Source organism: Taudactylus pleione, unplaced genomic scaffold (genome assembly GCF_031769625.1).
Source record: "Taudactylus pleione unplaced genomic scaffold, aTauple2 ptg000194l, whole genome shotgun sequence".
NCBI lineage: Eukaryota > Metazoa > Chordata > Amphibia > Anura > Myobatrachidae > Taudactylus > Taudactylus pleione.
The window spans coordinates 1,076,788-1,220,966 of NW_028284596.1; the positions used below are offsets into that span (position 1 = coordinate 1,076,788).

Consider the following 144,179-nt stretch of genomic DNA (forward strand, 5'->3'; position numbering starts at 1 on the left):
CACAGGCTATACGAGCGTGCTTTGTGATGGCCGCGATGGTCGAGACCATCGCGACCATCGAATTTGCGAGCCGGAGCCTGCGGTTGAGGTTTTCAACCGCAAGCTCCGGAGTGATTTTGGCTCTATCAGAGCCAAAATCACTCCCACTGACATCACTAGTGATGTCAGTGGGCCGGCTTCTGACGGGAGGCGTTCCCGTGGGAACGCCCCCGTCAGGGAGGCACGCCCCCGGCACGCCCACCAAAGGGGGCGTGCTGTCAATCAACATTGACAGCACGCCCCCTTTGATCGGACACAACGAGCGAAGGACTTTCCTTCGCTCGTCGTGTCTGGCGCATGCGCACGACGGAGCTCCCTCCGTCGTGCGCATGCTCAGTGCATAACATCGACCCACTTGCGAGCGGACAGCCGCTCGCGAGTGGGTCTGAATCAGGCCCATAGATCCTTTTGTCGCCTGCATTATAGATCTATCACTAACGTATACACATCTTTCTCTTAGCATTTTATTTTCCCTCAGATCACCGTAATTATCAACTTTTACAGTATGTTTGGATCATCTGCATCTGGCTCCTGTGTAGATGAATACGTGTATTTTATTCGCTTATAACACGCGTTTCGGTACTGTGACTGCACAGCAAATAAACCTATTGTCTTTTGGCATATTTGTTTCTCATAAACGTATCATTTCAATCTTTTCCAGGATTAATATTATCAGGCATGCGCCATTTAAACGTAAAAGGGATAAATAAAATAAAGTAAAAAATCCACGCATGCGCAGAACAGGTCACCAAGGTCACCGAAGAGCAGTTATAAACATCGCTGCCGCCATTGTGATTTTCGGATTGATCCTTTCGATGCACCATGCCTCCAGGACCGGTTTTGGACATGGACATAACTTTTTCTGGACGTCACCATTAGCGGCTCCTCGGTCATCAGAATGAACTGTACACTTACACCAGGGTCAGAGCTGACGCAGGCCAGCCCCTTCAGGAGGCTGTATTTGAGACTTTTCTGCGGCTTTTCTTTTCTGCTGGTCTTCACTTCAAACTACACGGCCAGAAAGCGGCCTTACTTTGCTGTTTTTGCCAGTGCACACACACTGCGGTCTCATTTACGCCCACTTCCTGCGAATCCATCCCTATTCCAGCCCTGGTCCGCAAGCAGCCTCAAGTCACGTTTGAGACCAGAAAAAAAACTCGTATTGCAAAAAGCCGCACATGCGATAAAATCGCAACGTGAAACCGAAAAAAAACCCCTCAAACTGCATTCGGATTTAATATAAATATCTAGAAATATAAGGTCCAGTGTTTGTGCCAATCTGAGTGTGGTGATAGATAGATAGATAGATAGATAGATAGATAGATAGATAGATAGATAGATATGAGATATACAGATAGATAGATATGAGAGATATATAGATAGATATGAGATAGATAGATAGATCGATCGATATGAGGTAGGTAGATAGATATGAGATAGATAAATATTAGATAAATAGATAGATAGATATTAGATAAATAGATATGACATATTAGATAGATAGATAGATAGATATGAGATAGATATGAGGTAGATAGATATGAGATAGATATTAGATAAAGATATGACATATGAGATAGATAGATAGATAGATATGAGATAGAGAGATAGATAGATAGATAGATAGATAGATATGAGAGATAGATAGGTATGAGATATATATAGATAGATATGAGATAGATAGATATTAGATAAATAGATGGATATTAGATAAATAGATATGACATATTAGATAGATAGATATGAGATAGATAGATAGATAGATAGATATGAGATAAATAGATAGATAGATAGATAGATAGATAGATAGATAATGAGATATATAGAGAGATAGATATGAGATAGATAGATATGAGATATATAGATAGATATTAGATAGATAGATAGATAGATAGATATGAGATAGATAGATAGATAGATATTAGATAAAGATATGACATATATGAGATAGATAGATAGATAGATAGATATGACATATGAGATAGATAGATAGAGAGATAGATAGATATGAGATAGATAGATAGATAGATAGATAGATATGAGATATATAGAGAGATAGATAGATATGAGATAGATAGATATGTGATAGATAGATATGAGATATATAGATAGATATTAGATAGATAGATAGATAGATAGATAGATAGATAAGAGAAAGATAGATATATATGAGATAGATAGATAGATATGAGGTAGATAGATAGGAGATAGATATTAGATAAAGATATGACATATATGAGATAGATAGATAGATAGATAGATATGACATATGAGATAGAAAGATAGATAGATGAGATATATAGAGAGATAGATATGAGATAGATAGATATGAGGTATATAGATAGATATTAGATAGATATTAGATAGATAGATAGATAGATAGATAGCTATGAGAAAGATAGATAGATAGATAGATAGATATGAGATAGATATTAGATAAAGATATGACATATGAGATAGATAGATAGATAGATAGATAGATAGATAGATAGATAGATAGATAGATAGATAGATATGAGATAGATGATAGATAGATAGATAGATATATAGATAGATAGATAGATAGATAGATAGATAGATATGATATATACATAGATAGATATGAGATAGATAGATATGAGATAAATAGATATGACATATTAGATAGATATGAGATAGATAGATATGACATATGAGATAGATAGATAGATAGATAGATATGAGATAGATAGATAGATAGATATGACATATGAGATAGATAGATAGATAGATAGATAGATAGATAGATAGATATGAGGTAGATAGATAGGAGATAGATATTAGATAAAGATATGACATATATGAGATAGAAAGATAGATAGATATGAGATATATAGAGAGATAGATATGAGATAGATAGATATGAGGTATATAGATAGATATTAGATAGATATTAGATAGATAGATAGATAGATAGATAGATAGATAGATAGATAGCTATGAGAAAGATAGATAGATAGATAGATATGAGATAGATATTAGATAAAGATATGACATATGAGATAGATAGATAGATAGATAGATAGATAGATAGATATGAGATAGATGATAGATAGATAGATAGATAGATAGATATGATATATACATAGATAGAGAGATATAGATAGATATGAGATAGTTAGATATTAGATAAATAGATATGACATATTAGATAGATATGAGATAGATAGATAGATATGACATATGAGATAGATAGATAGATAGATAGATAGATAGATAGATAGATAGATATGAGATAGATAGATAGATAGATAGATAGATAGATAGATAGATAGATAGATAGATAGACACACATACACATCCTCTCTCACATTATAAAGCGTAGCGTTCATAATAATATAAGATGCTACTGTACTGTACACGCCATATACCTGTAATACATTCCTGATTATGCCACAGGTGCACAACACTACAGAATGATCTGAATTCAGGCACTAGTGTCCCATGGGGACTCCTTTCCTGATTAAACAGAGTGACTCACTACTACACGTTTTCTGGGACGTTTAGTTCCACAACTGTTACAGGCTACGTAACCCTGTTAATGTTTCTGGAGTAAGTAATGTCTGAGGCACCAATCAGCTGTCAGTCCTGCCACTCCCTGGCTAATACAGTCAGTAATGCCATATGGTGCTGTGTGCGATGCAGCCGCTAGAGAGCAGCAGAGAGCTGGAGGGAACCTCGCCTGTTGCTACAATGTATCTGCTCTATTCAAACAAGTGCCCGCATAATTACCTATGCGTAGGAGGCCCCGCCCTGCTGCTGAATAGGCAGATGAGGCTGGGAAGTGACTCTGCGCCGGGATCTCCGCGCTCCTCACTCCTGTCTATGGCTGCGCGCCGGGTAACAGCCGCTGAGCTGCGGGGCCAGTGCTCCGCGGGCGCCTGCTGGCTCCTCCGCGGGAATAAGGTCTATGACGTCTCCGGTTTCGTCAAGCTGCACCCGGGTGGGGAGAGGCTGCTGCTGGACCGCGCTGGCACAGAAATCCAGGGTGACTTGGACGGACCGCCGCACCGGCACTCGGACAATGCGCTCCGCTGGCTGGAACAGTATTATGTGGGCGAGCTGGAGCCGGAGGAGCAGGGAGAAGCGGAGCAACAGGTGAGAGGGGCCCCAAGGATTAACCTGGAGGGGGTGCACCCAGCATGCATGGACAGGTGTACTGATAATGTGCTGCACATATAGAGAGAAGGTGCCTGTAATACACCTGGTGCAGGTAGGGTGCCGGGCATAGTACTGTGCTGTACCGTGTACTTCAGCAGGTAGGGTGATGGGCATAGTACTGTACTATAACTTGTACATCAGCAGGTGCAGGTAGGGTGCTGGGCATAGTACTGTACTATAACTTGTACATCACCAGGTGCAGGTAGGGTGCCAGGCATAGTACTGTACTATACCTTGTACATCAGCAGGTGCAGGTAGGGTGCTGGGCATAGCACTGTACTATAACTTGTACATCAGCAGGTGCAGGTAGGGTGCCGGGCATAGTACTGTACTATAACTTGTACATCAGCAGGTGCAGGTAGGGTGCCAGGCATAGCACTGTACTATAACTTGTACATCAGCAGGTGCAGGTAGGGTGCTGGGCATAGTACTGTACTATAACTTGTACATCAGCAGGTGCAGGTAGGGTGCCGGGCACAGCACTGTACTATAACTTGTACATCAGCAGGTGCAGGTAGGGTGCTGGGCATAGTACTGTACTATAACTTGTACATCACCAGGTGCAGGTAGGGTGCTGGGCATAGTACTGTACTATAACTTGTACATCAGCAGGTGCAGGTAGGGTGCCAGGCACAGCACTCTACTATAACTTGTATATCAGCAGGTGCAGGTAGGGTGCCAGGCATAGCACTGTACTATAACTTGTACATCAGCAGGTGCAGGTAGGGTGCTGGGCATAGTACTGTACTATAACTTGTACATCAGCAGGTGCAGGTAGGGTGCCAGGCACAGCACTCTACTATAACTTGTATATCAGCAGGTGCACGTAGGGTGCCAGGCATAGCACTGTACTATAACTTGTACATCAGCAGGTGCAGGTAGGGTGCCAGGCATAGTACTGTACTATAACTTGTACATCAGCAGGTGCACGTAGGGTGCCAGGCATAGCACTGTACTATAACTTGTATATCACCAGGTGCAGGTAGGGTGCCAGGCATAGCACTGTACTATAACGTGTACATCAGCAGGTGCACGTAGGGTGCCAGGCATAGCACTGTACTATAACTTGTATATCACCAGGTGCAGGTAGGGTGCCAGGCATAGCACTGTACTATAACGTGTACATCAGCAGGTGCAGGTAGGGTGCCGGGCATAGCACTGTACTATAACTTGTATATCACCAGGTGCAGGTAGGGTGCCAGGCACAGCACTGTACTATAACTTGTACATCAGCAGGTGCACGTAGGGTGCCAGGCATAGCACTGTACTATAACTTGTATATCACCAGGTGCAGGTAGGGTGCCAGGCATAGCACTGTACTATAACGTGTACATCAGCAGGTGCAGGTAGGGTGCCGGGCATAGCACTGTACTATAACTTGTATATCACCAGGTGCAGGTAGGGTGCCAGGCATAGCACTGTACTATAACGTGTACATCAGCAGGTGCAGGTAGGGTGCCGGGCATAGCACTGTACTATAACTTGTATATCACCAGGTGCAGGTAGGGTGCTGGGCATAGCACTGTACTATAACTTGTATATCAGCAGGTGCAGGTAGGGTGCCGGGCACAGTACTGTACTATAACTTGTACATCAGCAGGTGCAGGTAGGGTGCCAGGCATAGCACTGTACTATAACTTGTATATCAGCAGGTGCAGGTAGGGTGCCAGGCATAGCACTGTACTATAACTTGTATATCAGCAGGTGCAGGTAGGGTGCCGGGCACAGTACTGTACTATAACTTGTACATCAGCAGGTGCAGGTAGGGTGCCAGGCATAGCACTGTACTATAACTTGTATATCAGCAGGTGCAGGTAGGGTGCCAGGCATAGCACTGTACTATAACTTGTATATCAGCAGGTGCAGGTAGGGTGCCTGGCACAGTACTGTACTATAACTTGTATAGCAGCAGGTGCAGGAAGGGTGCCTGGCATAGTACTATACTGTACCGTGTACTTCAGCAGGTAGGATGCCAGGCGTAATACTGTACTATAACTCGTACATCAGCAGGTGCACGTAGTGTGCCTGGCATAGTACTATACTCTACCGTGTACTTCAGCAAGTAGGGTGCCAGGCGTAATACTGTACTATAACTCGTACAAGAGCAGGTGCATGTAGGGTGCCGGGCACAGTACTGTACTATAACTTGTACATCAGCAGATGCAGGTAGGGTGCGGGGCATAGTACTGTACTATAACTTGTATAGCAGCAGGTGCAGGAAGGGTGCCTGGCATAGTACTATACTGTACCGTGTACTTCAGCAGGTAGGATGCCGGGCATAGTACTGTACTATACCTTGTACATCAGCAGGTGCACGTAGGGTGCCTGGCATAGTACTATACTCTACCGTGTACTTCAGCAAGTAGGGTGCCAGGCGTAGTACTGTACTATAACTCGTACAAGAGCAGGTGCATGTAGGGTGCCGGGCACAGTACTGTACTATAACTTGTACATCAGCAGGTGCAGGTAGGGTGCCTGGCATAGCACTGTACTATAACTTGTATAGCAGCAGGTGCAGGAAGGGTGCCTGGCATAGTACTATACTGTACCGTGTACTTCAGCAGGTAGGATGCCGGGCATAGTACTGTACTATACCTTGTACATCAGCAGGTGCACGTAGGGTGCCTGGCATAGTACTATACTCTACCGTGTACTTCAGCAAGTAGGGTGCCAGGCGTAGTACTGTACTATAACTCGTACAAGAGCAGGTGCATGTAGGGTGCCGGGCACAGTACTGTACTATAACTTGTACATCAGCAGGTGCAGGTAGGGTGCCTGGCATAGCACTGTACTATAACTTGTACATCAGCAGGTGCAGGTAGGGTGCCTGGCATAGTACTGTACTATAACTTGTACATCAGCAGGTAGGGTGCCTGGCATAGCACTGTACTATAACTTTTACATCAGCAGGTGCAGGTAGGGTGCCGGGCACAGCACTCTACTATAACTTTTACATCAGCAGGTAGGGTGCCAGGCATAGCACTGTACTATAACTTGTATATCAGCAGGTGCAGGTAGGGTGCCAGGCATAGCACTGTACTATAACTTGTACATCAGCAGGTGCAGGTAGGGTGCCAGGCATAGTACTGTACTATAACTTGTACATCAGCAGGTGCAGGTAGGGTGCCGGGCATAGCACTGTACTATAACTTGTACATCAGCAGGTGCAGGTAGGGTGCCAGGCATAGTACTGTACTATAACTTGTACATCAGCAGGTGCAGGTAGGGCGTCTGGCCCAGTACTGTACTGTAATGTGTACATCAGCAGGTGCAGGTAGCGTGTCGGGCACGGTACTGTATTTTAATGTGTACATGTGCAGGTAGGGTGCCGGGCACAGTAATGTACTATAACTTTTACATCAGCAGGTAGGGTGCCGGGCATAGCACTGTACTATAACTTGTACATCAGCAGGTGCAGGTAGGGTGCCAGGCATAGTACTGTATTATAATTACTTGTACATCAGCAGGTACAGCCAGGTAGTGAGCCAGACATAGTACTGCACTATAACGTGTACATCAGCAGGTGCAGGTAGCGTGTCGGGCACGGTACTGTATTTTAATGTGTACATGTGCAGGTAGGGTGCCGGGCACAGTAATGTACTATAACTTTTACATCAGCAGGTAGGGTGCCGGGCATAGCACTGTACTATAACTTGTACATCAGCAGGTGCAGGTAGGGTGCCAGGCATAGTACTGTACTATAACTTGTACATCAGCAGGTGCAGGTAGGGTGCCAGGCATAGCACTGTACTATAACTTGTATATCAGCAGGTGCAGGTAGGGTGCCAGGCATAGCACTGTACTATAACTTGTATATCACCAGGTGCAGGTAGGGTGCTGGGCATAGCACTGTACTATAACTTGTATATCACCAGGTGCAGGTAGGGTGCCAGGCATAGCACTGTACTATAACTTGTATATCACCAGGTGCAGGTAGGGTGCCAGGCATAGTACTATACTGTACCGTGTACTTCAGCAGGTAGGATGCCAGGCGTAATACTGTACTATAACTTGTACATCAGCAGGTGCATGTAGGGTGCCGGGCACAGTACTGTAGTATAACTTGTACATCAGCAGGTGCATGTAGGGTGCCGGGCACAGTACTGTAGTATAACTTGTATATCACCAGGTGCAGGTAGGGTGCCAGGCATAGTACTGTACTATAACTTGTACATCAGCAGGTGCAGGTAGGGTGCTGGGCATAGTACTGTACTATAACTTGTATATCAGCAGGTGCAGGTAGGGTGCCGGGCACAGTACTGTACTATAACTTGTACATCAGCAGGTGCAGGTAGGGTGCCAGGCATAGTACTGTACTATAACTTGTACATCAGCAGGTGCAGGTAGGGTGCCAGGCATAGTACTGTACTATAACTTGTACATCAGCAGGTGCAGGTAGGGTGCCGGGCACAGTACTGTACTATAACTTGTACATCAGCAGGTGCAGGTAGGGTGCCAGGCATAGCACTGTACTATAACTTGTATATCAGCAGGTGCAGGTAGGGTGCCAGGCATAGCACTGTGCTATAACTTGTACATCAGCAGATGCAGGAAGGGTGCCTGGCATAGTACTATACTGTACCGTGTACTTCAGCAGGTAGGATGCCGGGCATAGTACTGTACTATACCTTGTACATCAGCAGGTGCACGTAGGGTGCCTGGCATAGTACTATACTCTACCGTGTACTTCAGCAAGTAGGGTGCCAGGCGTAGTACTGTACTATAACTCGTACAAGAGCAGGTGCATGTAGGGTGCCGGGCACAGTACTGTACTATAACTTGTACATCAGCAGGTGCAGGTAGGGTGCCAGGCATAGTACTGTATTATAATTACTTGTACATCAGCAGGTACAGCCAGGTAGTGAGCCAGACATAGTACTATACTGTACCATGTACTTCAGCAGGTAGGATGCCAGGCGTAATACTGTACTATAACTCGTACATCAGCAGGTGCACGTAGGGTGCCTGGCATAGTACTATACTCTACCGTGTACTTCAGCAAGTAGGGTGCCAGGCGTAATACTGTACTATAACTCGTACAAGAGCAGGTGCATGTAGGGTGCCGGGCACAGTACTGTACTATAACTTGTACATCAGCAGGTGCAGGTAGGGTGCCAGGCATAGCACTGTACTATAACTTGTACATCAGCAGGTGCAGGTAGGGTGCCAGGCATAGTACTGTACTATAACTTGTACATCAGCAGGTGCAGGTAGGGTGCTGGGCATAGTACTGTACTATAACTTGTACATCAGCAGGTGCAGGTAGGATGCCGGGCATAGTACTGTACTATACCTTGTACATCAGCAGGTGCACGTAGGGTGCCTGGCATAGTACTATACTCTACCGTGTACTTCAGCAAGTAGGGTGCCAGGCGTAGTACTGTACTATAACTCGTACAAGAGCAGGTGCATGTAGGGTGCCGGGCACAGTACTGTACTATAACTTGTACATCAGCAGGTGCAGGTAGGGTGCCTGGCATAGCACTGTACTATAACTTGTACATCAGCAGGTAGGGTGCCAGGCATAGCACTGTACTATAACTTGTACATCAGCAGGTGCAGGTAGGGTGCTGGGCATAGCACTGTACTATAACTTTTACATCAGCAGGTGCAGGTAGGGTGCCGGGCACAGCACTCTACTATAACTTTTACATCAGCAGGTGCAGGTAGGGTGCCAGGCATAGCACTGTACTATAACTTGTATATCAGCAGGTGCAGGTAGGGTGCCGGGCACAGTAATGTACTATAACTTTTACATCAGCAGGTAGGGTGCCGGGCATAGCACTGTACTATAACTTGTACATCAGCAGGTGCAGGTAGGGTGCCAGGCATAGAACTGTACTATAACTTGTACATCAGCAGGTGCAGGTAGGGTGCCAGGCATAGTACTGTATTATAATTACTTGTACATCAGCAGGTACAGCCAGGTAGTGAGCCAGACATAGTACTGCACTATAACGTGTACATCAGAAGGTGCAGGTAGGGCGTCTGGCCCAGTACTGTACTGTAATGTGTACATCAGCAGGTGCAGGTAGCGTGTCGGGCACGGTACTGTATTTTAATGTGTACATGTGCAGGTGGGGTGCCGGGCATGGTAGTGTACTATAATGTGTACATCTGCTGGTAGCGTGGTGGGCACAGTACTGTACAGTAATGTGTACATCAGCAGGTGCAGGTAGGATGCCGGGCACTGTACTGTAATGTGTACATCAGCAGGTGCAGGTAAGGTGAGTACCAAGCAGGGCATAGGGAAAGTGAAGGTGATCACCAGGTAGGGCATAGGGAAAGCGTAGGTGAGCCGCAGTTGTTGATATTGGTCTTCACTGCATAATAGGTGTGGCTCTTAGTAGAAAAGTGACTGCAATGTGTTATAGGGCATGAGCAAAGCAGAGTCAGAGGTCATTGACAAATTGAACAAACAGTATGACAGAGCTGAGGAGTGTTGTAACTGATTGGTTCAAGGAGAGCACTAGGGATGAACAGGATGAGAGTGATGGGTACAAGGAGAGCACTAGGGATGAGGAGGATGAGAGTGATGGGTACAAGGAGAGCACTAGGGATGAACAGGATGAGAGTGTTGGGTACAAGGAGAGCACTAGGGATGAGGAGGATGAGAGTAATGGTACAAGGAGAGCATTAGGAATGAGGAGGATGAGAGTGATGGGTATAAGGAGAGCATTAGGAATGATGAGGTTGGGAGTGATTGGTAGAAGGAGAGCATTAGGAATTATGAGGATGAGAGTGACGGTACAAGGAGAGCACTAGGGATGAGGAGGATGAGAGTGATGGTACAAGGAGAGCACTAGGAATGAGGAGGATGAGAGTGATGGTACAAGGAGAGCATTAGGAATGAGGAGGATGAGAGTGATGGCACAAGGAGAGCACGCCACGGGCCAGATGTACTAAACTCTGGAAAGTGATAAAATGGAGAGTGATAAGCTACCAAACAATCAGCTCCCAACTGTCATTTTTCAAACACAGCCTGTAACATGACAGTTAGGAGTTGAGTGGCTGCTAGTTTATCACTCTCCACTTTATCACATTTCAGAGCTTAGTACATCTCCCCCTATTAATGTGGGGAGTGAGAGTGATCGGGACAAGGAAAGCACTAGGGATGAGGAGGTTGGGAGTGATGGTACAAGGAGAGCATTAGGAATGAGGAAGATGAGAGTGATGGGTACAAGGAGATCACTAGGAATGATGAGCTTGAAAGTGATTGGTAGAAGGAGAGCATTAGGAATGAGGAGTATGAGAGTGATGGGAACAAGTAGAGCACTAGGAATGATGAGGTTGGGAGTGATTGGTAGAAGGTGAGCACTTGGAATGAGGAGTATGAGAGTGATGGGTACAAGGAGAGCACTGGGAATGAGGAGGATGAGAGTGATGGGTACAAGGAGAGCACTAGGAATGATGAGGTTGGGAGTGATTGGTAGAAGGAGAGCATTAGGAATTATGAGGATGAGAGTGACGGTACAAGGAGAGCACTAGGGATGAGGAGGATGAGAGTGATGGTACAAGGAGAGCACTAGGAATGAGGAGGATGAGAGTGATGGCACAAGGAGAGCACGCCACGGGCCAGATGTACTAAGCTCTGGAAAGTGATAAAATGGAGAGTGATAAGCTACCAAACAATCAGCTCTCAACTGTCATTTTTCAAACACAGCCTGTAACATGACAGTTAGGAGTTGAGTGGCTGCTAGTTTATCACTCTCCACTTTATCACATTTCAGAGCTTAGTACATCTCCCCCTATTAATGTGGGGAGTGAGAGTGATCGGGACAAGGAAAGCACTAGGAATGATGAGCTTGAAAGTGATTGGTAGAAGGAGAGCATTAGGAATGAGGAGTATGAGAGTGATGGGAACAAGTAGAGCACTAGGAATGATGAGGTTGGGAGTGATTGGTAGAAGGTGAGCACTTGGAATGAGGAGTATGAGAGTGATGGGTACAAGGAGAGCACTGGGAATGAGGAGGATGAGAGTGATGGGTACAAGGAGAGCACTAGGAATGATGAGGTTGGGAGTGATTGGTAGAAGGAGAGCATTAGGAATTATGAGGATGAGAGTGACGGTACAAGGAGAGCACTAGGGATGAGGAGGATGAGAGTGATGGTACAAGGAGAGCACTAGGAATGAGGAGGATGAGAGTGATGGCACAAGGAGAGCACGCCACGGGCCAGATGTACTAAGCTCTGGAAAGTGATAAAATGGAGAGTGATAAGCTACCAAACAATCAGCTCTCAACTGTCATTTTTCAAACACAGCCTGTAACATGACAGTTAGGAGTTGAGTGGCTGCTAGTTTATCACTCTCCACTTTATCACATTTCAGAGATTAGTACATCTCCCCCTATTAATGTGGGGAGTGAGAGTGATCGGGACAAGGAAAGCACTAGGGATGAGGAGGTTGGGAGTGATGGTACAAGGAGAGCATTAGGAATGAGGAAGATGAGAGTGATGGGTACAAGGAGATCACTAGGAATGATGAGCTTGAAAGTGATTGGTAGAAGGAGAGCATTAGGAATGAGGAGGATGAGAGTGATGGGTACAAGGAGAGCACTAGGAAATATGAGGTTGGGAGTGATAGGTAGAAGGTGAGCACTTGGAATGAGGAGTATGAGAGTGATGGGTACAAGGAGAGCACTGGGAATGATGAGGATGAGAGTGATTGGGTATAAGGAGAGCACTAGGAATGAGAAGGATGAGAGTGATGGGTACAACGAGATCACTAAGAAAGAGGAAAATGAGGGCCTCATTCAGAGGCGGTCGGAGGATGCAAGCGGTCGCTCAGAAACTGGGCGGCCACTTGCATCCTGACCGCCCGCCTCTGTTGTGGTCGTTAGGCTGTGGGTTAACGCCCACAGCTCTAACGACCGCTCCGGTGATGGTCGCGATGGTCATCGACCCGGTCCGAGCGCATCGGCGCTAACGATTGGGTCTGAATGACCCCCCGAGTGTGATGGGTCCAATGAGAGCACTAGGAAAGAGGAGGGTGGGGGTGATGGGTACAAAGAGAGCACAAGGAATGAGGAGAGTGGGATTGATGAGTACAAGAAAAGCACTAGGAATGAGGAGGGTGGGATTGATGGGTGCAAGGAGAGCACTAGGAATGAAGAGGATGGGTACAAGAAGAGCACTAGGAATGAGGAGGGTGGGATTGATTGGTGCAAGGAGAGCACTAGGGATGAAGAGGATGGGTACAAGAAGAGCACTAGGAATGAGGAGGATGAGAGTGATGGTACAAGTAGAGCACTAAGAATGAGGAGGATGAGAGTGATGGTACAAGTAGAGCACTAAGAATGAGGAGGATGAGCGTGATAAGTAGAAGATGAGCACTAGGAATGAGGAGGATGAGAGTGATGGGTACAAGGAGAGCACTAGGAATGAGGATGGGAGTGATGGGTACAAAGAGCACTTGGAATGAGACACTAGGACTGAGGCGGATGGTAGTGATTGGTTTAAGGTAGAGCACTAGGAATGAGGAGGATGAGAATGATGGGTACAAGGAGAGCACTAGGAATGAGGAGGATGGGAGTGATTGGTACAAGGAGAGCACTGGGAATGAGGAGGATGGGAGTGACTGGTACAAGGAAAGCACTGGGAATGAGGAGGATTGGAGTGATTAGTACTAGGAGAGCACTGGGAATGAGGGGGATGGGAGTGATTGGTAGAAGGAGAGTACTGGCAGTGGAGAGGATAGGAGTGATTGATGTAAGGAGAGTACTGGCAGTGGAGAGAGGATGGGAGTGATTGATGGAAGGAGAACACGGGCAGTGGAGAGGATGGAAGTGATTGGTACAAGGAGAGCACTAGGAATGAGATGGATGGAAGTGATTGGTACAAGGAGAACACTAGGAATGAGGAGGGGGGGTGGGAGTGATTGGTACAAGAAGAGCACTAGCAATGAGGAGTGTGGGAGTGATGGGCACAAGGAATGAAGAGGATGGGAACAATTGGTACAAGGAGAGCACTAGGAACGAGGAGGGTGGGATTGATGGTTACAAGGAGAGCACTAGGAATGAGGAGAATGGGAGTGATTGGTACAAGGAGAGCACTGGGAATGAGGAGAGTGGGAGTGAATGGTAGAAGGAGAGCACTGGGGATGAGGAGGATAGGAGTGATTGGTACAAAGAGAGCACTGGGAATGAGGAGGATGGGAGTGAATGGTACAAGGAGAGCACTAGGAATGAGGAGGATGAGAGTGATGGGTACAAGGAGAGCACTAGGAATGAGGAGGATGGGAGTGATTGGTACAAGGAGAGCACGGAATGAAGAGGATGGGAGTGATTGGTACAAGTAGAGCAGTAGGAATGAGGAGGATGGGAGTGATTGGTACAAGGAGAGCACTGGGAATGAGGAGGATGGGAGTGACTAGTACAAGGAAAGCACTGGGAATGAGGAGTTTGGGAGTTACTGGTACAAGGAAAGCACTGGGAATGAGGAGGATGGGAGTGATTGGTACTAGGAGAGCACTGGGAATGAGGAGGATTGGAGTGATTGGTACTAGGAGAGCACTGGGAATGAGGGGGATGGTAGTCATTGGTAGAAGGAGAGTACTGGCAGTGGAGAGGATGGGAGTGATTGGCACAAGGAGAGCACGGGCAGTGGAGAGGATGGGAGTGATTGGCACAAGGAGAGCACTGGCAGTGGAGAGGATCACAGTGAGAATAAGAGGGGTGAGATCAGGTAGGTGGTACTGACACAGATGAGAGCTGATTGTGAATCCGGAGCCTGACAGGTGCAGTCCAAACTCATCGAGCTCTGAGGCTCAGTATGATGATTCTGCAAGGAAACCTACGGTATGTCGATCTGAGAGTTCTGGATAATAGCAAATAAAACCTTAAATCTCTGATAACATGTATATGAGCCTTGGCCATCGCTCCCGATTTATCCAGGACAATATTGGGTTTTACATCAGAATGTTTACTTTTCTGCAATTCAGGCTTCAGGTTTGTGCGGATTAATACGTATGGCTGTGTTACTGCATGTGACACAGGGAAGGATTGTCACATGGTGTCAGTTATAGACTGAAAAACCTTTGTGTCAGTTGGTGACATCTTCTTATCTGGAAGTACTGTTAGTGAATTGCACGTTCAGGGTTATCACATGAACTAACAGTGGAATAGGTTTTAGTATGACAGATATCACATGAACTAACAGTGGAATGGGTTTTAGTATGACAGATATCACATGAACTAACAGTGGAATAGGTTTTAGTATGACAGATATCACATGAACTAACAGCGGAATAGGTTTAATATGACAGATATCACATGAACTAACAGTGGAATAGGTTTTAGTATGACAGATATCACATGAACTAACAGTGGAATGGGTTTTAGTATGACAGATATCACATGAACTAACAGTGGAATAGGTTTTAGTATGACAGATATCACATGAACTAACAGCGAAATAGGTTTAATATGACAGATATCACATGAACTAACAGTGGAATAGGTTTTAATATGACAGATATCACATGAGCTAACAGTGGAATAGGTTTTAATATGACAGATATCACATGAGCTAACAGTGGAATAGGTTTTAATATGACAGATATCACATGAGCTAACAGTGGAATAGGTTTTAATATGACAGATATCACATGAACTAACAGCGGAATAGGTTTAATATGACAGATCACATGAACTAACAGCGGAATAGGTTTAATATGACAGATATCACATGAACTAACAGCGGAATAGGTTTAATATGACAGATATCACATGAACTAACAGTGGAATAGGTTTTAGTATGACAGATATCACATGAAATAACAGCGGAATAGATTTAATATGACAGATATCACATGAACTAACAGTGGAATAGGTTTTAATATGACAGATATCACATGAGCTAACAGTGGAATAGGTTTTAATATGACAGATATCACATGAGCTAACAGTGGAATAGGTTTTAATATGACAGATATCACATGAGCTAACAGTGGAATAGGTTTTAATATGACAGATATCACATGAACTAACAGCGGAATAGGTTTAATATGACAGATCACATGAACTAACAGCGGAATAGGTTTAATATGACAGATATCACATGAACTAACAGCGGAATAGGTTTAATATAACAGATATCACATGAACTAACAGTGGAATAGGTTTTAGTATGACAGATATCACATGAAATAACAGCGGAATAGGTTTAATATGACAGATATCACATGAACTAACAGTGGAATAGGTTTTAATATGACAGATATCACATGAGCTAACAGTGGAATAGGTTTTAATATGACAGATAACACATGAGCTAACAGTGGAATAGGTTTTAATATGACAGATATCACATGAGCTAACAGTGGAATAGGTTTTAATATGACAGATATCACATGAACTAACAGCGGAATAGGTTTAATATGACAGATCACATGAACTAACAGCGGAATAGGTTTAATATGACAGATCACATGAACTAACAGCGGAATAGGTTTAATATGACAGATCACATGAACTAACAGCGGAATAGGTTTAATATGACAGATATCACATGAACTAACAGCGGAATAGGTTTAATATGTCAGATCACATGAACTAACAGTGGAATAGGTATTAATACGATAGATATCACATGAACTAACAGCAGAGTTTGTTGTAGTATGACAGGTATCACATAAACTAACAACAGGGTTTGTTATACACTATGTAGACTAATGGGGCCTATCCACTAGGCTACCTGAAAGACTGAAAGACTAGCGTTCAGACCTTCAGGTCGCCGAGGTGAGGTGCCCGCACTGAACGGCGTTCACTGAACGTCATTCAGTGCTGGAGCCCGACCTCCTATCCCTGAACATGTCGAGCCTGACGATCGTCGTAAGGTTGACGGGCATGTTCAGTAGATAGTCGGGGTCGGCAAGGACCCAGCATGCACACGCATCGCTGACAGCTATCCTTTACCCGACTTTGTGAACAATGCTACCAAAACCTCCTGGTTTTTAGATCGGATCGTGCAAAAAGTTGTGTAATGGATAGACCCCTTAAAGTGATTGGACACTGACAGCAAATAGATCAGCGAGATGTTATTGGCGTCAGTACTGTGTAGGTCACCACGTGCAGTGATTACTGCTGACGCCCTTCTCGCCAAACTGTCCACAAGTCCCTGGACAGCAGCAGGCGCTGTGTTCTGACATTATTCTGCCTTATGTACAGTGACCAACTGTGACACTGAAGAAGGTCTAGTCGGCCTAGAACGCAAGCGTCGCTGCAATTCATCCCAGAGGTTCTCAATGGGGTAAAGATCTGGACTCTGAGCTGACCAATCCATCCCGGTCACCGGATTATCTGTATACCAGTCCAGCGTCGCCCTGGAAACATGACAGGTGGCATTGTCACCCTGATAAAAACATTTATTGTTTCCGTAGAACTGCGAGTGCATGGGCCTCCCTACCAAGTGCATGGGCCTCCCTACCAAATGTCCAATCACTTTTGTCTAAATAGTGTAGTACGACAGATCTCACATGAACTGGAATTTGCCATAGTATGACAGATATTACATAAACTAACAGTGGAGTTTGTTATAGTATGACAGATGTAACTTTTTTTTAACGTACGTATCACAATGATTCTCCTTGTCCTTATTTTGAGGTGTGTTTCAGGCCCATTACCGTCTGGTGTAGTGTTTACTTGAAAAAACGCATTTGGAAAGTACATGTGTATACTACATATTTGTACATGTGTCTGATATGCCGTTTATATGCGTTTGGCGCGGTTACATGTGTCTGCAACGTTTTTCTTAGAACGCAAGCGGTGGAGAGTTTTACGTGTGTAAAGTAAATGTATGAATCCCATTGAAATGTACGGAAAAACGACTGTTTTATAAGTAAATAGCATGTTCATTTCGAAGGGTTTAAACATTTAGCGCGCAACACCATTGAATTGAATGGGCCATTGAAGAAGTGGCTAAAAAAAGCAAAAAAGGTGATTCAACTGCTATTGGGCATTTGCATTACACAGCGACTGAATCGGAGTCAGACGCAGCGGCGTCTTTAGTGTCTTTAAATGCTGACTTTGACGCATGTGCAGATGTAGAACATGGACCATTAGCATGAACATTGGCATAGCGCCCGACCCAGACTCATGCCCACAATGTCCTGCACATTGGAGCAGGGAGCATTAAAAGAAGAAAAAAAGTGTCGCGACGCAACCGAAAGCAGGTGTAATAATGCATGGAAATGGGAACGGGTACATCGGATGGGTTTTATGTTACATGTGGTGGCATGCTTTGATTTTGTGCCAAGCGCAAGGTTTATCACCAGTGGGTGCATGGCTCTGATCATGTGCGATCGGGCAGCAGCGTAATATTCTGCGGTATTCGGTCATTAGATCTACATTGTCTAGATCAGGGGTCTTCAACCTTGGCCCTCCAGCTGCTGTGGAACTACACATCCCAGCATGCACTGCCATAGTTTTAGCATGCTGTTATATCAAAAAGGTGGCAGTGCATGCTGGGATGTGTAGTTCCACAGCAGCTGGAGGGCCAAGGTTGAAGACCCCTGATCTAGATAGACAATATTTGGGCAGAAAATGAAAGATAGACAGGCAATAGGTCAACAGGGACTGAAGGTCGACAGGGTCTGAAGGTCGACACACTAATGCTGGCCATACACGGGACGATTGATCACACGATTTGGGCAGTTTTTACAGGTTGGACAGACCAATCTTATGAAAATATGTATATTCTCCCTGTGCTTGCATGGGTTTCCTCCGGGTACTCCGGTTTCCTCCCACACTCCAAAAATATACTGGTAGGTTAATTGGCTCCTAACACAAAGTAGCCCTAGTGTGTATGTGTGTGCGCATGTGATAGGGAATATAGATTGTAAGCTCCACTGGGGCAGGGACTGATGTGAATGGACAAATATTCTCTGTAAAGCGCTGCAGAATATGTGTGCGCTATATAAATAACTGGTAATAAATAATAAATAAAATAGTTGTATTTTGAGTCTTCTGCGACCCTGATGCGCGTCCCCGCCGACGTTTAGTTGGATCGCAGATCAGATGGTTTTGCAGAGAGACCTCAACCTATCGTGTATGATTTGCAGTCTCATGTGAAGTCTTATGTGAAGTCTTATGTGAAGTCTTATGTGAAGTTGTTGCATTTTCAAAACAAATCGTCCGGGATCTTAAGGGAATAATTTCAAGGGAAATCGTACAACTCATCTTACCAACTTTTGAATCTCACCGTGTATGGCCACCATTAAGGTTGACTAGTAACACGGTCGACAGGTATTGAAAGTCGACATGGTAATTAGGTCGACACATATGGTTGACACATTTTTTTTTTTTTTTGTTAGGATTAGAGCTAGGCACTTACCCCCGACAGTTAGGGTTAGGCACTTACCCCGACGGTTAGGGGTTAGGGTTTAGAGTTAGGTCTAAAACCCCCCCCCCAAAAAAAATGTGTCGACCATTTGCATGTCGACCATATGAGTGTTGACCTAATCACCATGTCGACTTTCAGGACCTGTCGATCTTGTTACTAGTCGACCTTTAGTGTGTCGACCTTCAGTCCCTGTCAACCTATTGCCTGTCTATCTTCCATTGTCTACCCAAACATTGTCTATCTAGACAATGTAGACCTAATGATCCACCCCCCCGCCATGTTTCACATGCCAGAGCTTGACAGCATCGCAGCCTCCATAAAAACCTACGGGGGATGCGGCTTCTGTCGGAAATGGAGGGGCCGCGGCCGATATGGCGATATCTTCTGCCGTCCCTCCTTCATACCTTTGGGGTATCCTTAATATTTGCGGGTACTCTGCAAATATTATTTGATAAATAGGTCCCTAAATCTGCTAGATATAGGTTACTAGCGAAGTACATTTGTCAGGGACTCCTGGTGGTAAAATAGTCCCTCAAACAAGTTTAAGGGAATAAAAGCCAACTTGATATCTGCTATGTACTGTGGTATGAAAACATGGATGACCAGGACATTTATAGAGTACCCAATGGCCCTTAATGAATGTTGTGCTATTATTATCGCAAAAAATTGTATAGCAAAACCTAATGGATAAACATTTTAAATAAAGTAATGATGAATACAAGCTGAGCCAGGGTTTGCAAAACTGATTCATAGGTATAACATGGACCTAATGCTGGGTACACACGTAAAGATTTTCTGTCCAACCATCCAACTAGTTGATTGGTTGGAATGAAAATCTGGTAACGTATGGGAGTAACTGATGATCAGCAAATTGCTCCTAAATGCCAGAAAACAGACGAAAATAGTCGGTCAGACAAGTTTGTTAAATGTTTGATCTAAACTATTTGTTCAAATAACAGTTTTTGTCCATTTTCCGGCGTTTGGGAGCAAATTGCTGACCATCAGTTACTCCCATACGTTACCAGATTTTCATTCCAACCAATCAACTAGTTGGATGGTTGGACAGAAATCTTTACGTGTGTACCTTACAAATCAACAGGATAACAATAACACCTCAAATCCTGCCCAGTCCTGCATTGGTTATAGGGAGATCTCTGTAGTGGATTAATGGACATAGGACCTCATTCAGAGGCACTTGCAAAAACCGAGCGCTCGCTCTGAATCAGAGCGGACGCTATTTTTTAACCCGGCCTCCTGGCCGCTCGTTAAGCTGTGGGTGACCACCCACAGCTTTTGTGAGCGTCCAGGTGATGGTTGCGATTATCGCGACCATCGGGCTTGTGACGAGACCCTTGTGGTAGAGTCTCGTCTGCCGCAAGCCCCAGTGAGCTTCCTGCTCTAATAGAGCCGGAAGCTCACTACTGACATCACGAGTGATGTCAGTAGGGCCGCCCACAAATGGCAGGGGTTCCTTCAGGAACGCCTCCATTTGTCCAGCCACCCTCCCTCCCCGCCTACAAAACGGGGCGAGCTGTCGATCAACATCGACAGCCGCCCCGTTTGTAACAAGTACCGGAGTGAGTGAATTTCTCACTCGCTACGGGGTTTGCACACGCACGAGGTGCGTGCACAGCGCCCCACCATCGACCCGATTGCGAGCACATATCGCTTGCGAGTGGGTCTGAATGAGGTCCATAGGCCCTGTATCAGACCCGCTCACGTCCACTGGCTGCTCGTTGGGTTTGTAGGCGTTTTCTATTTTATTTTTAATTTTTTCTCCAGCCGCTCGCAAAGCTGGGAGACCACCCACAGCTTGTGCGAGTGGCCAGGAGACCATCGCGATAATCACGACCATCAGCCTTGCGGCGAGACACTACGATTGGGTCTAGGCTGCCGCAAGGCTGAGTGGACTTCCTGCTCTAATAGAGCAGGAAGTCCACTACTGACATCACTAGTGATGTCAGTTAGACCTCCCAACAAACGCCAGGCGTTCCTATGGGAACGCCTGCAATTGTCCAGCCACCCCCCCTACCCGCCCACAAAGCAGGGCGAGCTGTCACTCACCATCGACATCCGCCCCGTCTTGTTGCGAGCCCCGTAGCGACTGAACTTCAGTCGCTCAGCCGGACGCGGCGCATGCACAGTCCAGAAACATCGGGCCGCTTGCGAGCGCACAACGCTTTGAGCGGCTCTGAATCCGGGCCTTAGTATGGATAAGACAGGTCTTAGGAAAACCCAGGTAGGGACGACACAATAATATTATAGTAGGATGTTTAATTGTAAATCGCTAGTAGTCTGTTATAATTGGTCACATTTAGTTATAACTAATACCCCTTTTATTACAAAGTCCGGGGTCTGACCCGGGATTTAGAACACGCTTCCAACCCGGGACAGAGCCCTTTTACACCACGGCGCCACACCGGAGCCGTGGCACCACTCGGCTCTTCCGGCGCAGGTACGCAGCGCTTCTTCCCCTCCCCTCTTACTTCACTCCGCAGTGGCCAGAGGCAGGGAGGGCGGCTGAAGTGTGCTGCTCCGTGCTGATGTCATCTCCAAGCGCCACTGAAGCCGGCCAAACAGACGGCACGCGGCACGATCGGGGTCGTCGTGACCCAGATGGCAGCGTTTCCAATGCAGGGTGACATGGGAACGACCCGTGGTCAACAATGCACACTACCCGAGTTGGATCCCGGGGATCCATTTACGCCGACAAAAATTTTCAGGTCGGTGTAAAAGTGGTGTTAGTTGCAACAATGTTGCAGGACTTACAGTGTATAAAGTCACTTGTTATAACGTTGTGTTGTTACTGACTGTATTTGCTTCTTACATCCCTGTGGGTTGATGGAATCACTGAATAAAGGAATGTTTAACATAGAGACCTAGAGAAATTGGTACATCCAGCTCAGCTGCCCCCTGGCAGGATCCGTCTCGTCTCTTAATGTGATAAACATACTGCTGTGTTCTTCTTAGGTTTCACAGTATGTTACTAGAACCAGTAAGAACTTACAGAGCTCATGCCATAGCGAGAATGGAATGCAGTGGGCATCCCGACGGTCTAAATCCCGGCAAGGGTCTAATGATAGGCGTCGAAATCCCGTTTTACCTACGCCGGGAGCCCGGTGCCCGGCATCCCGATCGAAGGGGAGCCGGCCGCGGACAACCGCGGGAGGGGGGACTCGATTAGGTTAGGGGCTCCCAGGGCGGACAGGGTTAGGTAGCCCCCCGGGAGGGTTAGGCTAGGGGAAGGGGCGGTTAGGGTTAGGCACCCCTGGGAGGGAGGTTAGGGTTAGGCACCCCCCCCCCCGGGAGACTAAGGTTTAGGCAGCGGGGAAGGGGTGTTAGGCTTAGGCACTTAGAGGGGGGTTAGGGTTAGGCACTTGGTGGGGAGGTTAGGTTTAGGCACCCTCCTGGGAGACTTAGGTTTAGGCAGCGGGGAAGGGGGGGGGTTAGGTTTAGGGACTTAGAGGGGGGTTAGGGTTAGGCACTTGGGGGGGTTAGGGTTAGGCACTTGGGGAGAGGTTAGGATTAGGCACCCCTAAGGGAAGTTAGTTTGTACTCACCTTAGCGGCTGTCGGGATCTTCACCTTTGCCGGGCTTTCGCTGTCGGGATTTGAACCATGCGGCCGGCAGTAAATCATACCGATCCCGCGAGAACATCCTATCGCTCTTGTCAGGTTACTTGTGAAGCACCAAGCTTTCCTAGCAGAGAAAGTAACAGTTCCTCTCCATAAAATGTGCTTCATATGTTGGGAAAGGTAATGGAACGGCACCATGAAAGCTTCCACCCTGACGGTTGTTTTACACAGGTGCTAAAGGCTCCGCATTAGTATTAAATGTCTGTCTGGCTGATTTGCTAGTGCAGGGGTAGGCAGGGTGTGGCACTCCTGCGGCTGTGGAACTACCGGTCCCAGCATGGCCTGCCGCAGATTTAGCATGCCTTAACTGCAAAACTGTTACAGAGCACGCTGGGATATGTAGTTCCACAGCAGCTGGAAGTGCCACGCGGTGCTTCCCAGTATATTAGAAGCAGCTGGTGGAGACCGCAGACAAAACCAACATTCTTTTGGCTGCAGTGAAAAGGTTGTACCTCGAATAGGCACTTATTTATTAACAGGTTATTCATGTAGCGCACGCATATTCCACGGTGCTATACAGAGAATGCTTATTCCTTCTTACAGGCTATGGGGGAAATGTATCAAATTTTGGAGAGAGAAAGCAGAGAAGTTGCCCATACCAGCCAATCAGCTTCTGTCATTTTACAGGCTGTGCTAGATAAATGAGTGGTAGAAGCTGATTGGTTGCTAGTAACTTCTCTACTTTATCTCTCTCCAAGATTTGATACATCGTCTCCTGTGTTCCCTACATGTATTGTCAGAACCCCGAAAACTTACTAGTATGTATTTGGATTGTCAGTGGAATTAATATAGTAACATAATAACCCATAGGACACATTGTTGCAGGTTGACTCCATCAACTTCCTATTTGTTCTACATAGACTTAAATATAGAAAGCTCCTAATATATTCTTGTTTTATAATTTTAGGATAATCCGATTGTATTCAGGCTGTTTGGGGCACATTATATGGGTGAATTTTAGCCTCAGCCCTCAACTAGCAGATCCTGTATTGCTCCAATTCACCATCTATTACATGATCCATTACAACACAATAAATGTGTATATCATTTATTATTCAGGGTAAAGGTCACACCTATATCAACCATAAATAAAGGGATTTTGATCAGAGACCAAGTGAGACTCACCTGATTTATTTTATATTCACTTTTGTCTATGCCGTTACACTTTGTATGTATAATTCTGATGAATTCATATTTTTGTTTATTTTGCTGTATGTTAATTACCTAATTAAAGTTCCAGCAATATTTGTATTCATTTCCATAACACAAGAACAATTCTCCCAAACTGTATTGGTAGGAAGGTGGCTGTAAGCGTGCATTATAGAAGGTGGCTGTAAGCATACAGTAAGGGAGGTGGCTGTAAGCATGCAGTATAGAAGGTGGCTGTAAGCTTACAGTAAGGGAGGTGGCTGTAAGCGTGCAGTATAGAAGGTGGCTGTAAGCATACAGTAAGGGAGGTGGCTGTAAGCGTGCAGTATAGAAGGTGGCTGTAAGCATACAGTAAGGAAGGTGGCTGTTGTAAGCATGCAGTATAGAAGGTGGCTGTAAGCATACAGTAAGGGAGATGGCTATAAGCGTGCAGTATAGAAGGTGGCTGTAAGCATACAGTATGGAGGTGGCTGTAAGCATGCAGTAAGGGAGGTGGTTGTAAGCATGCAGTAAGGAAGGTGGCTGTAAGCATGCAGTATGGAGGTGGCTGTAAGCATGCAGTAAGGAAGGTGGCTGTTGTAAGCGTGCAGTATGGAGGGTGGATGTAAGCATACAGTAAGGGAGGTGGCTGTAAGCGTGCAGTATGGAGGGTGGATGTAAGCATACAGTAAGGGAGGTGGATGTAAGCATACAGTAAAGGAGGTGGCTTTAAACGTGCAGTATGGAGGGTGGATGTAAGCATACAGTAAGGGAGGTGGCTGTAAGCGTGCAGTATGGAGAGTGGATGTAAGCATGCAGTATAGAAGGTGGCTGTAAGCGTGCACTATGGAGGGTGGATGTAAGCATACAGTAAGGAAGGTGGCTGTAAGCGTGCAGTATGGAGAGTGGATGTAAGCATGCAGTATAGAAGGTGGCTGTAAGCGTGCAGTATGGAGGGTGGATGTAAGCATGCAGTATAGAAGGTGGCTGTAAGCGTGCAGTATGGAGGGTGGATGTAAGCATGCAGTATCTAGGGTGGGTGTAAGCGTGCAGTATGGAGGGTGGATGTAAGCATGCAGTAAGGAAGGTGGCTGTTGTAAGCGTGCAGTATAGAGGGTGGATGTAAGCATACAGTAAGGAAGGTGGCTGTAAGCGTGCAGTATGGAGAGTGGATGTAAGCATGCAGTATAGAAGGTGGCTGTAAGCGTGCAGTATGGAGGGTGGATGTAAGCATGCAGTATAGAAGGTGGCTGTAAGCGTGCAGTATGGAGGGTGGATGTAAGCATGCAGTATCTAGGGTGGGTGTAAGCATGCAGTATGGAGGGTGGATGTAAACATGCAGTAAGGAAGGTGGCTGTTGTAAGCGTGCAGTATAGAGGGTGGATGTAAGCATACAGTAAGGGAGGTGGCTGTAAGCGTGCAGTATGGAGGGTGGATGTAAGCATACAGTAAGGGAGGTGGCTGTAAGCGTGCAGTATGGAGGGTGGATGTAAACATACAGTAAGTAAGGTGGGTGTAAGCGCGCATTAAGGAATGTGGCTGTAAGCATGCAGTATGGAAGCAGGCTCTAAGCGTTCAGTATGGAGAGTGAATGTAAGCATGCAGTAAGGGAGGTGGCTGTAAGCGTACAGTATGGAGAGTGAATGTAAGCATGCAGTAAGGGAGGTGGCTGTAAGCGTGCAGTATGGAGGGTGGATGTAAGCATACAGTAAGGGAGGTGGCTGTAAGCGTGCAGTATGGTGGGTGGATGTAAGCATACAGTAAGGGAGGTGGCTGTAAGCGTGCAGTATGGAGGGTGGATGTAAGCATGCAGTATGGAGGTGGCTGTAAGCATGCAGTAAGGGAGGTGGCTGTAAGCATGCAGTATGGATGGTGGATGTAAGCATACAGTAAGGGAGGTGGCTGTAAGCATGCAGTATGGATGGTGGATGTAAGCATACAGTAAGGGAGGTGGCTGTAAGCGTGCAGTATGGTGGGTGGATGTAAGCATACAGTAAGGGAGGTGGCTGTAAGCATGCAGTATGGATGGTGGATGTAAGCATACAGTAAGGGAGGTGGCTGTAAGCGTGCAGTATGGAGGGTGGATGTAAGCATACAGTAAGGGAGGTGGCTGTAAGCGTGCAGTATGGAGGGTGGATGTAAGCATGCAGTATGGAGGTGGCTGTAAGCATGCAGTAAGGGAGGTGGCTGTAAGCATGCAGTATGGATGGTGGATGTAAGCATACAGTAAGGGACGTGGCTGTAAGCGTGCAGTATGGAGGGTGGATGTAAGCATACAGTAAGGGAGGTGGCTGTAAGCGTGCAGTATGGTGGGTGGATGTAAGCATACAGTAAGGGAGGTGGCTGTAAGCATGCAGTATAGAGGGTGGATGTAAGCATACAGTAAGGGAGGTGGCTGTAAGCGTGCAGTATGGAGGGTGGATGTAAGCATACAGTAAGGGAGGTGGCTGTAAGCATGCAGTATAGAGGGTGGATGTAAGCATACAGTAAGGGAGGTGGCTGTAAGCGTGCAGTATTACTAATGTAGGAATAACTGCACTTTTTGATTATTAATGGTTTTTCTGAAGTACATATTAACTTACCAAGCCCTGCGAATAAGAGGGACAATTTCTAGGGACAAATCTTAAAGGCCAGGTTTAAGCCCTGACGGTGAGGGACAGTTGTCAAATATATGCTATAAAGCAGGGGTGGGCGATAAGCGGCTCTCCATCTGCTGATGAACTACACCCTGCAAGCATTCTAGCATGGCCAAATAGCATAATTGTGACAGGGCATGCTAGGATGTGTAGTTCTACAACAGCTGGGGGGGGGGGGGGGGGCGACTTATTGCCCACCATTGCTATAAAGTGTCCAGGAGAGAGTCTGGTGTCCTATCTTCCAAAATGCCACGTTCAGTCTTCCAAACGCCCCGCTCAGACATAGAGTATGTGCCGTGGGTGTGCTCTCAGTGCTGACTGTGCAGTAGTGTATGGGCAGAGTACAATGGTCTCTGTGTGTAATCAGTTGGCTGCAATGTACAATAGTCTTTGTGCATTGGTGTCAGAGCAATGGGGCTGTGCAAAGTGTCAGGGAAATATTACTTGGAAGTCATTTGAGTGCGATTAGAGCTGTATTTTTATTATCTTTATTATTATTACTAACAACATTGATAGCACCTGCGTATTCTGCGGTGAGCGGACAGTAATAAAACAGTATGCAGGCTTACAATCTGGAGAGCATACGGTCATGTAGGACTGTACTAAATAGCAGTATGGGAAGTGGCCCTACCTTTACATATAAAAGAAAGTTGGTTATTATAAGTCATAAATCCAGAACAAAAGGATACTTGATAACACACACACGTAAATACGCCGTAAGATATAATACGTAGGTTAGCCGCGCAGGTTTTACAGAGGGAAACAAGTGAGAACATAAAACATCCTGTGACTTAGGAATCCATCTTGTTCATTCCCATCCCTCTTGTATCCTACTAGACCTGCTAGATCAGGGGTTCCCAACCACAGTCCTCAAGGCACACTAACAGTCCAGGTTTTAGGGATAGCCAGACTTGAGCACAAGTGACTTAATTAGTACCTCAGTTATTTTGATTTAACCATCTGTGCTCAATCATGGATATCACTAAGACCAGGACTGTTATACCACTTTTCCACCTAAATTCCGGGTCTGACCCGTAGTTGGAACAAAGGACCTTATTCAGAGGCGGCCGTACGGTCTACGACCGCACGGCCGCCTCAATGTTTGGCCAGTGCACATGCGCACGAGGGAGCTGGCTCCCTCGTGCGCATGCGTGAGACCCGCTACGACCGACAGCGCCGGGCGTAGCGGGTCTCTTTCCAAAGGGGGCGAGCTGTCGATGTTGATTGACAGCTCGCCCCGTTTGGAAGGCGGACCGGTGGGGTGGCAGCCCAAACGGAGGCGTTCCCATGGGAGCGCCTACCGTTTGGGGGAGACCCCACTGACATCACAAGTGATGTCAGTGGAGAGCTTCCGGCTCTGACAGAGCCAGAAGCTCTCCGGGGCTTACGACAAGTGAGACCCTACCCTAGGGTCTCGTCGTAAGCCCCGATGGTCGCGATGGTCTATGACCATCGCGACCATCACCCACAGCCTAACGACGGAAACAGAGGCGGGCGGTCAGGATGCAAGCGGCCGCCCAGTTTCTGAGCGACCGCTTGCATCCTCCGACCGCCTCTGAATGAGGTCCAAAGTTCCTATCCGGATCAGACCCGGAATTTTGCTGGCGCCGACTTGGGATATTCCCGAGTTGGCGCCACTCACACCGGAGTCGGGTCTGCAAAGACCCGGCTTTCCCGGCGGGAGAGTGGACGCTTGGAGATAACGTCATCTCCAAGCGCCACTGAAGCCGGACCAATCGGCCGGCTTGCAGCGCACTCCTGGTCATCGTGACACGGAGTGCGCTGTTCTCTCAGCAGGGTTTCACGTGCTACCCTCGTGTTATACTCTGCTAGTTACCTGGATTGGATTGCCGGGGCACTTGACCCGGCGATCCAACCCTCTCCCCTTTTACACCAGTGAGCTGCCCGGGTTAACCCTTCAAAAACCCGGGTTTTAGCTCCGGTGTAAAAGGGGTATAAGTGTGCCTTGAGGACCGAGGTTGGGAATCCCTGTGCTAGATCATAGTTTCACAAACTCGGGGCCTGATTCATTGCCGATCGCAACTAAGATTACGCACGCAATCGGCCTGATTGTTGCGTTCTGCACATGCGTAAACATCGCAGTGTGCGTGCGCAAAGACACCACAGCGATCGGACTGCAATCGCAGTGACTACCCAGACCCATCGCAGAGTGATTGGCAGGAAGTGAGCATTTGGGGGTGGTGTCAGGGGGTTGTTGGCGAAACGCAGGCGTGCGAGTGCGTTTAAACGCCGTTACAGGGGCGTGCATAAATTAGCCATTGCCATGCCATACGTAGCTTGGGCACTCACTGCGTGTGATGAGGTTACCAATTGCTGAGTCAGACCTGGTGCAAGTGTGCGTGAGGCTGCGATGGTACTCCATGTCACCAAAGGTTTACGGATGTGTGTAAGGTAAGGTGGTTGTCCTTATGTTGATGGCATTGCAGTGAGACTGTGTGCTTAATCGCAACTGTGATTGCAATAGCGATCCGTAATGAATCAGGCCCCCAAACAGTGCATGTTTTCTAGAATTTAAATAATTAGTTCCACCTGTGGATCTTTTAAAATGTGTCAGTGAGTAATGAATACACCTGTGCTCCTGCTGGGTGACCTGGGAAATGTGTCAGTGAGTAATGACTACACCTGTGCTCCTGCTGGGTGACCTGGGAAATGTGTCAGTGAGTAATGAATACACCTGTGCACCTGCTGGGTGACCTGGGAAATGTGCCAGTGAGTAATGAATACACCTGTGCTCCTGCTGGGTAACCTGGGAAATGTGTCAGTGAGTAATGAATACACCTGTGCACCTGCTGGGTGACCTGGGAAATGTGTCAGTGAGTAATGAATACACCTGTGCTCCTACTGGGTGACCTGGGAAATGTGTCAGTGAGTAATGACTACACCTGTGCTCCTGCTGGGTGACCTGGGAAATGTGTCAGTGAGTAATGACTACACCTGTGCTCCTGCTGGGTGACCTGGGAAATGTGTCAGTGAGTAATGAATACACCTGTGCACCTGCTGGGTGACCTGGGAAATGTGCCAGTGAGTAATGAATACACCTGTGCTCCTGCTGGGTAACCTGGGAAATGTGTCAGTGAGTAATGAATACACCTGTGCTCCTGCTGGGTGACCTGGGAAATGTGTCAGTGAGTAATGACTACACCTGTGCACCTGCTGGGTGACCTGGGAATTGTTTCAGTCAGTAATGAATACACCTGTGCACCTGCTGGGTGACCTGGGAATTGTTTCAGTCAGTAATGATTACACCTGTGCTCCTGCTGGGTGACCTGGGAATTGTTTCAGTCAGTAATGATTACACCTGTGCTCCTACTGGGTGACCTGGGAATTGTTTCAGTCAGTAATGACTACACATGTGCACCTGCTGGGTCACCTGGAAAACGTGACCTATTTTGGATCCTGGGGACCAAGTTTGAGAACCACTGTGCTAGATCATTCACAAGCCTAAGCTAATACATTTTATATTCGCACAACAGTGAGAGTCTCCCTGTAGATTTCAAGCTCTTGCGTTTGTGTTTCCTTGTCAACATTGTACCGTATGTGTTTTTTTCTGTTCTTATGCATGTTTTGTGTGTATGTACGCTTTGTTATACCCTCTGTCTGGCAGGGCAGAGTTTTGTGGCACCTTACAGGTGATGAGAGGATTAGAATCTGTGCAATAAGGTCTGTGCAATGCAATCTGCACAATGGTTCATTTTCCTAGGTGTAGTTGTGTTTTAGGGTGCATGAGATACTGATCCACGTACGTTTCTCAGGGGAGGCTGATAATTCCATTTGATACATTTATACCATCAATTTCCTGTGGATTTTCCGGACTAATGCAACTTTGAGTATTACAGTGTTTATAATCTGTCAGCCGGAATCCCCCAGTCAGCTGGTTATAGAACTTTGTGGTGAGTACAAGCTTCTGCTTTCAGTACTACTATTTGTCTGTCACATATCACCACCCGGTCACAAATCTGTCCCCTGGTTCATCCTGCGCACGCCTGGACATTCACATGGTCTAACTCGGCCTCTCTGCTCTAACCACTGGCACTGCTTAGTAAAACAAGATGTACCTGATTGTTTGCGGTCAATGCAGAGTGAGAAAAGAACACTCTGGAATACTATACCTGTATTGTGCGACTCTCTACCTGGCTCATTCAACTGTTCCCTAAATATTCTCCTAGGGAAGCCGCAACTCCCACTAACCCTGAGATGGAAAATGCGTTGTAAGAAAATGCCACCGGGGACATTCACAAATATGCACAGGGCCAGGTTTAGCATTTGGCATTAGACGAGGCTCTATCCCCACTTAGGCCCGTATTCAGTTAGTTTCGCACCCGCGATACTTTTTCGCATGCCGGACCTTTCGCCTACATCACGTCTTTTAGCCGCGGAAAGTTATCGTGCGCTCCACCGCAATTCAATTCCAAAAGACGTGAAAACGGAGACACGCAAATTCAGAACAGGCGAAAAGTGGTGTCAGAATCGGGGAAATCAGCCTGAACCCCCCAAAAAAGATGCAGAAACATTGGGGATCAATGTAGTAATGCCCGATTAGCCCTAATAAAACTGTTTGGGGTACTTACTGTAAGTTCCCACATTAATGCATGTGTCCAGTTGTTATAAAGAAAACAAAATATGACTAAGGAAAAAAGAAACAAAACAAGGTAGAAAGAGGGGTAGTGTCATTCTATGCCGCAAGTAAGCGGATGATCGGGTACCGGTCGGCCAACATTTGGGTGCCAACAGATGCTCCTGCATCATTTTGACCTGGATATAAACATGTTAGAAATGATCAGAGATTTATGGTGGAAATATTTGCACAGAACAGATCGTAGAAGTTTCATTTGATTAGATGGCTGCAAAATGCGTGGACTAATATAGTGCCTTTGACGGAGATTCGAGGAGCTTGGGGACCTCTCTGTACATAGCTTTACCGAAAACATTGTCTCTGAGTGAATGGATAGCCATTCTCCTACATAGTGGTCCACTCCACGGTATGGCTGCATTCACTGTGGGCCTGATTCAGAGCTGAACGCTCTGACCAGAGCGCTCGCTCTGAATCAGTGCCCTCCTACCTGAAAATGGAGCGGCCTCCTGGCCGCTCGCATAGCTGTGGGTGACCACCCACAGCATATGCGAGCGGCCAAAAAGATGGTCACGATGGTCTTTGACCATCGCGACCATCGGGCTTGCGACGAGACCCTGCGGTAGGGTTTCGCTGCCGCAAGCCAAGGAGTGATTTTGGCTCTATCAGAGCCAAAATCACTCCCACTGACATCATTACTGATGTCAGTGGGGCCGGACTCAGGCGGTAGGCGTTCCCATGGGAACGCCTCCGTCTGGCCGCCACGCCCCCGGCACGCCCGCCAAAGGGGGCGTGCTGTCACTCACCATCGACAGCACGCCCCCTTTGGTGCGAGACCCAGAGCGACGTATTTCTCGTCGCTTGCCGGGTCTCGCGCATGCGCACAACAGAGCTCCCTCCGTCGTGCGTATGCGCATTCGGCAAACATCGACCCGCTTGCGAGCGTCATTTGCTCGCGAGCGGGTCTGAATGACCCCCTGTGTGTGCACTTATATGTAGGTAACGCACACAGTGATGTGATAGAGAAAAGACCCCCCTCTTCCAAACTTGTGCTTTTCTTTACATATCCGAGCATCAACAATCATCTCGTCCTCACCAAGTCCTAAACTTTGATACCTGTAGTCTCAGCTGACAAACACGTAACTGCTTTATTTAGTCATTAGTAAAAGTAAAATAATGAGCCAACATGCAGAAGTAAAAGTAAGTGCGCCCTTACTGCTCACATAACGAAGGCACATTTGAGCCAGGTATTGGAGAGTAACTTTTTTTTCTGTGATTATTTGGGAGTGTCGGTGCTGCCATCACTATATAACAACGGAGCCTTTAGCAGTCGGGTTTAGGGCAATCAGGGTTATGTTACCACCATGACGGGGAGAATAAACATCTGCAGTGATAGGGTTGAACCGTTGCTGCCCATCACCCTGGAAACGGTTAGATGGACGCTCTCACCGTTCTACAATGAGAAGGATTATTTACAAGTGGACTGTTGCCAGTCTTCATCCCAGGCCATTCACCCTAATAACAGACCGTATGAAGCTCTGAGAAATCACTACGATATAAAAAGCTGCATCCTGGCTTTTACCGGCACCTGCCGATATGGTAAAAGGATGGTTTTCATTGGGGTGTATCCAAGATTTTGCCCATTCTACATCAAAAAAGCATTGCAGCATGGGTTAGGGTTTGCAATGTTACCTCTGGAAGAAGCACAAGACTTTTGGTGCAATGGACCTCATTCAGACCCATTCGCAAGCGCTGAGCGCTCGCAACCGGGGCAATGTTTACTAGGCCCTGCGCACGCGCAGCGGCCGCACTTCGCGTGCGCAAGCCCTGGAGCGAGAGAAAATTTCTCTCGCTCTGGAGCTCACTACAAAAGGGGCGGCAATCGATGTTGATCGACAGCTCGACCCGTTTTGTAGGCGTGGCGGGGGTGTGGTTTTGTGGACGGCCGCACTGACATCAGCAGTGATGTCAGTGGGGAGCTTCCTGCTCGAACAGGGCAGGAAGCTCCCTGGGGCTTGCGGTTGCCGAGACCCAACCTTAGGTAACCCACAGCTTAGCTAGCGACCAGGAGGCCACACTTAAAAAAACAAGCGGCCGCCCTCATTCAGAGTGAGCGCTCGCTTCTTGCGACCGCCTCTGAATGAGGGCCAATGTCCTTTGGAAGACCACACCACAATGCATTTCTTTGGTATTAAAACACATTAACATCATAAGAAGCGTCAAGGGGGAGGGGGGGTGATAATTGGGATTGTTTTGTAGTCATAGGACTGGAAACCTCCTGTCCACCATGAATGTATCTTAATAGGAGAATATTCCGGAGAAACATTTCAGGCCACCTGTCTGACAAGTGAAACTGGGTCAAATTCGGATCATAGAACAGGAAAATGCAGCAAAAAGTCATTAACGTTTTGGAATGGCCAAGTCAAAATTCAGACATCCACCTGGATGGCGATGCTGTTATGGGCCCTTAATATTATTGGCACTAAAGGTGAATCCACAAGCTGCTGATTCGTGGGGAGTACTTACTGTCTCACATATTGCTTCTTTGTGTTGGCTTATTTTCAGACTGAAGATTTACTTTAGGACTTGGTGAGGGCTGGTTGATTATTAATCATGCGCGATATGTAAGTACAGATTTGAAAGAGGGTGTACATTATCACATGACGGTGTAGTAGGCTTTCATTGGGTATTTTATTGTGTTGGTTTGCTGATAAAATTTTACTTTGTTCCAGTGTTATTTGAATGCATTAGGGTGCAGTTTGTGTATTGTAACAACTTCTTCTATGTGTTGTGTTTTTGGAGTATACGTTACTTCCATAAACGTACGTGCGGCAGCTCTGATTGGATGGAAAAACAGGTGATTTTTTTTTCATACTTGTGGCCTGAACTGCAAATTTGTGCGAAAATATTTAAATGGCGCAGCCACTGGGATTTGTATCGAGACGCCTCCGGCAGCTTCGCAAATCCGAGCGACTGCACATTAAAGTTGCATCTTCACTCGCATCTCAGAGGAATGCAATATACTATCTACAAAGAAATGAACGGAGAACGCTAGTGCGCACAGATTGATCCGCCCATCGATGGACCACACTTTACATGAAATGGGCGTCTCCTGGGCGTGACCATGCGAACACACGGAGCTGTTCCGTCTCCTGGGAGTGTGGTAGGCATGTAAGTCGGCTTCCGTGCTTTATCATAGCGCGGACGGAAATTAGAAGTGCATTACAGACGAAATTTTGCACTCAGCATGGAGCAAGTCCTGATAGCGGTGATGACAGCTGCGTACGGTAAAACAGTGGGCCTGATTCAGAGCCGCTCGCTCTGACAGAGCGCTCGCTGGGCTTTTTTATTTTTGGAGCGGCCTCTTGGCCGCTCGCAAAGCCATGGGAGACTACCCACAGCTATAGCGAGCGGCCATGATGATGGTCGCGAGGGTCAAGACCATCGCGACCATCGGGCGTGCGACGAGACCCTTGTGGTAGGGTCTCATTTTTCCCAAGCCCCAGAGAGCTTTCAGCTCATACAGAGCCGGAATCTTTCCACTGACATCACTTGTGATGTCAGTGGGGCCGGCCCCAGACGGAGGCGTTCTCATGGGAACTGATGCGAGCTGTCGATGTTGAGAGACAGCTCGCCCCCTTTGATGCGAGACCTGGAGCGACGGATTGCCCGTCGCTAGCCGGGTCTCGCGCATGCACACGACGGAGCCGGCTCCGTCCTGCGCATGCGCTGTGGGTCACCATCGACCCGGTTGCGAGCGCTCAGCGCTTGGCACTGAGTCTGAATCAAGCCCTGTGTGTGGGACAGGCCTCCACGTGCAGTCACATAGATCTTCATCATATACAGGCTTATTCCTGCGTTAATATAAAGAAGTATGTAGCCTGCTGCAGCCATATAGAAAAGCAGCCGCAGATAGGTCTGACTTACAATCAGGCCCTTAGTGTGACCTATGAGAATATAGGGATGTGCCTCCAGGATAAGGTAAAGCGTAATCTTTATTAGACAAGTTAAATGTAACTGAGACTCACATAAAAGTCCAGGTTCAAGGTATTGTGAGAGAAAATTCACAGTTCCACGTACCAGTAAAATACTACTCTACTGCGACTAAGCTAAGGGTCACGTTCTGCCACCTCTGGTAAACACTATACTGTACTAGATGGTTAGCAGGCTCCATATATGAATTATTATTATTATTATCCTTTATTTCTGTGGTGCCACAAGGGTTCCGCGGCGCCTAACAAAGTACATAAACAGTTAAGCAGTACAAGAGTGGGGGATGTAGTCAGGAAATCGGCGGCCAAAATGCCGACCGTCCGCTTCCCGTCAGTGAAATCCCGGCACGGGACTATTGATAGGCATCTAAATACCGCCACCTATCATTAGCGCCACGGCGAAATCCCAATGCCTGGCATACCGAATGTAGGTAAGCCGGGCGTCGGGAGGGGATAGCTGCGGGGGGGTTAGGTTTAGGGATCGGGTAGGGGGGGTTAGGTTTAGGCACAGGGGCGTTTCCAGAGAGGAGGGGGCCCGTGTGCAGTCTCCGACATGGGCCCCCTCCTCTCCCTCCGGCGGCCGGCAGCGCACAGAGCTGTGCGTGGCCAGCGCCGGAGTTATAGATTCTGGGCACTAGTGTGCCCAGAGTCTATAGAGTATGCGCTGGTCACCAGGAAAATGGCCGTGGCGGCCATTTTCTAGTCGTTTTTACAGCGCCGGACCCCCGCGTGGGACTCCGGAGAGGTAAGTAATATTATGGTTCAGGGCGTGCGGTGCGGGGCCACCCTGGACCCAGGGGCCGGTGTGCCCTGCACGCTCTGCACCCATTATAGATACGCCCCTGTTTAGGCACCCCTGGGGGGAGGTTTAGAGTTAGGCACCCGTAAGGGAGGGTTAGGGGTATTACTTTCCTCTGTCGGGATCTTCATGTGCCGGCCTTCCAGTGTCGGTATTTCATCCGCCGGGCTTAGATCCAGCGGTAATTCATACCGATTTCCAAGAGAACAGTGACTTACAGTACAAGTACATTGTATATATAATATTGCTGTAACAGTGGTCATAACACTCAGATAAATACTACGGTGGCAGAAGTCATGGGCTAGGTTCAGTAAGCTATAGTAAGGGAAGGAAAAGCACAAGAGAGTAGAGGGCCCTGCTCGTGAGAGCTTACATGCTAAAGGGGAGGGGTAGACAGACAGGAGTGACACAGATGGGGTAGATGGGGAGGAAGGAGCAAGTAGCAGTGGGTTAGGATGGCAGCTGGAAGGCTTTGATGAAGTAGTGAGTCTTGAGAGCCCGTTTGAAGGTTTACAGAGAGGTGGAGAGTCTGATGGGGAGAGGTAGAGAGTTCCAGAGGTAGGGAGCAGCACGGGCAAAATCTTGGAGCCGTGGGAAGAAGTAATCAGTTGGCAGGAGAGACTGCGTTTGTTAGCAGGGTGAAGAGGGCGGACAGGAGAGTGAAGGGAGATGAGGTCAGAGATGTAACTGGGAGAGGATTGGGTGAGGGCTTTGTAGGAGAGTGTGAGAAGCTTGAATTGAATGAGGTAAGGAGTAATCAGAATTCAGAGATCTCCATATGAATGATACACTCTGCTTGCATTAAGCTGGGCACACACTGGGCAATATATATCGGCTGTTCAATCGAACGGCCGATATATATCACGACGTCGTTCACAGGCATATCGCATCGGCTGTGCAGCACAGCAGATGACCAATATATCTGCAGATATATCGGTGCATCTGCTGACGTGTACGGATGGTCAGCCGATCACCGATACACTTACTGTAGGGACCCAGTGGTGGGTGACAGCTCAACTGGGTGGGAAAATTTAAATGCCCGCCCAGTTGTGACGTCAGGCTCGACACATCGGGCGGACAATTGGTAAGTGTATATGCATTTACCAATCGTCAGATAGGTCGGCGGGTCGGCCAAAAGGCACCCGTCGGCCGTCGACCTAGTATGTACCCAGCACTAGTTATGAGTTATGCGTGGTCTCTTGATGGTGATACATTTAGTGCAGAGCTTGCAATTCCCATTTTCTGGGTGTAACTCTCTGCCTGCTATGTAGCAGAGCCAGTCTGACAGCTGTTTATGCCACCTCCGAATGGATGTTTCTTACCCAGCAGAGATCAGGATTCTCTTGTGAGATAAGGTATTTGGTATTCAAAGGTTGCAGGTGTGTACGTGATAATGTGTAAGATAACCTCACTAGTCAGCAGCATTACTGTGACTTAGGTCACATCCAGGAGCAGAGAATCGTTGCACACCCAGATTTAGGGCTGATTTGTTTTATAGTTCATATAGAGAACTCCACCGAGGCATCACACTGTACAGTCAGCAGCACTGGAGGAAGAGGTCCCTGCGACAGATGCTGCGAGCGAGCAAATGATAGAGATGTCTCTGTTCGCTTGTTAGGCGAATTGTCTCTTTGTCTCCCTTCATCTGTCAGTTTTAGGCGTTTTAAATATTACCCAATCAAGTGCACTTTTATTTGTGTTCATGTGTCAGTGAGGTACACGTTATGGTAATTAGTTCCTGGCTGTTTCCTGTGGTCTGTGGAAGGTGACAGTGTCAGAACAGAACATGCACTGGCTCCTTGTAACTAGGCAGCTTCCCATTTCTTGTACTCAGTGACTGATAGAGCATGCTGGGAGTTGTAGTACCACATCATCTGAAGCTCCACAGCTTTCCAGTCTCTTGTTTTAAATTAGCAATGGAAGATATTTATAGAAAACTTGTGCGCAGGTGACTGTCTAAACAAGTTGGTTGTATGAAGTTCATATAGAGGGGTGTGACACCACAATTTCCCCAAATCCAGTCCAACCTGGATAAGTGGGACCTGGATGAGTGGGAAACCTCTATTACTGGGATTAAGGAGCTCATTCAGACCCGCTCGCAAGATGCGATCGCTTGCTGGCAAAAAGAGGCCGGATATTTAAATGAAGCACTCGCACTGCGTCGCGTAAGGACGCCCACTATGTTTTAGCGCTCTCAAATGTCTGAAGACTCCCCCTTGCCACTTGCAACACACGTCATCTCCGGGAAATGAAGGATTAATCAAGACCATCATGAGCCATCGGAGCTGCTCGCAGCCCTTGGGGTTGCCTTAGCCTGCCGCAAGCACAGCGATCAGTGCTGGCTGAAATACATGCAGGTGACGTGTACAATGACGCTACTTTGCTAATTATGCACGCCCTTTAAACGCCAATTTGGCGGCCAGACACACCTGCGTTCGCACATCCACTCCCCCGTTTACAAGCACCTTCCCCTGTTACCACAGACAAACGGCGCTATCTGTCACTCAAAGTAGCGACCTGATAGTGGCTTACGAGCTACCAAAATCAGATCGCAAAGCCTGGCTTGCTCACGCGCACTGCGAATTATATGCATGAGCAGATGGGAGAAAATCGCTCATAGCCTTAGCAAGCGGTTCTGAATCAGGTCCTAATTGTGAGGTCCCGGCATTTTTGCACCAAAAAACCTCTGTCATACCCCTTTTACACCAGAGCTAAAACCCGGGTTATTGCAAGGTTAACCCGGGTAGCTCCTTGGTGTAAAAGGGGAAAGGGTTGGATTCCCGGGTCGAGTGACCCAGCAATCCAACCCAGGTAACTTGCAGGGTTTAACACGGGAATAACCCGGGAAACCCTGCAGTGTAAACAGCACGATATGGGTCACGATGACCTGGAGCGCGCTGCATCACGGCCGGCTTCAGCGGCGCTTGGAGATGACGTCATCTCCAAGCGTCCACTTCCACGCCGGAAGAGCCGGTCACTGCAGACCCGGCTCCGGTGTGAACGGCACCGACACGGGAATTTCCTGGGTTGGCGCCAGCTAAATTCCTGATCCGATCTGGTTTGAAACCCTAGGCCTGATTCAGACCCGCTCGCTAGGATGCGTACGCGCGCAGCTTTCAGCAGCCAAAGTATGCAAATTCCGCGATCGCTAGCAAGACAGCGCGCCCACTATGTCTTGCTGTGTGATCGCGGTATGTATGTAGACGCCCACTTTCCCTTTGTAACACACGTCATCTCCAGGAAGTGTATTAAACAATCGGTAACATCGAGTAACATCGGACCCATACGCAGCACTTGTGGCTGACTGTACCCTACCGCAAGCACTGCGAGTGCTGCTGTGTGTAATTCAGTCACGTGTATGATGACGCTGTGTCTTAATTATGCACGCCACTGAAACGGCGTTCAGACTCACAGACACGCCTGCGTTCGCACAACAACACCCCCGTTTCCATCGGCTACCCCCTGCCACCACCCACAATCGGCACGTCCTGTCACTCATTCTAGCGGGGCGTCTGTGTACAGGGTGCGAACGCTTTCCGATCGCATGGACTAGTTTGCACACGGGCACTGCGTCTTATATGCATGTGCAGATTGCAAACATCGGCAGGCTACGTGCGAACGCAGCCTAGCGACCGGGTCTGAATCAGGCACCCTGTTCCAACCTCCGGGTCAGACCCGGAAGTTAGGTATAAAAGCGGTATTAGTGAGACAAATCCTTCTTGATTATTAGGAATAATCATCTCTATAATTGAGACAATTGCAGTTAGGGCCTCTTTAAGTGAGATTAGTGCAGTTTATTACCCTCTATAAATGAGACACCTTTAGAACCTCTGTAACTGGGATTAGTACAGGTCTTGACAAGTCCCTATATCTGTACCTCATATTGCCTAATCTCCTGAAATGGTCGGGAACCTCCCGAAAATTGGGTGTCGCTCCCAGGCTTCCGGAAGAGTGGTCAACTCTCCCGCCACATTTCGAAAATGAAAACCAAAGTCTAGTGGGTTGCTATAGGTTACGGCATGTTCACACAGTTATCCGTGCACCAGCTAAATGTTTCGCATTGTGACAAGTAAACTACAGGTAAATCTCATGAATGAGTGTCATTGTGCTCTGTCACAGAACGGTATTTCCAGTGCAGGTTAGATACATGCTAAAGATGATCCATCCGGACATGGTGAGATGCCGCCGAGTTGGGAACGGATCAGTCTGGAGAAGCCTCCGTTGTGGAATTTTAGTGCATCGCAGAATTCCATCTCTCGACAACATCACCGCTGAGTCTCACGTAATAGAATCAGCTTAAATTAAATACTGCGTTTGCTTTACACAATTATTGTTTAAAGCCCCGTAATTAAAGGGACATTATAGCAAACTACAAGTACTCACGGTCTACCTTCCTATTGAGTAGGCAGCGAGGGCACTGCCATGTCTGTGAGGCGCATTGCGGAAATCGTATTGCTTGTTAATGCCACCAGTGACGGTGCTTGGTTATGCTGCGCCCAGCGGGAGAGGTTGCAGTTTACTCTGGTATAACAGGCAAAATGAGATGCCACTACCGTGATAAACCAGAGCCGCATGTGAAAATATACCTCAACCTTATAATAGGAATCTGACAGGGGCAGAGGACGTTCGCCGCGGCCGAGAAGGGAGGGCGAGAGAACCCCAACCTACTACCAGTCTGCTCTAGAATGAGGAGGAAGGATATATACATACTGTATACACCATGAAGATCATCATCAGATACAATCCACTGTAGGTTATAAGACAGCGATGAGCTACATGTGGACCTCCTAGCCTTGATGCGCTAGTTGGTAGGAGGCCTCGATTTGCACAAGTCGCCTCCTGGGCCATTAGCATAATTTAATAGCGCACAGGTCTGAACCAGGCCTATTGGAAGGCTAGTGTACTGTCTTACAGGATACCTGGTCCCCCTACAGGGACCTGTCACAGGTGTCAGAGGAATGGACACTAGCTGGTCCCAGCAGCAGCCATAAGAAACCGGTTTATGCCACTGTTACTTGTGACAGTTGTGGTTCCGTTTATTATGACTTCGCCAACATTGTTTCCTTCTAATGAGCAGCAGCAACAAAGATACATTTGATATTGTGACAACAATCATCTCTGTTTATTTATAAGGTGCCGCAGATTCCACAGCACCATGACAGATCTATAAATATAAATTGTTACTAACAGATACATAAAAAAAAACAAGTCATAAAACAATTGAGCATAATTGGGGCGATTCATTTGCTTTCGCCAGTTGACTGGTAGTGCTGGGCGCCCAATGGAGCAATTCAATTGTTGCTCCATTAGGGCGTGAACAGCCGCCGGCACCGGGATTTTTGCTCGCCCCCTCCTGAGGAGACGAGCAGAAATATGCGATAAATCCTGGTTCGGCCGCACTAACCTGGACTTTAGATGGGTTTAGCCGTTTTACGAGGCTAAACCCGGTTTAATTACCCGCGAAGAGCACAATAATTAATGGGCACATAAAACAATTGAATTGCTACATTGGGCGTCCATTAATTACTGTGACATAAAAAAAACAGTTGAATCGCCCCCAGTGACGTCTACGTGGACAGTTATGAGTTGGTAATTAGGGCTGCCACGGATAATGGTATGAATCCATGTGTGTGAGCGGGTAGATAGTGGAGGTCTCAGACCCCAGGATCATGTGTGACAGACAGACATGAGACATGAGTGGAAGAGGAGTGTACCCGTGGATGCTTACACCCTAGGGCAGTGGTCAGGGAGCAGGGGTAAATTACCCCACATGGGGTAAAAATGAAATTTCTGGGGGTAATGGACGGACAGCCGGGCATGCATATGAATCATTCTATAATGTAGAATGATTCATAATCATGCCCGGCTGTGCCGCAGGGAGGCTCTAAGCTGGATGCCCGCTGAGATGTTATTACCAGCGGGCGCCCGGCTCCTTCCCTGCAGCGACGCGTTAGCCGGAGGCTGGAGTTCTCTTGTGAACTCCAGCTCCCGCCTCTCCCCATGCGCACTATGGGAGAGATATCATGACGTCTCTCCCATAGTTCCGAGGAGCAGCCGGGTGGACAGGACGGCGGCGGATGCAGGAGCGGGGATTTAGGTAAGTGGGTTTTTTTTTTTTTGTACAAGTAGCACTACAGGGGCATTGTATGGGGGCACTACTACAGGGGCATTATATGGGGGCACTACTGCATGGATATTATATGGGGGCACTACTACAGGGGCATTATATGGGGGCACTACTACAGGGGCATAACTATGGGGGCATTATATGAGGGCACTACTACATTGATATTATATGGGGCAATACTAAAGGGGCATTATATGGGGGCACTACTACAGGGGCATAACTATGGGGGCATTATATGGGGGCACTACTACAGGGATATTATATGGGGGCACTACTACAGGGGCATTATATGGGGGCACTACTATATGATTTCCTTCCTTTCAAATCAAGGGGGTAATGTTGGCGTATCTAAATATATTTTGGGGTAAACGGTAAAAAAGTTCCCTGACCTCTGCCCTAGGGGGAGGAGGTAACCAGACACAGTTGGGGCATGAGTGAATGTAATGGACGGAGGGAGTGGATATGAGGGTCAAGGTGAGGGGAGGGGAGACAAGCATTAAGAGTCTTGAGGGATATGATGTATGAAGGACTGTAGGTTGGGGCATAATATAGTAGGGTGAGGCACAAGGTTCCATAGGTGGGGAGCAGCTCAGGAGAAGTCTTGGCGTGGAAGGTTACGCAAGGGGAGGGATTGAAGGTCAGCGGTGGAGCGGAGTGGCCATTCTGGGGTGTGGTCCGTGATGAGGCCAGAGGGGTATGGCAGGGAAGCATTGGTGAGGACTGTGAGCAGCTAGAACATAATTCTGGAAGGAACATAGGGCAGCGGATGAGAAATGGCAGGAGAGAGATTATTCTAGTCACTGTATTGAGGATGTATTGTAGAGGGGAACGCCTGGTGTGGGAAAGACAATGATGGGGAGGTTACAGCAATCTTTAAGCGAGCAGACCAGTGTTTTAGCCACAAATGGGCGTATTTGGCTGGAATGTGGAGGAAGAAAACATAACACTATTAGAGGGACTGGGTGCGCGGGCAACAGGGCAGTAAAATCTAAGCTGGGATACAAGCGTTGACTAGAAGGGCTGTGGTACATTTTGTCGACATTCAGATTACCAAAATTTTTTTGCAACTGCGCACGTGTGAGGATTTCTAAACACTTGCGCGGCCCATGCGTTGCTTAGAGTGCACGCTCAGAGGCGCTTTTGCGACCGGGACAGACTATCATAAATGTTGTGGAAGGTGATGGGTGTTCCCGGGCGGTTGCTACAAGTGGGCGCATTTTGGGAGTGTTGCGGCCGTGCATTGTCAAGCGGCTGCGTTCACAGAGAAAGGTTGGTGCGAGGTGCGATGGCAGTACATAAAAAAGCACCAGTCGGTATTACAGCTAAAGGTGGGCGCCCCAGGCCTTGCACAATCGCCATGGACACCGCAGCCTACAGGGCATCCGGAAAGTATTCACAGCGCTTCACTTTTCCCACATTTTGTTATGTTACAGCCTTATTCCAAAATGGAATAAATTCATTTTTGTCCTCAAAATTCTACACACAATACCCCATACTGACAACGTGTAAAAAGTTTTTTTTTGAGATTTTTGCAAATTTAATAAAAAAACAAAACTAAGAAATCACATGTACATAAGTATTCACACCCTTTGCTCAATACTTTGTTGATGCACCGTTGGCAGCAATTACAGCCTCAAGTCTTTTTGAATATGATGCCACAAGCTTGGCACAGCTATCTTTGGGCAGTTTCGCCCATTCCTCTTTGCAGCACCTCTCAAGCTCCATCAGGTTGGATGGGAAGCGTCGGTGCACAGACATTTTCAGATCTCTCCAGAGATGTTCAATCGGATTCAAGTCTGGGCTCTGGCTGGGCCACTCAAGGACATTCACAGAGTTGTCCTAAAGCCAATCCTTTGATATCATGGCTGTGTGCTTAGGGTCGTTGTCCTGCTGAAAGATGAACCATCGCCCCAGTCTGAGGTCAAGAGCGCTCTGGAGCAGGTTTTCATCCAGGATGTCTCTGTACATTGCTGCATTCATCTTTCCCTCTATCCTGACTAGTCTCCCAGTTCCTGCCGCTGAAAAACATCCCCACAGCATGATGTTGCCACCACCATGCTTCACTGTAGGGATGGTATTGGCCTGGTGATGAGCGGTGCCTGGTTTCCTCCAAAAATAATGCCTGGCATTGAAGCCAAAGAGTTCAATTTTTGTCTCATCAGACCAGAGAATTTTGTTTCTCATGGTCTGAGAGTCCTTCAGGTGCATTTTGGCAAACTCCAGCCGGGCTGCCATGTGCTTATTACTACGGAGTGGCTTCCGTCGGCCCACTCTACCATACAGGCCTGATTGGTGGATTGCTGCAGAGATGGTTGTCCTTCTGGAAGGTTCTCCTCTCTCCACAGAGGAATGCTGTAGCTCTGACAGAGTGACCATCGGGTTCTTGGTCACCTCCCTGACTAGGGCCCTTCTCCCACGATCGCTCAGTTTAGATGACGGGCCAACTCTAGGAAGAGTCCTGGTGGTTCCGAACTTGGAGGCCATTGTATTGGGACCTTCAAAGCAGCAGATATTTTTCTGTACCCTTCCTCAGATTTGTGCCTTGAGACAATCCTGTCTTGGAGGTGTACAGACAATTCCTTGGACTTCATGCTTGGTTACTTATGTACATGTGATTTCTTAGTTTGTTTTTTTTTATTAAATTTGCAAAAATCTAAAAAAAACTTTTAACACGTTGTCATTATGGGGTATTGTGTGCAGAATTTTGAGGACAAAAATGAATTTATTCCATTTTGGAATAAGGCTGTAACATAACAAAATGTGGAAAAAGTGAAGCGCTGTGAATACTTTCCGTGTGCACTGTATACAGCCAACTGAGGATGCTCCCAGCACTGCCGTTATTCCGGGCGATGGCAGCCCCGCCCCCCCATGACATCATGATGACATGTGCTCAAGAGGGGGGAGCATAGCCGACACAGGGCGCTGTAACAACCAGTTACGGAGCTGCTGAATGCATGTCAGAATCAGGCCTTAAACGTACTTATTTTAGTGACGTGGAAATAGAGACTGCATTTAAAATAAAATTTATTATTATTGTCTTTCATTCGATCACTTTCTTGTTATTTTGTCTTGTTAATTTCCCTTTAATTGATTTCAATGGTGGCAACTCCCAATGACATTGGGAACCAGTTTGATTGATCTCCCAATATACATTCCCAAAAGAGGACGTAGACACTATAAAACAGGGCTTGTGATCTGGGGCTGAAGGTATATTTCTGTCTTACAGGGGGCGCGCATTGCCAAATACCAGATGATTTTCTACATCATGTGAATGATATTCTTGCATCATGAAAATGAAACATACATTCCCTTTAGTATTCATTCAGCGCCCACCGTACTGCGGCCTTATCGTGCCTTAGCAGAAAATCATGCAGGGAGAATACTGAAAGCTTTGGTATGATATACGTAAGCCCTCTCCCATGTCAGTATCTATCTGCACTCATGCATTCAATCATAAGGACATTTCCATAGACTGGCGAACGCTTGGTAACTGTGTGACCCCCAGGCTTGGGGCTAAGGGCCTGATTCAGGTTGGATCTCCAGGCTGCGTTCGCACGCACCCCGCTCGCTGTGAAAATATGCTAATGAATGCAATCGCATGGTAACCGCAGTGATGGGCAAGACGCCCACCACTGTATAAAGCCGCCCACTTCCCATGACATGCATCCGCAAGTCAGCGCAAACATCGGTAACAACGAAACCATCCGCACAGTTGCGGTTGACCTGACACTACCTCACAGACTGCTAAACTTCCCGTCGCCATCTAGATCTCTGCCAGCGCAAGTAATCGCAGGGGCTGAATTGTGCACGCCCCTTTAACAGTGTTTAAACGCCCATTTCTCTGACTACGCCCCGCCACCACCCTCAAATGGTCACTTTCCGTCAAGTACTGTATGAAGATTTTGCGTGCTCGCTGCGATCGCTTTCCGATTGCAGCGGCCGATACGCATGTGCAGAATGGAAACATCGGCTGGCTGCGTGTGAAAGCAGCCTTGCGATCCAACCTGAATCAGGCCTTAAGCCAGTCCTTACTATGGTATCTATTTATCAAGCAGTGATAACACCTTTTTCTGCAGTTTTCTGCGTACAAATAGGCTATCACCGCTTGTGGCAATTTAGCATCAGGTTTGCCGCAGATAAATTATTGATGACTGCTGCAGTTCCTGTAAATTTACATCCCAATTGCCCGACATGGAGACTGACAATTTATGACACTGCAATAAACTAGTCTTATCGCATTTTGTGAACAAAGAAACCACATAACGCCATTTCAGAATGGCGCTATGCTGTGCGCACCCATCCGCAATCCTCTGCAAAAGTAGTGCTCTGCATGGCCAATGTATGTCTTGCTTACGTGCAGTACAGATTTAAAGGAAAGCGCTTTTACTGGGCTTAGGCGGCCTTATTGGCTCACGTGTGCCCGGTCTCAAGACAAGCGCTGGTGTTAATTGCGCTGGCAAAGTTTCCCCAGGCCCGTGCATGTGCTTTACAGGAAGGTACGCAATAATTGGAGAAAAGGCCTACGCCGCAGGATTACGTGTTGTTTGCCGAGAGAACAGGTGAAATGTGCCGCTGCAGGAGAAAAATGTTTAATAGTCCAGTACTGACCCTCTATTGTGATTAGTTTTGCAGTGTAGAGACCAGATATTTCTTGTGGCTGAGGGGTCGAGTTAGACCCGGACGCTAAGCTGCGCTCTCTCGCAGCTAAAAGGTTCCGGGTATGCAAATTCCACGATCGCACTGTCTGGTGTAAGGACGCCCTCTATGTCTTAGAAAGCGACGGCAGAGCGAACGCACGCCAGTATAAAGACGCCCACTCTTCTTTAACCCACGTCATCTCCAGGAAGTGTATGAATAATCAGAACCATCGAGAGCCATCGGAGCAGCACGCAGCGCTTGAGATCGACCCTACCCCGCCGCAAGCACTGCGATCACTGCAGGCTGAAATACAACCAGGTGACGTGTACAATGACGCTACTTTGCTAATTATGTACACCCATAAGACGCCGTTTTGATGCCCAGACACGCCAGCGTTCGCACCACCACTCCCCCGTTCATAAGCACCTTCCCCTGTTACCACCCAGAAATGGCGCTGTCTGTCACTCAAAATAGTGCCCAGTCTGTGTACTACGAGCACACGATTCCCGGACACAATGACTGGTTAGCGTATGCGTCAAACGCCCATAGCGTGCGTCTGCGGCTTAGCGTCTGGGTCTGAATCAGGCCCTCAGTTCAGTGGCATTCTTTGCTTTGTGTAAAAGTCCTCGGCCAGTTACTCATATTCCACCCTAAAAAGTCCATTGTGTCACGGAATATTTTTTTTAATTTTTAATTTCTGAAATACCACTATCTTCTGTTTATGAAGCGTGAGCTGCGTGTTCATACAGACATTGCAGCTTAGCTGTAGGTATGTGACAAGCAGCAGAGTCAGGGGACTGATATTACCCATGGTAGTACCAGACACACACCTGTCACACCAGTACCACGTGCCCAGTGCAGCACTCCCATCTCTAATTGACTGACTTGTGTGACGTGGAACCAGCTGAACCTCCTCCCATTGACCGCAGGACTTACAGATAGTTAAAAATTGATTACAGAGCAAATATGTGGTTATCAGTACCTGGCACCATTCTCACAAGGGCAGGAGGACATACATCGTCTCAGTGGCTATTAACCCTTCACGTCGTGATGTAAAGGGCAGAAACGGTTTCATTTGGTACTAATCTGTGTTTATGAGCAATTTTTGCCCCTTTCAAAAGTCACAATAAAGATATATATATATATATAGCATAGAACAAACGGACGGCACTCCATAGACTAATATAGATGAATAAAAAGGTCCTTTATTAGGACCTTTAAGCGTCATGCACCTTTGGAAAGGCACCCTAGCAAGTATCCCTGTCCCTATGATATGAGTGCCGGGTTTTCTGGATTATATATATATATATATATATATATATATATGTATATACACACACAGCCACAGCGATGGGACCTCTTCCGTATGCTGCATGGTCTTACCAGCCCCCCACAACAGAGGGTCCTAAATGGGAGAGACCCCATAATTCAGGTAGGGGGGAGTTAAAATAGTCCTGCAAAAACCTATTGCTGCATGTCGGGCTATTCTTGGCAATGTACGGTTCCTAGAGGTTCCCTACACTGTTGTTCATCTTCATGTATGTAGGACAGTGGTTCTCAAACTCGGTCCTCAGGACCCCACACAGTTCATGTTTTCCAGGTCACCCAGCAGGAGCACAGGTGTATTCATTACTCACTGACACATTTTAAAAGATCCACAGGTGGAGCTAATTCTTTCACTTGTGATTCTGTGAGGAGACCTGGAAAACATACACTGTTTGGGGTCCTGAGGACCGAGTTTGAGAACCTGTGATGTAGGAGAAATGAACTCTCCTAGGTCCTAATAATGTCTGTCTGGCTCTTATATTTATTGTAGGTCCCTTCTTGGACATTACTGTACATTAATGCTTTGTGCTGTTAGGAAGTGTATAGGAAGCTGTGTGTTACGACACTTGTCTCATATCCACGTACGCAGGAAATAGAGGGGTGTGCTTATGATAAATCCTTACTATCCCGATTGGAAATGTAATGCAGGGCGCATATATAGTGCTGATGTTTCTGCGGGTGAGGGGGGCTTCCTGCGTCTTGGGAGCGAAATGTGGCAAAATAATTACAAGCAATGTGTATGCTACAAAGTGTTAGAAATCATCGATGGTCACTGGTTCTACCATCAATGAGGGAAGCATGATACCTCATATCCAAGATGAAGATTCAATGGGGGAGATATGTGAACCTATGCTGTGGCCAGCCATCCGTTATCGTTCTGTCGGCCATGAAAAATCGTCCAGCATGTCCGACATAAGCCATAATTTGTGCTCTGATGTACTCCCCATCAGACAGACAGACCAGTTTTACGACAGTATGTGGCCACCTAAACAGCTCTCACCCATCTCCCATCTGTATGATTTAGGAAGTTGTTAACTTGTGACATCGGAAAAAAAAAAAGTTTATTGCTCCAGACAGCAGCAGAAGGATAAACAACAATACTCACAGCTGTTACAGAATAGGACGGTGTGAATTGGAAGAAAAACTAAAGTGTCAAAATTTGCTTTCGATACTAAAATGCTGTATTGCCTGGTGAAGGCAATCGTGCTTGGCATGCGGTGCGTCGCTGGCACGCCATTGCGTTCACGTTCATGGGCTCAGAGGAAACGCTGACTGCAAAGCGATTGTGGTGTGATTGGAGCCAACAGGTGGAACCATGAAATCGCATTACAGGCTTTTGTGTTATAAGATGCAGAAGGAAGCGACTAATATGTATCTAAAACATATGGCTCTTAGAAGAACGATATATGTTTAGGTATTGATTGCTAGGAGGTATTGTTACTTGGCAATAACATCATTGAAATGCTGATCGCAGAGAACAATGGCCCTCATTCAGAGCCGTACGCTCTGAGCAGAGCGCACGCTCTGCATGAGGGCCGGGCTCCTTTTTCATGGAGCGTCCTCCTGGACGCTCGTATAGCTGTGGGTCACCACCCACAGGCTATACGAGCGTGCATTTTGATGGCCGCGATGGTCGTGACCATCGCGACCATCGAAATTGCGAGCCGGAGCCTGCGGTTGAGGTTTTCAACCGCAAGCTCCGGAGTGATTTTGGCTCTATCAGAGCCAAAATCACTCCCACTGACATCACTAGTGATGTCAGTGGGCCGGCTTCTGACGGGAGGCGTTCCCGTGGGAACGCCCCCGTCAGGGAGGCACGCCCCCGGCACACCCACCAAAGGGGGCGTGCTGTCAATCAACATTGACAGCACGCCCCCTTTGATCGGACACAACGAGCGAAGGAAAGTCCTTCGCTCGTCGTGTCTGGCGCATGCGCACGACGGAGCTCCCTCCGTCGTGCGCATGCTCAGTGCAGACCATCGACCCACTTGCGAGCGTACAGCCGCTCGCGAGTGGGTCTGAATCAGGCCCAATGACTTTTAGTGAGTTTTGTAACGTCTGCATGGTAACTTCTGTCATGCTATGTAATCCTTTACCTATACCAGGGAGTATTCAGTTGTACTATCCTTCTAATTGTTCTGTGTTATAAGTTTGTCTGATTGAGATATATATATATATATATATATATATATATCTCATATATAGTGCCTTGCAAAAGTATTCACCCCCTTGGCTTTTTACCTTTTTTGTTACATTACAACCTGTAATTTATTTAATTTTTTTAATCTGAATTGTATGTGATGGATCTGCACAAAATAGTCTAATTTGGTGAAGTGAAGTGAAATGAGAAAAATACATATAAAAAAGAGTCTTTATAAATAAAATTCAGAAAATTGCGATGTGCATATGTAATCGCCCCCTTTGCTATGAAGCCCCTCAAAAGTTCTGGTGTAACCAATTACCATCAGAAGTCACATAATTAGTGAAATGAAGTCCCCCTGTGTGGCATCTAAGTGTCACATGATCTGTCAGTATAAAGACACCTTTTCTGAAAGGCCCCAGAGGCTGCAACACCACTAAGCAAGAGGCATCACACCATGAAGACCAAGGAGCTCGCCAGACAAGTCAGGGACAAAGTTGTTGAGAAGTACAATTCTGGGTTGGGTTATAAAAAAAAATATCCAAATCTTTAATGATCCCCCGGACCACCATCAAATCCATCATCAACAAATGGAAAGAACATGGTACCACAACAAACCTGCCAATAGAGTGCCGCCCACCAAAACTCACAGACCGGGCAAGGAGGGCATTAATCAGAGAGGCAGCCCAGAGACCAAAGGTAACCCTGAAGGAGCTGCAGAGTTCCACAGCAGAGACCGGTGTATCTGTGCATGTGACCACAATAAGCCGTACACTCCATAGAGCTGGGCTTTATGGAAGAGCGGCCAGAAAAAAGCCATTACTTAGTGATAAAAATAAGAAAACACGATTTGAGTTTGCCAAAAGGCATGTGGGCGACACTCCAAATGTATGAGGAAGGTGCTCTGGTCAGATGAGACTAAAATTTTACTTTTCGGCCACCAAGGAAACCACTATGTCTGGCGCAAACCCAACACATCCCATCACCCCAAGAACACCATCCCCACAGTGAGACATGGTGGTGGCAGCATCATGCTGTGGGTATGTTTTCAGCAGCAGGGACTGGGAAACTGATTCGAGTCGAGGGAAAGATGGATGGTGCTAAATATTCTTGAGCAAAACCTGTCTCAGTCTGCCTGTGATTTGAGACTGGGACGGAGGTTCACCTTCCAGCAGGACAATGTCCCAAAGCATACAGCTAAAGCAACACTCGGGTGGTTTAAGGGGAAACATTTAAATATGTTGGAATGGCCTAGCCTAAGCTCAGATCTCAATTAAAATTGAGAATCTGTGGTCAGACTTGAAGATTGCTGTTCACAAGCGGAAACCATCCAACATGAAGGAGCTGGAGCAGTTTTGCCTTGAGGAATGGGCAAAAATCCCAGGGGCAAGATGTGGCAAGCTCATAGAGACTTATCCAAAGCGACTTGTAGCTGTAATTGCCACAAAAGGTGGCTCGACAAAGTACTGACTTTAGGGGGGTGAATAGTTACGCACGCTGAAGTTTGCTGTTATGTTATCCTAAATGTTGTTTGATTCACAATATTAGAAAAACACAACGTCACAGTTGTAGGCATGTTCTGTGAATGAAATGATGCACACCTTCACACAATCCATTGTAATTCCAGGTTGTGAGGTAACAAAACATGAAAAATGCAAAGGGGGGTGAATACTTTTGCAAGGCACTGTGTATATATATATATATATATATATATATATATATATATTGTGACAAGAATCGCATAGGCCTGGTAAAATCCATCAGCAGCTTTATTTCTCACCACAGGCAGGTATACAGGATGTCAGTTTCACAGGCAAGATGTTACACAAAGTCTTCCGAACAGCAATATATTTCTTCAGTGGACTCACAGGTCCAGGACCGCTAACACTAGTCATCCCCCCGGGCCTATTACCTGGGCGACTACCTCACCGTCAGGATCAGTTTCCCAGTGTCTCTGCAGCTCTTAAACCAGCCTCACACAGGTGTCTGTAATCAGCTGCCTTTCCAGACTCTGATTGAAGTAACACCTGAAGTGGACATTTCACATTACTGATGCTTTTGCTTGTTAAACCTGGGATATCTGTATATAACACATTTACTTCATGTGGAACTATGCCGACCATGACACACACACACACACCAAAAAATACCCTTATTTTGCTCTTAAATATTGATTGGGATGCTGCACCTCACAGTAGGTTCCCTGTTAGTAAGAACCAATAATAGTACAACATACAAAAACACTTAGAGGGTGCTGAAATGTAATACACTTTAATACCTTGTTGTATCTGTCCCTGTTTCTCTGGCTGTCATGATGGCCGCCATTGTGGCCGAACTTCCAACAAAAATCAACCAGGCTGTAAAAGCTCCCAACCAGTGAAAGTGCTCTCATTGACTTTGGGCCTGATTCAGACACGGTCGCAAGCGCTGTGCACTCGCAACTGGGTCGATGGTGGCCCAGAGCGCATGCGCACGATGGAGCCGGCTCCGTCGTGCGCATGCGTGAGACCCGGATAGCGACGGGCAATCCGTCGCTCCAGGTCTCGTACCAAAGGGGACGTGCTGTCGATGTTGAGTGACAGCACGCCCCCTTTGGTGGGCGGGCCGCCGGGGGGGTGGCTGCCCAGACGGAGGCGTTCCCATGTTAGAGCCGAAATCTCTCTGGGGTTTGCGGCAACGAGACCACAAGGGTCTCGTCGCATGCCCGATGGTCGCGATGGTCTTGACCATCACGACCATCTTCGTGGCTGCTCGCTATAGCTGTGGGTGGTCACCCACAGCTATGCGAGCGGCCAGGAGACCTTCCTAAAAAAAAAAAAGACCGTTCCTGATTCAGAGCGAGCGCTCTGTCAGAGAGTCCGACTCTGAATCAGGGCCTCTGTCCAATGTCCTTTCCGGACATAACGGACAATAGCAGAAGCCCAGTAGCCGATATATTTGTGACTTCCTTTACATAAACTACCTTGTTTTTGGATCATTTTGATGTCATCTTATCTGTGTAATCAGATATTATGGGGCATATTCAATTGGGGGCGAGGTAAAAAACCTTGCGCCCCTCACGTCCAAATTTGGTTTATAGCAGACATGCGCCCGATACCCGCAATATCCAAACAAAAGCAAGTAAAAAAGAAAAAAACTACTCACCTGTGCGGAGTGGCCTCCTCTTCATCTTGTCACTGGGGAGGGGGCTGCTGGGAGTCTCCAGGGGGTGCTGGGAGGCGCAAGGGCTGCTGGGAGATGTAGTTCTTCCAGCGCCGGCTACAGGGAGGGAATACACTTACACGGTGGGGGTCCACACATACACACACACACCTGGGGTTTCGGTCTCGGTCTCGGTCTCGGTCTCGGTCTCGGTCTCGGTCTCGGTCTCTCTCTCTCTCTCTCTCTCTCTCTCTCTCCCTCCCCCACTTCGGAATGTGAGTAATTAAGGACTAATTAAGCCAGTTGGAAACTACCAGTTGCTTGTTAGTAGGGATGCCATAGGGGTCCCAGGGCAATTCAATTTTTCCTAAAAATATGGGTGTTTTATAAAAAAAAAAAGGGCTTGTGCTCTGGAGGTGCTCAAAAAATAAACCTAACGGCGCTCAAAATATAAAAAACCCTGCACCTAATTGAATAGCAAAAATTCCGCACCTGCAGGATAAACCCCAAAGTGCGGGCTTTTTGCTATTCTGGCACCTAATTGAATCCCCCCTGTATGTGTGACAACACTTTGGGGTTTATAGACTGAACATTCTGTTGCAGCAGCCGGCACCCAACTGTATGCAGAGTTTGCTGAGTAAAAAATGTCACATTCCTGTAAGAATATTACGTATAGGTGCAGAGTGATGTATTATTTATAAGTTTTTTTAACATTGGTTTGAGTAGGAGCGATCCTTGCAGCACTGAGAGTGGTTCCAATACAATGTGCATATGAACAGGAATGGGTATGATATCCCGACAGTCGGCATGTCGGCTGTCACTAGACTGACCGCTGCCTACAATTCCGACGGGGGTCTGGTAGTAGTGTTCCTCTGCCCTATTCACCCCCTAACCCTCCTTTACTGTACCCTAACACTAACCCTGCCTACCCCGCACCCTAAGATGCCTACAATCCCGACAGGGGGACGGTAAGTAGTGTTCCCCTGGCCTATTCACCCCCTAACCCTCCTTTACTGTACCCTACCACTAACCCTCTCTACCCGGCACCCTAACCCTCTTGGTAAGTGCCTAAACCTAACCCTCCCACCTTAGTGCCTAACATTAACCCCCCCTCCCCTGTCTGGAGCCTATCCTATCCTTCCCCCGCCCGCAGCCTAACCATAACCGTCCCTGTCCGCGGCTAACACCTACTATACTTACGATCGGGATGCCTGCTGTCGGGATTCAGGCGTTGTCATCTCCAGCCATGTCGGTATTTCCGGCGCCGGTCTTCAAACACTGATCGGGATTCCCGGCCGTAGGTTTTTTTTAACCGAAACCCTATGAACCGCCACTGATTCACGTATTTTGATTTTTTTCGTGTATATTTGTGAGTCCCAATTACAATAAAAGTTACGTTGTATTTATACATAGTAGTGCCCCAGCTAATAACGTTCTGTTTTCCTTTCTCAGAACATGTGTATTTATTACTCTCAGGAGCAGCACCGGTTCTTCTCTATGTTGTCCACACATAATTACATGTAAATATGTACTATTCAATAAGTAACACAGCAGGATATACCAGTCTAATATCTTTAGTTCACTATAAGTGGGAACCAGTGTGCCTGTCCAGTCCCCTTTCTTGTGTTATGTAATTACTTCCTCCCTCTTCCTTTGCTAGGGATTATAGCCAACTGCACAATTACACTGTACAACAAATTAATACTTTTAATTTGTTTCCTGTCTAAAAATAGTCATACATTACTAATAGTCATACATCACTAATAGTCATACATTACTAATTTGAGGTCAAGAAAAACTAAAATGATTTCAGAATGTTTTTACTAGCTGTATTTTTTGAGCTACACTACCTGCACTATACTGCATGTACATTAGTAATATAGTCATAGTGAAAAGCTATTTTAAAATAATCTGATATTTTCTTGATAGACAATGAATAACAGTTGTTTTAATTCAATCAATCACAAATAAGAACACAAAAGGAAACAAACATACAGCATACGAAACAAACATACAGCATAGGAAACAAACATACAGCATAGGAAACAAGCATACAGCATAGGAAACAAACATACAGCGTACGCAACAAACATACGGCATACGAAACAAGCATACAGCGTACGCAACAAACATACAGCATACGAAACAAACATACAGCATAGGAAACAAACATGCAGCATACGAAACAAACATACAGCATACGAAACAAACATACAGCATAGGAAACAAACATACAGCATACGAAACAAACATACAGCATACGAAACAAACATACAGCATACAAAACAAACATACAGCATAGGAAACAAACATGCAGCATACGAAACAAACATACAGCATACGAAATAAACATACAGCGTACGCAACAAACATACAGCATAGGAAACAAACATACAGCATAGGAAACAATCATACAGCATAGGAAACAATCATACAGCATAGGAAACAAACATACAGCATAGGAAACAAACATACAGCATAGGAAACAAACATACAGCATACGAAACAAACATACAGCATAGGAAACAAACATAGGCCCTGATTCAGAGCCGGACGCTCTGACCAGAGCGCTCGCTCTGAATCAGGGCCCACCTCCATAAATATGGAGCATCCTCCTGGACGCTCGTATAGCTGTGGGTCACCACCCACAGCCTATACGAGCGTGCAGGATGATGGTGTCGATGGTCTTGACCATCGCGACCATCGCCAGTGCGAGCAGAAGCCTGCGGTTGAGTTTCTCAACCGCAAGGCCAGGAGTGATTTTGGCTCTATCAGAGCCAAAATCAGTCCCACTGACATCACTAGTGATGTCAGTGGGGCCGTCTTCTGATGGTAGGCGTTCCCTTGGGAACACCTCCGTCTGGCAGGCACGCCCACCACAGGGGGCGTGCTGTCAATCAACATTGACAGCACGCCCCCTTTGATCAGACACAACGAGCGAAGGAAAGTCCTTCGCTCGTCGCGTCTCGCGCATGCGCACGACGGAGCTCCCTCCGTCATGCACATGCGCAGTGCAGACCATCGACCCACTTGCGAGCGGACAGCCACGCGCGAGTGGGTCTTAATCAGGCCCATAGAGCATAGGAAACAAACATACAGCATATGAAACAAACATACAGCATAGGAAACAAACATACAGCATAGGAAACAAACATACCGCATAGGAAACAAACATACAGCATAGGAAACACACATACAGCATAGGACACAAACATACAGCATAGGACACAAACATACAGCATAGGACACAAACATACAGCATAGGAAACAAACATACAGCATAGGACACAAACATACAGCATAGGAAACAAACATACAGCATAGGAAACAAACATACAGCATAGGAAACAAACATACAGCATAGGAAAGTACTATGTAATATAGTGGCCTATACATGGGGGAGCTTTCTCTTTGCTTGTCGCTTGTGCTCCTCTTCTGGGGCATCTCTTGTCATTGTCACCTCCCCTGATATCTTTGTCCCATTGCTGAGATGTCTTGGTGGAATCGCTCCCTATGCTGTCACTCAGTGCACCACAGTTATCTTGTGGGGGTAATCCCGTGAATCGCATATATTTGAATAGGGGAGGGGACAAATAACTGATTCATTTAATTGGGTCAGTAGGCCCCGCCCCCTCTGCGCGGAACGCAGATTGCTGGTAAGATTCTCTCCATTCTGCCCACGTCACTAGGAATACCCCTACATCGTCATACATGGGCTATATCTCGGAACTCAGAGCTAACAGAGATTTTTAAATGTCATATTCATCCTTTGCATGCTGACATCAATTAGAAGTAACTATTTTCACATCGGAAACATTTTCATTGTTGTGCAGTGTTATTTACACAGATGAGCAGATATAAGACATAAAGCTTATTTTTTTGAATCCAGGTATCACTGACCCGTATGATCTGTATGAATCCAATCTCCAGTGTACACAGAAAGGTTATGTTACCTAGGAGACTGCAAACCACTAACATAAGCTTCGGCTGTTCACCTACAGTAGTAATGTAGGATAGATAAACACCACTATCCCAAGTAATGTTTACTTTCTCTCCAGAATGGAATAGACAGATGTAGTTAAATATAGAATTGTTTCCGGTATATAACGTCACTTTAAAATATAAAATGTATATATATATATATATATATATATATGTATATAAAGCAAGCACTCTTCAGACTTGTTTAAAGGCAAATATAAAAGTCCTTTATTCCTATATATATATATATATATATATATATGTACACACACACACACACACACATATACTGTACATACTTAAAAGTAGCCTTACTTGTTATTTGTGTGGTCATTGGTCGGTGGGAATGAACTGTGGACAATGTGACTGTCTGACCATATTTCCTGTAAACAGATTTCAGATGTGAGATAATTGTATACGATTTGTGTGTAGTTTTCTTTTATTAAGCGATAAAGTCAATGTTACAATACATTAGTTCAGAAGTTCCCAGACTCCGGTTATAGGCACCCTAACAGTCCATATTTTAAGGATGTGCAGGTTTAATCACATATGCTTAAAGCTGCATACACACACAACGATTTTGTTACCAACGATTTTATGAACAATTTTCTGTCAGATTTTTTAAAGTGTAATGAACGATTTTTTTGAACTACAAACGATTTTTGCATACTCCCTTAATGAAAATCGTTCAGTTGGTCAGTCTGACTGAACTATAAACTACAAACGTGAACGCGCATGAACGATAATCGTTCATCGTTTTAATGGAGCATACACACGGTCAGATTTGTCAGATTTGTCAGATGAACGATTGAACGATTTTGAACGATTTGAACGATTGAACGATTTTTGACTGCATTAAAATGAATGGAATTGTCCAAGTCTGACTGCAAACACATCAGATGTCAGATATCGTTATCTGACAAACGGGAACGCGCATCGTTCATCGTCCATCGTTCAGGCATGTCAGATAGGTCAGATTTTCCTTCAGATATGAACGACTGAACGATTTTTAAATCGTTATCGTTCAGATCTGAAGGAAAAATCTGACCTTGTGTATGCACCATAACTCAGAAAGCGAACGATTTTTTTCAACGATTGAATGATAAACGATATCGTTATCGATAATCGTTCAAAAAAACGTTGCGTGTGTATGCACTGACTGTGGTACTAATAGAGTCACCTCTGCTTATGTATGCATATCCATAAAGCCTGGACTGTTAGGGTGCCTTAAGGAGCAAGTCAAGCTAATAAGCGTGACGGTGCATTACATGATTGACAGAGCTTTGTGCATGTCCCTTAATGAGTTGACAGCCCATCACATTTCATTTACAACACTGCGAAAATAGCTGGGGAGACGCTATTGGCTCCCGATGGACGCTGGCCAGTGTGCTGGAAACCAGCTGCTTCAGTCCCCACACAGAGGACAGGACGTGGGCCGTAGTATAGGAACAGTCACTGTGTGCTCGTCTGTGCTGCCCTGTACTCGGTGACATGTGGAGGGGGGACGGGTGGGAGCTGGAATTTTATGAATGCTGAGACTGAGGACAGCATGAATGAAACAAACAGATCGCAGATCCCAAGTCTCTGTGTTTTCCCTCGTGTGTCTGCAGAGCTGCAGTATATTCCTCTGCCGACACAGTATATTCCTCTGCCGACACATACAGTAAAAGAATAATGTTATTTGTGTTGTAGTTATACATTATTAAATTGGAATGTGCTCTGAAACACGAGATGTACGGTATAAGGTGTGCTGCAATAGAAGGGAAATGCTTGTATATGTTACAACATTTAGGGGCTTTATTCAGGGAATGGGTATGATATACCGATTCCCGTCAGCGGCAGCCCGACAGCGCTGGAAATCCCGATCGTGGATAGGTAAGTATAGACTAACCTAACCCCCCTAACCCTAACCCTCCTTAGGGGTGCCTAACCCTAACTTCCCCCCCAAGTGCCTAACCCTAACCACCCCCTTCCCCGCTGCCTAAACCTAAGTCCCCCCCGGGGGTGCCTAACCCTAACCCTCCCTCCCCCTAGCCTATCCCTAACCCTCCCGGGGGCGTGCCTAACCCTAAATCCCCCCCGGGGGTGCCTAACCCTAACCCTCCCTCCCCCCTAGCCTAACCCTAATCCTCCCGGGGGGGTGCCTAACCCTAAGTCCCCCCCGGGAGCCCTAAACCTAACACTCCCCCCCGCGGCTGTCCGCTTGCGGCGCCCGGCATCACTACGATCGTGATGCCGGGCGCCGGTCTCCCGGCGTCGGGGAAATGCGGGCGTCTACATCTAGACGCCCGGCATTTCACCCATGCCGGGATAAGACAGTCGGAAAGCCGGCTGTCGGTATTTAGGCAGTCGGCTTCCCGATTGCTTCCCTTATTCAGCAAGAGTGACGATGTTGCCCCGAATATTATCTGGCAACATGGTCACGATTTCTTATCAATTATTACATTTTATGTCATCTATTCAGCATTATAGTAAGTAGGGACAGCGGTCGCATTAACACGCTGCCCCTGCGAATTTGCAGACGGCATTGTGTATCCGGGATTCAGAAAACAAAGGACCTCATTCAGAGTCTCTCGCTAGGACACGCTCGCTGGGAGCAATATTCACACATCTGCGCATGCGTATAATTCGCAGTGCGCATGCGCAAGTAATTCGTTGCGATCTGATTATGGTAGCTCACAAGCCACTTTCAGGTTGCTGCTTTGAGTGACAGATAGCGCCGTTTGTGGGTGGTAACAGGGGAAGGTGCTTGTGAACGGGGGAGTGGATGTGCGAACGCAGGCGTGCCTGACCGTCAGAACGGCGTTTAATGGGTGTGCATAATTAGCAAAGTAGCGTCGTTGCACATGTGACTAGGTTGTTTATTAGCCTGAACTGCTCGCAGTGCTTAAGGTAGGTTAGGTCAACCCCAAGCGCTGCGAGCAGCTCCGATGGCCCCTCGATGTTCACGATTAATCAGACTCTTCCCGGAGATGACGTGTGCTGCGAGTGACAGGTGGGAGGTTTTATAGTTCAGCGTATGCAAACTGCCGTCGCTCACTAAGACATAGAGGGCGTCCTTACAGCGCAAAGAGCGATCGCTTGATTTGCATAAGCGGCCCCTTTTTGCAAGCGACCGATCGCATCTTGCGAGCGGGTCTGAATGAGGTCCAAAATCTTCTTTATCTTCTTCTACACATGCTCAGTCATGTGCTTACTAAAGTTTGCGAATAGTCTCCTTCCGTGCGTGGTGACCAAGGAGTGTAAGTCCAGCTCCAGCCTACTGTCTAAATTGATTGAAATGTGTACATAGGCTTTATATTAGTCTGTATCATACCTGCCCACTCTCCCGGAAGTTACGGGAGACTCAAGAATTTGGGAGAGAGTCTCCCAGCTTCCAGTAAAGTGAGCAAATTCCCCGCATACAGCCGGTGACAGTGAAGTAGGCGGGATGCGAGCGATGGCGACGCTATTCGATATGAATCGCATCATAACTGCGCCGTCCCCAGTGCTGATTATACAATTAATGAAGGCAAATTATCATAGGGGGAGGGGCCACGTGGACACAATTTGCATTGCTCCGCCCCATTCCACCCACACATATCTGGGAATACCAGCAAACTATCAAGATGTATGATGTATATATCGCTGTGCTCCACCTGTACCCCTCCCACCTACCTCCTTCTCTCCCAGGCTCAGACTTGCCAAAGTATGGTCTCTATAATTATATATAGGTGTGTTTTTAAATTTAAAATGTATATATAAATTTAATAAATAAAAGCACATAAATATACATGTGTACAGACTAATTTCAATCAATTTAGACGAGTTGGATTTACCAGTCGGCAGTCACTGCTAAGCAGGGATGGAGACTGGGCGGAGTTTCAAGATCCTGCAGGGACTTAAGGGAAAATTTCCCCCATAGGGGGAAATGTAAGTATTTTCTTCATATAGCGCCATTCTGAGATGCTGTTATAGTAAGTAAAAATTGTTTGAGTAAATGAATGCATTTTGCTTTGCTGAATAGCAAAAAAAAAAAAGCACTGTAGAGAGCAATGGCTTTCTACCTACAGTGTGATATTCTGCAAGATGAGTAATGATGGAAAAGATAATTGCGTTATTAACCCTTAACCCTTCGCTGAATAGTGGAAATACTTATAAAATGTGGAACCGACTTTGTTCATGCTTTTTTTTAAAGCCCGTACTCTGTTACAAAACGGCACAGATTACTCCAAGCATGTTTTATACTCTCCGCGTTTAGGGCCTGATTCAGCAAGGATCGCAATTGCAAAGCTGCATGCAGGCTATAGATATATGATGTATATACGCAGGCTTTATGCACCCAGGCTATAGATATATGATGCATGCACGCAGGCTATAGAGATATGATGCATGCACGCAGGCTATAGATATATGCGGTATGCACGCAGGCTATAGATATATGATTTATGCACGCAGGCTATAGATATATGATGTATGCACGCAGGCTATAGAGATATGATGTATGCACGCAGGCTATAGATATATGATGTATGCACGCAGGCTATAGATATATGATGTTTACATGCAGGCTGTAGATATATGATCTATGCACGCAGGCAGCTTTGCAATTGTGATCCTTGCAATTATGCAAATGCAACAGGAGGTGTCTGACACCCCCCGCTGCATTTGCGATCCCAGCACTGCGACAGAGGTCCACCGATGGTGGACGGCGCCAGGTGGGCGGTCAGCCAGCCCACTAAGTAAGTCTCAGCTTAGTCAGGCTGGCCGGCTTGCGAGCCCGGCAGACTGTGTACATCCACGCAGTCCCCGGGCTGGCCACTCCCGGAAAACGGGGCGGATACGCCCCGTTTCCGGGAACGATGGTCACCCCGCACCACCCCTTAAATGCCTCTGCCTGTCAATCAGGCAGAGGCATTCAAGGGCTTGCGTGCTTTTTATCAGGACCCATTCTGCACACTCGCAGATTGCGTCCTGCGCACGCGGAGATTCCCGATAATCGTGCACTGCAGAATCAGGCCCTTAGTGTGAAGTACTATACACAGCACTAACTTGTCTAGTTACAGTGGTTCTCCTAAGAAATTATTTTATATATACTTTTTATTAATGGTCTCTTGTAAATGTATTCTGGCTCAAACACAATTTGAATTATTATTTCCTTCTTTAATATCACCGCTGCCCATCAGAATAGAATGTGCTACATCCCTAATTGCAAGAGGTAAAATACACTAATCCTCCTGTCTGGGCAGCACCTGGGAATAGATTACTAGAACATCATTGTTATTTTCTATTAGTGCCTAATTACTTAGATTGTTTGCCCACATTGGCCTCTGTAGCCCCCTCATGCGGATGCGAGGCTCTGGTCAGCCAGTGCGAGGGCGTTTATGCACGCGCATTGTTGCTCCACGGAAAGGCCCTATTTCACGGAGAGAGATCCGTCCCAGTTCCGTACGACATGATCTGGAATAGGAGGGAGATTCAGAGAAGATTCTCCGGGTCCGGTCATGCAGTATCGCCTCCAGGTGAGCGTCCGGCCTTCACACCCCATGGGCTAGATTTACTAAAGCTTGCAAAAGTGTTCCCCATAGCAACCAATCGGATCTTGTCTATCATTTCCTGGGATGCAATAGACAATGATAGACAGGATCTGATTGGCTGTTATGGGGAACACCACCATTTGTGTGCTTATAGGCTGACTATTGCCTCCGCAGTCGTTCTCCCACAATGAACCCTCATATGCTGTCAGACATACTGTAATCCTGGGCTTCCACCTCTGCAGGCGACAAACCCACCAATATATTTGTTTAATGGCCCTATGTATGGAAGGTCCATGGTGTATACTGACAAATACTTTAGTTCATTGTAATATATATCAGAAGAACATTGGTGCGGGGATGGATTAGAGTGTGTGGGGTCCCCAGGGCGAATAACTTGTGAGGACCTCTACCAAAATTTTTTACAACCCTATATACTGGCCATGTTATTAAACAGTATAGGTCCAGAGGTGCAAGCAGGCGCGTCCACGTCTTTAGGCTAACAACTTATTCTGGGCATACTGACATGCCCACTTGCAGCGGCAGTAAATCCATTGGGTTGTAGTCAGCATCCCGGCATGAGGGATGCCGACAGTTGAAATACCGGCACTGGAATCCCGACCACCAGGACCCTGAAGGTAAGTATCGGGGGTTAGGGTTAGGCACTAAGGAGAGAGGGTTAGGGTTAGGCACTAAGGAGAGAGGGTTAGGGTTAGGCACCGGCAAGACGGAGGTTAGGGTTAGGATTAGGCACTACGGGGGATGGTTAGGGTTAGGCACCAGGAAGGTTAGGGTTAGGCACTAAGGGGGGAGGTTAGGGTTAGGCACTAAGGAGAGAGGGTTAGGCACCGGCAAGAGGGAGGGTTAGGGTTAGGCACCAAGGAGGGGGAGGTTAGCATTAGGCATTAAGACGGGAGGTTAGGGTTAGGCACTAAGGAGAGAGGGTTAGGCACCGGCAAGAGGGAGGGTTAGGGTTAGGCACCAGGGAGGGGGAGGTTAGCATTAGGCATTAAGACGGGAGGTTAGGGTTAGGCACTAAGGAGAGAGGATTAGGCACCGGCATGAGGGAGGGCTAGGGTTAGGCACTAAGACGGGAGGGTTAGACACCAGGGAGGGGGAGATTATGGTTAGGCACCGGGAAGGGGGGGAGTTAGGATTAGGGGTAAGGGTTAGTCTTACTTACGGGATTCTGACTGTTGGGATGCCGCTGTGGGTATTCTGACCAGTGTCATCCCGACCACAGGGATCCCATACCCAACCCAATCCATCTTTAGACACACCACTTCCCTGTCTGAAGATGGCGTCCTGCGCTAGAGCTACTGAGTCTTGAGATGCAGTCACTGTTAGCGGCATGGCCGTGCCTGGGGAAGCCGCCCGTCACCTCCCAGGAACACACTTTGAAATCCGGAGCTCGTGTCCAAATTCGTTCTGCGTCTCCATGCGGTAACCATCGGGAATCATAGGCAGGACATGCAACATCGGCCAACTGCGTGCAGGGGGGCACTGCGCGCTGCTCGCACATCTGAATCAGGACTATCATGTATAAATACTCCCAGCACCACAAAGGTGTAGAACACACTGTAGTGCCCCCAGTTCACATTACACTACACAGAGCCACCAGTTCACATTATGCCACACTGCCCCCACGCTGGGCAATGGCCCCGGCTGCACAGGTGTGAATCCGACACTGCGTTGGTGTAGTGAATGCCGTGTTGCACGTTCTGGTATGAGGTTTGTTTTTCTCACTGTCAGACATGACACGGTCATTTGATCACCCCAGCGAATGGGCACTTGGCAGCCGTGCCCCTGATATCATGGGTAAGAATTAGGAAATGAGACCTTTTCTCGTCCCGCCTGGGACAAACTATTATTATTTAATTAATTCCAACCCCTGTTTAAATAACAGTAACCATAGGCAGGGAAAGCGTCTGAAGGTCAGGCCCGGCCGTATCAGAGTGTCCATCTCGCTGTACGCTGTCATTATTTGTTTATTGATAACACATAATTCAAGCATGCGCCCATAATGCACCGATCCAAGTGCCACCTCGGCACATAGAATAACCTCTACCATGCTGCGGCATGTCATTGGCAGGTGTGTGCCCCACAGCTAGGTGACTTCTAAATGCAGAAGACAATTAGGAACCGGGAAAGAGTAACTTCTGTAGCCAGAGAAGAGGAAATATACCATTCCCCCCATGCGTTCGCCCTGCATGGATACTGACCCCTGCCCCATAGCACATCACCACCGATTTACTCAACCAGTTTTTTTTTTTTTTACAAGAGGTTAAAACAAATCCAGTTCTTCCAGCTTTTCCTGCCTTGTAAATGTGAGCTATTCGGAGGAACAAAGCAGTTGGTGTCTGCGGAGAGATAAATGGAAGCAGTGCAATGCTCTGCAGAGTAAGCATTAGTAATATTACATAGTAGGTCCCAGGAAAAGAGGAACAGCCAGAATCTGGGGGGTACCGATGTATAGACCAGAAGTTTCACTTCTCTTAGAACACAAAAACAGCGCTGGTGCTCTGTTAGTAAATACGCCGTGGTGGTTTGGAATCCAGTGTCATGTGAAATGCATCTTTAAAGGGGAATTTCTTTTCGGGCATCCTCTCTTTTTGTTTTTTTAGGGCACCGTGTCCATTTTCAAACAGAGACATTTAGGACCACTCATAAAGCAAAAAGGCCCCATCAATCAGTGTAGTTGAACAAATGTGAAATGTTTTATATATTTTTTTTATTTTTGTTTGCAGATAAATGTAGAATAGCTAATGGTCATAACGATTTACAAAACTCTGACATATCTGACATGCCTGAACGATGGACGATGAACGATGCGCGTTCCCGATGGCCAGATAACGATATCTGACATCTGATGTGTTTGCAGTCAGACTTGCACAATTCCATTCGTTTTAATGCAGTCAAAAATCGTTCATAGTTCAAATTGTTCAAATCTTTGGTAAAATCGTTCAATCGTTCACCTGACCGATCTGACAAATCTGACCGTGTGTATGCACCATTAAGTTTCACCATCCCTATAGTGGCTCCACATTGCTCTCATTATTGTTTACTAGTAATTTTGAACCCATCCTATAACAGGTCCGGATCTGTCCCTGACACTGGCCCTGATTCCGAGCCGGACGCTCTGAATCAGGGCATCTTTTTTTTTTTTTATGGAGCGGCCTCCCGGCTAATGCCACCCAAAGCTATTGCGAGCGGCCAGGATGATGGTCGCGATGGTCAAGACGCTCTGGGCCACCATCGACCCGGTTGCGAGCGTTCAGCACCCTCTATCCTCACCCCATCCTTTGTCCAAATTCTCCCCCATAACCGCCTCCAATCCATACTCCTGCTCCGAATCTGCAATTCTCCTCATCGCAGCCCCAGACCCTGCTATACTCTCCCTCCTCGTCTATCAGGCCTCGCTGGCAGTTCGCTGGTGGAGCCATTGGAGGGGAAGCAATCGGGAAGCCGACTGCCTATATACCGGCAGCCGGCTTCCCGACTGTCTTATCCCGGCAAGGGTGAAATTGCGGGCGTCTAGATGTAGACGCCCGCATTTCCCCAACCCCAGGAGACCGGCGACCGTAGTGATGCCGTGGGCCGCGAGGTTTTAGTGCTCCCGGGGGGGACTTAGGGTTAGGCCCCCCCCCGGGAGGGTTAGGCTAGGGGGAGGGTTAGGCTAGGCGGTATTTCATACCCATTCCCATTGGAGGGGAGTCCTGGCTTCCACCACATGCATCAGAGACAATTTTGGAGCCTATAGGAACTATGGGCCCGATTCAGATCCACTCGCTAGATGCGTTCGCACGCAGCCGTCAGCTGCCAAAGTATGCAAATCCCGCGATCACACGGCAAGAAATTAGCACGCCCACATGTCTTGGTGTGTATTTAGACGCCCACCAGCCTGACACTTTCCCTTAGTAACACACGTCACCTCCGGGAAGTGTATTCAACAATCGGTAACATCAAGTAACATCAGACCCATACGCAGCACTTGTGGCTGTACCCTACCGCAAGCACTGCGAGTGCTGCTGTGTGTAATTCAGCCATGTGACGGGTATGCTGACGCTGCGTCTTAATTATTTACGCCTCTGAAATGGTATTAAGACGCACAGACATGCCTGCGTTCGCCACACCACCCTGCCGTTTCCATCGACCAACTCCTGTCACAACCCACAAACGGCTCGTCCTGTCACTCAATCTAGCGAGGCGTCTATGTACAAGGGGCGATCGCCACGTGACTTATTCGCGCACGCACACTGCGTCTTATACACATGCGCAGATTGCAAACACCGGCAGGCTACGTGCAAACGCAGCCTATCGAGCGGGTCTGAATCGGGCCCTATATTCACTACCACACAGAAGTAAACCCGTACACACAGTGGGAGTACATATACACTCCACACTTATGAGGCCCTGGTCGGGTATTGAACTCATGACCCCAGTGCTCTAGCACTGCTAACCACTGTGGTACAGTGCTGTCTACACACCTATGCCCCATTGCACTAGTGTTTTTATGTGTAGGTACTCAAATATCATACTGCCCATTTAAAGAATCACTAAACCCCAGAACTGAAATGTTCATCTATGAAACTGAAGATAAAGGCCCTGATTCAGAGCCGGACGCTCTGACCAGAGCGCTCGCTCTGAATCAGGGGCCACCTCCATTAAAATGGAGCGTCCTCCTGGCCGCTCATATAGCTGTGGGTGACCACCCACAGCATATACGAGCGTCCAACAAGATGGTCGCGATGGTCTTGACCATCGCGACCATCGGACTTGCGAGTGAAACCCTGTGGTCGGGTTTCTCAACCGCAAGGCCAGGAGTGATTTTGGCTCTATCAGGGCTCTGAATCAGGGCCCTCCTACCTAAAAATGGAGCGGCCTCCTGACCGCTCTGAATCAGGGCCCTCCTACCTAAAAATGGAGCGGCCTCCTGACCGCTCACATAGTTGTGGGTGACCACCCACAGCTTATGCGAGTGGCCAAAAAGATGGTCGCGATGGTCAAGACCATCGCGACCATCGGCCTTGCGACGAGCACCTGCGGTAGGGTCTTGCTGCCGCAACCCAGGAGTGCTTTTGGCTCTATCAGAGCCAAAACCACTCCCACTGACATCACTCCCATGGGAACACCTCCGTCTGGGCAGCAACGCCCCCGGCACGCCCACCAAAGGGGGCGTGCTGTCAGTCACCATCGACAACACGCCCCCTTTGGTGCGAGACCCATAGCGATAGCTTGGCTGTTGCTATGCGGGTCTCGCGCATGCGCACGACGGAGCTCCCTCCGTCGTGCGCATGCGCATTAGGGCACCATCGACCCGCTTGCGAGCGCTCAGCGCTCGCGAGCGGGTCTGAATTAGGCCCTTGCTCCCATGCTCTGGAATGGTGCCTACATCTCAATAAAAACATTTGGCTCAGGCAGAATGGCCCTACTGCCGCATCTAATGGCTTACTGTGATCGCTGGTCCTGTTTATGCTGGAATTATGCAACACAATATATTAAAGCTGGATAAGTGGTAATTATACCCTCTTCATGGACTGGCCACACTCGCTCTAAAATCAAGCATTTGGAAACCCCCCCACTGCTAACTGGTCCAGGCCTGTATATGAATCGGCCAACCCACACTGTGCATTTTCTGCAAATCAAGTCTACAAATCTGTCGGTCACTATCTGCCTGCCCAGAGAAACCCCACTCTCCCATCATTCCAAACCCTTCATGTAAATCATGTATATTACTCAGCTCAGTAACATAGATCCTTTCATAAGACTTCATGTCAAATTGGTCCTTTACAGTATTTATATTCCTTGTTGCGCTGCAGATTGGCAGCGAATTAGATTGTGGTCGTTCAGGCAGAGTGACTGCTATTCTGACGTCATTAAACAAATGAATGGGATAACACTATGAGGTAAGACACTTCTAGGTACGAGGGCCATCTCCCACGAGTCATTTCCGTCATTCCGTGGCTGCGTAGGACTCTGTGCTGTCCCTGTACTCTGTACCATTGTAATCTTCTTCACTAACTGGGAAACTAGGATTTATATGGGTTTTACTGTTTAAGTTTCATCTCTGTGGAAAATCAATATAAATTGTAATAAAAAAAAGGGAATGGTGATCCAAGGGGATCTTTGTGTTGTGAATGACACAAGCTGTGAGATAGATACAGTCCGTTCCTGGGAGGTACAAGCAGAAACAATAGTCCTAGTGTCGGTGTAACCACCAACGCGCTGCTCAGTATATTACAGTCAGCCCCATTATAGCCGGGACACCAAGGATATTCACTTCTGCTAATACCCCAGATTCATTGTTTGCAATTTAAATTATGCCAAAAAAAACCAAATGAGGATTTATTTACACTTCGCTAAGAGCTGTGTATACTGTATATACGCTTGGCAGTGCCATGTGTACAGGAACAGAACATAACAGCCAACCTTCCTAGTATTAATCAAATGCACAGTATCACTACGCTTGGTCAGTTATCTGTGTGTAAGCCTTTGTATACAATCTGAAAACCTGCAAAGTACCATTCCTATAGTTACATGTGTCCCGTCTGGTTAGGAATTGGCTAGTATGCTACAGTACAGTATATCATTTACTTGCTTTCTTTTTTTTAATACCAGATGTAAATGCCTTTATTTATTGGGTGCACAGTAGCAGTTCTCTTGTTCTGTGTGCCAAGTGTAAGGGGGTTAATTTACTAAGATGGGAGTTCTATTAAGAAGTGATGTTGCCCATAGCAACCAATCCGATTCTACTTCTCATTTATCTAGCACCTTCTAGATTAGAAGATAATACCAGGAATCTGATTGGTTGCTATGGGCAACATCACTTCTTAATAGAACTCACATCTTAGTAAATTGACCCCTAGGTCTCACTATTTGTAGCTATTGCTTAAACATGTGCAGATACATATTGCCACTTTCATGCTCTGTGTAGACAACTGCACAGTACAACGTCTCTAGCTCTGTATTATGTATAAAGAGTTCTTACTCTTTGTATATGCATAATGGCACAATATCACTCCTATTGTTCTATATGCTGGATGTAATCTCAGTATCTGTTGTTATTCTTTATATATAGACAATGGCACAGTGTTACTGCTCTCATTCTGTATGCGAGATGTCATTCTCAGTATCTGGTTTATTCTGTATATATGGACAGTCGCACAGTGTCACTGCTATCCCTCTGTATGCTGGATGCAATTCTCATTATCTGTTGTTATTCTATCGATATGGACAATAGCACAGTAGCCCTTCTTATTTGTTCTGTTCTCTGGATGCTATTCTCAGTATCTGGTTTATTCGTTATATATGGACAGTGGCACAGTATCACTTCTCTTGTTCTGTATGCTAAATGTAATTCTCATTCTTTATATATGGACTGTGACACAGTATCACTCCTCTTGTTCTGTATGCTAGCTGTAATTCTCATTCTTTATATATGAACAGTGACACAGTATCACTCCTCTTGTTCTGTATGCTAGATGTAATTCTCATTCTTTATATATGGACAGTGGCACAGTATCACTTCTCTTGTTCTGTATGCTAGCTGTAATTCTCATTCTTTATATATGGACAGCACCACAGTATCACTCCTCTTGTTCTGTATGCTAGATGTAATTCTCATTCTTTATATATGGACAGTGGCACAGTATCACTCCTCTTGTTCTGATGCTAGATGTAATTCTCATTATTTATATATGGACAGTGGCACAGTATCACTCCTCTTGTTCTGTATGCTAGCTGTAATTCTCATTCTTTATATATGGACAGTGGCACAGTATCACTCCTCTTGTTCTGTATGCTAGATGTAATTCTCATTCTTTATATATGGACAGTGACACAGTATCACTCCTCTTGTTCTGATGCTAGCTGTAATTCTCATTCTTTATATATGGACAGTGGCACAGTATCTCTCCTCTTGTTCTGATGCTAGATGTAATTCTCATTCTTTATATATGGACAGTGGCACAATATCACTCCTCTTGTTCTGATGCTAGATGTAATTCTCATTATTTATATATGGACAGTGGCACAGTATCACTCCTCTTGTTCTGTATGCTAGCTGTAATTCTCATTCTTTATATATGGACAATGGCACAGTATCACTCCTCTTGTTCTGATGCTAGATGTAATTCTCATTCTTTATATATGGACAGTGGCACAGTATCACTCCTCTTGTTCTGTATGCTAAATGTAATTCTCATTCTTTTTATATGGACAATGGCACAGTATCACTCCTCTTGTTCTGATGCTAGATGTAATTCTCATTCTTTATATATGGACAGTGGCACAGTATCACTCCTCTTGTTCTGTATGCTAGATGTAATTCACATTATATATGGACAGTGGCACAGTATCACTCCTCTTGTTCTGTATGCTAGCTGTAATTCTCATTCTTTATATATGGACAGTGGCACAGTATCGCTCCTCTTGTTCTGTATGCTAGATGTAATTCTCATTCTTTATATATGGACAGTGGCACAGTATCACTCCTCTTGTTCTGTATGCTAGCTGTAATTCTCATTATATATGGACAGTGGCACAGTATCACTCCTCTTGTCCTGCATGCTAGATGTAATTCTCATTCTTTATATATGGACAGTGGCACAGTATCACTCCTCTTATTCTGTATCCTAAATGTAATTCTCATTCTTTATATGTGGACAGTGGCACAGCATCACTTCTCTTGTTCTGTATGCTAGATGTAATTCTCATTCTTTATATATGGACAGTGGCACAGTATCACTCCTCTTGTTCTGTATGCTAAATGTAATTCTCATTCTTTATATATGGACAGTGGCACAGTATCACTCCTCTTGTTCTGTATGCTAGATGTAATTCTCATTCTTTATATATGGACAGTGGCACAGTATCACTCCTCTTGTTCTGTATGCTAGATGTAATTCTCATTCTTTATATATGGACAGTGGCACAGTATCACTCCTCTTGTTCTGTACGATAGATGTAGTTCTCAGTCTTTATATATGGACAGTGGCACAGTATCACTCCTCTTGTTCTGTATGCTAGATGTAATTCTCATTCTTTATATATGGACAGTGGCACAGTATCACTCCTCTTGTTCTGTATGCTAGATGTAATTCTCATTCTTTATATATGGACAGTGGCACAGTATCACTCCTCTTGTTCTGTATGCTAGCTGTAATTCTCATTATATATGGACAGTGGCACAGTATCACTCCTCTTGTTCTGTATCCTAAATGTAATTCTCATTCTTTATATATGGACAGTGGCACAGTATCACTCCTCTTGTTCTGTATGCTAGCTGTAATTCTCATTCTTTATATATGGACAGTGGCACAGTATCGCTCCTCTTGTTCTGTATGCTAGATGTAATTCTCATTCTTTATATATGGACAGTGGCACAGTATCACTCCTCTTGTTCTGTATGCTAGCTGTAATTCTCATTATATATGGACAGTGGCACAGTATCACTCCTCTTGTCCTGCATGCTAGATGTAATTCTCATTCTTTATATATGGACAGTGGCACAGTATCACTCCTCTTATTCTGTATCCTAAATGTAATTCTCATTCTTTATATGTGGACAGTGGCACAGCATCACTTCTCTTGTTCTGTATGCTAGATGTAATTCTCATTCTTTATATATGGACATTGGCACAGTATCACTCCTCTTGTTCTGTATGCTAAATGTAATTCTCATTCTTTATATATGGACAGTGGCACAGTATCACTCCTCTTGTTCTGTATGCTAGATGTAATTCTCATTCTTTATATATGGACAGTGGCACAGTATCACTCCTCTTGTTCTGTATGCTAGATGTAATTCTCATTCTTTATATATGGACAGTGGCACAGTATCACTCCTCTTGTTCTGTACGATAGATGTAGTTCTCAGTCTTTATATATGGACAGTGGCACAGTATCACTCCTCTTGTTCTGTATGCTAGATGTAATTCTCATTCTTTATATATGGACAGTGGCACAGTATCACTCCTCTTGTTCTGTATGCTAGATGTAATTCTCATTCTTTATATATGGACAGTGGCACAGTATCACTCCTCTTGTTCTGTATGCTAGCTGTAATTCTCATTATATATGGACAGTGGCACAGTATCACTCCTCTTGTTCTGTATCCTAAATGTAATTCTCATTCTTTATATATGGACAGTGGCACAGTATCACTTCTCTTGTTCTGTATGCTAGATGTAATTCTCATTCTTTATATATGGACAGTGGCATAGTATCACTCCTCTTGTTCTGTATGCTAAATGTAATTCTCATTCTTTATATATGGACAGTGGCACAGTATCACTCCTCTTGTTCTGTATGCTAGATGTAATTCTCATTCTTTATATATGGACAGTGGCACAGTATCACTTCTCTTGTTCTGTATGCTAGATGTAATTCTCATTCTTTATATATGGACAGTGGCACAGTATCACTCCTCTTGTTCTGTATGCTAGATGTAATTCTCATTCTTTATATATGGACAGTGGCTCAGTATCACTCCTCTCGTTCTGTATGCTAGATATAATTCTCATTCTTCATATATGGACAGTGGCACAGTATCACTCCTCTTGTTCTGTATGCTAGATGTAGTTCTCATTCTTTATATATGGACAGAGGCACAGTATCACTCCTCTTGTTCTGTATGCTAGCTGTAATTCTCATTCTTCATATATGGACAGTGGCACAGTATCACTCCTCTTGTTCTGTATGCTAGCTGTAATTCTCATTCTTTATATATGGACAGTGGCACAGTATCACTCCTCTTGTTCTGTATGCTAGCTGTAATTCTCATTCTTTATATATGGACAGTGGCACAGTATCACTCCTCTTGTTCTGTCTGCTGGCTGTAATTCTCATTCTTTATATATGAACAGTGGCACAGTATCACTCCTCTTGTTCTGTATGCTAAATGTAATTCTCATTCTTTATATATGAACAGCACCACAGTATCACTCCTCTTGTTCTGTATGCTAGCTGTAATTCTCATTCTTTATATATGGACAGTGGCACAGTATCACTCCTCTTGTTCTGTATGCTAGATGTAATTCTCATTCTTTATATATGGACAGTGGCACAGTATCACTCCTCTTGTTCTGTATGCTAGCTGTAATTCTCATTCTTATATATGGACAGTGGCACAGTATCACTCCTCTTGTTTTGTATGCTAGCTGTAATTCTCATTCTTTATTTATGGACAGTGGCACAGTATCACTCCTCTTGTTCTGTATGCTAGATGTAATTCTCATTCTTTATATATGGACAGTGGCACAGTATCACTCCTCTTGTTCTGTATGCTAGCTGTAATTCTCATTATTTATTTATGGACAGTGGCTCAGTATCACTCCTCTCGTTCTGTATGCTAGATGTAATTCTCATTCTTCATATATGGACAGTGGCACAGTATCACTCCTCTCGTTCTGTATGCTAGATGTAATTCTCATTCTTTATATATGGACAGAGGCACAGTATCACTCCTCTTGTTCTGTATGCTAGCTGTAATTCTCATTCTTTATATATGGACAGTGGCACAGTATCACTCCTCTTGTTCTGTATGCTAGCTGTAATTCTCATTCTTTATATATGGACAGTGGCACAGTATCACTCCTCTTGTTCTGTATGCTAGCTGTAATTCTCATTCTTTATATATGGACAGTGGCACAGTATCACTCCTCTTGTTCTGTCTGCTGGCTGTAATTCTCATTCTTTGTATATGTACAGTGGCACAGTATCACTCCTCTTGTTCTGTATGCTAGCTGTAATTCTCATTCTTTATATATGGACAGTGGCACAGTATCACTCCTCTTGTTCTGTATGCTAAATGTAATTCTCATTCTTTATATATGGAGAGCACCACAGTATCACTCCTCTTGTTCTGTATGCTAGATGTAATTCTCATTCTTTATATATGGACAGTGGCACAGTATCACTCCTTGTTTTGTATGCTAGCTGTAATTCTCATTCTTTATATATGGACAGTGGCACAGTATCACTCCTCTTGTTCTGTATGCTAGATGTAATTCTCATTCTTTATATATGGACAGTGGCACAGTATCACTCCTTGTTTTGTATGCTAGCTGTAATTCTCATTCTTTATATATGGACAGTGGCACAGTATCACTCCTCTTGTTCTGTATGCTAAATGTAATTCTCATTCTTTATATATGGACAGTGGCACAGTATCACTCCTCTTGTTCTGTATGCTAGATGTAATTCTCATTCTTTATATATGGACAGTGGCACAGTATCACTCCTCTTGTTTTGTATGCTAGCTGTAATTCTCATTCTTTATTTATGGACAGTGGCACAGTATCACTCCTCTTGTTCTGTATGCTAGCTGTAATTCTCATTCTTTATATATGGACAGTGGCTCAGTATCACTCCTCTTGTTCTGTATGCTAGCTGTAATTCTCATTCTTTATATATGGACAGTGGCACAGTATCACTCCTCTTGTTCTGTATGCTAGCTGTAATTCTCATTCTTTATATATGGACAGTGGCTCAGTATCACTCCTCTTGTTCTGTATGCTAGCTGTAATTCTCATTCTTTATATATGGACAGTGGCACAGTATCACTCCTCTTGTCCTGTATGGATGATGTAATTTGCGTTTCACGTCAAATTTAAACCTCTTCATGATGACGTCAGGAGGAGAGACGACTAATGTCGTCTACAAAGCGATCTTATAAGCCCTCGGTTAGAAAAAAACTGTCACCGTAAATTCAAAATTGCTCCCGTTCGAAGATGGGAGCGGTCGCTAGTTCTTTATATATGGACAATGGCACAGTATCACTTCTCGTTCTGTATGCTAGATGTAATTCTCAGCTATTCTAATTTATAAACAGTATGGATAATAGCACAGTTCAACTCTTATTTGTTCTGTATGCTAGATGGATAAAATTCTCAGTATTTGTTGTTTTGGCTGTATATATGTCCAGATGCCTAGTATAACTGCTCTTGCTCGGTAGACACAAACTAATTCTCAGTATTTTTTCTAAAAGCAGGTAAGACTTGCTAAACGGAGATATTGCAGGTACATTGCGCTACTGTTATACGCCGTAATAATGCTACAATGGAGGCTGTTTACTAAAATTACACATGAGTAAATTTGCGCCAAAGTCACAGCAACCAATCAGAAATTTGCTTTCTTTATCTAACGCAGAGATTCTCAAACTCGGTCCTCAGAACCCCAAACAGTGTATGTTTTGCAGATCTCTTCACAGAATCGCAAGTGAAATAATTATCTCCACCTGTTGCTCTTTTAAAATGTGTCGGTGAGTAATGAATACACCTGTGCACCTGCTGGGTGACCTGGAAAACGTGACCTGTGTGGGGTCCTGAAGACCGAGTTTGAGAACCACTGATCTAACATGTAGGAGGCAGATTACAGACAAATACCTGTTGACTGATAGTAGAAATTTGCTTATTTAAGAGGTATTATTAAATAACAGACTATGGGCCTGATTCAGAGCCACTCGTAAGCGGCAGCTCGTTCGCTCCGAGCGATGTTTGCCCAACTGCGCATGCGTACGGATCGTTATACGCATGCGCGAACCAGTCAGTGCGGTCGAAATTCATGTGCTCGCTAAATAGCGAATGCCTGCTAATTTGAGTGACAGAATGAGGCGTATGTGGGTGGTAACAGTGGAAGGTGCTTGAAAACGGGGAGTGGAGATCCGATCGCAGGCGTGCTTAAAGGTCAAAACGGGCGTTTTATGGGTGTGCATAATTAATACAGCAGCGTCATTGACCACGTCACTGGGTTATTTTTTAGCCAGAACTGCTCGCAAAATTGTGGTAGCAAAAACCAACCACAAGAATAGCGAGCAGTTCATACCCTGTTCGATGTACTCGATTAATCTAATAAATAGCAGACATGACGTAGGATGCGAGCGGCCAGGGGGTGTAGTTTCCCAAAAAACGACCGCAAGTTTTGTTCGCTCGTTCAGACCTAGAGGTGTGAACAGACCGCAAACAGCGAACGGTTCATTTGAATAGCCACCCCTATTTTCTGGATGAGCGAGCGCAAATAGCAACCGGCTCTGAATCAGGCCCTATGGGTCTGATTCAGTAAGGATCGCTATTGCGCTTACGCATGAAGTCTCACTGCGAAGTTATGCTAATGATTGCAATTGCTATGCCATACGCAGCCTAACATAAGGACGCCCACCTTACCATACACACAGCTGTAATACTTAGCAAGACTGCGACACCATCGGTAACATCGAGTACATACAATATCGCAGCCTCACGCACACTTGCACAAGGTCTGAAATTGCTAATTTCAGCGCAGGCACTGAGTACACAAAGCTGCGTACGGCATCGTAGTGGCTAATTTATGCGCACAACTGCATTCAAATGCACGGTCACGCCTGCTTTTCGCCTACCACCCCCCTGTCACCTCCAATAAATGGCACTTCCAGTACATCACTCTGCGATGGGTCTGCGTAGTCACTGCGATCCTAGTCCCGATCGCAGTGGACTCTTCGCGCACTGCAATGCATACACATGCTCAGAACGCAACAATCGGACGATTGCATATATACGTAATCGCAGTTGCGTCCGGTAATGAATCAGGCCCAATGAATGGCAATAATTATAACACTGGCAGCACGGTGATGCAGTGGTTAGCATTACTGCCTCACAGCTCTGAGGTCGTGGGTTTGATTCCCACCAAGGCCATATTTGTGTGGAGTTTGTATGTCCTCCCTGTGCTTGCGTGGGTTTCCTCCTGGTTCTTCAGTTTCCTCCCACTCTACAAAAAAATACTGATAGGATATTTTAGCTTCTGTCTGGGAAAAAATAACTCTAAATGTGCCTGTACATGTGATAGGAAATATTGGGGGAAATGTAAGCAGTGCCGAAGTGGTAACATGCGCTGATACCGCTTCTCCCTGATGTATGATCGGAGGGTTTGGCGGTAAATGACAGGGACGCTATACGCCCCTGTCATTATCGGCGCTGCTATCCACCAGATAGCAGTGCCGAACAGCAGGGCATGTACGATCGGTCAGGTCGTCGCTATCGTCAGCTACAGCCTGGCGCTGCCCTATCCCCACAGCAGAGACAGCGTTGTCCCTGCTGCGGTGGTTGCCGGCTCCAGGGCTGGACGCAGGATCTCGCAATACTTGGGGTTCACCGGAGGGGGGAGTTAACGCTCCCCTGCTCCGGCCAATGAGATGTTCATACATCTCATCGTTAGTGCTTCCTGCTGCGCCTCGGTAAAGAGGCGAAGCAGGAAGCAATATAGCGGCACGTTAAGTACATCTCCCCCATAGATTGTAAGCTCCACTAGCTCCACTGGGGCAGGGACTGATGTGAATGACTGAAGTACTCCATGTAAAGCGCTGCGGATATGTGTGTGCACTATATAAATAATGGTTAATAAATAATATGTTTAAATGGCATTGCTTAGTAGGACATGGAAGTCTTTGGTCATTTTCTCAAACACATGGTTACTGTTACCTACAGATAATATATGAGGACTTTCGCTCATTAATAACTAAAAAATATATATATCCAATTAAAGGGATTCAAAGTTCTCTTAATTACTTGTATACTAGGCATTATACTTGTATAGATGGTATATACTATTTATGATAAGTAGTACACGGTATCTATAATAATATGGTACAGTATATAGTATTAATAACCAGATGGTGTATGTTACTGGCAGTAAGGAAACATATGATATTGGCAAATAGATGGCTTAGGGTATTGATAACAAGAGGGTATATGACACTGATAATACTGTGGTGTATAGTATTGGCATAGGTACTGTAAATAATTTTCTCTCTGATGCAGTTGGTACCAGGAATATAAATCAGCCCAGTAGCATGTAATCTATACACATACATACATACACAATATATACATATATTGCAAACCCTGAACGCAAACAGTTAAAAATAGATATATATCTCAAGGTCTATTTAGCCAGAAAATCCAACTATTTATTAAGCACCAATCAGGCAGCTTATCTTGACTCATGAAGTTGCAGTTTACATGTCAATCCAATAGAAGACAAATACGACATATCATAGAGTTGCTGTTCATGTTACTTGACACCTTTCAGCGTAGCAACGGATTTGGGATCTACAAGATAGTGCAGTTGGTCTCTCAGCGCACAGCATTGCACTGAAAGTTGGTGTTCCGATCATGCATCTGCAGAACTGGACCCCGTCCAAGTTATGCAATAGAACCCGACTTAAAGTCACTGCTCTACAGAGGAACCTAATTGAGGCACAAATTCTAATGGAATCTGGTGCAGGTGAGACTTTGTTTATACCACGTATAACCCTTATCCCCAACAATTTTCCTTTTCAGTTCTAGCACCTGCAGTTTCCTGTAAGCGTTTGCTTCGCTATGACGATCAACAAGTCGCAGGGACAAACGCTCAGGGCTGCAAGCGTAGATATCAGTACCAGCTGCTTCTCCCCTGGGCAGCTTTACATGGCTTGCTCACGAGTTAGTAGCCTCAATCATCTTTTTGTGTTAATCCCTGAAGGAAAAACTGCAATTATTGTTTACATTTTGTGATCAATGTCTACTACAATATAAAATATACATCACAATATTAGCTGCCACCGCAGACATCCAGGCGAGCGAAGCTGCGGGCAAATGCTAGCTAACATATATTTTAATGAAAGTTCATCAGGAGTAAACAGCTGTCAGTTTAGTACATTGGAGTACAACGCTATAGTTTGACATGATAGAGAAATCGTAATGGCATAGTGTTATTTCGCGTTTCGTGGTGCTCTGCAGACTTCATCAGATCGGTTATGCTGATATGTTTATGATGGTAAATTGTAGAATTATGCATTTCTTTTATAAGGATCCATACTGGGTTATCTATGGAATAGTCTTGTATGTCCGTGTCCTGACCTAGAGCTGTACAATTTGAAATGTCTGTGCGCTGGGATTAAATGGTCTGATAGCATGAGTCAGTGGTGTGATGACAGTGCGCCATAGATTGTAAGCTCTCTTGAGCAGGGCCCTCCTTCCCTCACCATCATCACCTCCCCTGCTAACAATGGCACCATACCTTTGTGTTCTGCTGTGTATTAGGGTCTTATCACTGATCCAGAAATGTTTATAAACCTTGTTTTATTCATACTGTTTCTGGACCTTGTAAGGCGCTGCGGACCCCTCGTGGCGCCATATAAATAAAGGATAATCATAGTGGAATGTAGATCTGTAATTACGCCGCTCCGCAGATATAGTATTGGCAGGAAGATGGTCCGTGATATACACCAGTGGTTCTCAAACTCGGTCCACAGGACCCCACACAGTTCTCATTTCCCAGGTCACCCAGCAGGTGACAGGTGTAGTTATTACTAACTGACACATTTTAAAAGATTCACAGGTGGAGCTAATTATTTCACTTGTGATTCTGTGAGGAGACCTGGAAAACATGCACTGTTATTGGCAATAGAATGCTACACAGGTTCTCAAACTCGGTCCTCAGGACCCCAAACAGTGCATGTTTTCCAGGTCTCCTCACAGAATCAAAAGTGAAATAATTAGCTCTACCTCTGCACCTGCTGGGTGACCTGGAAAATGTGTCAGTGAGTAATGACTACACCTGTGCACCTGCTGGGTGACCTGGGAAATGTATCAGTGAGTAATGAATACACCTGTACACCTGCTGGGTGACCTGGGAAATGTGTCAGTGAGTAATGACTACACCTGTGCTCCTGCTGGGTGACCTGGGAAATGTGTCAGTGAGTAATAACTACACCTGTGCACCTGCTGGGTGACCTGGGAAATGTGTCAGTGAGTAATGAATACACCTGTGCACCTGCTGGGTGACCTGGGAAATGTGTCAGTGAGTAATGAATACACCTGTGCACCTGCTGGGTGACCTGGGAAATGTGTCAGTGAGTAATGAATACACCTGTGCACCTGCTAGGTGACCTGAGAAATGTGTCAGTGAGTAATGACTACACCTGTGCACCTGCTGGATGACCTGGGAAATGTGTCAGTGAGTAATGAATACACCTGTGCACCTGCTGGGTGATCTGGGAAATGTGTAAGTGAGTAATGAATACACCTGTGCACCTGCTGGGTGACCTGGGAAATGTGTAAGTGAGTAATGAATACACCTGTGCACCTGCTGGGTGACCTGGGAAATGTGTCAGTGAGTAATGACTACACCTGTGCACCTGCTGGATGACCTGGGAAATGTGTCAGTGAGTAATGAATACACCTGTGCACCTGCTGGGTGACCTGGGAAATGTGTAAGTGAGTAATGAACACACCTGTGTACGTGCTGGGTGACCTGGGAAATGTGTCAGTGAGTAATGAACACACCTGGGCACCTGCTAGGTGACCTGGGAAATGTGTCAGTGAGTAATGAATACACCTGTGCACCTGCTGGGTGACCTGGGAAATGTGTCAGTGAGTAATGAATACACCTGTGCACCTGCTAGGTGACCTGAGAAATGTGTCAGTGAGTAATGACTACACCTGTGCACCTGCTGGATGACCTGGGAAATGTGTCAGTGAGTAATGAATACACCTGTGCACCTGCTGGGTGATCTGGGAAATGTGTAAGTGAGTAATGAATACACCTGTGCACCTGCTGGGTGACCTGGGAAATGTGTAAGTGAGTAATGAATACACCTGTGCACCTGCTGGGTGACCTGGGAAATGTGTCAGTGAGTAATGACTACACTTGTGCACCTGCTGGATGACCTGGGAAATGTGTCAGTGAGTAATGAATACACCTGTGCACCTGCTGGGTGATCTGGGAAATGTGTAAGTGAGTAATGAATACACATGTGCACCTGCTGGGTGACCTGGGAAATGTGTAAGTGAGTAATGAATACACCTGTGCACCTGCTGGGTGACCTGGGAAATGTGTCAGTGAGTAATGACTACACCTGTGCACCTGCTGGATGACCTGGGAAATGTGTCAGTGAGTAATGAATACACCTGTGCACCTGCTGGGTGACCTGGGAAATGTGTAAGTGAGTAATGAACACACCTGTGTACGTGCTGGGTGACCTGGGAAATGTGTCAGTGAGTAATGAACACACCTGGGCACCTGCTAGGTGACCTGGAAAACGTGACCTGTTTGGGGTCCTGAGGACCGAGTTTGAGAACCACTGGGATGGTAGATTGTATTGGTAATAAGTTGGTCTATGGTATTGCAGTAATGTGGTATACTGTATGTTATTAGCAATATTACTAACACACAATACTTATGGTTTTCCAACTCTTACTCTCTTCCAGCACCTGAGAGAGCGAGTAAAACAGTACACGGCTGCACCGAGCCACGCCAGTACCATGGCCGGAGTTCAGTTTAAAACCTTTAATCCAGAGACGGTAAGAAGACCACACATATTGCTCTCTAGGCCTCACAGATTGCCATTCATTATGGTGCCGGTTCCCTACTGCTTTCCAATAACCACGTACTGACAATAGAGCATTATTTCAAGATTGCCAACTATCCTGAAAGTCATATTGTAATACCAGGGGGGAGTTTTAAGGGCTGGATGGGGTCCCATGTGCAGCATTCTGCTCCCATACCTGTTCCTGGGTGGCCCTGTTTTTCCAGTGATATATTGGTCTATGTACTAAACCTTGGAGAGAGATAAAGTACCAACCAATCAGCTCTTTACTGTCATTTTTACATTTACAGCCTGTAACATGACAGTTAGGAGCTGATTGGTTGGTACTTTATCTCTATACAAGGCTTAGTACATAGAGCCCATAGTCTGAAAGATGGCGCTTGCGCAGTAGAGAGCACAGACTCTGGCACAGCGCCTAAAGGCTTTGCTGCGCCTGTGCGGAGCCATCTTTCAGACTATATCGCCAGATAGATGGCGCCTCCGGAACAGTATAGAGAGGCTTCCAGAGTGGCGATTGGGGTCGCTGCAGGGTGAGCGACGCAGGGCCCCCTGGACTCGCATACATCTGATGGATACGCCACTGTGTAACATGTGACTGGATGCTGGGGTCAGGGGTCACACAGTCTCTGGTGCACAGAGATCAATCTAAAACTTTACCTACTACACCCAGCACTATTATATCTGTATAATGTAATATTCAGTACATGTAAGGGAGTGACTGACTGTTCGTCCCTATGTATGTATATACCTATATACATGTACACACATCTACATACATACTGTATAATATAATGTCTGTGAAACACTTGGTTTAAACAAAAGAAAAAAGTAAATAGGGAGATGTAAGGATTAGGCAGGATTGGGGTTTGCTCAACAGGAACCAATCCGGACTTGCTAATAAGAATACACCAAATGGTCCCTGTCTGTCAGTCGCTGTGCGAATAAACCCTCGCCATCAGTACCATCGCAGTGTGACTTATGTGCATGCGCAGTTTAAAAAAAATCGTCCATTTTAAAAAAAACTTCGGCATTGCGACTGTCTTTGAATCAGGCCCTGAGACATACAGTACCCACCTCTACTGCTAAGGGCTTATTCACACGCTGCCCCTCATGCCAACTGATTACTTCCTCCCACTCCCGCCTCCAAGATTTTGCCCGTGCTGCTCCCGACCTTCGGAATTCTCTCCCTCTTCCCATCAGACTCTCCACCTCTCTACAATCCTTCATACGGGCTCTCAAGACCCCACTACTTCATCATAGCCTTCCAGCTCTCATCCTAACCCACCTCATGCTCTTTCCTCCCTATCTACCCCATCTGTGTCACCCCTGTCTGTCTGCCCTTCCCCATCTGTGTCACCCCTGTCTGTCTGCCCCTGCCCTTTCTGTGTCACCCCTGTCTGTCTGTCCCTCCCCTTCTGTGTCACCCCTGTCTGTCTGTCCCTCCCCTTCTGTGTCACCCCTGTCTGTCTGTCCCTCCCCTTCTGTCTCACTCCTCCCTGTCTTCCCCTTCTGTGTCACCCCTGTCTGTCTGCCCCTCCCCTTCAGTGTCACTCCTGTCTGTCTGCCCCTCCCCTTCTGTGTCACTCCTGTCTGTCTGCCCCTCCCCTTAGAATGTAAGCTCTCACGAGCAGGGCCCTCTTCCCTCATGTGCTTCTCCTTACTTTACTTTCATCTTACGCTCTGTTGCATATGTGGGTATAACACTAATTATTAATGTAGCAATGTATAATATCCATGTCCTCGTCCTATTTTGTATTGTACTGTACTGTAAGTCGCTTGCCAAATGATCTGTTTATGTACCATGTAAGGCGCTGCGGAACACTTGAGGCACCATATAAATAAAGGATAATAATAATAATAATACTGCGCACACCTAGTACAAAAAAAAGTTTCAGGGGAATAACTCTGCAAAACGCGTTTACGACTAAACCCAGCACGAGGCTCCATATGTCTAACTGTGTGATACATCGCTCAGCTGCTTCTCACAATACCTTCTATTACACCATATTCAACAAACCCTCACTAACTATGATCAACAATAGGGGATAGGTATGTAATGCCCGGTGTCGGGATTCCTCCTGTCACAATACCAACGGTGGCATCCCGATTGGTTGGTATCCCAACAGGGATAGGGTAAGTATACTTACCCTTCCTCCCCTAACCCTAACTTCTTGTAGCCTAACCCACCCCACACCCTAACCCTCCCCATTAGTGCCTAAACCTAAGTGTCCCCCCTTTGTGCCTAAACCTAACCCTCCACTCTTAGTGCCTACCCTAACTCCCCCCCCCCCCCAGTGGTGCCTGACCCTAACCCTCCCCCCTAGGGGTGCCTAACCCTAACCTCCCTCCCCCAAAACCTACCACTAACCCTGCTAACTTACCTACCCCCCCTCGTTCGGGCACGCTTCCTCCTGGATTCCGGCGTCAGAGTTAAGATTGGCGTCGGTACTTTGAATCCTATCTTAATTCCCTTGTCGGGATTCCAACGTCGGGATTGAAGGTCTCATAACTACATCCCAATAATGGCTAACGTTGTGTAATCAGACCCTCACATCATCCAGTCACTACGGTGTCGCCAGACGTGACAGATGATATAACCTATACCTGGGCCGTTCTGTGTGATTGTGACTATATACTAAGTGACATTAGATTGATGATAAAGATTTGAATTATTACTATTATTATTGTACCCTTAATACGGGCAGCCACACGATTCAGTAACGGTTTACTCTGCCCCATGCCACCACTATTAGTTTTTATATATCACACAGTTCTAATTAGAAGATAAGAATAGATTGTTAGCACAAGTGCCCCGTAAGAAGATGCCTTTTCCTTCTCTGTATGTATATAATATTCCGCTGAGCGTCACCCACAAGCTACTGACACAATTTATCTTACTGTATATATAAAATGCATTGGTCTGTCTGTCTGTCCGTCTGTCTGGTTTTGCATTCGGGCACCCCTGCACCGATTGGGAAGAAACCAATGTGACCTGGTCCAGTTGGAGCCTGTTCTCAGTCTTCCACTGGATGGATTTGGACAAAAACATCACAGAGTGGTAACATTAGCCCAGAAGTCATTCTAGGGGGGTTGGGGTCCCAGTCGGACCTCCCGTTGGTGTACGCTGGGCAGAACTATGACCCGGGAAGCCTGTTCTGGACCTTCCACTGGATGGATTTGGACAAAAACATCACAGAGTGGTAACATTAGCCCAGAAGTCATACTAGGGGGGTTGGGGTCCCAGTCGGACCTCCCGTTGGTGTACGCTGGGCAGAACTATGACCCGGGAAGCCTGTTCTGGACCTTCCACTGGATGGATTTGGACAAAAACATCACAGAGTGGTAACATTAGCCCAGAAGTCATACTAGGGGGGTTGGGGTCCCAGTCGGACCTCCCGTTGGTGTACGCTGGGCAGAACTATGACCCGGGAAGCCTGTTCTGGACCTTCCACTGGATGGATTTGGATGAAAACTTCACAGATTGGTGGCAATTGGTCAGGGATGCCTGATGGAGTGGTTGGGGTCCCGATTGGACCTCACTGCGGAGTGAGCCGGGCCGGACTTGCGTTTGAAGAGCTACTAAGCTGCTAATTATTTTTAAAATGTTGACCGTTACATCCAACTCATTGATAACTTAACAATTTGAAGATTTAAACCTGGGTAACGACGGGTACTTCAGCTAGTTTTAAATATGAACAAAGTCTCAGGGCCTCATTCAGAGGCGGTCGGAGGATGTAAGTGGTCGCTCAGAAACTGGGCGGCCACTTGCATCCTGACCGCCCGCCTCTGTTGCGGTCGTTAGGCTGTTAGCTCTAACGACCGCTAGGGTGATGGTCGCGATGGTCATTGACCATCGCGACCATCGGGGCTTACGACGAGACCCTAGGGTAGGGTCTCACTTGTCGTAAGCCCCGGAGAGCTTCTGGCTCTGTCAGAGCCGGAAGCTCTCCACTGACATCACTAGTGATGTCAGTGGGGCCTCCCCCAATCGGCAGGCGTTCCCATGGGAACGCCTCCGTTTGGGCTGCCACCCCCCCGGCCCGCCTTCCAAACGGGGTGAGCTGTCAATCAACATCGACAGCTCGCCCCCTTTGGAAAGACCCCCGCTACGACCGGCGCTGTCGGTCGTAGCGGGTCTCACGCATGCGCACCAAGGAGCCGGCTCCCTCGTGCGCATGCGCACTAGACAAGCATCCAGGCGGTCGTAGACCGTACGGCCGCCTCTGAATACAGCCCTCAGTCTCACAAAGCGATTTTGTTGCATTTGATTGCGACTGAGACGCACATTTAAGCTGAGTCGCACGGTACCTGACGCACTGAGAAAGGCCGCTTGGTGAGACTTCAGCATGAGTGTATAAGGACACATCTGTATAGGAGCGCACGGGGTGAGTACAAACCGTACCCTTTTCATATAGGGATGTAATGAGGTACAAAGTGCCTCATCAATGACATCACTACCCAAGCCCTGGAATGGCGAACCAATGGCAGTGATTCTCGACCTCGGCCCTCAAGGCACACTAACAGTCCAGGTTTTGGTGATATCCAGGTTTGAGCACAGATGGTTAAATCAAAATAACTGAGGTACTAATTAAGTCACCTGTGCTCCAGTATGGCTATCCTCAAAACCTGGACTGTTAGTGTGCCTTGAGGACCGTGGTTGGGAACCCCTGACCTATGGCGAGACCATCAACAACAAAAGTGTGCATCCGATAACTAAGCGAGGGCTGCGGTTCTCGTGTCGTCATTCAGGAACAGGTGAGACGCAAACAAAGGACATATAAATAGATGCCAGCGTTGAGTGGCCGAGAACGGAATAAAATTGTGCGGTACAGTATGTAGATCAAACACAAAGCTTTCCTCCCATAAACTCCTATACAAATAAATCTGCGATGCACAATGGCGGAAGTGGTTAAATCTGCCGTGCATGTCACATGGACAGATGGTCCTTATTGGGTCTAAGGGTCATGTAGGATGTTGACGATAAAGCACAATGTGTCCTAATCCCTGTTACAAGAACCGTAATCTAATGCCGTACATTCACTAGGAGTCTACACCTCAGGCGTGGCCTTACATGATAGGAGTTGTAGTCCAGCATAGTCTGACCAGCGTAACCCTGATCTGATGGCAGTATAGTAACTCACTGGGCTACTTCAGAGAGTGTCCCAAACCAGACGTCATTTATTTATTGATCCTACGCTTCCGCCAGCGAACAGACCTTTCACCCGGACTCTGGCTTCCAACTGCCAACAAATCTTTTTGCAAGCTGTAGAGTTGAAAGGTGACCCGACGCGTTTCTTCTTTTAGGTCACATCCTCAGAGTGATAAATGTTCTGAAAATTATAGTTCACTATTCTACTGGCTTTTGGCAGAAACTTTTAGCATACGGTATATTTATGTTGCTTCTTACCTATTTACTTGTGAGTTGGAGATTTCAGTTGACATGTATCGATTCAGTTTGGAAAGATAATAGGCTGGAATGTCACAACTCCCCCCCCCCTCTAATCTCTTTGTTCACTACATGCAGCCACAATGACTGTGTAAATGTGTAAAGTTAGCGCAGTATAAATCAGAAGGATTTAGGCCGGTTCTTAAAGTTTGTGAATTACCCCTAAATGCTGAAAGTCCAAAACCTAATGTAATTAATGGGACTTGTGCCCCTCAGTTTGTGACAAGTGCTGATTTCACTTGGTAATTAGTTTACTTCTGTATGTTGCAAGGAAGACTGAGATAGTCCATTAAACACACTGGTCCTGATTCAGCAAGTAGTGCAGTTGCTAATACGCACGCAATCGGCCGACTGTTGCATACCGCCATGCTTATGCATCACTCTGCGCGTCCATGAACTAGCCATGGAGATCGGGATTGCGATTGCAGTGACTACACAGAACCATCGCAGAGTGTAACAGGAAGTGCCGTTTGTGGGAGGTGACGGAGGTGTAGTCGGCGAAACACAGGCGTGCCAGTGCGTTCAAACACCGTTGCATGGGCGTGCATAAATTATCCACTGCGATGCCGTACGCAGCCTGAGGACTCATAGTGTGCGTGGAAGTTAGCGATTCCTGAGTAAGGTCAGAGCTTGTGCCAGTGTGCGTGAGGCTGCGATGGTACTCCATGTTTCAGGTTGGTTTCGCAGTCTTGCTAAACATTACGGATGTGTGTAAGGTAAGGTGGGCGTCCCTGTGTAGTGCTGCGATGGCATTGTGATCGCAAGGAATTAGCATACTATCGCAGTTGAAGTGCTTGCGCAATCACTATTGCATTCCGTTGCAGTTGCGTTCCGTAATGGATCAGGCCCCCTGTCAATAATGTACACAAACCTTTGTACTATGTATGAGGACGGTGCTTGCAGATCACCTACACTTTTAGTGTGTGACGATATAATTTCCTCTTTCAGGATTTGGTGGACTGGGAGAAGCCCCTGCTTTGGCAGGTCGGTAACCTGCGGGAGAAATATGAAGAATGGGTGCACCAACCAGTGGACCGGCCCATACGGCTCTTCCAGTCCGACTTTGTGGAATGGTGTTCCAAGACTGCCTGGTAAGTGGTCCTCTTAGCTGTACATCCCATCGTTCCCAGGAAGCCTTTTAGACATGAATTAGATACCTTCCAACAACAGAGGTGACTAGTATCGGGCAGAATGTGAATTGATTCAACCACCCGCACCTCCCAATCCGTAAGCCACAACGGTAATGGGGATCGTCCCACTAAACTTCAGACTCTTTACAAACTGCAGGTGACTCATCCTCTAGAAGTCATCGATCTACATGAATGTACAATTATTAGTAGTGTGGGAGACATATTAATGCATTGATGACAGACAAAACTTATATACCTTTGTTTGTGCCTCTCTTACATTGTGGCAGCGAATGTGACCTGTTACGAGGACTTTCCTAGGAGGTATCACCCTGCTCTTATCTGCAGTGCAAACAAAGCCATTTCTTAAGGTGGTTACACACTATACAGATATATCTGCAGATGATGGTCATTCATACACACTGAACGGCCATCATCTGTGTCTGGCTGCGGGTCCAGGCGACCAGGAGGTGTGTCGGGGGCTTGTCCCAAAGACGTTCACCGACATATCGCGGGTACACATTGGCCGACGGGTAGCAGATATATTGGCCGATCAATTGATTGGCCAATATATCTGTCAGTGTGTACCCGGCATTAGACAGTGGAAGTCTATTATTCATATTGGATTTATGACATTTGGTGCTCAGGACCTCACACTGGTCACATTTCCCAGGTCACCCAGCAGGTGCACAGGTGTACTCATTTCTCACTGACACATTTCCCAGGTCACCCAGCAGGTGCACAGGTGTAATCATTACTCACTGCCACATTTCCCAGGTCACCCAGCAGGTGCACAGGTGTATTCATTACTCACTGACACATTTCCCAGGTCACCCAGCAGGTGCACAGGTGTACTCATTACTCACTGACACATTTCCCAGGTCACCCAGCAGGTGCACAGGTGTACTCATTACTCACTGACACATTTCCCAGGTCACCCAGCAGGTGCACATGTGTATTTATTACTCACTGACACATTTCCCATGTCACACAGGTGCACAGGTGGTCATTACTCACTGACACATTTTTAAAGATCCACAGTTGGAGATAATTATTTCACTTGTGATTCTGTGAGGAGACCTGGAAAACATGCACTGTTTGGGGTACTGAGGACAGAGTTTGAGAACCTGTGATATAGAGACTCGTTACACATCAAAAACCTCTTTTCCATGCTATACCCTATTTTTCCCTCCACATCTGTAGTTTCTCTGGGTCCGCATCAGTCTCTCACTTTTTACAATCTCCCCGTCTCTCCCCCATTTCCTGTTACCTTTCCTTTGTCCTACTTTTAAGTCTGACAAACATCATAAGTGAAGCTGAGGTACAGGACGGACACAGTAATTTGCTTCCAAGATACGGGAACACGCCTAGGAGCTACACGCTAATAGCTCTGATTCTCCTCGGAGCAGTTTCACGTGTGCATGCAGATCACCTATAGTCAGACTTGGTTTTGTCTTTTTTGGGTGCGCCGTTCGGGGGGTTATGCTTTCAGTTGAGCCCCCAGTCATCATGGTGCGTTTTGGCAATGTAAGACCTATAAGGCATAATTCATTTGCGTTCAAACACCTCATACAGCCTATTAATTAGTGATGGTATGAAAAAGTGACCCTGCTTCTGCGCAGGAGAAATCTCCTCGCAAAACCCAGGATATGATAAAGTCTTTGTAGACATATCCCAGCAAACAACGACTTCTGCGACTGTTCACAAACAATCGCTCCCTTGTTCCCATCTGCATTTTATGCAGAGAAAGGATACATTCCCATTGCTGCACAGCAAGAGAGATTCCTATTTCTTATACTTCAGAACTCTCCGAAGAGCCGTCCGAAGCCATCTGACCCCATCATATTTGCACTGAGACCGATTTCTCTCCATTCGGAAGTGGAGAGTAAAGATCTGTAGGATGGGAACAGATGGGACAGTTTGGTTACTCCCATGTTTCAGTAATTTAATGAGCATAGAATTCACTAACGATTACGCATGCGGTTCCACAGCGATAGCATGCAAATTCATTGCGATCGCAACGTCGCTGCAGCATAACACAAGGACGCCCACTTTACCTTACACACATCCGTAATGTTTAGCAAGACTGCGAAACCATCGGGACAATCGAGTACCATCGCAGCCTCACGCACACTTGCCCAAGCTCTGACCTTACTCAGAAATTGCTAACAACGCACGCTATGAGGGCTCAGGCTGCGTAGGGCATCGCAGTGGATAAGTTATGCACGCCCCTGCAGCGGCGTTCAAACGCACTGGCACGCCTGCGTTTCCCCGACCGCCCACCCTTCAGCACCCACAGATAGCACTTCCTGCCAATCACTGTGTGATGGGTCTGCGTAGTCCCTGCAGTCCCGATCGCAGTGGCCGGCTCGCACACTGCCATGCATGCGCAGAATTCAACAAACGGGCAATTGTGTGCATAATTGCAGTTGCGATCGGTAGTGAATCAGGCCCTCCATCTACCAGGATGTATAATGGCGGCAGCTGCTGGCTATATTACCTGAGCACTACTCATAGTAATGATATCAGAGGGTGCAAACTCAACACAGTGACCAGTCCAATAGTCAGGAGGTCTATAGATATTTATGGTTTGTTACGGTCACATCTAGCCTCAGAATTAATGTTACTGAAACATACTAAGGGCCATTAAAGTATTATTGTACATTTATTTCTGTCTGTGATTCCACACTAGCATCGTCAGGACTATGTATATCCCGGAGTCACAGGTTCAGGACCTATGGAGAACCTGTTAGTAAAGAATAGATTACGGCTATAATACCACAGAAAGGTGACTCTGCTTCTCCCCGTCCAGGTACATCGTGTTGGCGGTTTGGGCTCCAGTCGTCATCTATTTAACCTGGTATTGTCTCACAGAACTGTCTCGGGGGGAGACCAGGCTTTTTGCATCATTCACCAAAGGTATGTAATGTATCTATCTATATACCTCGATGCCAAGGTGGGTGGTATGCCGGGTACAAGTCATACATTGGCCATAGGGTGGGCTACAAAGAAGTTTTATAATATATAGTAACTGGAGCATGTTATGACCATTGAAATCAGTGGCAATTCCCATGGCACCAGTGGTTTGGCGGAAGACCGTGGCCAGAGCTCGGAACCCAGACTGTAGATGAGGATAAGAAACACTTATTAGCTAAGATATAAGCATACAGTACCTGCCAACGGTTCAGATTGGAAAATCGGGACAATGTAGGCTACAATCCCTCATCTACCTGAACAGCTCCTCTCCCCACTGGCCATTTGGGCATGGCCACACCCAGTTTAGATAGGGCAAACCCATAATGACTTCTGAATATAGAGGCAATTCCATTCACCGCGATGTGAGCGCAGCTGGATTGGTCAGGCGTAGGCACTCTGCGACCCGGTTCTCACACCACATAAAGTAGCGCAGGAAACAAAGGAAGATTACCTACCGTATGAAATGGTAATGTGTACAGCCGTACATTGCGCTGAATTGAAGGAGTGTATTGGTGGGTAAGCAATATATCTAGCAGCAGTGGAGGCTCCACAGGTGAGGCTGTGGCGCCGTCCAAAATTCAGATAGAGGAGCCATACCAACTGCCAGTGAGTCCTGGCCGGCGAGGCTTGGCATCGTTTGGGGTGGCAGTTGGTGTGGCTCACCTATTTGAATTTTGTACTGTGCTGCCGCACCACTTCTGGGGCCGCCACTGTCTGTCAGCAAGACTCTGTTCCTGGAAAGTTATGTGATTTGTGTAAATAAAGTTCTATATTACTGTAGCATCCGTCCAGCTGCTCATTTCTGCAATCCTTACCTCGCCAGAATACTCGATCCCTATCCCAGTCTTGCTCTTCTTTCCGCTCTTCTTCGCTGGGATGATGGTCTGGACTCTCATGGAATACGGAATTCACAGATATATATTCCACATGCACCCTCCCGCCAGCAACTACTTCCTCATCACCCTGCACTTCATGCTGCACGGGCAGCACCATAAGGTGAGGACGTTGGCGCGCGCCAGTGGACAATTGCTGATAACAGAGGTTACATTGTATGTGCAAAACCATGTGATGCTTCCGCGCTGTACAAGGTTTTCCTGGCAACTGTCAGGAAGGTGCAATTATTCTCATTACATAACTTTAATGTATGGATACAGGACCTCACTCAGAGCCGCTCGCAAAATGCGAGCGCTCGATCTGAATGAGGGCGGCCGCTTCTAGGTGAAGAGACCACCCACAGCTTTAGCGAGCGGCCAGGTTGATGGTCGCGATGGTCAAGACCATCGCGACCATCGGGGCTTGCGATGAGACCCTTCTGGTAGGGTCTCGTCTACCGCAAGCCCCAGTGAGCTTTCGGCTCTATTAGAGCCGGAAGCTCACCACTGACATCACGAATGATGTCAATGGGGCCGCCCCCAAATGGCAGGCGAGCTGTCGATCACCACCGACAGCCGCCCCTTTTGTAGTGAGTCCCGGAGCGAGAGAATTTCTCGCTCCGGGGCTTGCGCACGCGCAGTGCGGCAGCTGCGCGTGCACAGGGCCTCAACATCGACCCGCTTGCGAGCGCATAGGCGCTTGCGAGCAGGTCTGAATGAGACCCACAGTTTGGATCAGGGATTGGCTGCCTACCCGCCATCACGGTCTGAATAGCAGAGCGGGGCCCTTGGGATGGTAGCCTCCAATTGCTGGAATCTGTCACCTCTGGCACAGAAAGACTGCTTATGTAATGTCACAGATACCGGCCCTTCCCTATAGAGCGAGAGGTCTGCCAGACTTTGTACAGAGCAGATATTATATCTAATGTACAGGGGAGGGGTAATTAGCGAACAGTGATTACAACTTAGTAACAACTGACTTGAATTTCAATTAAAACATTTTGTATTTAAGCTACAAAAATGAGTTTTAGAAGGGAAAAGTCTGCACCTCTCAGAGAAACACGGACGTTCCCTAGACTGTAATAAGCGCACTCTGAAGTACCAGCAAAGAGGACAAACAGGGCATTTTAGGTGATAAAGGAAAAGAAACTTAGCTTTAAATTGTTTAAACTAAAAAAGGGCCTGAAAAAAACAAAAAACTAGAAATGTGAATAGGAAATCAGGATAGCAAAGACCAAAGCAGAAAAATGTACAGTACGATTCCAGAAAGTGTCACAGATACATAGACAGCAAGAAAGTGAAATGTATAACAGATGCACTAAGCCTTGAAAAGTGATAAAGTGGAGACTGATAAAATACCAATCCATCAGCTCCTGTCATTTGTCAAAGCCTGTAAACTGACAGTTAGGAGCAGATGGGTTGGTACTTTGGCCCTGATTCAGAGCTGAACGCTCTGAGCAGAACGCTCGCTCTGAATCAGGGCCCTCCTCCAAGAAAATGGAGTGGCCTCCTGGCCGCCCGCATAGCTGTGGGTGACCACCCACAGCATATGCGAGCGGCCAAAAGATGGTCGCGATGGTCTTGACCATCGCGACCATCGGACTTGCGACGGAGACCCTGCGGTAGGGTCTCCCTGCCACAAGCCCTGGAGTGATTTTGGCTCTATCAGAGCCAAAATCACTCCCACTGACATGGGAACGCCTCCGTCTGGCAGGCACGCCCCCGGCATGCCCACCAAAGGGGGCGTGCTGTCAATCAACATCGACAGCACGCCCCCTTTGGTGCGAGACCCGGAGCGATGAAAAGCCTGTCGCTCGTCGGGTCTCGCGCATGCGCACGACGGAGCTCCCTCCGTCATGCGCAGTGGGGAACATCGACCCGCTTGCGAGCGGGTCTGAATGACCCCCTTTATCACTCTCCAGTTTATCACTTTTCAAGGCTTAGTACATCTCCCCCTCAGGCACTAAAGGGTGAAGTAGGAATAGTGTAGGACTGGGACATGAAGGCCCCACCGGGGGAATGCAGTGTTAGGGGCCCATGGGTGTGGCCAGCCAGCAGAGGGGGTGTGGCCAGCCAGCAGAAGGGGTGTGGCCAGCCAGCAGAGGGGGTGTGGCCAGCCAGCAGAGGGAGTGTGGCCAGCCAGCAGAGGGGGTGTGACCAGCCAGCAGAGGGGGTGTGGCCAGCCGCCACAGAGGCTTGGATAACCATTAGGCAAATCTTGGTGTAGTTTCTATAGAAGGGAACCAAGCCCCCATACAGATCAGTGGTCCTGCTCTACCAGATAACTGACTGTCTTTAGGAACAATCTATAATTGGACGTCTGGAACCTGAAACCTAGATGAGGGGAGTGGGTCCACAAGCAGTGGGGCCCACCGGGGATTTCCCCTGTACCCCTGTGGGCCAGTCCAACCCTTTGTAGGAAAGATAATAGTACTGAATTGAGAGAAAGCTGATCTTTTCCATACTGTAGGTTTCTTTTGTCTGTATTCGCAGAAGGACAGAATAGCAGGAAATAGTTTGCGCACGCCGTTAAATGTGACACGTCTAACGCTTGAGGAGCCATCTTATGTGTATACAAGGTTATGGCCAGATACAGTACCCACCGATTCTAAAGGAGCTGATTGAGACCCGCTCGCTAGATGCATTCGCTCGCACGATGCGTATGCAAATTTCGACGCAGGGCGATCGCACAGCAAGGCACTAGCACGCCCACTATGTCTTAGAGTGCGATCGCATTGTGAATGCAGACGCCCACCAGCCTGTCTTAAGACGCCCACTTGCGCACGTCATCTCTACAAAGTGTATGCAACCACCGGTACATCGGGTAACATCGGATGCGATCGCAGCGCTTGAGGTTGACCGTACCCTACTGCAAGCTCTGCGATCACTTCAGTGTAAAAACCAGCCGGGTGACGTGTACTATGAAACGGCATTAGGACACTCAGGCACGCCTGCGTTCGCACCTCCACTCCCCCGTTTCTAGTGGCCAGCCCCTGTCACCACCCACAAACGGCTTCTCCTGTCACTCACTCTGCTGGGCTGTCTATGCGCAGCGAGCGAACGCATTCTGATCTTTCGATGTGGTTCGCGCACGCACACTGCAATGCGTACAAATGCACAGACTGCGAAAATCGGGCAACTACGAGCGAACGCATCTTAGCGAGCGGGTCTGAATCAGCGCCTGAGTTCAGTCATTCATGGACCTCCATTTCTTATATGTATGCCCTCTCCCATAACTCGGTCAGTGCCACGAGATTGGTGTAAAGCAGATGTTGCTCCTTTCCTAAAGATTGGTTACACATGCGCACGAGGAAATTATACACCCGCCAACACTTCATGGACTACACTGTGGAATTTTTTCTGTTCTTTGTATTTCTAGCAGATTTTTTTGTGGTGTTTTCCTATAATTCTGTTTTGTTGTCACTGTGACTATGTGCAAATGATGGAGGTGATCACTATAACAGCATTTTAGTTGTGACTCTGGGGCACCATTCACCATACTTGTTCCTCATTCATCTCCTAGGCTCCGTTTGACAGCTCCCGTCTGGTGTTCCCTCCAATCCCGGCATCTTTTGTGATCGTACCCCTATACGTTCTCCTGCAGATAGTGCTTCCCCCCGTCATGGGGCTCTCCCTCTTTGTCGGGGGCCTTTTTGGATATGTTGCATATGACATGACACATTACTACCTTCACTACGGCTCGCCTCCTAAGGGGTCCTACCTCGCCTGGCTCAAGTCTTACCATGTGCGTCATCACTTCGAGCACCAGAAGACAGGTATGTGGTGGAAGCTTCATATTGGTTTACCCGCTCCCCCCATTTTACACCTCCTGAGTTTCCTTATTATGGGACTTTCCATCAGTGATGTACTATGAAAGGTGGATGGGGTGCGGTAAAGCATGTTTCAGTAAAATTATACCTCATTAAATCAAAACAATAATTGCATCTGCCCAACATACAGTGGTCTGTGTAGGAACCTGGGGCTGGACCATCGGATTATTATACAGATACTCTCCAGTGAGGGAGGACATGGGGCCCTTTGTAACCTGTGACATGAAACACTTAGGGGGCCCATTTATCAACAAGTTTTATCATAGGCAACAAGTTTTAAAACTCGATGCGTATGATAAAGGTGCTCAGCCAATCAGCTCCCAACTGTCATTTTCCAAACAGATGACAGTCAGGATCTGATTGGCTGTAGCACCATTTATCACACGCATCGAGTTTTAAAACTTGTTGCCTATGATAAAACGTGTTGATAAATGAGAAGTCCCATCTTCTGTTTGTGTCCCACTAACGTCTACTCTTACCCTCATATTGTGTGTGTGACAGTGCCACTTCCTGTGCCCGCCGGTGCCCCTAAATCTGTCTGCTAGAGCCCATCCAAAGATGAACAACCACCTACATTAAACCGATAAATATATAACATTTAGACAAGGTATGACAATGTCATTTTATGAATAAGATTTGACTGGATGAACAAAAACAAAGGAAAACGTGCATATTAAACGAAATTTTGGAAAGCTAAAGACCATCTAGGGATTAGCAGCTATTTAACAATGTACTGACCTTTAGGTTGCTTGGTTCTTTACTACATTCATGCCAGATGCCTCAGAACCCAACCCTCGTCCAGGCCACAATCAATGAGCGAATCCTAGAAGGGATGTAGACTATAGGATGTTAGTTGACAGATCAATGCTGCTTGGCCAATGCACTATCTTTAAACAATGCTGCAAGATGACGCAAAACCTACAGTATTTCCATGTTGTTGGCTCTCTTTGCACAATTGTTCTATGGCAATAAGGTTCCCGGTTACTAACCGCCCTCGTCTCTTCCACCATCTAGGTTTCGGCATCACTAGCACTATATGGGACCGTCCGTTTAATACACTCATCCCTGAAGATGCTATTAAGGATTACTAGGTTTTATTCGCTTCAAAGAATCACTGCGTTGACCCGGAAACCAGCTGACCGCACGCTACCTACTGGGGGAGGAGAAAACCATTGTATTTCACTTCTATTGTATTTTATTTTTCCATTGATCCCAGAGAAGAACATCAGCAGGAATTATTTATTTAAGTGTAAAAGATTGCTGGCGGAGAGAACTGCGTGGAGGAGGGAGGGGGCGGGGCAAGGGACCCGTTATCGCACTCTTGCACAGTCTAAAGAATCCTCTAACAACGTGGGGATGAGGGGAAGGGCAGATGTTGACGTACTGTAGCCAAGAATATATGGACTCCTTTTAAAGAAATACCAAAACGGCACTGACAGCTAAAATGTTAACCCACCACGTGAAATGTGTGCTGTAAAATTCATAATATGTACAAATGTCTGAAACAAATAAATTAACTTTTCTTTTCTTTTCATTTTTTTACAAAAAAAAACCCCATTCTTCTGTTTCAGTTATGTCTCACCTGTCATAAGGAAAACTCAGGTCTCTCTAAAGCCAGAGGCTACGTTCCTACACCAAAATAAGACTTTTTAGAATGGACATTTTTGTTATCAGCAATCACAGTAATGTAACAAGACCGGGCCAATGGCATTTTGCTTGATGTGGATCGATCATAGTTTGGTTCAGGGATGTAACATTTTCTGAATTCCACATTTTTTACTTAAATTGTGCGCAGAAGCAGCTCCCACCATATGTCCATCGTAGAAGTGCCAGTTTCTAGTTTGACCACTTATGAGAACGACCAAAATCAAACAGATTCCAATGTTCGAGACCAAACGACAGCAAAATATAGTGGCCAAAAAGAAATGAAGAAAAAAAAAAGAAAGATTTTTTTTTTGATTGCAGCATCTTGAGATGGTGCATTTCCGTATCGGTGCGTCTTTGGATAGCAGGCGCAGTTTCTCCATCTGACCATAGCCTACCAGTGAGGTGCGGTGAGGTCAATGGCTGGGTAGGCACACATGGAGATGGGTCTGAGTGCTGGGAGCCTGTCTCACCCCATACTCACTGTAACTCTCCCCTCACTACACTAAGCTTCAGTGTCCAATGATTCTCTTACCTGCATCACTGTGTCTTGTATTGCTGCCGAGCTCTGGTCTCTAAACACTGCATTGCACTTCCTGGTCACATGACACAATCAAGGTGTCCATCAGTGCTCAAGGCACCGCCCCCATACTACGAGGCATGCCTCTATTAGCTCTCTTTCTGTGCAGCTTACTGCCTGTGGTGTGGCCCCGCCCCGCCCCCAGCTCTGCAAGCAGTGTCTGACTACAGAAGCGAGGCTGAGCTGTTGCTGACTCATCTCTCGTCCAGCTCCACAAAACTGGTGAGTTTTAACTGTAAAAATTATTACAATAAATAAAGAAGATGTTTATAAGTTATAAATATCTTCTTTGTATTATTCTACTCATTTTTATATCAAATATCAAGAGTATGACAGGGGAGGCTCTGCCTCCCCATCTCTGTAAACTACTGTGTGCCTATGTTGGCGTAACCACCCCCCTGTTACCTCCCATGAATGCACACTAAAATCCACAGACCCTGTCTCCAATTCTGTACTGCGTCTCTGAGCGGTGATAATCGTGTTCACATGCGCAGACATCGGCCAAAATGCGCCACATTTCAACTTTCTTGTGAACGGTCTCTAATACTGGAAATAGACTAAAAATTCACTATGATAAGTCAGTAATACGATATCTGTCTGCAGCTGATGCTGTGTTTTGTATGCAGTCGCTTGGCTTTGCAAAGGCGTCGGCGGGCGTCCCGATGCTAATATACCCCTAAGTGTTTTGTGATTAGCTGCATTAGCCGTTAGCTTTCATTTCAGTTGCAAAAAAAAATCATCTCCCAGTTAGAAAGTAGAAGACTCAGCTGTACACTACTGGTCTGGGACCAAGGTGACAGAACTTCCCAATGTACTCCACTGGGGAACATCAAACATAGGCCATTGGCACCAGGCAGCAGTATAAATATAAATTTACAATATTAGTACATTTAAAGGCATTTTCTTACTCATGCAAATTATATGCTACAAAAAGCATGAAAACAAGGGCTTTCATACAGCTGTCTCTGCAGTCTGGCTGGATTGCACCGGCATTAACAATGATGGGATTACAACAAGAACCGCTTCCCTATTGTACTATTACAGAAACACAGGTTATGGATGTAATAAAACAGCCCCACTGCTATATATTTGCCGTACAGTCTCCAGATGAACCAATCACAGTGCAGCATGCGTTATTCATGTATGTCTGTATTCAGACCGCCGAGCTGGAATCCTTCCTAATAGATTGCTAACATAAACGGCATTTATATAGAACACAATGTTTGTGATACACAGAATGATATTTGCTCAGTGCTTCTGATATAGGAGGTCAGAAGGAGGATTACTGGATATGGCTGTAATAGAGAAGACTGACCACATTTCCAGAGACTGTACGATCTAATTTCTCTTAAAGGGGCCATTTGCAAGCTGTGTGGGAGAAAGGTAAGCTATAGACCAAACCACATACTGTATACACTGCTGTTTATTATGGGTCGTCCGTCCTCCCCAGAATAATACAACTTTGGACGCGGAATATATTTGGTTTTTAAAGCCTGATAAATCTCAGGTGTATCAGTAAATCGGTCACCTCTGGGTTTATAAATAGATGGGGCAGGAAAAACAGAAATTAATTGGGGCTATGAATGTTTTTTGAACTTACGCGCAGCTTCCATTTAAGCCTGAATGGAGGATGATTGACGCAGGGCCTGATTCAGCATGGAACGTAGTTGCTAATACGCACGCAATCGGCCGATTGCGGCCTACTACATGCATCGCAGGGGGCGAACCAGACACTGCGATCAGGACTGTGATCGCAGTGACTTCGCAGACCCATCGCAGAGCGATTGACAGGAAGTGCCGTTTGTGAGTGGTGACGGGTTGGTGGTCAGGAGAACGCAGGCGCGCCAGTGCGTTTGAACGCCGTTGCAGGGGCGTGCATAAATTATCCACTGTGATGCCCTATGCAGCCTGAGCCCTCATAGCGTGCATGGAAGTAAGCAATTCCTGAGTAAGGTCAGGGCTTGTGTAAGTGTGCGTGAGGCTGCGATGGTACCGATGGTTTCGCAGTCTTGCTAAACATGTGTGTAAGGTAAGGTGGGCGTCCTTGTGTAGTGCTGCGACGTCATAGCGATCGCAGTGGATTAGCATACTATCGCAGCTGTGTAATCGCTATTGCATTCGCAGTTGCGTTCCGTAGTGAATCAGGCCCACAGTCCTGAGCAGGGCGACTAGGAGACAAGGAGTCGTATAATTATGAAAAGAAAGTAATGGTAAAACTCCTCACAGCTTCTAAAGGGGCGTCCGTGCCGTTGGAGAAAGGTATTATAAATACTGGTGTTGCAGTGGAATAGGAGTAGGTGATAATAATGTGTTACTCTTACATGCGGTAACCACCCTTAATATCATTTATAGCTCTGAGTATACAGCCGTACTCCAGCAGAGGATGGACGGCTCCCTCTGAGGTGATTCACTTTTATGGCCTGCTATGGAGAAAGCATTCACCTGTGACTCAGATAAATGCTGTGCTGTCACGCGCTGACACAGGATGAAGTCACATAATCTAATCACAAGGAGATACTGTACAGTCTCAGACTCTCCTCCAGCGAGCGATTTTCTTAAAGCATGTCCGGTAAGTCAATCGCCATTTATAGGATGGATCGCCCAAAGATGGAAGCCGCTTTATAGAGCATTACTAACAGCTATCCTATTATCAGGTCTGGAAGTTGCCCCAGTGCATTGGATGGGCCACACTGTAGCTGTTGTGGTCCAAAATTAGGAGTAAAAATTTCCTGTCCCTGTGAAAAAGAAAAAAGAAAATATTACCAACAAGCATGGCGGCACCCTATACCATAGCAATTCCATTCTCCTCCCACCTGAAATAATCCAATCAGATGCTGCCTTGTATACACAGCTGTGTCCCCAGAATGCACTGAGCTTACCAGTGATGGCGACCATGGCCATGTTATAGGAACTCATTTGGAGCTAAGAACATGGAACTTTTTAATTTTTTTTTAAGGTGCATGTTATGTTGCATAATTCCTAACGGGATGCAGTCGGGAAGCCAACGGTCGAAATGCCGACCACCGGCTTCCCGACTTTCAAATCCCGGCAAGGTACTAATGACAGGCGTCGAAATCCCGACGCCTGTCATTAGACCTATGCTGGGAGCCCGACACCCGGTATACCGAACACAGTTAAGCCGGGCGTGGACAACCATGGGGTGGGGAGGGTTAGGTTTAGGCTAAGGGAAGGGGGGGTTTAGGTTTAGGCACTTAGAGGGGGGTTAGGGTTAGGCACTAGGGAGGTAGGTTAGGGTTAGGCACCCCTAAAGGAGGGTTAGGGGGGAGTAGGGTTAGTAAATACCTTTGGAGCTGTCGGGATCTTCACTGCTGCCGGTCTTCTGGCGTCGGGAATTGAACATAGGTCCGGCGATATTTCATACCGATCCCTTCCTGACCATCCTGATTTCAGCGGTGCAGTCCTGATGTGATGGCTCTGTCCCGCTGTTGCAATCAGGACTGCTTTATACTGATCACCGGGCATTTGGGGAGATACGTCCAGTCATTGCTGGTTTGCTATCAGAGCAACAGTAAGCGGGTGCCGCACCCCTACCACCCGTGTGTACAGCAGTTATAGGGTGATAGGAGAGACAGGAGCCAGATAAGGGTCAGGCTAAGACACGTCAAGGCTGGGAACACCCCCAGGGTGTGGCCATGATTATACCTCCATGAAGTGGACATGCCGTCTCTGTGGGGTGGCACTGACCCCCCGTCCTGTTCCGACAATAGGGGGTGACACTTCCTGTCAGTAAGCCTGTTTGATGTTACTGCAGGGAATCTTTTGGGGTGTAAAATGACAAAGCTTGTGAGGTAGTCTCCAAGATTATTGTCCGTGATGTATAAATCGCCAACATATTATGCAGCGCTGTACATTGAGTGTGATTACGATGCAAATACATAACATACAATGACGTGAAACTGAATGTAAAAATGTTCCTGCCCAAATGAGCTTCCAATCTAGGTGCCGGATTTAAATAGTCGCCGATGATGGTTTGGGTTCGCGCATTAAGGGCCTCATTCATCAACGGGTTTTATGATATGAGTTTTAACACTTGTTGCGTTTGATAAATGGTGCTCCAGGCAATCAGCTCCCAACTGTCATTTTTCAAACAGGTGACAGTTGGGAGCTGATTGGCTGGAGCACCATTTATCATACGCAGCGAGTTGTAAAATGCGTTGCGCATGATAAAACGCGTTGATAAATGAGGCCCCTAAGACTAAGAATGCTGATTCTGTAACTTACACAAAATATTTTAACCTCTGTCGGGGTATAAGAAATTTTACTTCTACATATATCAGAGTTACTGTGCACATTTCCATGTAACATCAACCAGTGGGTCCTATTAAGTGTAATGGAGCACTTAGGACCTGATACAGAGGTGGGCGCTGCTGTATCTGATCTGGCGTCTGTTGCCGGAGTTGCGGCAGCGATAATATGTGATTGCTGGTATTAGCCCCCCCCTGGTGTAGTAACCTGCGCCTGACTCTGGCCCAGGTCTCTGCCGGCTGTAACACCGCCGGTGATGCTTTAGACAATATCAACACCTGCGCCGGTCCGATGGCAGCTGCGGTTGCGTCTGACTGTGGCCTCTGTGGCTGCGGCTTTACATGTGGGAGCATGACTGCGACACTCCAATAACACGCCAATGAGAGACTTTTTATGCGTACACTGCCCAGGAACGCCCATCATTGGCCATATCTGATCCCGTCTGTCCCGATCGCTACAGCACCTTCGTACACTCTGGAACGCAGGCGCTGTAGGGGTTTTCTGACATTTTCACGCACGCGCAGTTGCAAATAATCTTTCAAGTACGTGAATATCGGCATTGCGTTCGAATTGCGTGTACCTCCGATTCAGGCCTTTAATGAGCAATGAAAACTAAGTATCTGTGTCAAACCTGTTTGTCTTCCCCTCCCTTTTAGAATGTAAGCTCTTACGAGCAGGGCCCTCTACCCTCTTGTGCTTCTGCCTACTTTAGTTTCATCTACTTCTTACTCACCACTAGGGCACCTAACACTTGGGGCCTGATTCAGAGCCGTTCGCTATTTGTGGTCGTTCGTTCAAAAACAAGGGGTGGCTATTCAAATGAACCGTTCGCAAATTGCAGTCTGTTCACACCTCTAAGTCTGAACGAGCGAGCAAAACATACGCTCGTTTATTTGTTAAAAACGCCCCCTGGCCGCTCGCACCATACGTCATGTCCGCTATTTATTAGATTAATCGAGTACATCGCACAGCGTATGAACTGCTCGCTATTCTTGTGGTTGGTTTTTTCAACCGCTATTTTGCGAGCAGTTCTGAGTTAAAAAAAACCAAGTGACGTGGTCAATGACGCTGCTGGATTAATTATGCACTCCCTTAAAACGCCCGTTTGACCTTTAAGCACGCCTGCGTTCGAATTCCACTCCCCTGTTTTCAAGCAACTTCCCCTGTTACCACCCACATACGCCTCATTCTGTCACTCAAAATAGCAGGCATTCGCTATATAGCGTACAAACGATTTTCGGCCGCACTGACTGGTTCGCGCACGCGTACTAAAAACCGTACGCATGCGCAGATGTGCGAACATCGCTCGGAACGCGCGTACGCCCGCTAGCGAGCGGCTCTGAATGAGGGCCTTGGTTCCTTATGCTCTGTTGCTTATCTGGGTGTTGTGGTCACTAATGTATCAATGTATATTATCCATGTCCTGTATTGTATTGTTCTGTAAGTCGCTTGTCTACAATTTGTTTATGTACTTTGTAAGGCGCTGCGGAACATTTGTGGCGCCATATAAATAAATGATAATAATAATAAGTAGTAATAAGTGCTTTAAATGTTCGCTTGTCCACAGAAACTTGTAAAAACAACACAGGTGCTGTGTGTCACTGATTACTTCCCAGGATCTGTCGCTGAGTCTGTGCATGCACAAATGATAAAGTGTTTATTGCAGAGTATTTATTGTACAATAAACGGCTTGTCAGCTAGTGACCGATAACCACTGAGCTCAGGAATACTGGACGTGCATCTCGTGAGATGAAAATCAGATAACCGAGGGCCTGATTCAGCAAGGAACGCACGGATGCAGACGCACGCACCCGGCCGCTGCGAGAATATGCTAATGACTGCATACGCACGGCAATCGCAGCAGAATAAGCAGACGCCCAGCACTACATAATACCACCCACTTCCCTTTACTTGCGTCCTCTATACCTGGCAAGACAGCGGAAACATCGCTAACATCAAGAACCATCGGACCCATATGTACAATAGTGGGTGACCTGACCCTCCCGCAGACATAACGAGACTTCCTGTGTGCGACTAGACCTCAGGCTGCGTCCGCCGCCGCAAGGGCTTAATTATGCACGCCCCTGAAACGCCGTTCAAACGCACAGGCACGCCTGCGTTTGCCCGTCTACTCCCCCATCACCGCCCACAAATGGCACTTCCTGTCAATCACTTGTGCCTGGGGCTGCGGACTCCCTGCGTACACATACTCCATCGCACTGGCCGGTTTGCACATGCCCACTGTGATGCATACGCAGAGCAAAACCATCGACCGATTGCGTGCGTCTGCATCCGTGCGTTCCTTGCTGAATCAGGCCCAGAAAGCGGAATTTGGGCCATATTTAGTGGGGTTTTGCTTGATCATGTGATTGCGCAGCCTCATTGACTTCACTGGAACCTGACGTCGCAGTTTTCATGCACATTGTTTTGTATATAATATAGGTATTAACTGGAAGCCATGTTTTCTGAGCTAAAGGGCAGCTAGAGGAGAGGGCATATTTTGGGCTTGGAGGAAACGAGTGGTCCAGGCTTATCTAGCAGCACGCCACAATGGAGAAGTGGGCGCAAGAAAAGACGTGCAGGCGTGGTTTATACAGCCAATGAAAGACATGAAACATTGCTATGTGAAACCACAATAATAAAATCAAACACATACCTGCCCCATCTGATTAGTATCAATCACATAGAGCATGCCAGTGACAGGTATAGAATATGGAGAGTATCTTATACAATATATAGTATAGGGGAGAATTCAATTAGCTGCAGGACCAAGCTATTTAATTACTGCCCACGACTAGCCCCGGGGGTGAACATAACACAGATTTCTGCTTACATCCTCCTGAGGTGAGTGCAGAAATCTGCATTACTTAATGCTTTCGGGGCTAGTCGTGGACTTACAGCGGGTGGTAATTGCAGACCTCCAGGCACATAACCAGGGAGCTATGGGTTACCGTGCATTACCTGCAGGCTTTCCACTGGAAATGATTGAATAACTCAAGCACTTAACCAGGAAGCTAAAACTCTGTGGTAAAGTTGGGTACACACTGACGGGACGCGGTTTAAGATACCGCCACCCGTCGGAATCCCATCGCTGGGAGCTCGACCAGGGACTAAAGATAGGCGTCTAAATCCCTACGCCTATCTTTAGCCCCACGCTGAAATCCCGATGCCCGGCATTCCGACATTCCGACAGAAGGTAAGCCGGAGCTTAGGGTTAGGCACAACTGGGGGAAGGTTAGGGTTAGGCACCACTGGGGGGGACTTAGGGTTAGGCACCTCCCTTCGGGAGGGTTAGGTTTAGGGTGCGGGAAGGGCCAATATATCTGGCGCCCATCGGTCAGTGTGTACCTGCGATATGTCTGTGAACGATGTCGTTCACAAACATATCATGTTGGCTGTGCTGCACAGCCGGGGGACAGATATATCTGCAGCCCGCCCGTACATGTGCAGCGGCAGTCACGGGGAGGGGGGCGGACCCGTCCCCCGGCCAATGGGACCCACGGATGCCTGGAAGATGATGGTCCTGTATGAAGTGACCAGGAGTTTCGGTACCTGTGCCCTCACCCGTCATACTTGCCTACTGTCCTGGAATGTCCAGGAAACTTTTGGGAGTGCCCACGGACGCCTGGAAGAGCAGGTTACCCTCACAGGATGGAGGGGGCGGGTGACAATGACAGCGTGATTCTCTGCACATTGCACCATCATGGTTCTGCGGCCGGCGCCTCTGCACATTGATGACTTTCTCAGCATTGTGCAGCGGAGGGCTGGGCAGATCCATGTAGGGCCACCAAGAGAACTAGCGGTGCTAGGGGCATGACCACATTCCATTGCCTGCATCATGGGGACATCGTTTGCACCTCTCTGGTTGGCCCTGGGCACTTTGTGCTCCCCCTCCCCCTCCTCGTATTTTGCTGGCTGAACCAAGATTCAAGAGACTGCGGCCTTTATCAGTACGTTAGGAAACGCTCTTTTCAGGGATCTTCTCGGTTTAGGAACCATCTGTAATGTTCCCTGTTCCAATGTCACAAAATAATCGGCTGTCGATGATGTCAGAGCTGCTCCCGGGCCCTCAATCCGCCAAATCTCTCACACGCAGTTATTACACCTAATAGGGCGATAACTTTTTTTTTGTTTAATCTTATGATTCCAGAATCATTTTAATGACATAGGTGATCAGGTAAAACATTATAAACAATGGGGCGGATAAAACGTTGTACGCTATTGCCGACGTTTTCGCAAGTGGAGCGATTGTTTTGACACTGCGAATGCGTCGAGGTACGTTACCGCAGTCGCACGCTGCCAGTCTTTATTCACAGTGTGACTGACAGGCAGGGAGCGATTGGAGCAGGCAACGGGGGGTGTTGCGGCTAAAAACGTAGGCGTGTCCTGACCATTTCGGGGGCGTGTCACATCCTGCGTCTGCGAAATATGGCTCCGGCGTTTCAGTTACGACGGCCATTCTGAGTGACCATAGACTCACCCAAGGAGTCGATATTTGCCTGATCTGCGTCCGATGCTGCCGTGTGGCCATGTGTACGCAGTTGCGGACAGCTGCGATGGTTAAGGTGGGCGTCTCAGTACAAGTCCTGGCCGCTGCTCCATTAGCATATTATCATATATAACCACAGCTGCGGCAGCATTGGCGCACTACGCTGTATCGGACCCAATGTTCACGTTATTATAACAATGTTTTATTTTATTTAATTATTTTGATTAATGAAGAGTTTCACAATGGTATCTTTCCCTCAGGGCTTGGGTGATTTATTCTCTCCCTCCTCCTACCCAGAATCCACATTTGGAAGCCATGCCTACCTCCCCCGCCTTCTGCGCAGGAATGGGACCTAGTTACAACCTCATCATGTCTCATGGGGGATGAAGGCAACAAGCAACAAACCCCAAAACCTCAGAGCTTGCAGCATCAGCCAAGGTCAACAGCCAAGCCTGGTCATTATGCAAGTGTGTAATAACTCTGCTCCCAGTGAGAGATGGTAAATAATTACCTTGCATTGTCACCTGCCTGGCTCGTTACCAAGCCCTGTGGGGAGGAACTTTGAACTTCGCCGGTAAAATAGTTCCAGTTTATGGACACTACAGCTATAAAGTTCTGGACTGCATACCTGCTGGGCTGATCGCAGCTACTAACCCCTTAATTACCGGAGACCATGAGAACGTCACAGTTCCAGTGTGGTATCTTTAGTTCGCGCAGGGTGTGCTGTGCACACAGGCCCATGAGTCAGCAGGGGCCCTCCGACATTACTTAACTATCAGGACATCATCACATGACAACGCCGTTCCCACAGATCTCAGATTATAGGAAAAATGCAAAGATTTTTTTTTCCCCCTCCTTGAAGACTATAGTGAACGTCTTCTTCGAATGAGGTCAGCAGGCACTGTTTGCGGAGAATGCATAGGTGAGAGGGATCTTAGGGGTCTATTTACTAAGCAATGTTAGGAGACAGAGTGAAAAGTGATAAGAAAGTGATAAGGTGCCAGCCAATCAGCTACCAACTGTCATTTTTCAAACAAAGCCTGTGAGATGGCAGTTGGGAGCTGATTGGCTGGCCCCTTATCACTTTTTTATCACTTTTCACTGTCTCCTAACACTGCTTAGTAAATAGACCCCTCCAATGGATACATGCCATTGTGAATTAGGCCACATCATAAGTGAAATGGCACGTTAACTTTAAAACACACTGTAACACTTGATTCGGAGCACGCGCACTTGAAGAGCACCACACGGGTGGATTTTTGAGAAACACTATGATAACTAATGGACTTTCTGCCGGGACAGCAGGTTTTTTGGAAGCCCTGTCTTGGCTCTACGAGACAGATAGATAGAAAGGTACAGAAAAAAAACAACAACAGTTATTATCAGGGCAGAATTCCGCCAACAGAAATAAAAGGTTTTGGAAATAAAAAGGGAATTATTAATAGAAAGGCCCCAAAGAGAAATGGACTCTCAAACACTGACAAGACTGGCTGTCACACAGAAGAATGTTTTTTCTTAAACACGGTCATTAAAGCATAGTCTATGTCTAGCGATGAAGACGGCAACACTCGTGTCAGCAGAGCAAAAAACAAAATCAGAAGCGTTGAACCAGCGCCGTGGATTGTCATTATCACTGGTCCCACGGTGCCCGGGGCACGAGCCCCGGCGGTCCTGCCCTAGTTACGCCACTGTGCGCATGGGCGCGGCATCTACACAGTGCAGGGAAGAGCCTGGGTCTAGCCCAGTGTCTCTGGGAGTGCTGAGCATGCCTGCAGTGTAATTAAATAGGGGTGTGGGGTATGGCAATGTCTCGCCACCAATGCCATGCCCAAAGAGTGCCTAATTTACAGTACCATATGTTGGGTGGTATGCGTTGGCAATGTTCACTGAGGGCGTGCCAAACGCATTGATGGCTGTGAAGGGTTGGCCAGTGCTGATGATAATTACAAGTATCAAATCAAGTATTTACCATACTTACCAACCCTCCCTGAAATAGTAGTAATCTCCCTGACTCCCTGAAGAATCTAGCAATCTCCCTGACCACACCTTACCTCCATTATGAAGCTGGTATATATATATATATATAAAAAATGTAAAAGCCACAGATCAATACATTCCAATAGGATGAGTAGTATAATTTTCCTGCATTGATTATAGACACAATGGGCCTGATTCAGAGCCGCTCGCTCATGCTGTGCACTCGCAAGCGGCCCGATGCTCTGCGTAAGCACGTTTCGTTCTGCGCACTGCATTCGCAACCATCTCGCTCACTTAGCAAAGGCAGCCAAGGGTAATGAGTGAAGGGAGAGGCCATTTGTGGGTGGTAACAGGGGTAGGACACTAATAATGGGGGGTTGGAGATGTGAACGCAGGCGTGCCTGAGTGTTTCAACGCCGTTTTCATAATTAACAAGCATCATCATAGTACACGTCACTTGCCATTTTTTTTACCCGGATTTCCTCGCAATGCTTGCGGTAGGGTAAAGCTCCCGCAAGCACTGCGTTAGCATACGATGGTGCTCGATGTACCAATGTTTTAATACAATTCCAGGAGATGACGTGCGCTGGTGGGCGGCTCTGCCTGTGCGATTGGGCGTATGCTCACACAAAGTGACCGTTCGCTAAGACATGGTGGACGTGCTTATGCCTTGGCGAGCAATCGCATCTAGCGAGCGTACGCAGATAGCGACTGGGTCTGAATCAGGCCCAATGATCCCTATGGGTTGGGTATTGGATGCTGGTGTTTGGGATCCCGGCGGTCAGAATCCCGACCAAATTACAATGCCGACAGCCTAAAAGTAGGTACTCCTACCCTAACCCCTAACCCTACCCCTCCCTCCCCGGTGCCTAAACCTACTCTCACCCTATAGTACCTAAACCTAATCCTCCCTCCCCGCACCCTAAACCTAACCTCACCCACCCGCAGCCTAACCTTAACCCTCCCCCTAACTACTGTACTTACCTTCGGGATTCCGGCGGTCAGGATGCTGGGGCCGATATTCCAATAAGCGTCAGGATTCCGGCGTCTGCATTTTGACCGATGGAATCCAAGCGATCGGGATCCTGACTGCATCCCACTCCCCATAGCTACATGTATTAGTATAATTTCCCTGCATTGGGTATAAGGCACAATGGCCCTCATTCAGAGCCGCTCGTTAGCGGCAGTACGCTCGTTCCGAGCGATGTTTGCACATCTGCGCATGCGTACGGTTTTTAGTACGCGTGCGCGAACCAGTCAGTGCGGCCGAAAATCGTTTGTACGCTATATAGCGAATGCCTGCTATTTTGAGTGACAGAATGAGGCGTATGTGAGTGGTAACAGGGGAAGGTGCTTGAAAATGGGGAGTGGAGATCCGAACGCAGGCGTGCTTAAAGGTCAAAACGGGCGTATTATGGGTGTGCATAATTAATACAGCAGCGTCATTGACCACGTCACTGGGTTCTTTTATAGCCAGAACTGCTCGCAAATTTGTGGTAGCAAACACCAACCACAAGAATAGCGAGCAGTTCATACGCTGGTCGATGTACTCGATTAATCTAATAAATAGCGGACATGACGTATGGTGCGAGCGGCCAGGGGGCGTTTTTAACAAATAAACGAGCGTATGTTTTGCTCGCTCGTTCAGACTTAGAGGTGTGAACAGACTGCAATTTGCGAACGGATCATTTGAATAGCCACCCCTTGTTTTTGAACGAACGACCGCAAATAGCGAACGGCTCTGAATGAGGGCCAATGATCCCTATGGCTACATATAATTTCTGTAATGTATCAGTGTGCTTTCATCAAAAAATAGATCTTACTAACTGCTTTGGGGCTCATTTACATTTGGATGTAAGTCAGTGTATGACACGCCTCTCAGATGTAGCAGTACATGCCCATCACATGTATGACACGCCTCTCAGATGTAGCAGTACACGCCCATCACATGTATGACACGCCTCTCAGATGTAGCAGTACACGCCCATCACATGTATGACACGCCTCTCAGATATAGCAGGACACACCCACTTTACCGCCGCACTCATAGGTGCCGCTTTCACAATCTCCCTGTACACTAAATCACCGTCCCAAAATTCTGGCCGTGCACAGTGCAAATGGACGCAAGAAACGCTCCGCAAACTGTCGTAGTGCTCACTGCGTATCAGCCTCTTTGTTTCTGCACTAACAGCTACAACTCGTCCCACTCACCGACAGGCCAGTCACTAATAATGATCTATGTGTATATTGATGAAGGCGTGAAATGCATCATCCTGGTGGAACAAAACTATTGTCTTTATGGCCGACCTTTGCTCGGAGTCAGAATGGTTTGTTTATACTGACTAATCTATTCCTGCTCACTCTCCTGTAATCCCCTATAAAGATTTCTCCATGGTCACAGGCACACCCTCCGCCAACAAGGCAGAAACAGCCATTTCACTCCCTGGATGCATTATGCCAGCTAAGATGCTTCATTTAATTCAACGGGTTGGGTATGAGAACCCGGCAGCCAGAATCCTGACACCCATATGGACAGAAGGGAAGTGTAACCCGTACCCCTCCCCCCCCGTTGGCTAAACCTAACCTCCCTCCTAGTGCCTAACCCTCCCCCTAATGCCTAACCCCGCACCCTAATCCCCCCCCTAACGCCCGATACTTACCTTCGGGATGCCGACGGTCGGGATTCTGGTGCACGGATCCCGATGCTGTCGGGATTTCACCCGTCGGCATCCCGCACACCGGTATTCTTATACTTATCCCTCCACTGCCTCCACACAGCGCCACCTCTGGCTGTGCGCGTGCATGACCTCAGGACACACTAGCAGAAGGCCAGCACAGTCCGGTAAGTAACGCTGTTACCGATGCAGCAGTGTTAGGGGGTCGCGGGGATATCGGCTTTTTGGAGCAGCTGTCCCTGCACCGGAGCAATACTGAATTGCTCTGGTAATTATGTATTCGCCACCGCAACTCGCGGCGAGTTGGATATTTAATTCTGGCACTTCCCTAGATATAGGCAACTCTGAAATGTTGGTGGTTTATAACAGTGCTGCCTGTTAGATATTTAGGGAAAGTTCCACCCCAATCAAGGCAAAATTAAGAACATGTTTATTATGTATTGAAAATATAAATAAAAAAGTTAATAAATATCTATTTAGGGGTGTGTTCATTATGTTAATTATCGGGGTCCGAGCAGACCCTGATAATTAACATACTAACTCGCTGCGAGCGTCGAAAATCATCTGTCTCCTCGAACAGCTTCAGTGTTCTTATCGGAGCAGTGAAACTTAGCTCTGCCGAGTCGACTGCTAGTGCGCCTGCGTGACCTATAGTTCATGCAGGCACACTAAGCCCCAGCGTCCGGCGGAAGGAGCCGGACAGGGGCGGAGGGTTCCGAAAGGGTGTGTTGTGTGAGCGGGAGCAAACGGCATCTGAAGTTGGCGAATGCTCCTCCAGTCAAGCTCCCGAAAATATTGCATTTTTGGAGCTTGACGAATTACTGTCCGCCATACTAGCTTATGGGGACAGCGGGCCGCATCGGAAGTGAAAGGTAAGCAGGAGACGTCTGTGATAGATAGAAATTAAGTGATAATTAATAGACCCCATAACCTTCTACTGTTTAAGTCTAGCACGGGCGCAGTAAGAGCTGGAGGCTCAGCCCCTTTCCCCTCACAGCTCTCACTGGCTTCCTGATGCCCAGACATATAGCCCCACCCCCTCACCCCTCCCTCCCACAGCAGTAATGATGTAAGGACACTGGACCTCATTCAGAGTCAGTCGTAAGTGGCCGCTCGGTCATACACATCCGATGTTTCCAAACCACACATGCGTACGGTTAGTTGTGCGCATGTGCGTAAATTATTTGCTACGACCGACATAGAAGGCCGGAAGTAGTAAAACCTCACTCTGCGAGCAGGTTAGAGGCCTGGCTGATCGTACAGCTTGAGGTTGGGTACGTGCTCTCTCAAGCCCCAGAGTACAATCGATACTATCAAATGTGACTGATGTTAGGATTGATGTTTCTATTTTGAGCCACACAATGCAAGCAGCTAATAATCGTTTGTTGTAGCTAATAACACTGCTAATTGGCTTGTAATTGATTTAGTTGCGTTTGCATTAGAGAATAATAAGAATAAATATATTTCATGGGGATGGCTTATTCTATGCGTTTTTTCGGTAATTTTTGGTGTAATTTGCGCACAACACAAGCGGCCGCGACCATCAGAAGAAAATTAACATACAGCGACTGACAACGACTCGATCGCTAACTGCTATCACTCGTTAGCTAGAGGAGGTGCTTTGTTCACGTATGGGCGTCACTTTGGTTACGACCGACCGGCCGTGCGATCGCTTCCTTTTTCAGTTTTGCGGTCGTTAGGCGTACGACCGAGCGGCCGCTTACGACCGACTCTGAGTGAGGTCCACTGTTCCCGTCTGTCAGCACCCAGAGCCAGATACCACCCCCACTTCACCCACAATTCCATCTAGAGGGCAGAGAAAGACGGATATGAAATAGAGATGTGAGGGAGCAGAGATATATATGAGAGAGAGGGAGAGGGACTGGGACAGACAGACATGAAATGCAAACGGTGATATAAATAGAGATATAGAGACATTGTGAAATTAGTTCTTCAATCTAATTAATGTCACAAGATTTGACAGAAACAGATTTCACAGTTACCCACTTTTGATTGATTGGATATATGCTACAGGTTTTATACATTGATGCCTTTTATACATTTTCTGTACCGTGGGGGATTTAAATCCATGTAAAGTATACTCTCAAGCAACATCCTTGAATAATATGAACCAAGATTAAAAAAAACAAAACAAAAACAATAGCGTTCCAACAATTAGCATTGCAGCATTGTGGGGCGGAGGGTGGAACCACGATAATGCAATTCAGCGCCAACCACGTCATCAGCTGCCTGTGCCGCCAACTTCACATGGGAAGTGGGCACCCGTGGCCGGATGGCCCCAGCCTCCGGGAGACTTGTCTGCCTTTCCGCGTGGTGGTGAGTGACTGTGCCAGCGGGTTGTCCCTTATGCTGTGTGGCTGATTTTCTTCAGCCAAGACCGGGCATCTTGCTAAGGTAGGACGAGGATTGGATGGTGCAGAGATATAGGGAAATTCTCCACTAGAACCTGCGTCCAGTGCGTCAGTCTGACAAAAAGCTGCCGTTTGGGTGAAAGTTCATCATTCAACAGGACAATGATCCCAAACACATGACCAAGGTCACTGGAGCCTCGCAGGAACACAGAGGTGATTGTCCTACAATGACCTAAGAGGTAGCTCTAAAAATATATGTGTGCGAATTGAGGGCCTGATTCAGCAAGGAACGCAACTGCGAATGCAATAGCGATTACGCACGCAGTTCAACTGCGATAGTATGCTAATCCACTGCGATCGCTATGCTGCCGCTGCACTACACAAGGACGCCCACCTTACCACACCTCCGTAATGTTTAGCAAGGCTGCGAGACCATCGGTACAATCGAGTACCATCGCAGCCTCGCGCACACTTGCACACTCCCACGCACGCTATCAGGCCTCAGGCTGCGTAGGGCATTGCTGTGGATAATTTATTCACGCCCCTGCAACGGTGTTGAAACGCACTGGCATGCCCGACCACCCCCCCGTTACCACCCACAAACGGAACTTCCTGCCAATCACTCTGCGATGGGTCTGCGTAGTCATTGTGATTGCAGTTCCGATCGCAATGGCCAGTTCGCGCACTGCGATGCATGCACATGCGCGGTACATAACAATCGGCCAATTGCGTGCGTATTAGCAACTGCGTTCTTTGCTGAATCTCACCCTAAATACCTTATAAATTGCGTCTCTATTTTTTTTTTGCCTTTAGGTTTTTGAAACATAAACCAAATTCACGCTAAGAAAACTAATTTTAAGTTTATGCTCCCAAATAACAGATCCAGTCAGTGATAGACCTGGTGGGTTGTCTGACCGCTCTGCACAGCGCTGTATGGAGAACGCCTTACCTCATATAGGGACTTAACATTAAATATTTGCGGCATATTCCCAGAATATGGACACTTCACGCTCCGGAGTTTAGCCCCCCGCAGCTAACCCCATAGCCGCTGCAGCCTATAAATTTATGCGGAGGAATCCCGGTATCACTCCGAGCACATTGCAGGGACGGGCTCCTTTCGGTGTCCCTGTATGTGTTATTGCATACATTCCGGCGGTATTATCACATACTACAATGCAATTTTGGGCGCTAATATTAGCACCCAGGTCGCATTGAGAATCTGTTAATTGATAAATGTGCCCCCTACTGGCCGTTCTGCATCACATTCACCTACTGGCTCCGTCTCAGAGAGAGAGGTAAGGTGCCTACACACTAGACGATGTGCTCACGATGCGATATCGTGAGCGATTTCCCGTGAACTCTCCCCGGCTCTCCAGGACACGATATGGTGTTAAAAAGTGTCCAATCTGTCCAACGATCTAATGATCTGTGGTGCAGAGTTAACGATCTCCAAATCGTTAGCTTGCCAAACACCTGACGATGATCTTCAAGATCTCAGCAAAATTTAAATAGTGGGCGGGCCTAACTAGGGGGTATATAAAGTGAGGCTTCGTTTATAGCTGCTGAACGTTGGACATTGCTAATGTGCGCTGCTTTGTTTTGCCTGGCTTAACAAAGTGTGTTTTGCTACAGTCTATCCTGCATTCTGTGGTGATGGATCCCTATCGGTATAGAGTTCTGCAGCTTATGCTGGGGCTAAGGTGGTGAAGGAGAGGGTCCATGCTGGACCAAGGAGTGGGTGCTGCAGGGAGATACTTGCTCTCACATGTCGCTGCTGATGGAGATTCAGGAGAACATTCAGGATGACTACCACAACTTCCTGCTCATGGATGACGCCACCTTCCAAGAGTTGCTGCATCTGGTGACTCTCTACATCCAGAGGCAGAATACCAAGATAAGGAGGGCCATCCCTGCTGAGGAGAGGCTGGTGGCTACCCTGAGGTACCTGGCTACAGGAAGGTCACCGGCTGACCTGAAGTTCGGGTCCCTTATCTCCCCTCAGGCTTTGGGTGTTATCATCCCTGAGACCTGCAATGCTATTGTCAAAGTTCTGCAGTACCAGTTTTGCAAGGTGAGAAAAAACACATTACGGATTTAGGGCCTGATTCATACCCGCTCGCGAGAGGGTCAATGTTTGGCCACTCGCATGCGCACGCCTGAGCAGGCTCCGAAGTGCGCATGCGCGAGACCCGGCTAGCGATGGGCGCTCCATCGCTACGGGTCTCGCACCCAAGCAGGGCAGCTGTCGATGGTGATTGACAGCTTGCCCCGTTTTGGAGGCGGGCAGGGGGGGTGGCCGGCAGGAACACCTGCCGTTTGTGGGAGGCCCTACTGACATCACTCGTGATGTCAGTAGGTGGACTTCCTGCTCTATTAGAGCAGGAAGTCCACTGGGGCTTGCGGCCACGAGACCCTACCACAAGGGTATCGTCGCAAGCCTGATGGTCGCGATGGTCTTGACCATCGTGACCATCACCTGGCCGCTCACATAAGCTGTGGGTGGTCACCCACAGCTATGCGATCGGCCAGGAGGGCATCTTTAAAAAAAAAGGGACGCCCTGATTCAGAGCGAGCGCTCTCAAAGAGCGTCCGGCTCTGAATCAGGCCCTTATTTCTTTAGAAAGAAAAAAGTTTTTTTTTTAAATGTAGAAAACAAGTGTAAAAACAGTGTAAAATTGCTGCCAACATGTCTGTGTGTAATAATATGGCAGCTGCATGTACTAATGTCTGTGTGTAATAATATGGCAGCTGCATGTACTAATGTCTGCGTGTAATAAAACTGTCTTTATGACAACACTATAAAACTGGCATCTCCAAACATAGAAAAAACAACTGACATTTCTGTTACTGTTTATGCATTTATAATGTAACAGGCAATTATCAACAAGTTTTATCAGTCCCAATAGTTACGCTGCTCTATGATATATGGTGGGTCAGACGCCGGATTGAATAGGCCACAAACACATGGCGCAAGTACAGATTGTGGCCCCCGGCTTCCAACAATCTGTCCATGTGTTTAGTGACCGTGTCCAATCAGCGTCGTCACCACCATATACCGTAGAGCAGCTATTGGGAAAGATAAAACTTGCTGATAATTGTATAAAAACGTAAAAAAAAACTGTTAAAGATCGTAAAACTCAGGAATCTCCTCCTCAGACTCCAAAAGGGCACTATACATCACAGAGGTGGGAGAGGCAGGTGGGTAGAGATGGGGGTCAGCGATGTAAGTGGCTGGAGACAAATGATTTGAGCCCTCTGATGACTAAATCATACAGCAGACCCTGAAATTCTAGCCGCATGTCCGGCCTCATCTGCCTCATGGGGCTATTTATGTGGGAAGTTAGGTGATCAAAGTGGTCGGGGGGCCTTCTTAAGACCTCTTCAGCCTGCCTCAAGAAGTCGTCTGCAGGCTGCGCGGTCTGTGGCTGTTTTCTTCCCTGCCGACGCCGTCTTTTTTTGTGTGCTGTTGGTGGTGGGCATGGAGGCAGTGATACCTCCCCCTCACTTTCCCCAATGAGGCTCTAATCAGGGGACTCAGGGCCTGATTCAGAGCTGGACGCTATTTGCGAACGGTCGTTCAGAAAAAGGGTCCGGCTATTTAAATTGAGCGCTCGCTCATTGCGGTCTGTTGACACCTCTATGTCTGAGCGAGCGAACGAAACATGCGCTCGCTATTTTGTAAAGACGCCCTCTGGCCGTTAGCATCATACGTCATCTCCGCTATTTATTAGTTAATCAAGTACATCGAAAGGCGTCTGAACTGCTCGCAGTGCTTGTGGTAGGTTTTACTTCCTGCAATCACTGCGAGCAGTTCAGGCTAAAAGACAACCAAGTGACGTGGTCGGTGACGCTCCTTTACTAATTATGCACTCCCATTAAACGCCCGTTTTGACAGTTTGGCACGCCTGCGGTCAGATCTCCACTCCCCGTTTTCAAGCACCTTCCCCTGTTACCACCCACAAACGCCTCATTCTGTCACTCAAATTAGCAGGCCCTCGCTGATTTGCGAGCGCACGATTTCCGACCGCAATGACTGGTTGGCACATGCGCATTACGACCCATATGCATGCGCAGATGTGCGAACATCGCTCGGAGCGAGCAAGCGGCCGCTTACGAGCGGCTCTGAATCAGGCCCTCTGCCATCTCCAGTTATTGGGTGGGAGTCTGTTGGAAAAAAATAAAGCAAAAATTAGGGATGAGCGGTTCGGATTCTGTGGAATCCGAACCACTCCGAACATTGGGGATCTGAATCCACCCAAACGCTGTGCAGGTGTTCCCCGCCTGACTCGGATCCTCGCGAGGATCCGAACGCCATACTCCTGACGTCGGATCCTCGTGGGAGGTTCCGACGTCAGGGCTCCACAAGTGTAGGGCACACCGCAGTGAGAGCAGTCTGCCCTGTAACAAACACACAGCCGTCAGCGGCGGCTGTGTGTTTGTTATAGCAGCCAATGAGAGTCAGACAGACTCTCATTGGCTGCTGTGTCGTCCACTCATAAGCTCCGCCTTCCGGCTCCAGTGGCAAACGCAGGATTTCTAGAGAGGGGTTTCCAAATGCTTGATTCAAAATTGTGGGGGGGGGGGGGGGGGGGGAGTAAATGAACCGTGCACTGCCCTGGACATGGATGTACAGATTGGTCTCCTTATGTACTGGATAGTGTATTATTAATTATACAGTATTAATAATTGTCCCTGTACACTAGATTGTCTATATCAGTGCACCCCTAACAGTGCATGTGTTCCAGATCTCCTAGTTAGTGCACAAGTATATTCATTACTGGCTGGCACATTTTAAAAGATCAACAGGTAGTGCTAATTATTTCATTTGTGACACTGGGGGGATTTGAAAAACCTGCAACTTTACTATTATATGCTACTTATGTTGTGGTCCTCATGCTGTGGGCCAGGGAGGGGGGTTTCCAGGCAAACGGAAACCCCCCCTGCATTTGCCTATGCCGCTCCCCCTGCTGCGGACAGCAGCGGTCGCGGCAGGAGTGGGGATTCAGGTAAGTTTATTTTTTTCTTTGTTTGTGTAAGGGGCTGCGACTGGGGGAATGGTATAGGGGGGGGCGCTACTAGGGGCAATTCAGTATAAGGGGGACTACTAAGGGGGCAATGCAGTATAAAGGGGACTACTAAGGGGGAAATGCAGCATAGGGGGACTACTACTGGGGGCAATGCAGCATAAGGAGGACTACTACTGGGGGCAATGTAGCATAAGGGGGACTACTACTGAGGGCAATGCAGCATAAGGGGGACTACCTCTGGGGGCAATGCAGCATAGGGAGGACTACTACTGGGGGCAATGCAGCATAGGGGGGACTACTACTGGGGGGAATGCAGCATAGGGGGGACTACTCCTGGGGCAATGCAGCATAGGGGGGACTACTACTGGGGGCAATGCAGCATAAGGGGGACTACTACTGGGGGCACTGTATAGGGGAGACTACTACTGGGGGCAATGCAGCATAGGGGGGACTACTACTGGTGGCAATGCAGCATAAGGGGGCTTCTACTGGGGGCAATGCAGCATAAGGGGAACTACTACTGGGGGCACTGTGTAGGGGGGACTACTACTGGGGGCAATGCAGCATAGGGGGGACTACTACTGGGGGCATTGCAGCATAGGAGGGCTACTACTGGGAGCAATGCAGCATAGTGGGGACTACTACAGGGGGCACTGTATAGGGGGGACTACTACTGGGGGCAATGCAGCATAGGGGGGACTACTACTGGGGGCATTGCAGCATAGGAGGGCTACTACTGGGAGCAATGCAGCATAGGGGGGACTACTACTGGGGCAATGCAGCATAAGGGGGACTACTACTAGGGACACTATATAGGGGGACTACTACTGGGGGCAATGCAGCATAAGGGGGACTACTACTGGGGGCAATGCAGCATAGGGGGGCTACTACTGGGAGCAATGCAGCATAGGGGCGACTACTACTGGGGGCAATGCAGCATAGGGGGGAGTACTACTGGGGGCAATGCAGCATAGAGGGGACTACTACTGGGGGGAATGCAGCATAGGGGGGACTACTCCTGGGGCAATGCAGCATAAGGGAGACTACTACTGGGGGCACTGTATAGGGGGGACTACTACTGGGGGCAATGCAGCATAGGGGGGACTACTACTGGTGGCAATGCAGCATAAGGGGGCTTCTACTGGGGGCAATGCAGCATAAGGGGGACTAGTACTGGGGGCACTGTATAGGGGGGACTACTACTGGGGGCAATGCAGCATAGGGGGACTACTACTGGGGGCATTGCAGCATAGGAGGGCTACTACTGGGAGCAATGCAGCATAGGGGGGACTACTACTGGGGCAATGCAGCATAAGGGGGACTACTACTAGGGACACTATATAGGGGGACTACTACTGGGGGCAATGCAGCATAAGGGGGACTACAACTGGGAGCAATGCAGTATAGGGGTGCTTCTACTGGGGGCAATGCAGCATAAGGATGACTATTACTGGGGGCAATGCAGCATAAGGGGGACTACTACTGGGGGCAATGCAGCATAAGGGGGCTTCTACTGGGGGCAATGCAGCATAGGGGGGCTACTACTGGGGAGCAATGCAGCATAGGGGGGACTACTACTGGGGGCAATGCAGCATAAGGGGGACTACTACTGGGGGCAATGCAGTATAGGGGGACTGCTACTGGGAGCAATGCAGCATAGGGGGGACTACTACTGGGGGCAATGCAGCATAAGGGGGACTACTACTGGGGGCAATGCAGTATAGGGGGGCTACTACTGGGGGCAATGCAGCATAAGGGGGACTACTACTGGGGGCAATGCAGCATAATGGGGACTACTACTGGGGGCAATGCAGCATAAGGGGGGCTACTACTGGGGGCAATGCAGCATAGGGGGGACTACTACTGGGGGCACTGCATAAGGGGCACTACTACTGGGGGCACTGCATATGGGGACCACTACTGGGGGCACTGTATATGGAGCACTACTGTGAGGTGGTCTAAATTGACTGGAAATGACTGGAAATTAATGTTATTGAGGTTAATAATACTCTAGAATTTGAACGGTGTTGGAATTTCCTTAACTGCGGGGAGCCATCGATGGGAAACATCCGCATCACCCCACCTGCCAACTGCGGATCCTACTATTATATATATATATATATATATATATATATAGGGTACTTCAGTATCGTTCTCATGGTGGTGGTGATGCCAACTATGAGTTTATCTTTACAAGAATGGCCGTGCTTCGGATGGTGGGTCGTTCAAACAGACTGCAATCTACCGGGGGCTCATCTGCAAGACCCTCAACTTGCCTACAGGGGAGGGGACCAAGCACGGGCTGAACTTTGTCTTTGTGGCTGATGAGGCTTTCACATTACACGAGAATATCATGAAGCCATATGCACAAAGGGGCCTGACCAGAGAGCAGCGGATCTACAACTACAGGGCACGCCGTATTGTGGAAAAATGCGTTTGGAATTCTCAGTAACCGCTTCCGCATTTTCCGCACCTCAAGAAACCTGACTGGGTCGTCGTGGCATGCGGTGTCCTGCATAACTTTCTACGGCGCAAAACAACCCAACAAAGGGCATCTGGCACAGCTATGCCAGGCGACCCTGACCACCCTGAGGAGAATGGCCAGTTGTCGTCTGTGGCCACACCTGGACTGCAAAACACAGGGACTTGCCCGGGGAAAACAAGTGAGGGTGGAATACATGGCCTATTTTAATGGACCGGTGGCAGTGCCATGGCAGAAGGACTGTCTCAGATAAAAAAAAATGGAGCAGACATTTGGGGAAATGAAGGAAGTAATGTAAAAATAAACCAACAACAAACCAAACCTTCCTCGGACGCCATGCTCGCAACTTCGGCCGTCTCCTCTTCTCCCTCTCGCTTGGCCATTTAGACAACCGACCCTCGCTGAGGTACTTGCTACAGGAGAAAGGAGATCAAATAGTAATACCACAAGGTGGGCCCGTACACATGGCTCCAGATCTTTTGGACTCTTCCACCTTCTTCTTCTCTTTAACAAAAACTGTCCTGAGATTCTGGATCTCCCTCCTCGCCTACTATATTGGGCCAACTCCTCCAATGCCAATAGTGTTTTGGATTAGTCACAGTCACGGCAGATGATCCTCCAGAGATATTCCTTGGCTTGCAGAAGCTCCAGGAAGCCAGTAATAAATTCGCGATCCTTATCTAAAAACATTTCTATGGGAAAATAAAAAATAAAAAAATGAACTGGACATTTGTCAAACCAATTTTTATTGATTTGATACAGTTTTTTTGGGGGGGGGGCAAGGGGATTTTTAATGTTGCCATGTGTTGTTGTTTTTAATGTTGTTTATGGTTATAATATTTTTAATGTTGTTTTAAGTTATGCTGTTTTAATGTTACGGTGTTTGAATGTTTTATTTAGAATAATTTAATACATTTATTATGTTCAAAATATGAATTATACTGTTTTTTTTTTGTTTAAATAATATATATTATATATACAGAATAGGCCTGGGCACAGAATGGTGATCATTGCGTGGGTCAAGCATTTAATAATAGACATTGGTGGACAGGGGAGTGGGCACAGAATGGTGGTCAGTGGGTGGGTCATGCATTTATACACATTGGTGGTTAGTGGGTGGGTCATGCATTTAATAATAGACATTGGTGGATAGGGGAGTGGGCACAGAATGGTGGTCAGTGGGTGGGTCATGCATTTATACACATTGGTGGTTAGTGAGTGGGTCATGCATTTAATAATAGACATTAGTGGATGGGAGGGGGCACAAAATGGTGTTCAGTGGGTGGGTCATGCATTTATACACATTGGTGGTTAGTGGGTGGGTCATGCATTTATACACATTGGTGGTTAGTGGGTGGGTCATGCATTTATACACATTGGTGGTTAGTGGGTGGGTCATGCATTTATAAACATTGGTGGTTAGTGGGTGGGTCATGCATTTAATAATAGACATTGGTGGATAGGGGAGTGGGCACAGAATGGTGGTCAGTGGGTGGGTCATGCATTTATACACATTGGTGGTTAGTGAGTGGGTCATGCATTTAATAATAGACATTAGTGGATGGGAGGGGGCACAAAATGGTGTTCAGTGGGTGGGTCATGCATTTATACACATTGGTGGTTAGTGGGTGGGTCATGCATTTATACACATTGGTGGTTAGTGGGTGGGTCATGCATTTATACACATTGGTGGTTAGTGGGTGGGTCATGCATTTATAAACATTGGTGGTTAGTGGGTGGGTCATGCATTTATACACATTGGTGGTTAGCGGGTGGGTCATGCATTTATACACATTGGTGGTTAGTGGGTGGGTTATGCATTTAATAATAGACATTAGTGGACAGGGGAGGGGGCACAGAATGGTGGTCAGTGGGTGGGTCATGCAATTATACACACTGGTGGTTAGTGGGTGGGTCATGCATTTAATAATACACATTGGTGGACAGGGGAGGGGGCACAGAATGGTGGTCAGTGGGTCAGTCATGCATTTATACTAGGGATGTGCAGGCTCGGATAGGTTCGAGTTTGCACGTGGAGTTCGGATTTTTCCCTCCAAAAAAACGGAACTCAGAACGAGGCAAAACGTCATCTTACATGGACAACATCATCATTCCTGGACTTTTGTCCAGGAATGATGATGTTCGTCCATGTAAGATGACGTTTTGCCTCGTTCTGAGTTCCGTTTTTTTTGAGGGAAAAATCCGAACTCCACGTGCAAACTCGAACCTATCCGAGCCTGCACATCCCTAATTTATACACACTGGTGGTTAGTGGGTGGGTCATGCATTTAATAATACACATTGGTGGACAGGGGAGGGGGCACAGAATGGTGGTCAGTGGATCAGTCATGCATTTATACACATTGGTGGTCAGTGGGTCAGTCATGCATTTATACACATTGGTGGTTAGTTGGTGTGTCATGCATTTATACACATTGGTGGTTAGTGGGTGTGTCATGCATTTATACACATTGGTGGTTAGTTGGTGTGTCATGCATTTATACACATTGGTGGTTAGTGGGTGTGTCATGCATTTATACACATTGGTGGTTAGCGGGTGGATCATGCATTTATATTTATACACATTGGTGGTTAGTGGGTGTGTCATGCATGGTGGACAGGGTTTGCACTTAAAACACATTGGTGGTCAGTGGATACCATGGTGCACAGCAGCTGTACATTATACCAAAATATAATAGATTGTGATCCGGTATGTCAGCTGCTCGAGGAATCGCGTCCGTCTCCTTCCAAGGTACGATGCAGCACAAAATGGAGACTGGGTGTGTACAGGGATATGTCAGTCAACTGACGCGGAATGGACGATAGATTGTGCGATAGATCGTCAGTGCCAACACACAATCTGCACAAAATCATGTAAGAGATTAGCAGATCTTACCTGCTGTAGGAAAGATCTGAAGATGCGATGTACGACACGCGGTTATGTATATCGGCATCATGATCGTGAGTAGACACTCACTATTTTGACATATTTTACATGATTTGTCGAAATCGGGCAAATTGTGTAAAATTTTGTTTAGTGAGTACGCACCTATAGGTGGACCATATGAGAGACAGAGTTGGAGGAACCTATAGGGCGACCATATGAGAGACAGAGGGTCTGATTCAGAGCCGGACGCTATTTGCACTCGCTCGTTTATAAAAAGGGGCCGGCTATTTAAATTGACCGTTCGCTCTTTGCAGTCTGTTGACGCCTCCATGTCTGAACGAGCAAACAAAACATGCGGTCGTTATTTTGAAAAAAACGCTCCCTGGCCAGTCGCATCATACGTCATCTCCGCTATTTATTTGATTAATCGAGTACATCGAACGGCGTATGAACTGCTCGCTATTCTTATGGTTGCATTTTCCTACCGCAATCATGCGAGCAGTTCAGGCTAAAAGACACCCAAGTGACGTGATCAATGACGCTGCTTTGTTAATTATGCACACCCTTAAAACGCCCGTTTTGACCTTTTGGCACGCATGCGTTCGGATCTCCACTCCCCGTTTTCAAGCACCTTCCCCTGTTACCACCCACAAACGCCTCACTCTGTCACTCAAATTAGCAGGCATTCGCTATTTTGCGAGCACACGATTTTCGGCCGCACTGACTGGTTCGCGCATGCATACTAAAACCCATACGCATGCTCAGTTGTGCGAACATTGCTCGGAGCGAACGAGCGGCCGCTTACAAGCGGCTCTGAATGAGACCCAGAGTTGGAGGCACCTATAGGGGGACCATATGAGAGACAGAGTTGGAGGCACCTATAGGGGGACCATATGAGAGACAGAGTTGGAGGCACCTATAGGGGGACCATATGAGAGACAGAGTTGGAGGCACCTATAGGGGGACCATATGAGAGACAGAGTTGGAGGCACCTATAGGGGGACCATATGAGAGAGAGAGTTGGAGGCACCTATAGGGGGACCATATGAGAGACAGAGTTGGAGGCACCTATAGGGGGACCATATGAGAGACAGAGTTGGAGGCACCTATAGGGGGACCATATGAGAGACAGAGTTGGAGGCACCTATAGGGGGACCATATGAGAGACAGAGTTGGAGGCACCTATAGGGGGACCATATGAGAGACAGAGCTGGAGGCACCTATAGGGGGACCATATGAGAGACAGAGCTGGAGGCACCTATAGGGGGACCATATGAGGGACAGAGTTGGAGGCACCTATAGGGGGACCATATGAGAGACAGAGTTGGAGGCATCTATAGGGGGACCATATGAGAGACAGAGTTGGAGGCACCTATAGGGGGACCATATGAGAGACAGAGTTGGAGGCACCTATAGGGGGACCATATGAGAGACACAGTTGGAGGGAGGGGAGGACAGAGATGAGAGAGAGAACAACAGCTGAGGAGGGCAGGAGGGACAGTGATGAGATAGAGAGACGGGGGGGGCAGAGATTAGAGACACAGTCAGGGGGACAGATAAGAGAAACAGACCTGGGGGATGGAGGACAGATGAGACAGAGAGAGACTGACAGCTGAGGAGGACAGAAGGGATAGAGATGAGAGAGACACACAGCGGAGGGGGACAGTAATGATAGAGAGGGACAGTGATGATAGAGGGGGACAGTGATGAGAGAGTCAGGCAGGGAGGGGAACAAGATAATAGAGACAGTCAGGGGGATGGGGAACAGTGGTGAGAGAAAGACAGTGGAAGCGGGACAGATGAGAGAGAGACTGACAGCTGAGGAGGACAGGAGGGACAGAGATGAGACACCCAGCAGAGGGGGACAGTGATGATAGAGGGGGACAGTGATGAGAGAGACAGGCAGGGAGGGGAGAGAGATAATAGAGACAGTCAGGGGGATGGGGGACAGTGGTGAGAGAAAGACAGGGGAGGGGGGACAGATGAGAGAGCGAGACTGACAGCTGAGGACAGATGAGACAGTGATGAGAGAAACAGTGGAGGGGGGCAGTGATGATAGAGAGAGACAGGGGGACATTAATGAGAGAGGCAGGCAGGGAGGGGAGAGAAATAATAGAGACAGTCAGGGGGGTGGGAGACAGTGGTGAGAGAAAGACAGGAGAGGGGGGACAGATGAGAGAGCGAGACTGACAGCTGAGGACAGATGGGACAGTGATGAGAGAGTGGAGGAGGGCAGTGATGATAGAGAGAGACAGGGGTACAGTAATGAGAGAGACAGACAGGGAGGGGGGAGAAATAATAGAGACAGTCAGAGGGGTGGGAGACAGTGGAGAGAGAAATATAGGAGAGGGGGGACTCAGATGAGCGAGAGACGGGAGGGGAACAGTGATAAGAGACAGGTGGGGGGACTCAGATGAGAGAGAGACGGGAGGGGAACAGTGATAAGAGACAGGTGGGGGGACTCAGATGAGAGAGAGACGGGAGGGGAACAGTGATAAGAGACAGGTGGGGGGACTCAGATGAGAGAGAGACGGAAGGGGAACAGTGATAAGAGACAGGTGGGAGGACTCAGATAAGAGAGACAGGTGGGGAGCGGGGACAAATGAGAGAGAGATGGCTGAGGACGATAGAGAGGAGAGAGATAGGAGAGGAAGAAGTGTGGAGATTACAGATGGGGGGACAGAGTTGAAAGATGGGGGAGGTGGAACAGAAGGTAAAGAGAATTAAATGGGGGTGGGAGATAAGCAAGAAGGGGGCCAGCAATGAGAGTGAGATGTGGAGGGAGGAGGGACAGATGTGAGGGGAAGCAGTCGGGGAATGCCGACTGCCGGCTTTCCGACTGTCTAATCCCAGCAAGGTTCAAAGATTCCGACGCCTGTCATTAGACCTACGCCTGGAGCCCGACACCCGGCATACCGATCGAAGGTAAGCCGGGCGCAGACAGCCACGGGGGGAGGGGGGGAGGGTTAGGTTAGAGGCTCCCGGGGGGGACTTAGGGGTAGGCACCCCCCTTGGAGGTTAGGGTTAGGCTAGGGGAAGGGGGGGTTAGGGTTAGGCACCCCCGGGGGGAGGTTAGGGTTAGGCACCCCCCGGGAGACTTAGGGTTAGGCTGCGGGGAAGGGGGAGATAGGTTTAGGCACTTACAGGGGGGTTACGGTTAGGCGTTGGGGGGAAGGTTAGGGTTAGGCATCCCTAAGGGAGGGTTAGGGGGGGGATTAGATTAGCGATACTTACCTTAATGGACGATCGGGATTTCAACCTCTGCCGGGCTGCCGCTGTCGGGATTAGAACCGCCGGCTGATTCCGATGTGAGAGATGGTGGATTATAGAGACAGACAGGAAGAGGAGGAACAGAAAAGACAGATGAAATAGAAAGACAGATGGGAAGAAAGATGGAATGGTGGTGGGGTAGAGGGGATAAAACCCCTCCAACACCGGGACCAATAGCAGGCGGCCCAGCAAATGACAGATCCACTACTAGTGGGTGATATTTAAGGGAAAAAAATGGTCAACAGCAGCTAAAAATCCTTCAAAAAAAAGTGACAGATAACTGGCAGAAATAAGTTACATATAAATTGTCTTAAATATAAAGAGACAGTAATAAAATCATTTGGTGCAACAAGAGACGCCTGTTGTTTTCCAGCTCACATCCATCCAGCTGCAGTATTGTCACTTGTGCCCCAATTATTCTAATTAATTCTATCCAACACTTCTCCCTCTTACCCAGCCCTGTAATAACTTCTACACAGCAGCAACAGCCAACACCTTAATCTCACTTCAACCCAATATAACCCCATGTGTCACTCATCACCGACAGCTTCCATATATGGCTGTGATCTACACATTGTATCTATCCCATTTCCCAACCACACCACTATTCCCAGACGGGTTTCACTTCTACTCAACCAAACTGGTTTTCATCTCCACCTCATAAAAATCCTATTCTCTTAGCACGATATATATGTTACTTATAGCATGCGGCGTCTGTAGGGAGCGTGGCATGTGAATGAGGTCTGCTTATCACACACATTGTGGACCTCACTCAGAGGCGGTGGTTAGATGCAAGCGGTCGCACAGAATCAGGGCGGCCACTTGCATCCTGAACGGCCGCCTCCTTGTCGGTTACCACCCACAGCTTAACGACCAGGTTGATGGTCGCGATGGTGAACACCGTCGCGACCATCAGGGCTTACGACCAGACCCTAAGGTTGGGTCTGGGCACTCGTAAGCCCCAGGGAGCTTCCTGCCCTGAAAGAGCAGGAAGCTCCCCACTGACATCACTGATGATGTCAGTGCGGCCGCCCACAAAATAGTAGGTGTTCGTAAAGGAACTCCTCCGTTTTGGAAACCACCCCCCAAGCCCGCCTACCAAATGGGGCGAGCCGTCGATCAACATCGACAGCCCCCCCTTTGGTAACGAGCTCCGAAGCGACAGAGTTTATCTCTCGCTCCGGGGCTTGCGCACGGGCAGTGCGGCCGCTGCGCGTGCGCAGTACTAACCATCGAGTCGGTTACGAGAGCATTGGCGGTAGCGACCGACTCTGAATAAGGTCCTGTATTCTTAGATTGCTGACAACATGGGTACTGCCTATTGATATTACAGTCTCACCTATTACTATACTGATAACAAGTTTTACTTGTTTACTTTACGGAATCGTTGCAGCATTAGCTGGTTTATCAGTCATGTGTAATACATTGTCCATTGTCTCCTGTCAATAACCGCTGATCAGAACGTGGGGGGCTGCCCGGTGACCCCAACCAGAGAATCCGCAAGCACAGTGTGGACGAATGATGTGGCTGAATGTAATATCTGGTCTATGTTGATTCTATGTGATTGCACACAGCTGCCATACGTGTGGGTGTGTATTTATCTACAGAAGTATCACAATGCATGAATCACAAATCACTAGGCCTCGCCACACCCCGTGAGAGGATGAGAATAGAATTAATCCATGGTCATAGTAATGACGTATATAAATACATTGTATAATCCAGCTCATCGTCTTCATAACTGAATACTAATTTCCCTTCTCCATGAAGCTCTTCCCACATTGGGAGTTTATACAGGTGGAGTGGCATAGAGACACCAGCACGAGGCTAAATGTTCAAATGGGACGCTAAATTAATGCTGGTTTTCCGGACAGGGATCATGGAGCTCATTCAGACCCATTCGCAAGATGCTATCACTCGCTGGCAAAAAGGCCCCGGATATTTAAATGAAGTGATCGCACTGCATCGCATAAGGACGCCCACTACGTTTTAGCGAGCTACGGCAAAGTGCGCTCGCAAATTTCTGAAGACGCACCCTTGCCACTCGCAACACACGTCATCTCCGGGAAATGAAGGATTAATCGAGACCATCGTGAGCCATCAGAGCTGCTCGCAGCCCTTGGGGTTGCCTTAGCCCGCCACAAGCACAGCGATCAGTGCTGGCTGAAATACATGCAGATGACATGTACAATGACGCTACTTTGCTAATTATGCACGCCCTTTAAACGCAGTTTTGACGGCCAGACACGCCTGCGTTCGCACATCCACTCCCCCGTTTACAAGCACCTTCCCGTTACCACCCACAAACGGCGCTATCTGTCACTCAAAGCAGCGACCGGATAGTGGCTTATGAACAACCAAAATCAGATCGCAACGAATGGCTTGCGCACGCGCACTGCGAATTATACGCATGCACAGATGTGAGAAAATCGCTCAGAGCGAGCGATCGCGCCTTAGCGAGCGGGTCTGAATCAGGTACCATGTCCTTAATGTATGCTAATAACAGGATAAATTGTACCATACTGCAACATGAATCCGGGCCTCAATGTAGAACTAATTTCTGCATCTTGCCTTTGATATTTTTAAAATTGGTGTTCCCAGATGACAACGCCATAAATTAAAGACATTGAAATGATAGATATATATTTGCCTTACTCTACTTTATTTCATCAAGCCGTGAGTGCCGCACTGGCGGGGTGGTCTGTGAGGGCACCGGGCGCAATATATCACTGTAAAGGTTGTTAAGGGGATGTATACAGTATATGCTCCAGGTGTCTGGTTGACAGAAGTGATTAGCAGCCTTGATTGCCAGACTACCTGTGAGAGGCTGATAAAGGGTGTGTCAGTCTCTGTAGTCAGTCTCTCACTGCCTGGGGAACAAGTCAGAGGCCTGTTGAGAGACACTTGGTTACTAGCTTTGGACGGATATCAAGTGAACAGAGATAAGGTACCAGTCAATCAGCTCCTAACTGCCATGTCACGGCCTGTGTTTGAAAAATGACAGTTAGGAACTGGTTGGTTGGTACTTTATCTCCGTCCACTTTATCTCCATTCAAGGCTTAGTAAATAGACCCCACTGTGATTACTGAATGTAAGTGCTGTGCTAAAGAGTACTATTTTGTGAGAGGGGTATTAGGTCCTTCCTCCACTCAGAGAGAGAGCCGGACACGTCAGGAGATTTACCCACCCTCCACTCTGTCCGGACCTGCCCCCTCACTTCTGCCCCCCCCTTCCCCATATGAGTAATGGGGGGGCTGTTGACTGCTCCTCTGGTAAGTTGGTGCCAATTATGCCAAGGCTGAATATCTAATGACTTCCCTGGCCAAGGATAAGAGAAGGGTTTGCCCCAGTGAGGTTATTATGCCTGTAAAGATCTGACTAGGGCCTATGGCCAGTTCACCTGTCATATGATGAAATTGCTGAGTGTACATTAAATAGATAATATTTGTGCTTCGACTAATTCACAGGTTCTCGAACTCGGTCCCCGGGACCCCAAACAGTGCTTGTTTTCCAGGTCTCCTCACAAAATCACAAGTTAAATAATTAGCTCCACTTGTGGAACTTTTAAAATGTGTCAGTGAGTAATGAATACACCTGTGCTCCTGCTGGGTGACCTGGGAAATGTGTCAGCGAGTAATGACTGCACCTGTGCTCCGGCTGGGTGACCTGGGAAATGTGTCAGTGAGTAATGAATACATCTATGCACCTGCTGTCTGACCTGGAAAATGTGTCAGTGAGTAATGATTACACCTGTACATCTGCTGGGTGACCTGGGAAATGTGTCAGTGAGTAATGACTACACCGTTCATCTGCTGGTTGACCTGGAAAACATGACCTGTGTGGGGTTCTGAAGACCAAGTTTGAGAACCACTGGTCCAAGTTATTCCCAATCTCCTACAGGTACTGTGTGTTCCCATACACATTCCCAGGTAAGGAACTGAGGGCCTGATTCAGACCCGCTCATGAGCGCTATGTGCTCGCAAGCGGGTCGATGGTGGTCCAGTGCGCATGCGCGAGACCCGGATAGCGACGGCAAAACCGTCGCTCCGGGTCTTGCAACAAAGGGGGCGTGCTGTCGATGTTGAGTGACAGCACGCCCCCTTTGGTGGGCCGCTCGCTCTGAGCGATTTTCTCCCGTCCGCGCATGCGTACAGTTCTAAATACACATGCGTGAACCAGTCTGTGCGATGGGAAATCGTGCGCTCGTAAAACAATGAGTGAGCGCTACTTTGAGTGACAGATAGTGGCGTTTGTGGGTGGTAACAGGGGAAGGTACTTGTGAATGGGGAGTGGTGCTGCTAACGCGGGCGTGTCTGACCGTCAAAACGGCGTTTTAAGGGCGTCCATAATTATCATGGGTTTGTCATATGACGCGGCAGTAGGTGTAATTTGTCAAGAAGCACTCGCACTGCTTGCGGTAGGGTAAGGTCTACCACAAGCAGTGCGTGTGCTTCCGATGGCTCTTGATGTTAACGATGGCTTTAAACACTTCCTGGGGATGACGTTAGCTGCGAGCGGCAAGGGGCGGTATTTCAATAAAATGCGATCACATTTTTCTCGCTCGCTGAGACCTAGAGGGCGTCCTTATGATCTGCCATGTGAGTGAGGAATTTGAATAGCCAGCCCCTGCCAGCCGCGAGCGTGCGCCCGCTTACGAGCGGCTCTGAATCAGGCCCTCTGTTGGGGCAGTCTTAGGTGCACTTGGTTCTTCGCGCAGGCAGGTCCCTGTCGTACGTACCACTTGCACCTCTCCAGGAACCAATGAGCAGGGAAAGCCGGGGGCCCATGGGAACGCCTACAGTCTGGGGCCAGCCTGCCTTTCCGGGGGGGTCGGGAGCGGCACCTGATATTCTGGAGGCTCTTGACCAAATTGGGAGGGTAGGCAAGCCTGCCCTCCGCACGTATGTCTGTCTCACCCTTTGTGTTTACCTCCCTGACTCTGTTTGTCACCTTTGTGTTTGTCCCCTTTTGTATGCGACTTCTCCTTGTCACATCATAGCTTGTCAGCCACAGCGTCAGCTGGAATTGAATGTAGTCAGCATCCCAGCACTCAGGATCCTGACATTCAGAATACAGGCTCCAGAATCCCGAAAGGTAATCAGAATAGAATTACAGTTAGGCATACTTGCCGACATTTGTTCTCGGGGAGGAGAAGCAGGTGGGAGATGTTGGGGGCGGGACGGGACTGGTCACGTCATTAAACCCCGCCCCTCATTGCAATTTGCCAAAAACTGAGATTATTTAAATAAAGAGGCGGAGCCAAATGACACGATTATATGAGGATCGCGTCATTAGCTCACGCCCCCTACTCGCGGACCCGCCGGTCCACAAAAAATTCTCTTTATTGTGCCCATTTCACTAGGAGGTGGGCATAATGCGGGAGAAGTGTCTACCATTCTGGGGGTCCGGGAGGTTACTCGAAAAATCAGGAGCCTCCCGCGACTTCTGAGAAGGTAGACATGTATGGCGTTAGGCTGTGGGAGGGTTAGACTGCGGGAAGGGATGGTTTGGGTTAGGCTGAGGAGGGATGTTTAGGGATAGGCTGTGGGAGGGTAATGCTGCCCATCCACTAGCAGACCATAGAAACGACAGCACGATTACGACATTGTTATTGTGCAGTCGTTTCTATGTCTGTGATAAGCCTGCACTGAACGAGCAGTTGTTCAGTGCAGGCTCATCAATCATCTGGCAACATGCTGAACCTGACGTTATCGTCAGTTTGACCAGCATGTTGGAAAGATGATAGATGTCTAAACGACCAGCGGGCACGCGCATCGCTGGTCGTTTTAGACATTTTTGCAAACGATTGAACAATCGTTATCATTCAATCGCTCAACTTAATCGTCTAGTGGATGGGCAGCATTAGACTGCGGGAAGGGATGGTTAGGGTTAGGCTGAGGAGGGATGGTTAGGGTTAGGCTGTGGGAGGGTTAGACTGCGGGAAGGGATGGTTAGGGTTAGGCTGTGGAGGGGTGGGTTAGGGTTAGGCTGAGGAGAGGTGGTTAGTGTTAGGCTGTGGAGGGGTGGGTTAGGGTTAGGCTGTGGAGGGGTGGGTTAGGGTTAGGCTGAGGAGGGATGGGATAGGGTTAGGCTGTGGAGGGATGGTTAGGGTTAGGCTGTGGAGGGATGGTTAGGGTTAGGCTGAGGAGGGATGGTTAGGGTAAGGCTGAGGAGGGATGGTTAGGGTTAGGCTGTGGGAGGGATGGTTAGGGTTAGGCTGAGGAGGGATGGTTAGGGTTAGGCTGAGGAGGGATGGTTAGGGTTAGGCTGAGGAGGAATGGTTAGGGTTAGGCTGAGGAGGGATGGTTAGGGTTAGGCTGAGGAGGGATGGTTAGGGTTAGGCTGAGGAGGGATGGTTAGGGTTAGGCTGAGGAGGAATGGTTAGGGTTAGGCTGAGGAGGGATGGTTAGGGTTAGGCTGAGGAGGGATGGTTAGGGTTAGGCTGAGGAAGGATGGTTAGGGTTAGGCTGAGGAGGGATGGTTAGGGTTAGGCTGAGGAAGGATGGTTAGGGTTAGGCTGATGAGGGATGGGTTAGGGTTTGAATACTCACCAACATGTGGTTGACCATCAGATTCAGAAACTGACATTGTTACCGTCAGACTTCTGACCGCCGGGATCGTGTAACCAACCAGCTGGAATCAACAGAGCATGGTTGAATGCGCGATTTGAGATAGTCAGCAACCTTTAAAAACCATAAGTAGCGGAAGGCTGCAAAGGATTGTCTATATTGTTGTGTAAATACCGTACAAATGAAGCTGTCCATGGTTAGTAACTGTCTCCCTCTCTTGATATTGCTGACAATATAATCTTGAATTGACACCTTAGGGCACCCCAAATGTCTTTGTCCAGCTTGACTTATGAACCAGGACGATGCAGAGATGTGGCATGGTGGCATGACTGTGTTAGTACTAAGGGGCATATTTATCACAATCCGCATCTTAGATTGGCTGTGATAAAGATGCCCAATATCGCAATACGTTACTTGAATACATCACAAGGATGTATCAAAAACCACATGCAGGGATAGAGCTTGCACCGACAACCCCTCCCCACACACACACTTCCCCCTCCTCGGCTTACACTTACCTGCCTGGTGATCGGTGCTCCAGTGAGGTCCTTTCTCTGGGGCTCCGGTCAGCCGGTCTCCGGGCTCCTGCACTGTGATCAGCTAACCGGAGCCCCAGAGGATCCCATCAGAGCACAATTTATTTTTAGTAAATCAGGCAGATCACATTCCCATTACAAGTATGGGAATTACAATTTGCAAACTAAAGTGCATAGAGTAGTTTTTAATGAAAACTACTCTAATTGCCCTTTAATAAATTTATGTGATATTAAAATAATGTGACACCCTTTAAAAAAAAAAAAAAAATAAGTAAAAATAATATTGATAAATAGGTCCCTTTATCCTAAAGTTGTATTACACCAAAGAAGTCTCATACACAAATATGGAAATCAAGTTTGCATCTCTGCATCCCAACACCCGCCGCAATAGGCGCATCTCTTCAAAAGCTTTAACTTCTATTGTGTCGCATACTGTGACCACGCCCTAACAGCCCCAGCTACGCCCCTTCTGACGTAAGGGGGCGCAAATCAATTATATGAAAAAGAAAACATGGATTTAATTAACGTACATCTAATGCTCACTGATCCCCTTGGAGCATAATCTGTATACACTGTGCACGGTTCTTGTGTACGTCAAGCAGAAATAACCAACATACACAAAGACTTACTGGGTGGACACCATTGGGTTAAGAACTAAGGGGGGGTGTTGGAGGAGATTTATCAAAGCTTGGAAAGAGATAAAGTAGAGAGATTAAAGTGGAGAGAGATAAGGTGCCAAAGACTAATGACAGAAAGAGGGAGTCTTGTTGAGGGAGACAATGTAATAGCTGATCATCTTAATAACTATTGTTGTTCAGTATTCACTACTGAGAGAGAGGGAAAGGGGCCACAGTTACTGAGAGAGAGGGAAAGGGGCCACAGTTACTGAGAGAGAGGGAAAGGGGCCACAGTTACTGAGAGAGAGGGAAAGGGGCCACAGTTACTGAGAGAGAGGGCAAGGGGCCACAGTTACTGAGAGAGAGGGAAAGGGGCCACAGTTACTGAGAGAGAGGGAAAGGGGCCACAGTTACTGAGAGAGAGGGAAAGGGGCCACAGTTACTGAGAGAGAGGGAAAGGGGCCACAGTTACTGAGAGAGAGGGCAAGGGGCCACAGTTACTGAGAGAGAGGGAAATGGGCCACAGTTACTGAGAGAGAGGGAAAGGGGCCACAGTTACTGAGAGAGAGGGAAAAGGGCCACAGTTACTGAGAGAGAGGGAAAGGGGCCACAGTTACTGAGAGAGAGGGAAAGGGGCCACAGTTACTGAGAGAGAGGGAAAGGGGTCACAGTTACTGAGAGAGAGGGAAAGGGGCCACAGTTACTGAGAGAGAGGGCAAGGGGCCACAGTTACTGAGAGAGAGGGAAAGGGGCCACAGTTACTGAGAGAGAGGGAAATGGGCCACAGTTACTGAGAGAGAGGGAAAGGGGCCACAGTTACTGAGAGAAAGGGAAAGGGGCCACAGTTACTGAGAGAGAGGGAAAGGGGCACAGTTACTGAGAGAGAGGGAAAGGGGTCACAGTTACTGAGAGAGAGGGAAAGGGGCCACAGTTACTGAGAGAGAGGGAAATGGGCCACAGTTACTGAGAGAGAGGGAAAGGGGCCACAGTTACTGAGAGAGAGGGAAAAGGGCCACAGTTACTGAGAGAGAGGGAAAGGGGCCACAGTTACTGAGAGAGAGGGAAAGGGGCCACAGTTACTGAGAGAGAGGGAAAGGGGCCACAGTTACTGAGAGAGAGGGCAAGGGGCCACAGTTACTGAGAGAGAGGGAAATGGGCCACAGTTACTGAGAGAGAGGGAAAGGGGCCACAGTTACTGAGAGAGAGGGAAAAGGGCCACAGTTACTGAGAGAGAGGGAAAGGGGCCACAGTTACTGAGAGAGAGGGAAAGGGGCCACAGTTACTGAGAGAGAGGGAAAGGGGTCACAGTTACTGAGAGAGAGGGAAAGGAGCCACAGTTACTGAGAGAGAGGGCAAGGGGCCACAGTTACTGAGAGAGAGGGAAAGGGGCCACAGTTACTGAGAGAGAGGGAAATGGGCCACAGTTACTGAGAGAGAGGGAAAGGGGCCACAGTTACTGAGAGAGAGGGAAAGGGGCCACAGTTACTGAGAGAGAGGGCAAGGGGCCACAGTTACTGAGAGAGAGGGAAATGGGCCACAGTTACTGAGAGAGAGGGAAAGGGGCCACAGTTACTGAGAGAGAGGGAAAAGGGCCACAGTTACTGAGAGAGAGGGAAAGGGGCCACAGTTACTGAGAGAGAGGGAAAGGGGCCACAGTTACTGAGAGAGAGGGCAAGGGGCCACAGTTACTGAGAGAGAGGGAAAGGGGCCACAGTTACTGAGAGAGAGGGAAATGGGCCACAGTTACTGAGAGAGAGGGAAAGGGGCCACAGTTACTGAGAGAGAGGGAAAGGGGTCACAGTTACTGAGAGAGAGGGAAAGGGGCCACAGTTACTGAGAGAGAGGGAAAGGGGTCACAGTTACTGAGAGAGAGGGAAAGGGGCCACAGTTACTGAGAGAGAGGGCAAGGGGCCTTAGTTACTGAGAGAGGGAAAGGGGCCACAGTTACTGAGAGAGAGGGAAAGGGGCCACAGTAACTGAGAGAGAGGGAAAGGGGCCACAGTTACTGAGAGAGAGGGAAAGGGGCCACAGTTACTGAGAGAGAGGTAAAGGGGCCACAGTTACTGAGAGAGAGGGAAAGGGGCCACAGTTACTGAGAGAGAGGGAAAGGGGCCACAGTTATGTTGCAGGTGTGATCAGAAAGATGAGGTAGGAACAAGCACATTTACAGAGGAGAAGATCCTTACAGAACTCTCAAAACTGAAAGTGGATAAATCAATGGGGCCAGATGGGATACATCCAAGAATACTAAGGGCTCTATTTATTAACATTATTTTTACTAAAATAAAGTGAAAAAGGCTGTTTTGTGTTTTCACACCCTTTAGTATCACCTATAGTTATTACAGGGCAATTGGAGTAGAATTTGTAAAATTCTACTCCAACCCCTAAGTATCACTTATTTTTAGTAAGCAGATCGCATTTCCCATAATAGTAATGGGAAATGTGATCTGGCTAAAGTTACTAAAAATTAATTGTAAAAAAATACCAGAGAAAACCCTCTGATAATAATGCTCCCTGAGCGATATCGTGTAGTGTGACCCCGGCAGGGTGTGCTCAATGTCGTTCATGACATTGAGCACAGCTGCTGAACGATATCATTAACGATATCGTTCAGCGCCGGGCTCTCTCCCCCATTCCCTGACATGCAGCAACCTGACGACATCGTCCGGTTGGCCTGCATGTCAGGCCGATGAATGATGAACGGATAACGATATCGTTATCGTTCAGTCGTCCACTTTATCGCCCAGTGTGTACGCACCTTTACATCAGTAGTAGGGACATTGATGGAAACACTCTTACAAGAAACAGTCGTAGATTATCTCAAATCCAGCAATTTGCAGGACCCCAAACAGCATGGATTTATAGATGTTTCCCTCTGTACCTGGGAGGTGAGTACATTTAACTGCAATGTCATGATGGGCATATATGCTAGTGTAGGGACCTGCAGAGAAAGTAGGGGTCCCTTGATGCTGGGCTGCAGGCTTAAATGCTTTGATCAAATCATGACAAAATCCCCTTGGTTTTATTTGCTGCATACATATAGATTTGCAGTATGTTGTTAGCGCCAATAGCAAAAGTTTTGTATACATTTATGGCATTAATATTGCCATGCTGCTGGTGCCATGTATGATATGGGTAAAACTGAACGCGGGCATATTCCTTTTCTGTTTTACTACCGACCAGTAGTAGGGAAATTGATGGAAGCACTCTTAAAAGAAAGAGTCGTAGATTATCTCAAATCCAGCAATTTGCAGGACCCCAAACAGCATGGATTTACTGGAGGGAGATCATATCAAACAAATCTTATTGACTTTTTTGACTGGGTGACTAAGGAAATAGATAAAGGGGGGCCATAGATATAGCTTATGTAGACTTTAGTAAGGCTTTTGACCCTGTTCAACATCTCAGACTGTTAAATAAACTGGAAAGCATGGGATTGGATACAAAGATAGTTGAATGGATAAGATTATGGCTGCAGGATAGGAAACAGAGAGCCTGATTCAGAGCCGGACGCTATTTGCGGTCGTTCGTTCTGAAAAAAGGGGTGGCTATTCAAATGAACCGTTCGCTCTTTGCGGTCTGTTCACGCCTCTATGTCTGAATGAGCAAACAAAACCTGCGGTCGTTTTTTTGGAAACTACGCCCCCTGGCCGCTCGCATCCTACGTCATGTCCGCTATTTATTAGATTAATCGAGTACATCGACCAGCGTATGAACTGCTCGCTATTCTTGTGGTTGGTTTTTCCTACCACAATCTTGCGAGCAGTTCTGACTATAAAATAACCCAGTGATGTGGTCAATGACGCTGCTGTATTAATTATGCACACCCATAAAACGCCCGTTTTGACCTTTAAGCACGCCTGCGTTCAGATCTCCACTCCCCGTTTTCAAGCACCTTCCCCTGTTACCACCCACATACGCCTCCTCATGTCACTCAAAATAGCAGGCATTCGCTATTTAGCGAACAAACGATTTTCGGCCGCACTGACTGGTTCGCGCATGCATATCAGGAGCCGTACGCATGCAGAGTTGGGCAAACATCGCTCGGAACGAACGAGCGGCCGCTTACGAGCGGCTCTGAATCAGGCCCAGAGAGTTGTAGTAAACGGAGTGCAGTCTCTATGGGGAAATGTTACCAGTGGAGTACCTCAGGGATCTGTACTCGGATCAGTGCTTTTTAATATCTTTATTTGTGACATTGCAAATGGTATTGAAGGGAAACTAGGCCTTTATGCAGATGACACAAAGGTATGCAACAGGGTAGACACACCAGGAGGGGTAAAACAAATGATTGATGATCTAGGTAGACTAAAGGAATGGTCAAGAACGTGGCAACTACAGTTTAATGCCAAAAAATGCAAGATCATGCACTTGGGTCTCAAAAATCCAAAGGCTAAATATAGTATTAATGGCATTATGCTGGAAAGTACTGAAGAGGAAAGGGATCCAGGAGTCACTATTTCAGGTGACTTAAAGGCATTGTAACAAAGCAATGAGGAAGGCAAGTCAGATGCTTGGGTGCATAGGGAGAGGAATCAGTAGTAGAAAGAAGAAGCGATAATACCACTGTATAGGTCATTGGTACATCCTCATCTCCAATACTGTGCTCAGTCCTGGAGGCCATATCTCCAGAAGGATATTAATACATTAGAGACTGTACAAAGAAGGGCAACTATTATGGTGCAAGGTCTACACCCCAAAACGTACCAGGAAAGACTAAAAGATCTTAATATGTATAGTTAGGAGCAGAGAAGGGAAAGGGGGGGACATGATAGAAACTTTCAAGTATATAAAGGGTTTTAACAAGGTAAAGAAAGGAGACATTCGAAGTATTAGAACAAGAGGACATGTTCTGACACTGGAGGGTGGTTGGTTCGGGGGAAATTTGAGGAAAACTTACGTCACAGAAAGGGTAGTGTACACGTGGAACAGCCCCCATCAGAGGTGGTAGAGGCTAAGACAGTACAGTAGAGCAATTTAAACATGCATGGGATAGACATAACGATATCCAGGACCGTTTCTAGGGCCGGGCGACCCGTGCAATCGCACGGGGCGCGCCGCCTCCGACCCCTGCTGTAGAAACAGCCTGTGAACTGCCGGGCGCCTGCTGAGATTCAGTTACCAGCGGGCGCCCGGCAGAGCAGAGCAGCCGGAGATGGAAGCTCCGGCTTCCGGCTCCCCCAGTGTGAACTATGGGAAAGATGTCATGACTCATGACGTCTTTCCCATAGTGCAGAGGAGCAGCCGAGCGGAGCGGGGCTTATGGTAAATATTAGTGTTTTTTTTTTGTTTTTTTTGTGCACGCGGCTTTTACTAGGGACAATACTTGGAGGGGGGGCACGTCTCCTGGGGGAGGCACTACTACTGGGGTCACCCAGGCACTACTACTGGGGACATTACTCTGGGGGCTCTTCTGCTGGGGGAGACACTACCACTGGGGGCACCTGGACACTACTACTGGGGACATTACTCTGGAGGCACTTCTGCTGGGGAAGACACTACCACTGGGGGCACCTGGGCACTACTACTGGGGACATTACTCTGGGGGCACTTCTGCTGGGGGAGACACTACCACTGGGGGCACCTGGGCACTACTACTGGGGACATTACTCTGGGGGCACTTCTGCTGGGGGAGACACTACCACTGGGGGCACCTGGGCACTACTACTGGGGACATTACTGTGGGGGCACCTCTGCTGGGGGAGACACTACCACTGGGGGCACCACTACTGGGGACATTACTCTGGGGGCACTTCTGCTGGGGGAGACACTACCACTGGGGGCACCTGGGCACTACTACTGGGGACATTACTCTGGGGGCACTTCTGCTTGGGGAGACACTACCACTGGGGGCACCTGGGCACTACTACTGGGGACATTACTCTGGGGGCACTTCTGCTGGGGGAGACACTACCACTGGGGGCATCTTGGCACTACTACTAGGGACATTACAAGGGGGACACTTCTACTGGGGGAATTACTCAGGGCCCAGGGGCACTACTACAGAGGGAGTATTACTATTGGGGGCATTAATACTGTGGAATTTATACAGGGGACACTACTACAGGGGGCATTACTATTAGGGGCAATACAACTGGGGACGCTACTACTGGGGCACTACAACAGGGACCATCACTGTTGGGGGCATTACTGATGTGGGCATGACTACAGGGGGCACAAGACTATAGGGGGCACTACTAATGGGGTCATGGCATAGGGGGCACTACTACTGGGTGCACTGCACTACCACTGTGGTTACTGCATAAGGGGCATAAATACAGGGGGCACTGCATAAGGGGCATACAGGGGGCACTGCATAAGGGGCACAAATACAGGGGACACTGCATATGGGGACAACTACAGGGGGCACAACATACTGGGCACTTTTGCCTGAGAGCCAGTGAGGGGGAAGCCTAAGACCTGTTGGGCTGGAATGGTAAGGGAGGGGGCTGGAATGGTAAGGTAGGGGGCTGGAATGGTAAGGGAGGGGGCTGGAATGGTAAGGGAGGGGGCTGGAATGTCAAGGGAGGGGGCTGGAATGAAGCGTGTATTATGTGAATCTTGTTTTTCAATGTGTTTTATGTGGTTCTGGATTTCAACATGTATTTTATGTGGTTCTGCATGTAATAATGTATTTGAGGTGGATGTGGTTTTAAAACGTAGTTTATGTGGTTCTGGCTTTTCCAATATATTTTATGTGGAAGTGGTTTGTTGCAGTGTAATCCCTAAGAGGCCTTTTCAGTGTATTTATGTGGATCTGGCTTATTTCAGTGTATTTTATGTGGACCTGGCTTATTTCAGTGTATTTATGTGGACCTGGCTTATTTCAGTGTATTTTATGTGGACCTGGTTTATTTCAGTGTATTTTATGTGGACCTGGCTTATTTCAGTGTATTTTATGTGGACCTGGCTTATTTCAGTGTATTTTATGGTGACCTGGCTTATTTCAGTGTATTTTATGTGGACCTGGCTTATTTCAGTGTATTTTATGTGGACCTGGCTTATTTCAGTGTATTTTATGTGGACCTGGCTTATTTCAGTGTATTTTATGTGGACCTGGCTTATTTCAGTGTATTTTATGGTGACCTGGCTTATTTCAGTGTATTTTATGGTGACCTGGCTTATTTCAGTGTATTTTATGTGGACCTGGCTTATTTCAGTGTATTTTATGTGGATCTGGCTTATTTCAGTGTATTTTATGTGGACCTGGCTTATTTCAGTGTATTTTATGTGGACCTGGCTTATTTCAGTGTATTTATGTGGATCTGGCTTATTTCAGTGTATTTTATGTGGACCTGGCTTATTTCAGTGTATTTTATGTGGACCTGGCTTATTTCAGTGTATTTTATGTGGATCTGGCTTATTTCAGTGTATGTTATGTGGATCTGGCTTATTTCAGTGTATTTTATGTGGATCTGGCTTATTTCAGTGTGTTTTATGTGGACCTAGCTTATTTCAGTGTATTTTATGTGGACCTGGCTTATTTCAGTGTATTTTATGTGGCTATGGCTTATTTCAGTGTATTTTATGTGGACCTGGCTTATTTCAGTGCATTTTATGTGGCTATGGCTTATTTCAGTGTGTTTTATGTGGACCTGGCTTATTTCAGTGTGTTTTATGTGGACCTGGCTTGTTTCAGTGTATTTTATGTGGACCTGGCTTATTTCAGTGTATTTTATGTGGATCTGGCTTATTTCAGTGTATTTTGTGTGGACCTGGCTTATATCAGTGTATTTTATGTGGATCTGGCTTATTTCAGTGTATTTTATGTGGACCTGGCTTATTTCAGTGTATTTATGTGGATCTGGCTTATTTCAGTGTATTTTATGTGGACCTGGCTTATTTCAGTGTATTTATGTGGATCTGGCTTATTTCAGTGTATTTTATGTGGATCTGGCTTATTTCAGTGTATTTATTTGGATCTGGCTTATTTCAGTGTATTTTATGTGGACCTGGCTTATTTCAGTGTATTTTATGTGGACCTGGCTTAT

At 47.2% G+C, this 144,179-nt stretch overlaps 1 protein-coding gene across 1 annotated transcript; it reads left to right on the forward strand.

The window, feature by feature from the left end:
- Positions 1–3,865: 3,865 nt before the first annotated feature.
- FA2H (fatty acid 2-hydroxylase) lies at positions 3,866–98,331 on the forward strand. The gene is made up of 7 exons (XM_088476783.1): positions 3,866–4,155; positions 82,428–82,520; positions 88,941–89,083; positions 91,932–92,038; positions 92,919–93,091; positions 96,491–96,743; positions 97,812–98,331. Exons 1-7 carry the CDS (start codon positions 3,883–3,885, stop codon positions 97,886–97,888), a joined length of 1,119 nt encoding a protein of 372 aa, XP_088332909.1. The 5' UTR covers positions 3,866–3,882; the 3' UTR covers positions 97,889–98,331.
- The last annotated feature ends 45,848 nt before the right edge of the window (positions 98,332–144,179 follow it).

What these genes read in the sequence shown, in the direction of transcription:
- FA2H (XM_088476783.1), top strand. Translation starts at nt 3,883, where the DNA reads ATGGCTGCGCGCCGGGTAACAGCCGCTGAGCTGCGGGGCCAGTGCTCC. An exon ending in TGCACGGGCAGCACCATAAG is followed by an intron (nt 93,092 to 96,490) that starts GTGAGGACGTTG and finishes TTCATCTCCTAG; the next exon opens with GCTCCGTTTGACAGCTCCCG. An exon ending in CTTCGAGCACCAGAAGACAG is followed by an intron (nt 96,744 to 97,811) that starts GTATGTGGTGGA and finishes TCCACCATCTAG; the next exon opens with GTTTCGGCATCACTAGCACT.